Source organism: Camelus bactrianus, unplaced genomic scaffold (assembly GCF_048773025.1).
Source record: "Camelus bactrianus isolate YW-2024 breed Bactrian camel unplaced genomic scaffold, ASM4877302v1 HiC_scaffold_41, whole genome shotgun sequence".
Lineage (NCBI taxonomy): Eukaryota > Metazoa > Chordata > Mammalia > Artiodactyla > Camelidae > Camelus > Camelus bactrianus.
The window spans coordinates 39,825-155,359 of record NW_027413957.1 but is presented as its reverse complement, the minus strand read 5'-3'; the positions used below and the strand labels follow the sequence as shown (position 1 = coordinate 155,359).

The following is a 115,535-nucleotide window of genomic DNA, read 5'->3' as shown; positions in this document are numbered from 1 at the left end:
ATATGAACTAATTTTTCTGATTGCTCTAAGCTGCTTCTAATTGGCAAAGCACCTAATTCTCCAGGTGAATTCAGTACTTTCCATTGGTCATAACTTGCCAGTTTGGGCTCGCTGAATTCTATTGGTCAAATACTGATACACTTAATTGATTTCATTGTTCATCAGTTTCAGCCGGGAGGAGAGGGAGTGTCACTCTGTTCCTCAGCCCACCCTCAACTCTTTTCTCATCAGCAACTCAGGCCTCCTGAAAATAAAACAAAGAATTTGTTTCCCTTCTACGCTTTCCACAAACCCAACAGGAAACATCAGCCTGGAGAAAGAATTCAACAAAAATGTTCAAACAAAAATCTATAAAACCTGAAGCAACTCCATCTCCGAATCATGATACACAATGACATGAATGTAAGTGTGTCAAGCATAAAACATGGGTGAGCCTGACCACCTGATTTCTATTCTTCAAAGGAAGGAAGGTTTTCATATTTTTTATTATCACTCTTTCTCATTGCTTCTGATTAAGCCAAAAATTAGTTTATGAAATAATTAAGCACTGCAATAACAGATTTTTGTTGTATCAATTATAGAAGGCATTCAGAGGGGATAGGAAAACCCACCTTTGTAAAAAATGTAAAATTTCTTCCCCTGTTAAGAACACGTATACAAAATGCAACAGAGAATTCAAATTCTTGCGGAGAGAAGCAAAAGCCACAGAATCAAAGCAAAGTCATTACTATGAGTCAATTCAAAATTCACTAGACAAGCATGCTCAAAGCATTCAAAGAATTTTAAAGGCACACTGCAAACCATTCACTTTATTATCTGCAGGCTAGAGGAAGAATTTCCCTCTTTAACAGACAACAGAAATCAAAAGGGTGCCCCTCCAAACAAAGACGAAAGATCAATCAGGTTTTTAACAGTTCTGATAAATCAGCATGTTCTAAAGAACAAAATTCAGAAATTTTAAACATTCATTCAAACCACAATGAAACAAGCAGTTAAAAAAAAAGAAAAAAACCCCAAAGAAACTAAGCACATTGATCATGCACTTGGATCAATGAGAACGTCTTTTAACCTTCGAAGAAAGAACAGGCTATAGCCTTTTACTTGAAAATTAACACTACTTTAAAGATAACTCCTAAAACGGATTTCATCATTCATGTTACCTTGAAAACTCTGAGGCACTTGTATCTGATCAGAAAAGCAATTCTGAGTAATAGTATGTTACAATTCAGCGCCAGTTTGCTTTAGAAGAAAAAAGAAAAGCTACTGTTCCTCAAATCCTGCACAGAGTGTGAAGTGCCTCCCTGCCTCTTTCCCCTCCTGTTTTCAAACCTGATGCTCCCCAACCCTTCTGAAACAAGTGTGAGAACCTCGTATTCACACCAATATGCCAAATGACTAAAGAATATCAATTTACTTGTGTAAATATATGCCTACATCTTGAACTGGAGGAGGAAGGTATCAGAGGGCTACATGGAACTTATTTCTACCTTCCTGAAATCACACACAAACACGTTCACACAGACACAAACACATACACACTGAATTACTGAGCACTTCACAAGCTTAGGAATTCCAACTTCTAGAAGATAACTTTGCAGTTAGTTTAAAATACAAAACTGTCAAGTTTTGAAAGACTTGATCATCTGCTAAATCATCCAAATATCAACGAGACCCAATTTGCCTTCTCTGTAGAATGTAATTTCCCATGATGTCAAAGCAGACCCTAAGAAGTACTGGATCCAAGACTCGTGTTTATCACTAGCTATTATCGTTTTTAAACAAGTAAACAGATTCAGAAAGGTATGTCCCAACATTTATTCTTATTGAAATAGCATATGTATTCAATTGTCTATACAGAAAATAGGTCCCATGATGGTGTTTAAGAGTTATTTTGTGTATTGCAATATTTATTTTTAAGTTCAGACAAGGAGGGTGGGTATTACTCAGTTGTAGAGCACTTGCTTACCATGCACAATGTGCTGGCTTCAATCACCAGTAATCCCCGCCCCCCAAAAAAGTGCTTATTTAAAAATAAGAAAAAAGTTATAAAAAAATGCAGACTAAAAACCACTGCAATGTAGAAGCCAGAACTATAATAAAAAACATGTGTTTCTATCAAACACTGACTATATGTCAAACACAGGGACAACCAAAAGTCACCCCTGACAACCATCACGTGCGGTTCTCAGCAACCCTTCTAAGTAGACACAGATGAGAAGCCCAGCACTGCGGATGAGGAGACGGAGCTCGGAGGAGCCGGGGACGCTGACCGTCCTGCTCCCCATGACAGCACGTCAGCCCAGGACAAGTGCTGACAGAGCTGCAGTGAGGGGACATGCAGCTGCGTGGAAACTTCGGGAGCTGGGAGTCCCAGAAAACACGAAAAATTGTTCCGTGAAAAACCAGCTCAAATATATTACACTGTGTCACATTCTTTAAACAGGGAACATGACTGAGACCTTTTTGATGCCTCCGTGTCCTTTAGGCCATCATCAGTTATTTGCCCTCTCAGCGTGACCTGTGATGATCTGGACCCCTTATGAAGTGCACTCAGATGGCAGAGCTTTTAAAGCTGTTTTATGAAGTTTGTAAGACTCTGTCTATGCCTCACACAGGCGGTCATCCATCACTTCTCACCGGTGTGGACGTACCACCTGAAATCAGTCCTTTCTGCTTTTTAAAATCCCTTCATCTAATCCAGACTTTTCAACAGCAAAGAATCAGCTCAACCACAGACAGTGAACAGCTTTTCACCAAATGGACTCAAAAAGCCCATCGGACTACCTGGAAGCCCTTTTCTTCTATTAAACCCACTTCCGGGTACGTCATCATTTTCTGATTGGTGGACTTGGCCGCTGACTGGCCTACTCAGAGAGTTCCCAGCCTCACATCCGGGGGTGGGAGAGGGCCCTGCTTTTGGGAGAAATCAGTGAGGAAGGCGGACATCCTCCAGTCAGGACTGCACGTGTAGAAGTGCCACAACGTGCTCAGAAATTATACCGTCAGCACCCCTGGGCTCCCATGGACTGGTTTCACATTAACCAAACTCACGAGACACTGATGCAAGAAAACCAGAAACTTAACTTATTAATGTAACAGAATATGTGAAACTATGAACCAGACTGAAATATCAGAGTTCAACCATGAGTACAGTTTCTCCTCCACGGCCTAATCACGGGCAGGCAGTAACATGGCAAACATGGACAGAAGCAGAGCAGGAAGGGTTTCTAGATTAACTCAATGGACTAAATTTCTGTTATACCAACAGATCTACTGCCTGGAAAACAATTAACGCTAATCACGGTGCACACTTCGTGGACAGTGGCTGAGACACGACTGTGAGCACCTGTGTAACTCTCGTTTCCCTGTCCTTATTGGGCAAACTGATGCACAGAGGTACAGAGATCCAGGGATGCAGATACCTCTAAACACCCAAAGCCCATCTCTGGGAGCCTCAAAACCAGACAGCCAGGGTTTAAATACCAGCTCTGCCACTTACTAGCTCTGTGACCTTGGCCAACTTACCCTCTGTGTGCCTCAGTTTGCACACTGTAAAACTGGGATAAAAATCAAACCCTCCTTACTCGCTTGTTGAGAAGATTGAAGGATTCATTTCTGTAAAACTCTCAGAAAAGAATGTAGCACATTATTGGTGCTCAACAAATGTCAACTTAATATTAAAGTGATTTACGAGTCTCCTTTCTAATCATCTTCTGTGTTTCCTGGCTCGACTAAGTCCCAAAGAAAATCCTTATTTCTCCTTTTATAAACTCTTGGGGAGCACCTTTCTGTTACATACCACCACCTGTTTAAACTGAGGGAGGGGATGCCTCCTCCCCACTCTTCTTGGCCACGGAGAGTGCTTCTCCACACCACAGACCCATGGCCCACAGCTAGCCTTTATCACACTTACAGAGTGAGGTGTGAGTCCGGAGAGACAAGCAGGTTATGTGAAACTGTTCCTTTCCTTCCAGTGCTGGCCACACTTGGGAAGCACCCGGGATGCTCAGCTCCATGGCAGGACAGCCCTGTGCATGATGGGGCAGGTCCTCTAAAGGGAAGGCTCGCTGTGGCCCAGAGTTACCTGGGACAGGGTGAGTCTCTACTTCTGGGACACAGTATAATGACACGCATTTTCCAACAGCCCTGAAGTTCATGGAGAACGTGGCTTCATCAGTAAAAATGAAGACATATATCGCCTGCTTACTCTTTTCTGTCATCTCTCAGTTTGCTGCTGGAGACAACATGTGTATAAGTATTGGATCCCATTAAGCCCCAACATATTTGAAGTAAGAAAAAATTCTGTGGCTTAACGTTGGTTCAGGGCGGCTGTGTAACGGTCCTGACTTTGCTGATGCTAAATTATGGGTATAGGAACTATGGAACCTCCTCAAATATCTTTCATCATAAAACCAGCTTTCCTTATTTTCCTGTTTCTTAGTAATTGCCAAAGACTATCAAATGATGGCTTCTCACAAAACAGTAGCTAAAGTTTATGAGCCCTCTTGACATACCCACTGTGGTAAACATTTTACATAATTTCCAATTCTCACAATTCTACAAAGCAAATATGAGCATCCCCATCTCACAGACGAGGGAAATCTCAGAACCAACTGACTTAGGCTCACGTGGCTCAGTGGCAGCGCGTGCACGCAAACCCAAGTCAAAAAACTACACCCCTTCCTATATTTACCAAATCTCCTACTACTAATTAACACACAGCGGCGGGGTCAATACTCAGGGAACCCAGTACACTTTTCAGCTTTAAGGTGCTCCAGAGGCCGCTACTAGCTGTTTTATAAATTCCCGGCTCACTGGTTTCTAACACTGGAAGAAAAGTCCGATTTTGCCATTGTTTGCACAGCAAGTCTGAGATGTTCACAGCGAGATGACAGAATAAAACTAAGATATAAGCAGAATAATTTTTCAAGGTAGACAGACATAATGGAGACTGTGCTATTCTGAAGCATTAAGCAAAGAAATCAAAATAAAATAACGTTGTTTAAGCTTTCTTTAACAAATAGGAAAATTAAGAAGGTAAGAAGGTGCAACAGAGCCACCTATGGCTAAAAAGACCTTCCAGGTTGCCGGGAAAGATGCAACACAAAATTGCCTGTAGGATCAGAAACGAGAATCAGATAACTAAAAGCTTCTGTAGCACATACTGCACTTTGTTTCGGGGTAAGGGAGGGGTATTCAGTATTTAATCTGATATTGCTAATACTACTGAATATAAACAAAAGACATAGGCTTATGGAAACTCATCTTAGAGGAGGAAAGAAACCAGTCCAGCCTCTTCAGTTTACAGGAGGGGAGACTGAGACCTGGGATCTGTCCTCCTTGCAATCGGCAGCAAATCTCTCCTAGGCCTCATGTCTTGCACTGTAGCAAAAACCAACAGATCTTTACTAGGCCTATATTCATAAAAGTAACGTCTGTATTTTTCCAACAGTAGGTAATCTAAGTATCTTGCAAAATACTTCTCAAAGAGCCAGGAAATCGTAAAAGTTTGTTGAAATACAAAAACATTTATTTACATATTAAAACAGCATGAGATTTAGTCTATTAAAAAAGTTACATGTCAAGTCAATGTTTTGATATTTTAAACCTGTTAAAAGTGCAAGAAAAAAATCAAAATTTTGTTTAATCACAAAAGGGAGAAGATTATTCCCTGAAACTGATAAATGTGGATTTTTTTAAACTTAATGGATCTGGTCAGAATCCACGAATTTAAATGTCTGAGTGGATGTTACACGGCAACATGAATTCTGAGTTCTAACAATACACATTCTGTGTAAATAATCTTCAAGGTCGTCTGCTTAAGGCAATTTAACTAATCCCTGTCTCAATAGAATGATACAGATTTCATTAAAACTTCATAGTGCACTAAAAAAAAATAAATGAATCCTTGTTACTTTAAGCCATATTCATATATATCATATATATACATATTGAATATGCATCAGAAATAAGCCACCCCCTATAGTATTCAGAGTTGATCCTTCTAAAATACCTGTCAATGTGACAGCACATTTTTATTAAGCACCTCTTGGGTGCTTTGTATACAAGGCGTCTAACTCTCACAGTTAGACAAGGAAAACGATATTACTCAAATTTCACAAATGAAGAAATGTACTTAAGCCATAAAAACAACTTACCTATTCATCATCAGGAAAGAAAAGAGTAATGATTTTACTTACAATATTCACTGACAATCTTTTCTTCCATACTAAGACTACATAAAACAAATTCAGTCTTTCTAAGTATTTCTGTCAATAAGGGCCACTAAAGAAAAGCAAGAAACATCACTAGCAATGGTTGGACTTTCAAAGCCCACTTCCCTTTTGCACTATAATTATTTTTAATGTTTTGTTTTTAGTGCTCACAGAGCACTAAAATTAAAAAAAAATTAACTTTTTAAGTCATTACCTGAGAATAAAACTTTTGTAAAAATGTACAATTTTAATTTATGCCACTCTGTCTCACATTCTCACTGGAGTCTCTCCTTTGAAGTCCTCATCAAGCTGAGATCACTAAAATTGGCCATTTATGGTGTCACAGGAGTTCGGGAAACCACTCAACGGGAGGCTGATTAGAGGAGCAATTAAAAATGCATTCTGTGCAGCCAGGGTTCCAGCACTGAGCTAGCCACTGCCAGCTGTGTGTAATTTGGGACAAGCTGCTCCATCACTCAATCCCTCAGATGCAAAAAAGGAGACAATGATACCTACCCTCAAACACCTGCTATGAAGTAAAACATGAGGAAAGCATTTTAGCCTTAGGCAGGTGTCCATTCAGAGCGAGTTTGGTCATTATGATGATGAGGATGGGTGTTAATAAATTAAGCTAGAACAGAAAGTAGAAATCACCATAAAGGAGAAACATTTAAATCAATGACCATTTTCTTTTGGATGGATTGCAGAATATTCTATTGATTTTTTTAATAAACCAAGATTTGTCCATTAATAATAGATTTACAGGTTCATGGACAAGTCTCCAGAAAAAGAATTAGAGGCCTCTAACCTCTGAATACTAAGAAAGAAAAGTTTAAAAAGAATTCTGGGGGAGATTATACCTCATTTGGGAGAGTATGTGCTTAGCATGTATGCGGCCCTCAGTTCAGTCCCCAGTAACTCCACTTAAAAAAATTTTTTTTAAGAAATGGAGAATTAAAGCAAAAAGATGGAGGAATACAGAATTTTTTTAGAGACTCAACTCAGACTTCTGATGGGGAATAAAACATCCATTTCTCAGAGGAAATCTTGAAAACTATGTAAACTGGATCTGAGATGTCTAGTCTTTTAACATTATTCAAGAATTCATATTACCAAGTCTTAAAACTACCTGATAACCCACAGTGGTGATAGTGATCATAACAGCTGCCAACACGGATCGAGCTCCGGCTAGGACTGCTCTGTTCTGACATCTCTGCCCTTGAGGCCTCACCAGGCTGAGAGCACTAACTTTGGACATTCATGAGCATCTCGTGTAAGTCCTCAATTTGTGCTTCTCACTCCCCCCTCACCAGGCCCTCTGAGGGAAGCACTGTTATCATCTTCCCCACCCGGAGTTAAGGCCACTAAGGCACAGAGACTAAACCCGATCCAGGTCACACTGGCATTAAAGGACGTGTGTATTTCTGCTGTTTTACTTTTTACAAAGGAATCTGAGATATCAATTCAAGGGAGACTGTTAAATAATAAAGTCTGTCTGGTCTCCACCTCAAAGAGCAGATACTATAGATTCCTGATGTAGGATGAGGCTGCCGCCACAAACTGACTCAGCTTGAAATTAATATCCAAGATGAAGCAGCGAATACACGTAAATATTCACGATTGTCAACTCCGCTCATGGGTCTGGGCCCTGAACGGTGGTGAAATCCCCACCCCTGTCAGGGAGGGAAGCGTGGCTCTTCCAGTTCGCACCCAGGCTTCACAGGCTGTTTCCCCTCACAGACTGTCGTCAACGATTAAAAAGCTCTCAAGATTTTTACACCATGCAAAACTGAAAGACATTTCTGCAGATGGAGCACTTTCTCAGGCTTAAACCTTTTTTGCCTACACTCAGCAAGGGGGAGAAAAGAAACATGACTCTGCAAAGTCTCTGAGCCTCACCACTCACAGGAGTAGAATGGCCTCAGCACAAGATGACTCTTCATGGATGAGAACAAAATAAAGCCGCCCCCAACCACAGGCACTCCCAGAGACAGCGCTCAGCAGTCTTCTGCACACTCACGGTTGTGCAGCCCTCACCACCATCTATTTCCAGAACACTCCATCATCCCAGAAGAAACCCCCGTCACTATCAGTCATTCCCTAATCCCCCTCCACCCAGCCCCTTGCAACCATCACCTGCTCTCTGCCTCTGCATTTGCCTATTCTGCGCATTTCAGATCACTGAAGTCAACAATATGTGGCCGTTTATGTCTGGTTCCTTTCACTTAACGTGCTATTATCAAGGCTTTTCCATGTTGAAGTGGTATCAGCATCTCTCTTTTTTTTTTTTTGAAAACGTTAGTTTATTAAATGGTGGTAAGTACTATCAAAAAGAGTAGAGTGGAGCATAAGAGGTGGGGATTCAAAGGGAAAAGGGTGGGTTGAGCAGTCAGGGTGGACTTCCCAGAACAGGTGGCCTTTTTCATCTTCTCCTTTATTTTTTTTTTCTTTTTATTCACCCTTACGTATGAATAATGTTCCACTACATGGAGATACTACATTCAGTTCATCCATTCAGCAGCTATGTATGGACGACATCCAGAAGAATGAGTGTAAGAGGTGACTAGCAGGGATGGCATTTAAGCAAAGGGCAAGATGTGCTTTAAAAAAAAAGCCAACAAACAGAGGCACAAGGAAATTCAGTCCGTTTCTGAGCAAAGAGCATGCTTGCTTCGGCAGGACTACCGTGCAGGGCTGGGGAGGATATTGGCAGGAATCACGGGGAGGGAGTCACCTAAGAAGACTCCCCATGAAAATCAGCTCAGCCAATTCTCCTCCCTCATGTTTCTAGGTTTCTCTTATTTCATGTAATAGCACTTTAACTACACATCTGATCATGTGCATCAGACCACCTTACCTCGAAGCCACAGAAAATCATTCACTGACCGGAGCAGCTCCAGGACAAAACTGTGATGGACCAGGGAGTCCTGCAGCATCCCAGCCTGCAGGCACAAACCCCACATGTGCCTTGGTGATGTCCAGAAAATAAAATGCATGGAAATATCTCACTGCTGGTGCACAACATCTGCCCCCAAATTGCCCCAAAATCATGCTGGTAAAGCACTACTCAACCCTCTCACTACAAAAAAAAAAAAAAAAAAAAGCTAAGAAGGCAAATTTAGGCTCTGCCATTGAAAACCAGCAACCATCAATGCCAGTATCTGAGCTGGAATGCTCCTGACTTCAAAAACCACTGCGGACTTATTTTTCAAACGGGAAAGCATATATGTATTCCACATAGATGATATTACAGTAGGATTTTTATTTTCGAAATTTCCAGTTCAAAATTAGCACAAGAAAGATTATGTTTCAGCTTTTAAAAATCTCAATTATCTTCCACTTTCTTAATTTTGAACCTATTATTATATTATAAATGGAGCAATGCTTCATATTATAAACCAAGTGTTTGGCTTCTGCAAACAAAACATTTATGACCTCACTATTTCAGAGCAAACTTTAATGATGTTTTGAGAGGTGGGGCCTGGGGCGCTCACTAACAGCCCTTTAAATACTGACAAGGATGTGCTATTAAGTAATGCAAAAGCTCTAAGTCCACATTAACTAGGAAACCAAAGAAACTACACCAAAGCCTTACTTTAACATTTTAAATATTCCTATTTTTTGAATATTAAATTTCTTAAAAGATATGATTTTTTTGAGAAAGACAACAGCTGTATTAAGTTTCCTTTCACCAAGAAAGCAATCTTTATCAAGAGTAAAAATCCCTATGGAAATTCAAAAGACAGGACGTTTCTAGCTAAGTGAACATGCAGATCTGAACACAAACATAAATCCTATCACATCTCACTTGAACCAGCTCAACAAAGTCCTGGGCTACCCTGGAACTTAGCTCTTCTCTTCCAAATGTTGGCTGAGCTAAGATCATCACACAAGGCAGGGAAGAAGAGAAGAGGAAAGTCCACCTGGCGGCCTCCATCTGTTTTCTTCAAGCCAAAAGGCGCCGGAAGGGCGGCCCAGCTAACAAGCCCTCCCCATAAGGAAATCTGGCATTTACACTGCCCCTGCTGTCCCCAAGCAGCCCCGATGCCCCTCTCCCACTTGTGGCCTCCCAGCCTGTGAATGGTCTTCTAATGTCACTCCCCAGTTGGTGGCACCCTCCCCCTCTTCCCCGCTACACACACACACACACGCGGAGCCAAGGCAGCCTTCCCAAAGCATAAATTTGATTACATCACCCCACTTCAAACCCTTCAGAGGCTCCCTGGTAGAGTTCTAGCCCCACCCCCGACCCTGCTCGCCCATCCTCACCTCAGTACCCAGGTCCCCAGTGACCTCAGTGGCCCCCTGACCTGCTCCTACTTCCCACTTGCCTCCAGGCTCATTTTGACTGTTTCTCAAGGAAGCCTTCCCTCCCTCCAACCTCCGCAATTTGTTCCTCTGTTCCTAGAACATTCTAGGCTAAGTCAACTTCTGACACTGCTAAGCTCCCAAGGAGCATTTTGCTTACTAATGTGGGTCCAACCTCTCTCCCCTAGACACTCAGAAGTGTGTGTGTTATGAATAAATGAATGATGGGGTGGATCTCAAAGGGACAGCCAGACCTGCTCTCGCCCGTCCCGACCTTTCTTACTGTAGAATATCAGAAGCAAAACCAGAAGTACCTTTCCTGAGGGTCACTTCCTGCTGACACCCTTCACTGCCTCCTGTGTCAGTTCTAGTAAAACCCAAGCTTTTCGAAAGCCCTCCACCCCAGGCCCTCTCCAGTGTCCTCCCCAGCAGGGGCACCCACAACCCTGGACCACACATGGCACTCTCCCCGAGTCCCCACTGCACAAGCCTCCAGGCCTCTTCCCGGGCTGCTCTTCCACATGAGCCACAGTCTTCATGCTTTCTACTGGCTGACCCTTACTCCGTCTTCACAACTGAATGTAGAGCCCATTTCTTCCAGGAAGTCCTCTCTGATAATATCCTTTAGGTCTTGGCAGGTCTCCCTCTGTAGCAACACTGCATGGTGACCAACTGGGTGTTTGCTTGCTCCTTTGGGACCACGACCTATTGGGGCCACGTGGGAAGGAATGAGAGATTACAAGAGGGGTGGGAGAAGCAAAAAGCAAAAATCACAGCTGAAGTCCCAAATTCATGGATTCTTTCTCAGAAAAAGAATAAAATATTTCACACGAGTGCAATTTGGCTACTATTTTTGTGGCTTGCGGAAAGCAAGGGCTTGGTGTTCTAGTCCAAAACCCGGGTTACATGCAAAGAAATGTATATATTCATATCCAAAGGAAACCAGAGCTGCTCAACAACAGTTTGCAGTCAGAATTGAAAGGAATTTTGATAAAGGCAATGTCTCTCTCTCTCTCTTCTTTCTTTTCTGGCATCATATAATTTTAGAAGTATTTGCGTGACTAAGAGATGGCTACAGCCCGTGATTCTGCACTGGAGAGTTTGGGCTGAGGAAGCCCAGATTACATTCACTGTGTAAATGCAATCACACCAACAAACTGACAAGTTCCCTTGTGGAGGAGCTGATGTTCCAAAGCAGGCAAACTTATGCAGTAAGAAAACTCTAAATAAAAAGTAAGAAATTCAATGTTCTGTACTCAATTTCATCAGCTATATGGGCCATTACCTGATAGTATATCTTGTCTAATGAAACCCAAAAATAAATTGTGAACGTTGATTTTCTTCATCTGACTGTTTTATGCTAAATTTGGATATCAAACCCACAATCCATACTAACAGCACAGGCCTATGCTGCAGCACAGCTACATCCCGTAGAAGAAAGCCGATCAAGGGAGAACTGGAGAGTTTCCCTTCAGAAGCTGCTAAGTCTGGTTTTGCACCTGTACATCATTTGCAACCACGTCATCGTCAAAGGAGTAAGACCTTACCTCTGTGGGGCGAAAATCACTGCGGTGCTTCAGAACAATCAAAGAACACTGAGCTTTGTGAATCAGTCCTGAGTCACTTAAATCGTACTTTTTCTGAAAGGCCCCAAAACTGACCCACTTCACCATTTCACGTACAACAGGGAGGTACCGGAATTAGTAGAGAAAACACGCCCTTGAGGTCTGACAAGACCCTGCTTGAATCCTGTTACAGAATTTACTACCCTCTAAACGGACCAATAACTTAACCCCTCTGAGAAGGCTTGCCAATCCACAAAAGGGGGCTGCCACCGCCCACCTGGGAGGCATGGATGTGAATGCAACACGCAAGTAGGGCGGCCGACTGGTACCTGACATGAGGCCTGGCTAGTTTCCCTCCGCTGCCCTTGTCCCCCTTTAAACTTGTGCTGTTTCCCCGGTACCAAACGCCCTGAATAGACTGCCCGAATATTCTGTGTAACCCTGGATACATGCCTTACCCTTAGGAGGCCAGAAAAACAACTGCCTTCTCCCCAGTCACTATCAATATTCTTAAGAGTCTGGATTTTTTTAACCTCTATTTTGCAGGGAGATTATTCCAGAATTTTTCAAGCACCATTCTCCAGGTTGGCTCCCCTCCCAGCGCCCATCCCTTCTCACCTCAGATCCTCTGTCTGCCTTCTGTTCATTGGAAAGTGAGTCAGGAAGAGCTGGGACTCCCTAGGCCTCCTTCCCTCCCTGATATGTTAGTGTGACTACCTTCAACCCACGCCCCACTCCATCTCCAGCTTCTGAGGAGTCTACCCTCCTGGACCCTGCAGACTCTGCAACTTCCCAAGACACACATGTGGCCACGACCCTCCCTTCAGATTTCTTCCTGGCTGGCCCTGCCCACCCCCCGGCCCCTTAAGGATAAATGACATTGCCCTGAAAATCCTAAACGCCGCTGACTGACACACCAAAGCTGCATGGTCTGGGCTTTCCTCCAACCCAGGCACAGACCTGCCCCCCATCTGCCTCAGTCTGCAGCTCTCAAGATGATCTAATTCACATGCACGGCTGTGAACACCAGCTAAGAATGACGACTCCCAACGTGTATCTCTAGTCCGGCTCCTTCAACTCAGCCCCAGGCTCATAGACCCGAGTGCCTCTATGAAGTCCTAACTTGGATGAAAAATGGCATCTTAAAAATGCCTCATGTCCACCATTTACTCTGGAATTCAATTTCTGGCAGGTACCTCCCATGCTCCCCAATTTAGTAACAGACCCAGCACTCACCTATGTATTTGAGGTCACATTCAATTTCCCCTGTTCCCTCCATCCAGCCCTGGCCTGGAATATTAGTCCTGTCATTTCCGTCGCTAAGCCCATCTCAAGTCTGGTTCTGCAGGGACCACGGCCGGATCCCCACAAGCTCACAGCAAGGTGCACTGAGTCACAGTCCTCCGAAGGGTGCTCCCTGGAAGGGGAGGCATCACTTGCCGCCGGTCACCACAGAAGGCACTGGATTCTCACAAAGGAGGCTCTGGAGAAGGGACTCAAGGTTCTCCCGTGATCTGAGCTTTGAAGGTCCCGAGGTCTGGCGGAGCTCCTATTAGCAGACACACTTGCCACTGAGCAGATGAGGATGGAGGATCCCAAGCAAGGCTGTCCTCACTCTGACCCTGGGCCCTTGGGAGCCACGGGAAAGGCCTGTGTCCAGGGCACAGCCCAACAATCCCAGATCCCAGCCTGCATTTGCCAACCCGGACAGCCTAGACTCCTTCTACTTGCGAGACTTACTTCTGTTCTGTTCCCCCCTGAGAATGTGATGGACTCTTTCAGAATGTCTGGCCTGTCTCAAGCGAGACCAAGTTAGTGAAGGATGAAGTGTTCACATTTGGACTAGAGCATGAAAGGAGAAACAAGACCTCATGATCACCATGATGGTGGTGGCCAAACTCTTCCCCTGGGTGAGATGAACATGGGTGGGGGTGAGTATCCAAGGTCTTAGATTGGCCAAAGCATCTTCCTTCATGGCTGACTGGGGGTTGGAGACTCACTACCGCAAACTAACGACACGGCTGTCAGTGGGGGACATCAGCTGCAACAAACACGGAGTCAGCTCTTTAATGCCAACATGGGTTAAAAGTAAAGGCCGGTGCAGGGAGGCCGGCACGGCTGCTGAGGCAAACCACAGACCCGGCTCTGAATGCCCACTGGCTGGAGCAGAGAGGAAGCTACGGTCCCTTTAACAGTCCCTGTGTCCACCAGATCCATGTAAGCCAGCTACTTAGGAGAAGTACATGTTGTCCTGATACTCAGAAAAACCAGCCTCGTAAAGGGAACAAAAGAATGGCATGGATTTTAGACCCACTTCTGCCCCTTTTTGAAGGCAAAATAAAGTAAATGGCACGGGGAAGTTGAATGCAAAAAAAAAAAATTAAATAACCAAACGATGACTGTTTCCTCCAACAGTGTCCCCTGCAGCTGCTCACCCCCAAGCCTGCCACTTCCTCACCAGTGACCGCCGGTCAGGAAGCGCCGTCACGCATGTCACACAGAGACAGCCAGGAACCGTGTGCTGAGCACGTTTGTGTAAAAGCAGGAATCGAGCAAGGTGCTGCAGACTTTGACTTGACAAGTTTAAATACTCCATGAAAAGAATCCCTCAACAGCCGCCTAAATCAATTCGCATCTCACTTCTTCAAAAGAATTAAACTAATTGAATAAGGGTGCATTTGTCACCAAATATAAGGAGGACCAAACAGGTTCCTCAAAGCAAAGATTTTAACAGATATCAAACACCAGTGGGTGATGTGCTAATAAAGCAAATATTCCAAAAAATTAGAAAATAACAAGATGACTAGGATAATGCATGGATCAAGGCACCTGAAAAGTTTCTGCTTTTTAAAGCGATGGAGACAGCACGGAGGGCGATCTAGCTATTTCCAATGCAGGATATGCACAGCCACCTTTTCAGACGCAACTGCGCGGTACAAGAGAAAAAGGAATAAATAAAAAGGAAAAGAGGAACAAGCGAAAATTAGAAACACACAAGAACAAAAATGACTTTGACAGCATGTACAAGAATTTACGTGAGTGTGTGAGGCCAGGGACGTGGGGACGGTGAGACCCACCCTCACCTCCTGCTCCAGGGAAGGCAGGGGCCTGAGGGGAGCGACGCTGCTTGGGGACCCCAACGTGGTCAGCGCCCCTAACCAAAACTCCACATACATGCGTCTAGGCAGCTTTTAAGCCACAAAATGTGGTCGCATTACAGGCTGGACAGTTTTACTCACTCCCAATGAGAGTAGCAGGAGAGAATTAGTCTCTGCTCCTGCACCAAAGCATTGTTTTAAAAATTAATGACAGTGGAATAGTAAAAGCAACAATGGAGTAAAAGTGACTGGAGGAGAACGTGCTTGACCCGAGCTCACTGGCCGCGTTAGCTCACTGACGTTCAGATGCTGGCTGAGCCCTTATGGTACCAAAACAGACAGATCCACCAGGAGGGAGTTTAATGCGCTGCTGTATTTTGATGCCGGGAGCCATGCCTGGTACACGAGGTTCTGGGTAAACAATGGTAACAGTGTCAACACTATAGGCTAAGCACACATCCAGCTACTCCGCCAAATCCCAAGGGCAGACTTCAAAAGGCAAATACAAGCTGGAATTCTCTGGTGGGTCTGCAGACTCAGAACCAAGCAGTTGCTGAGCAAAAATGTCACCAGTGCCTCCTATGACAAAAGAGGAGGCACTGGCCATGGGGCTGGGGCAGGGCTCCAGGCTTCCACTGCTCACCCACCAGTCTGTCCAGGGGGAGAACATGGTCCCTGCTTACGTTGCACTGATGCACTTACCTTGACTAATGCCTGGGGGCTCAGCAGGAGGTGACATGTGAGGTGAACGGAGCCAGCCTCGGTGTAGCCCGGTGCTGGCAGCTGTGCCCACAGCAGTGCCCAAGCACCAAAACCTGCCACCTCATCCCCAAGGAGCAGAAGGGGGTGCGGACTTGTAGATCACAGGGCCCTGCGAGGACAAATACAGATCATGGCCACTACATGTCTCACCCCTTACTAAAGTCATAGAGGTATGTCCGGGAGGAACAGAAAACTCATCCAGAGCCCGCCAGGCACCACACGCAGGTGGGACTCGGGCCCCCTGTGCCTCTCACTCACAGGGCTGGTCTGGACTTTCTTTTTATCAATTCTCTGGCATCTTCTCCTCCAACTTACCAACAACCAGAAAGTAGGATTTGATCTTAGGTAAGTTCAAGAATCGCAGAGCACTGCCTCCACAGCGGGCCCGTGCCAGGTCCTCCGACAGTCACCTGTGGTACCGCCATGAGCGCCCTCCAGACTCAAGGCCTGAGGCCGTAGGCCGTGGGGGCACAGCTTCCTTCAATCTCCCCAGCAAAGGGGGACCACCTCTGGGCAAAGGCATCTCACCTCTACTGCCCGAGGGAAGGCATGATAGATACACGGGGAAACAGAGCAGAAGGTGGGGGGGTAGTAAGACCAGGAGAGCTCGTCTGCACTTCCAAGGCAAAAGTGGGGCCGTTGACTTAATCACAGGGACAAAGTGAGGATGAATCTTTCCCTGCTTTGTCTCATACTCCGTGATACGCCTTTCCCTGCATAAGGAGTTCATCCGGAATTCCCTGGATGTGTTTCTGATGTCCTAACTTGGCATGCTGGCTGTCGGGGAGGAAGAGAGGGCCTGAACCCAGCAGGTGCTGGGCCTGGGAGGCAGGAGACACCGGCTCCAGACCCAGCTCAACCAGCGTCTCGTTCTGCCTCTCGGGATTCAGCATCTCATTTATAAGCAAAGGGATGAGACTGTCCCAGGACAGGCTGCCTAACAAAATTGAAATGAGAGCCATGTAAAGAAAGCTTCCCAGTTGCCACATTTAAAACGGTAAACAAAGAAACAATCAAACAAACAAAAAAACAGATACTAGAAACTAATTTTAAGAACAGATCTTACTTAATCTGCTGTATGTAAAATACTATCATTTTGACATTTAATCAATATATGAAAGTAACAAGATAGTTTACATACTTTTTACTAGACAAGTCTCAGTGTCTGATGTGCATTTGACCTACAGCACATCTCAGCTCAGACCAGCCTCTTCCCCAGCGCTCATAGCATCAGTGGCTGTGGCTACTCTATTGGACAGCAACTCCAGTGGTCCCACCAGGGGTCCTGGCTGAAAAGCGGGAGGAAGTCTCTACACTCACCCTAAAAGGATCTCTCTGAAACAAAGGTAGATTCACTTTTAAATGTCTGTAAACCGTCGGGCTGCACCTCCCTCCGCCCTTGGCTACAAGACAGCCCTCTTCCTTGCTGATCCCTTCCTGGATGTAGGGAAGGAACCCGGCACACAGCCAGGGTGGCCGGGCCTCCAGGTAGACTTACCTGCTGTCTGTGTCCAGTCCCATGAAGTCCTCCTTCTCAAACAAGGTGCAGAGGAGGGGGATCCTTTCCCCAGACTTGTCAGGGTCCCATCCAGCCACTTGGACTTGAGGAAGATTAAGAGTGACTCAGTGAAGTCCTCGATCCTCTTCTCCACCACCCTGAAGTCCTCGTAGTTTGAAGGTGCACGGCTGCTCTGCTACCTCCCCATGCAGCACAAAGACAAAGAGCTGAGAGTCATTAAGCATGGTGCCATACAGCTCCTCTGTACATGGAGCTTCTCGAAGACCTTGGCCGAGAGGCAGTCGGTAATGGTGACAAGGCCCACGACCGTGCGGTGGGTCTGGAAGTCACTCCACGCATTCTCGAACACATAGTGGTGCCTGTATTGGATACAGAGTGCCCACTGGGAGCCGCACCGGCTGATCTGGCTCACCAAGGAGATTCGTTTATAGATGCAAAAGAAATTGTCCTCTGAAATGATCCCCATGGGTTGGATGACCATGGGGAGAGTCTCGTATTCCTCAGCACACTGCAAGTAGTCAGGGATGCTCATGTTGCAGGCCCTGCCGAGAGGGGAGAGGAGATTGAGGTAAATATTGTGTCGTGGGCTGCGGGCGCCTCTGGGTTGCGGTGACCTGGTGTGAACCAGCCAGAAGGCAAGGGAAGCACAAGCAAAGCCGGGGGTACAGTTTGTCCTCAGAGTCTGTACATGGCTACCGTAGCTCGGATCACATTACCCAGCTTTTGGTCTAGGCTTCCTGCCCCTGCATAGAAGGGTCATTTCTTGTTTTCTGTTTCCAATCACCTAGCAAGACCCTGATGCAAAGTCAGTGCTCAACACTGCGGAATAAAGAAATGAACAAAGGAACTGCTTTCCCCACCCCCCTTCAGCAGATTATAAAGAAAAGAACCGCAGTAGGATCAAAAGATCGGGATTTCAACACCAATTTATTTGAACTGCTAAACTGCAGAATAATGGATAAGAAAACTTGCCTTGGGGAAGAGGGTACAGCTCAGTGGTAGAGCACATACATAGCATGTACGAGGTCCTGGGTTCAATCCCCAGTACCTCATTTTAAAAAATGAAACAAATGAATAAACCTAATTACCCTTCTCAAAAAATATTTTTTAATTCAAAATTCAAAAAACACCTTGCAATTGACACAACATTGTAAACTTGACTATACTTCAATTAAAAAAACAAATCATTGCCTTACAAGAATATATCTGGATTATGGAAGTTTGCAAATGTAAAATGCCTAGGGTACCACCTGCATAAAGAGGGGGGACTGTACAAATTTACTATCCCTCCTTTATGAGCTATATTTCCTTTGGGGGGGTGTTATAAACTCTCAGAGCTAATTTTCTCAGATTAAAAAAAACAAAACAATACTTGATTCTCAGTACTGCTGAAGAATCAGATAAGCCTGTGAAATCATCTGACCCACAGAGGTTACTCAATAAATGTTTGTTGAATGAATGAATAAACAAGCAAAATGAATGCTGCTCACTGCCACAGACCATCATAACGGTACTTCCTGGAAATCCCAAGCCCACGTTACACCCGACTACACACTAAACATGTGGGTGACCTGGGCAGGCCTGTGTGCTTCTCTAAGCCCCAGTTTAATCATAGATAGAAATGAGGGCAATAACAGAAACCTCAAAGGGTTAGTGAGTCAGTAATGAATTGTACCCCAACTATGCAAGATGGAACCATTAAGGAAAATTGGGCAAAGGGTCCATAGGGCCTCTGCATATTATCTCCTACAAGTACAGGGGAACCTACATTACATCTCAAAATAAAAACTCCAATATTTTAAAGAGGCTATTGAGGTTAAATGAGCTCATTGTCTCAAATAAGGAGCACACAGTACAAGTACCACAATGCCTAGCCCATGAGATATACTCAGTTAAATTTTCCACTGAACCCACTAATCCCTCCAACTTCAGAGCATGAGGATGGGTCCTCGTGGCCAAAGGCCACTGCACCTGAAGCTAACAAAGCTAATGGTCCCCACTTCCAAGAGTCCCTGTCAACACCCTTGTTCTAATTTTCTATTTGTAATATTTTTTTTATTTAATAGAAACCCCCAATTGCATAGCCTTCATGTCACCAAAACCTGACCACAGAGATCATGATGGCAGCCCTCCTTGGTGAAACAATAAAATGAAAAGCCATTTCCACAAGACCTCTGTGTAAATCTACTAGGGAACTTTATTTTGGACTGAGGAAGAGGACTGGGGAGGAGGGGGCAATCTGGGGGCACAGAGAACTATGGGCCACCTGTCCCACGATGGACTTTAGACACAACCCTCGCCCTCCAGGTAATTCTAAATACACACAGACAGAGTGCTATGGACAAGATTTTTTTTAAAGAAATCCCGGACCCCCTAGCAGGTCTTGTTTCTACCAAGACACAGATGGCTTATGTGTATAATGTTTCACAAAAGCCTTAAAATATTATCACCCCAACTTGACACATTAAGAAACTGAGGTAGAGAAGTTTATCATATTGTACAAGATTAGAGAGAGGCCACGTCAGACACCGTATTTAAACCCAAGCCCCTGTTCCAGGGCTCACACTAGAAATTGTGACATGCTGCCCCTTTCCTGCCCTCTCCCTGCAATAAATTTCTGAAGAGTCTTTTCTGTGCCACCTGGAATCACAATCACATCAATTTTCCACAAAGAGCTATGTCACTCCCTGGAGGACATATCAAAATCTAAAGGGTTGGGATGGGAGGAGAGATTTGCATTTTCTGTTTCTCAAAGGAAACATGGCTTTAAAAGAAACTGAAAAGCACTTATCTAGTCTAAGCCCTCATTGTGCAGAGAAACAAACGGAAGTTCAGAAGAGATGAGGAAAGGGCCTTATTAACAAATATTGCTTCAGCGCAGCATCAAGCCAGCCCTGGGCACTGCTGGGGGAGGATCTGGGAGACCCAGGAGAATGAGTGTTAGAAAAAGGAAAGAGAAGAAGCATACAAGGCCCCATCTCTACACCACCATACCATGAAATTCCACCAAATTACCCAGTATGGGTGCAGCCAATATTAAGGTGGGCTAAACAGGTTATAGAAAACTGGAAGTCTCAACCATAGTGCAAATTCCAACATTTACTCTGCTTTTTTCCCCAGTTCAAGCATCAACTCAGTGGGCACTCTGTTCCAGGGAGTACACGAGGCCTGGAGTTCTCCCAAGTACAAATCTCTACTATCACATGTGCAAACCATATAAAGGCCCAACAGAAGAAAAGTGCCCACAGATAAGATGGAATTACTGAAGCTGAAAGCAGTCAACCAGCGTATGTTACTAGGAAAAATGATGCTGCTAGAAATGGACTCATGGACATAGAAAGCAAACTGTGGTTAGCAGGCAGGAAAGGGGGGATAAACAGATACACATTAATAAATATAAAATAAATGACAAGGACCTACTATATAGCACAGGGAACTATATTCAATTTCTTGTAATGAGTTGTGCTAAAAACAATCTAAAACATATGTATATACATATGCATATGTTTATAACTGAATCTCTGCTGTACACCTGAAACTAACATTGTAAATTGACTACACTTCATTAAAAATAATTTTAAAAAATAAGTATAAATAAAATCAACGCCATTAAGATAAAATAAAGAACACTCTTATCCCCTTAGCTGTAGGTGGTGGAGAATTCTGGTTACAAGCACCAAGTCCACTGGATCACTCCAGCACTGACTGTCACTATTTCTGACCATCAGACAGTCACTTGGCTTCACTTAGGTTACTTTTCTCTTCTGTGAAAGGCTACAGTGGCAACTAATGATGTATAGAATCTCATCATTCACAAGCCCAACAATTAGTGAGGACTTCCCATGGGCCAGGCTCTGGAGAGATGAAAATATAGGGTCCCAGATATATTCATGGGTAGAAGAAGTTTATGCCATAAAGACATTTATTCTTCCTGTTTTGATAGACAGATTCAATGCAATTCTGATTAGAATTCCTACCAGACTTTTCATGGAATGTATCAAGTTAATTTATGGTCAGGAACAGCCAAGAAACTTCTTTAGAACCACCACTGGGGAGGGGTGGATAGGTCATTCATTTCCACTGTTCTTTCTGAAGTGATGAAAACGTTCTGGAATAATAATGGTTGCACCACTGTGAATATGCTAAAAGCTGCTGAATTGTACCATTTAAATGGGTGGACTTCATGGTGTGTGAACAATATCACAATAAAGCTGTTATATGAAAAAATATTTCTTGACAATTATTTTTCCCTCTATACAACTAGTCTACCCCACAATTTAAGAAAAACAAAAAACCAAAACAAACTAAACTGTGCCAGGAGCTTTTTAGGACTGCAATGTCCCTGAGTCTCCAACGCCTCTGGTGGTGCTGTTCCTGTTAACACACACTAGCTGGGCTGGGCTAGTTAGGGACTGTAACTATCTTTTTAAAATCGACGGTCACACGTTTCACCCTGGGAGAGGGAAGGAAGGAGCATGTCACAGCCTCATGCCTTAAGCTCATTTTTAACTGAACCAAGCCCTGCTTTCAACACTGTAATCCCTGGCACTATAAAAACACGTGACATCAACAAGCACCGCCATCATAACACCTGAAATTGTTAAAGGTAATTACCTGGGGCAGAAACACTGAGGGGGGAGACGGAAACTCCCTCAGCACTGGCACTCACTTTTCCAGACTCCAACAGGAGAAACTGGGCTTTACAGCCTGAGGCTCTAAGCCCTGGAAGCAGCGCGCATGCCGCTGAGCTGGTCCTCAGGGAGCTGGAAAGGGAGAGGAGGGCAGCCCCGGGGTCGCAGGGCAGGGAAAGTGGGGGTGGGGACGCGGGCTGCAGCCCCGCTCTGAGGCCAGCCCCAGCCCCAGGCGCCTGCCCCCGATCCCGTCCGCAGAACCCGCCCACCCGGGACACAGCCATCCCAGGGGCAGGGACGAGCCGGCGGCCAAGGAGAGGAAGCCTGGGAGGAGAGGACTCGCGGGCGGGAGAGGGGAAGGGGACACCAGCCGCGGACTGAGGGGAGCCCGGCTGGGGCGAGAGGCAGCAGGTGCACACATGGCCCTGGACAGCTGTGGCCAGGGCGCCGGGGTAGGTGGCAAGGGCAGAGGGGTCTGGCCCTAGAAATTCAGCTGAACACTGGCTGACTCGCGCCCGCGCGGGCTTTGAAGCGTGGACCGCCCTCCCGCAGCCGCTTGACCCCATTCCCGGGAGCCCCCCACCTTGCATTTCCACAGCCAGAGTCCCCGGCCCCGGGCAGGAGCTAAAGGCCTACCGGTCAACAGAGCTGAGAAGACTTTGGGGCCGATTCCCAGCTCGGAGCTGGAGCTTCCAACCCGCGGTCCAGCTGGCACCGACTGCGCATGCGCAGGAGGGCCAGAGATCCTCTCTTGGTTCTGTGATAGAGGCTGGGGCATCGAGGGAGGGAGAAGATGGGGGGAGGAGGAGAGGAGGGGAAAAGTAGAGGGAGACAGATGGACAGGAGGAGCAGAGAGTAGGTAGGGATCTGGAGAGGGGAGGGGAGTAGTGGAGATGTAGAGAAAAAGCTTTACTTCTGGGGCACCCCGAAGGAGGCGGCAGACCTGCCTCTGTACCATTCTGTAACACTTCAAGGCCTGCAGCTCAAGTTTTACCTCCCTGGTCCAGCCCTCCAGGCGATGCCTCTGCAGAACCCCTACGGGGATCACACCCGTTGTCCCCACGTGTAGCTGGGTTTCCTGTTGCTCTGGGAACCAAGCACCCGCAGGTGTTGTCTCTCAGAACTACCTTGGGAAGTTTACATATTCCCCTTTTACAGGCTGGGAAACAGGCAGGCACGATCTCTGCCTTAGCTCCACTGTCCCAGGTGTTGGCCTTGCTGGGAGCGGGAGGTACAAGATCAGAGCCCCAGAAAGAGCAGACTGCCTGAGTGTTGGTGCATAGTCCCATCCCTCCTGGGTAAAACACACCTAACCCAAGTGGAACCATCAAGGGCTCACAGTAGGTTCCTGGGTGTGGGAGAGCTGTCCGCAGTTCCAGTGCCCAGCTTGCTAGGTAGATAGGAGTGTTACCGAGTCCAAATTCATTCTCCTCAGTGAAGGACAGGCCAATAAGTTGGGAGACCCGCTGCTGGGGCATGGAAAAGCAAATTTCTGTAGAGCTAGATGGCAAACTAATGTCCTGGAAAACCATCTCCCCAAGTCAGAATTCAGGCTCGTTTCCTATGTCCTTGGTTGTTGCAAACTTCTTGGTGTAGGAATTCCTTGTTTTTAGAATCCTTTGTTCTTGCAGCTATCTGCCTGGGTCAAATCTCTGTAAACCTCCAACAAAACAAAAGTTATTTTCTATTCTGTAACTTGTTATCATTTTATGAATGGAAAAGTGTTAAATATCCTTAAAGGTCAGAGCCTTCAGAACAGGTTCTTCTGTATATTTCAGGCTCTAGGCAACATTGTTTTACAAGCAAGATGAAGCCTAGGAGACAGAGCAAAGGGTTAAAGTCAAAGGAACAGAACTAATATGGAGTCAGGTTTGTTTTTTTCTATAACCGAGGCAGAAGCCACTTGAGGATTTAAAACCCTTTAAGTTAAAAACAACTAAAACTTTAAAGGAATTTACATACATAGGTGGGAATGTGCATAGCATATCTGGAAAAGCACACAAAGGATAGTAAACAGTGGCATCTCCAGGGAGGGCTGGAAGAACAGGGGATGAGGGAAAACTTCTTTCACTTGTGTATTTTTGTGCTGTTTGAATTGTTTTTAACCATATGCATGCATTTCTTTTTCAGTTTAAAAAAAGTGTAATGGAGCAAAGGAGTAGCAAGCTCAGCAAATACAGCAGCCATGGAATCACTGAGCCATCAATTTTGATTTCAGCCAGGAAGCATTTATTGTCTCTCTCCTATGTGCCCAGTGCTGTTTTAAAACTTCTTTTATTATTATTAATTTTATTATTATTAATAATATTATTATTGATTTTATAAATATTATTATTGATGATGATGATGATGATGATGATGATGATGATTATTTTATAAAATAGTAACATGCTATCCCTCACCCCTGCCCATGGCTGGTGGAAAACCAACTGAGTTTTTATTGAGTTGTTTTCCAAGGAGTAGAGATGAGTTATAAACTGAACACATCTTCAGGGCAAAACAGGCGGAGTGGTTTTACAGCACGCCAGACAGCTATGAAGGGTTTTCAATAGAGGCACCCAGACGCTGAGAGAGAAATCCTCCAGGACCCTACAAAAAGCTGCCCAAACTTCCTTTTCCATGGCAATACTGATATAGGAAAGAACAAATCTGACTCCATATTAGATCTGTTCCTTTGACTTTAAGAAAGCCAAGTTAATACACTCCGGTCTTTTCATGGGTTATGATGTCACAGAGGAGATGGACAGGTTAATAAGGGACGACTCTGCAGTGATCACGGAGCCGGGGAGCGGGATGGGCGGCAAGATGTTTGACGCAGCCGCAGCTGTGACCGCTCTTCTAGGCAGGAACCCAAAGTCACCTCGACAAGGTGTCAAACACGTGTGTCCACGTCCTCATCACCTGACATGTATTAACGAGAAATGGAAACCCATAAAATGTCAATAACCTTGGTGGATACACCGTCCAAATTGCAAAGCCACAGTTTGACAACTGGCCATCTCGGTTCCCTGGGATTCATTCTTGGAGAACCTTAAAAACCACTCCTCTCTCCTCAAGAAGTGCTTTCTACTTGTCCGATCTTTGGCTCAGGGATACAGCACGTTCAAGTGAACTTCAATGTCTGCACAGATTTGACTGTCTTTCTCCAGGTTCACTTGTCCATTCTAAAGAGGCCTGAGCTAAGTCCATCCTCCGTAAGATCTATTCCCTCCAGTGACTACTCATTGAGCCTGCAATTAAAAGTCAACTGAACAAGGCTGTCTGTCCTCAGCTAAAAAGTTCACCCACCCTTCACTGCTTTCTTAATCTCCTCTCCTGGCTAATTGCAACAGACTAACACCTCCCTCTACCAAGCTCCCCGACTATGTCAGTTTGTCTCCCCAAAGAGAAAGTAAGGTCCATAAAATAGGAGACAACTCCATAGTTGTTGCCAACGAAATGAATCACAGAGCTGCTGTGGTGCAAAATGTCTCCCGAGATTAGGGTTCCTTTATTTTTTATACCATCTACACAAAGGAGTAACTCTTGCCAAGCACAGAGAGTAAACATTTTTTAGGTTGACGCATGTGCACTACATCTAAGACTTCCTTATCTTAATTACACTCAGACTCTCCTGTTCCCAGGCCTGTTCCTTTTGAGGAACTAATAAACATTCTTGTCTGCAAGCAATGTTTCCCCTGGGAACGGGCAGAGTACCTTGGCAGGAATTTCTGTTTGCAGACAAGTCCGGCCACTTCTGTGAAATGTCCCGCGTGCAGGCACATCCACAGCTTCTATGCTAAGTTTCCTTCACATAGTTACCTCTGAATTCCTAGCATATAGTAATGTCAATAAATAGAAATATGATTGTGGCTTCTTTCCTTTAAAACATTTCTGGTTATTTAAATGATCCTTGGAAGAGAGGTGTTTGCGGTCCAGTATCTTGATCCACAATACTCTGGAGGCCTTTTTCGGAATGGCTCTTCACTGATCCATTCAAAACACAACTTCTCATTCCAGGAATAGCTGTGCTTTTCTGCCAGGAGTTTGTGGTCACTCTCATACCAGAACAGCTTTAAACTATATCAATACTTTGGATTTGTTATTTTTCCCCTCTTCCAAAAATATTGACATTCCTTATTTTCTTGCCTTGAGGATTTTTTTCCTAGTTCAACCTTTAGTAAACCAGGCTTCTCGGGATGGGCTTGGCCTTACATATGATCAGCCATCCAACTCCCAGTGTGAGAGGAATCGGGCTCACCTCCTGCCCTCCTGTCAGGGCAACTAAAACTCAGTTCAGGAGCCAACAGGCACCCCAGGGATTCTAAGGCTCGCTTATCTCCCAAAATCCCTGCTTTCTGGTTTTTCTTGGCTTCTGAAGATTTCCCCTCACTTTCTTGACAATTAGCTGCGTAGTTTGAAAGATGAGGAAGGAAGGTTTTATTTCTTAATCAGCATTTCAAGGAACTTGTGTAATGAAGGTTTTCACGAGATTCTAGAACACTCCATTGCCGAGACAGAAAACACACTAGATACTTTCTAAATTTAGATATCATGTGCATTTTTCTTTGTTTTTGTTTTCTTAACTGCTAACAGACATTTTTTAATTAAAAAAAATAACGCCCCAAATAGGATAGAAAATTGAAGGGACATACAAAATTAAAGGACAAAGACAGAAAAATGATAAATACTGTACAAAATTAATATAATACATACACTATGGATCAGATCAGCAATTCTCAGTAACAGCTAATTGAAACATGATCATGAGGTAAAACGTCTCTCCTGTCAGGAGATGGCCAACAGAAAATAGAATTAATACAACAAGCTAAAATTCTAAGTCTGGCGAGGTACAGAAGGCTACCAGCTAAATGTGTCTTCTTCTGGAAAAGAGGGAGGTTCACCAGCTCTTTACTGTGGAGCCTGAACCCAAGTGAGGGCGGTAAAGTGAGCTCTGTAAGTACCCAATTAACAAAGTGAGTGATGAATAAAGAGACGTGAGCTTTGATGACAGAGATGATACTACTATTCACTTGTCCTGTAAAATATGTCTTCACGTTCAGTGATCAAACCTCAGCATCCTCAGGGATTGAGATTATAGGAAAATGCACAGCCCGGTCCCAGACTTCCACTTTGAGCTCGTGACATTGCACTTAGATGTCTTAAGGGCACCTCAAACTCCACCTGCAAAGAGCTGACTTCATGGTTCTCCTCCAATAGCAGTCCTGCCCAGGGCCCCTGGTCGGGGGACAAGGTCTCCCTCCCTATCCCAGCTCAGGCCCATCACTCACAGATGTGACTGGACCCCACGTTCAGGGCCCAGACTTCCTCAGTCATGGAGTCCCACCAACCACACCTGTCCTACCAGGTACTCAATGGCACTCACTCAGCACTGACTCTGTGCTGGGGACCACGCTGCACACTGTGCACACGTAATCTCACTGGATCTCCACAGCAGTCTTGGGAAGTCGGTACATCATTGCTTTAATTGATTAGATAAGTTGTTTCACATCCTTGAGTGCGTCATCCAAAGTGACACGGCTACTGAGCCACAAACCTGGGACTGAAAACCACTTGAAAACTGAACACTGCTACACCTCGAAGCCACCCTACTCTGACTCATCACATCACCTCCTGCCGAGACTTCTAAATGTTTCTAAGCATTCTACAAGACAAAAGTGATCTACGAGAGCACCCCACTCCCCTACTTAAAATCTGTCAATGACGGTCCACTGCCCTTAGGAGAAAGCCCCACCGGCCTGAGCACAGCCCAACGCCCCGGCATCCGCGTTCCCTGCGCGGCCTCGCTGCCTCACCCACCACGCAGCCCTACACGTGCCGTGTCCAGGACAGGGATGCTGACTCCGTACAACCCGGGGCTCATCTCAATCGAACAATGATCACCCTCTTCAGTGGTCACCCTCTTCATTGCTGACTCTCAGAAAAATATTTTCTCAGGATGAATCAACATCTTTTTCCTTACAACTTCCCGTCATTGATAATGAGCTCCCCCCAAAAGAGAGAAGACATAATTCTCAGTCTCCTTATCTGTAAAGTGTGAATAACAAGGAAATATGTGAGGTTTTAAGAGAAATAATATTCATGTGAGGCTGAGGGACAATTCCCAACATACAGTAAGCACTCAATATGTGCTTACTTAATATTAATAAGAATATATTGCATTCCAGCAACCTTAAATCAATGATTTATGGCTTTCTCCAACAGACTGACAAACTGTTGGACGAACCCCTTTGAGCAGATCAGCACAAGTGTACTGGGAGAGGTAAGTGCTGACTCCACTTACAGCTGCAGCCAACCAGCAGTACGGGGCGGGGGCAGTTTGCTCAAACTCTTACATGTTGCTTGAGCATTTAGTTGTCGTTATTGAATAAAGACAGGTGTTCTTTAGTCAAAGCTCCTGAAACATAAATCTTCAAAGACTGATGCAAATTAGGTTTAAAGAACAACACTCTCACTCGAAATTATTTGAAAATTATAGTCTTAGCTCCTCTGCACATCAAAAGGCCATGTTCTTAATGTATCTGACTAAATACACCAAAAGGGTTGTTTAAAAGAAATTAAGATGAAGCCATCCTGAATAAGCTCTCAGTATCAACTGCACAAAGCCTCAACCAAGGGTCTCATTTCTCACTTCCAGATAGGTGTTCAGGTAGCTTTAAGTGAGTCTTGGTTTCTTATAACATGGGGGTCAGAAGAGTTGTGGATAGATATATGTAGCAAATATAAACCTAGATTATTTGCTGTGTGGGAATCCTAGAAATAAACAAATTGATATATAGTCGCACCCTTAAGAAGCTCAGCCTTTCCATTTACAACAGCATTAAAAATTAAATGAGATATACATTTAACAAAAATTTACAAGATTTGTACATTGAACATTTTCAAGTATCACCGAAATAAAATTTACAAGATCTACATATATGGAAGACATCTCATGTTCATGGAATGGTAGACAATATTGTTAAAAATGTTAAGACTCCCCAAAGTGATCTACAAATTCTGTGGAATCCCTATCAAAATTCCAGCTGACTTCTTTGCAAAAATTGAAAAACTGATCTCAAAATTCATATGGAAGTGCAAGGGGCCCAGGACAGCCAAAACAATCTTGAAAAAGTAGAACAAAGATGGAGGACTCACTTTAAAGGGTACTAAAAAGCTATAGTACTCAAGTCAGTATGGTACTGGCATAAGTTTGGATTAATAAATCTATGAGACACTATAAAAACCCAGGGGGAAAAAACTTACATTTACATTCAGTTTTCCACAAGGGTGCCAACAACACTTCATTGAAAGTATAGTCTATTCAACAAATGGTGCAGTGACACCTGGGTATCTGCAGGGAAAAGAAGGTATCTGCAGGGAAAATAATGAATCTGGAATCTGGACCCCCATATTTTATATAACAAATAAATTTAATTCAAAATGGATCACAGACAGAAACGTAAAAACTAAATGTATAAACTTTTTAAAAGAAGACACAGTATAAATCTTTGTGGTCCTAGGATAGGCTTTGGTTTCCTAGATACAATACCAAGAGCACAAGAGATAGAAGATAAAAGCAGATAAACTGGACTTCATCTAAATTAAACCTTTTTCTTAAAAAGGACATCATCAAGAAAGTGAAATGACAGTGGTAGGGGGTATCTCAAGTGATAAGAGTGCGTGCTTAGCAAAAAAAATAAAATAAATCAATACATCTAATTACCTACCCTATAAAGAATTTTTTTTTAATGTTTAAAAATCTAAAGTGAAAGGACAATCTGCAGAATAGGAGAAAAATTTTGCAAAGCATGTATCTAATAAGAGAGTTGTATCCATGATATAAAACAAATGCTTACAACTGAACAATACAAGAAAATAGACCCAATTTTTAAATTTGCGAAGGATTTAAATAGATATACAAATGGCCAATAAGCATATGAAAAGATGCTCATCATCACTAGCCAAATCAAAATGAAAATGAGATCGCTTTTTACACCCACTAGGATGGTTATAATCAAAACATGGACAATAATAAGTGTCGTTCAGGAGGCAGAGAAACCTCATATGCAGCCAGTGGAAAGGGACAATGGTGTAGCTTCTTTGGAGAATTATGGTGTTTCCTCAAAAGGTTAGCTTTATATGGTTCAGCAATTCCACTCCTACATATAGATTTATCCCTCAGTATCCTCGGGGGGTTGGTTCAGGAACACCCCACCCTGGATAACATAATCCAAGGATGTTCGAGTCCCTTTACAGCCATCTGGATCCATGAAGTGGAAACTACAGATATGGCGGGCCAACTGTACAGCCAACAGAATGAAAACATATTCTCACAAAATCTTGCACATCAATATTCATAGCAGTATCATTCAGAGTAGCCAAAGTTACAAACAATATCCATCCATCAATGAACGGATAAACAAAATTACCAAGAATAGGCCCACAAACTTCTGGTCATTGAATCTTTGACAGAGGATGTGAGAACATACAATGGAGTAAAGACAGCCTCTTCAGAAAATGGTGCAGGGAAAACTGGACAGCTGCATGTAAATCAATGAAGTTAGACTACTCCCTCACTGCATACACAAAAATAAATTCAAAATGGCTTAAAGACTTAAACATGTCGACAAGATAGTATAAAACCCTTAGAAGAAAACATAGGCAAAATATCTGACATACATCTCAGCAATGTTCTCCTAGAGCAGTCTACTCAAGCAATAGAAATACAAGCAAAAATATACAAGTGGGAAATAATTAAACTTACAAGCTTTTTCACAGCAAAGGAAACAGTAAGCAAAACAAAAAGAAAACGTATGGAATGGGAGAATATATTTGCAATAAATGAGACTGACAAGGGCTTATTTCGCAGAATATGTAAACAGATTTACACGTAATAAGAAAGAAAAACAAACAATTCAATCCAAAAATGGGCAGAAGACCTAAAGGAACATTTCTCCAATGAAGACATACAATTGGCCAATAGGCACATGAAAAAGTGCTCAATATCATTATCAGAGAAATGCAAATCAAAACTGCAATCAAGTATCACCTCTCACCAGTCAGAATAGCCACCATTCAGAAGTTCACAAACAATAAATGCTGGAGAGTCTGTGGAGAATAGGGAACCCTCCTACACTGTGGTGGGAATGCAGTTTGGTGGAGCCATTGTGGAAAACAGTATAGAGGTTCCTCAAAAGACAAAATATTGACCTCCCATATGACCCAGCAATCCCACTCCTAGGCACATATCCAGAAGGAACCCTAATTCAAAAAGACACCTACACCCCAATGTTCACAGCAGCACTATTTACAATAGCAAGACATGGAAATAACCTAAATGTCCACTGACAGATGAATGGATAAAGAGGTTTTAGTATAATTGTAAAATAGACTACTATTCAGCCATAAAAATATAATAAAATAATGCCATTTGCAGCAACATGAATGGACTTGGAGAATGTCATTCTAAGTGAAGTAAGCCAGAAAGAGAAAGAAAAATATCATATGAGATCGCTCACATGTGGAATCTAAAAAAAACCAAAAACCAAAAACAAAAAAGAAAGAAACAAAAAGATAAAGTTATATACAGAACGGAAACAGACACAGAGACATAGAAACCAAACTATGGTTACCAGAGGGGAGAGAGTGTGGGAAGGAATAATTTGGGATTTCAAGATTTGCAGATACTGACTATGTATAGAATAAACAGCAAGTTTATACTGTATAGCACAGGAAAATATATTTAATATCTTATAGTAACTTATGTTTAAAAAGAATATGAAAATGAATACAGGTATGTTCCTATATAACTGAATTGTTGTGCTGTACCCAAGAAACTGACTAGACTTCAATGAAAATATTTTTAAATAGACCAATAAGGAAAAATAAGAAAAAGGATATTAACAAACCAAAAGAATAAAGTACTGATTCAGGCTACAATATGGATGAACCTTGAAACTTTATGCTAAAATAAGCCAGACACAAAAGGACAAATAGTGCCCTTTTAGATGAACTGTATCTAAGCGTTTACTGTACTACTCCTATAAATTTTCCGGAGGTTTGAAGTCTATCAATATCAAAATAAAATGTATTATTCATTAAAAACATAAAAGGATTCTTTAAAGGAGGGCTTTAATTATTAAATGCAGAAGTGCAAGTAAAGCTCCTGGAACAACACTTTGCACGTCCACAGACAGTCACTGCTTTCACTGCCACTCAGAGGGTGGTGCCAGTGCTGATGAAGGCTGCCTCCACTCGCTCCCCTGCAGAGAGGTGTGAGAGCCTGGGCTCTGACAGGCAGGGTGACAGTGACCCTGGTTCAGACACAGCCATGCCCCAGACTCTGCGATAACAAACTTTGTTATACAAACTGCTCCATGTAACATAAACATGCTACAGGGATGTAACTTACAACACAGGGAATATAGCCAATGTTTTACAATAACTATAAATGAAGCATAACATTAAAAATTGTGCATCTATTGTACACCAGAAACTTATTTCATATTGTAAATCAGCTATACCTTTATAAAAAAATTAAAAAATAATTTTAAAATGTTATCTCTTTAGTAGGCAATTTGGTTTTTAAGTAAATACTAAACAGCTTAGAATGTATAAAAGCATTAAAGTGTGATGTTTGTTTACATATTTATTTACTTTCAGCCTCCTGCTAAAAGAGAAATTAAACAATTTTTTTAAACACAGCTTAAAAACCATAACAACAAATAGACAAAGTGAGAGTGAAGAGAAAATGGAGATTCAATAATTAAATGAAACCAGGGGGAGGTAAAGTCATAAAAATGGATGCCATTAAGCCAGGGTAAGTGTTAAAGGCCTACTATAAATTCAGCTGTAAGATTCTTGGCAGCTGATGTGAAGGAAAAGCTCAGCTGGGCTAACGAGCTAAGTCATAAATCTAAGTGTGGTAAGTGTCGCTTTAGTGATCTAAGTTCTGCTGGGCTAACTCGTAAATCTGAAGTTTAGTGTTAGTTTACTGGGCTAACAAGCTAACTCGTAAATCCAATCTCAACAAGTGTCAGTAACGTGATCTGTTCCAAATTGATAAGCTCCAGTGTACTGATTCCTTGCTTTTTGTTGTTTGAGCCTTATTAGCTAATAGCCCCATACTTGTAATTAAACCTATAAAACCTCATGTGCACATCTTGGAGGTGCTCAGAGCTTCGGAGCAGAAGCCCCTCTGAGCCCGCCGGCATAATAAATCTGAGTACTCCAACCCTCCGAGTGGTGCTTGTTTCTTGGCTGGCCTGTGGTTTCTGTAACATTAAAGCAAAAAGAAAAAGATGATGGGGCAGGCGGGAGAGCTCAGTGGTAGAGCGTGTTCTTAGCGTGCACGGGGTCCCGGGTTCAAGCCCCAGGGCATCCACTAACAGATAAATATACCTAATTACCTACCCCCCCAAAAGAGACCCAAAGAAAAGAAAAAGAGAAATTTCTTTCCTAAAAAAACCTGACATTAAATTTAGATTAAATATTTTAAGAAAAATAGAAAAAGATGAGTGACACAAGCGATACTGCCCGAGAGATAAATCCGCGGTGGCTGCTGGAAGGTCCCCATATCCCACGTGCAAAAATCGGAAACAACCTTCTCACCACTCAGAGTCATCCTCAGCCCACCCCACCCCTCCCCCTGTTAAAAGCAGGAGCACAAGCAGGGCCTGGCCTTTGCTCTCTCTGTGTCATCACAGTGAGACAGGATGGAAGGGGGCAGAGCACAGCCATTCAAGGAAGGCCACAGCAATTAACATCAAAATGGTGAAGGATTCAAACTCCAATAGGCCTTGAGGCCCAGGATGAAGAGATTTAACTTCTAGCAGAGCTTGAGCTTCATTATACACCCATTGTAATAGTAACATGGTGAATAACACGCCCCCAGGCACCATGGCAGTCCCAAGGCTAGCCACAAAAGGTCAAAGGGTGGGAAATGGCCAGCTCCCCGGGAATCCCAGCCCCTTGCCCTTAGGCTGGTCCTTCTACTTATTAGTATATGAAACCACCAAGCCCAAGAAAACAAGCAACACAGCGCCGCCTCGCGGTCAACCCTCTCTCTCCCTCTTCGGAGAAAGCCCACACTCTGTGGAGTGTGTACCTACTTTTAATCTGAGCACCCAACCCCCACACCTCGTGGCGATTCTCTTGCCTTTCAATGTATCTCTCTGAGTAAATCTACCTTTACTCAACAGTTGTTTGCTCTTGAATCATTTCCTACACGAAGCCAAAGACCAACATCTGGAGGGACAAATCCCAGGGGCTCAACTAATGCGTGGGACACAGCCCTTCTCATGCCCCACATCTGTTTTCTTGTATCAACAGGACTGGGTTGTGAAGGGAGTTCTTAGGCCCCAGCTAAGGGACAGAAGCAGCCCTGGCGTCGGCCCGGTTCTCTGTGGTTCTCTGTTGTGCTGACTCCCCAGCCACAGAGCGTTCTCCCTAGGCCTGTCCCCACAAAACCCTTCTCTCCAAAATACAAGAACATCATGTCACAGTCCTCTTGTTCAACCAGGAAATTTTCAGCCCACTTTTTCCTTCCCCAGTAAAAACCTAACTATTCTCCCTCCCATCCCACCTCTTCTTTCTTTGTGAGAACCCTGCTCTCCACACAGACCATCCTGAACGCAGGTGCCTTGCTGGCTGGGACCGAGATATTTCAGTCTCACAGCCTGCGTCCTTTCACTTTACCCTTTCTACCTTAAGCCTTTCCTGAGTCTCCCACCCCTCTGATTCTGAACTTCACAAAGTGCTGAGGTTACAGTCACTATGTTCATACCTCCCAGGTTTTAGCTAGTTTTCCTTCGCAATATCTTCACTAAGGAGCTGCATCAAGAACTTTAAAGAGGCTATTCTTACATTTGAACTGAGGAGCCTGCATAAAATTTAAATGGCTTTGAAGAGAGAGTTAAACAGGGAGAGAGTTGTCGCAGGTCCTAGTCAACAGTGTCATGAGGCAAAATGTTCTTCAAAGGCTCAGAGTGGCTTCTGAACACGGAGTCGGCAGGGAGGAGATGCCAGGCAGTGAGTGGAGTGAGTGACACTGGGTACACTTCCCCAGCTGGGGAAGAATTGGATTTTGTTCTAGTTTTCCAAACAATTTCTTGCTACCATTTTCTTTTATTGTCACATACCATTTCCTACGAATTAAGAAAATCAATGTCAGTCATTTGGGTCACTTGGGAGAAGCTACGCGATGCCATTCACAGGGCTGGGACATGACAGCCACACCAGTCTAGGTTAAAAGACCAGTGGGGGTAATTTCCGAGGTATACAAGGGCATGCAGCAAACTCCGCAGCTTCAATGACCTCATCTCATAGGTGGGGCCAATACAACTACCAAGCAATGCGAGTGATGATTATGGCCAACATCTGTCTACAAGGTAAGTGCCCGTGACAGCTGCCGCTTAATGGTGAATGAGTACGATCAGCTAGGCTCAGTCTACCTGGCCACACGCGCCCTGCCTTCCTGCCTTGGTGCAGCAGCAGAGCTTGTTTAGCTGAGATGAACGCCCCCAGAGCAGCCCCGATGGGAAAGCTCCCATCTCTGCACAGCGAGGTGTGTTCCTTTCCTTCTCAAAGCTGATCACAGTTTGCTGTCGTCTGTTTTTATGCTTATCCCTTTAGTACCTGCCTCCCCTCCTGGGTTTTGCTCTAAAAGCACAGGGCCAGGTATGTCTTGTTGCCTGCTGGATATTCTGGGCTGGGAGACAGGCGAGCCCACACCTGCTGAACGGAGAGGCCAGAAGGCCCAGGGGCCCATGCTGAACCGAGGACCCTGCACCCAAAATTATGGTCTGAGTTTGGGCAAATTACACAGTCTTCTTTACCCTGAGATTCCTCATCTGTCCAAGAAAATAACTGCCCATGGCACATACAGTTACAAGGATTAAAGGAAATCACCAAATTCACAACATATTCAAGGGGCCACCAGTGCGTCCTCAACAGACACATGCTGCCTTTACGGCTCTGACACACGCTAAGTGGGGCGGACGGACGTAGTGAACACTGCTAAGTGCCAGTGTGTTAAGTGCTTCATGTGTGTTATAATATTGTTTACAACTTGCAACAAACTCAGGAAGAAATGAATATTATCATGCCCATTTCACAGATTCACCAACAGGTTAAGGGAAGCTACACTCTAGTCCAAGGCCCTTTGGTGAGGAAATGGCTATTTAAGCCTGAATCTGAGCCCAGGCCTAGGCTACGTCTCTCTCCAATCCACCTGACCACTTGCCTATGAAAGCCACCTGTCCAAAACACAAGTTTGCACAGGCCAGCTCTTAAATGCAATGTGTGCCACTGTTTGTCAATGTTGGTTAATTACCATAAACTGCTCTCCGAAACCGCTACAGAAAAGACAGGTAGACCCACATCCCTGCCCACAAAGAAGAGGAGTTCTGTCTTGCCTTCTCCTGTAGTGTGCAGAACACCTTCCCTACACCACCAAATCTTTTTTATATGCTTCATCCATGTTTATGTTTGCACACGGCATATTAAACTAGAAGGTAACTGCAGTAATTCCATCTCGGTTGCTTTCCAAGGTTGCAGATTATCCATAATCAGTCCGTGAACGAAAATACTACAATGTGAATAAAAATACTGCAACCATGTCAGTAAACAAAGAATGCTGAAACCAAGTCAACAGCGGCTGCCACCACCCCCCAGCAAGGACAGGCCTGCAGACCAGCCTCTGCAGCCACTCACAATGGTGCCCTCTGAGGGGACTCAGAATAAGAAAGGACAGGATACTGGCCCTAGATGGTGCTTGTCAAATGAATGAATTCAGTGAGCCCAAATGTTTGCTTCCTCCCATAAATATAAAAGCACTAAATTCTTTAACTTGAGATATCTGGTTTTCTTTAGATAACAAGCAATCTTTTATTGTTCCGACTACCTGGTCTTTGTTGTAAAGCTCCTATATATCTTAGCTCCTCCCCTACGTCTTTGGAACAGTCCCTCAGAGCAATCTGAGAGGCTGTCATCCCCGCTGGAGTCCTCTCACCGAATAAAACTTAACTCTTAACTTTTATGCTGAACATTTATTTCAGTCGACACAACTTACAACAAACCCAGGAAGAAGTGAATTTTATCATGCCCATTTTAATGATTCACCAACAGACTAAGTGAGGTTACATTCTATTCCAAATTCCTATGGTGTGGAAATGCCGATTTAAACCTGAAGCTGGGGTGCCCATGCCTGTGCTCCTTCTCTCTCCCATCTACCTCATCACTTCTCTGTGAAATCCACCTGTCCAATACACAAGTTTGCAGCCGGCCAGCTCTTAAATGCAATGTGTGCCACCATTTGTCAATGCTGGCTAATTACCATAAACTGCTCTCAGAAGCCGTTACAGAAAAAACAGGTGGACCCAATTCCCTGCCCACAAAGAAGAGGAATTCTGCCTTGCCTTCACCTGTAATGTGCAGAAACCCTTCCCTATACCACTAAATTCAAATGTATGCTTCATCCGTGTTTATGTTTGCACAGGACTCATTAAAGAACAAGGTGTCTGCAATTATTCCATCTCGGTTCCTTTCCAAATATACAGATTAGCCCAAATCAGATCCAGAACAGACACAACTCATCAAATCCGCAATGAAACACACTGGATTAAGAACAAAATGCTTGTCCTAGTCCAGAAAACTACGGGTAACTCTTTCTTCCTGTCATTATACAATCCCACCAGAACTCAATAATTTGCTGTCTACTCATCTGGCAACCAAACTCAGAGGAGAGTCAACTCAGCAGAGCGCCCTACTGGGGAGAACACCCCGCAGGAGCACTGCGAGCTTCTTTCCCTCCCGCATGCTCTGCTGACCCTTAGTGTCCTCCGTGACCAGGCCAAAAGAGCTGTTCCCAACAGCTGAAAAGTCCCACACATTAAATAAAACATTTTATTTTAGACGATATGTTACATATATACCCATCTCTGAAAGCAGCTTTTCCAGAAGCTCAAATCTTCAACATTAATCTGCAAAGGCAATCCGGGTCCCCAAGGGAAAGCAAGTCTTAAGACGATGCTAAGGCCTCCAAAGTCCTCTCCAGAACCATCAATCAAACTGCCTGCAGGTCTGCAGCTGCAGGCGGCTACATGTCTGTTTTTAAAGCACCCCCTCCTGCCTTAATGTGCTACAATGTCCCTCTACGCCCTCCCATCTCAGGGTAAGAGCAGCCGCTGCAGAACCTTGCAGGGCAGCACTGACAGTACTGGACACAGAGGATCAGAGCTAAACTAAGCCTTCTGATGACACGAGCTTGTCACTCTGTCACTTTACAGATGAAGATATATATAGAGAGGTGGGGTGATCTTGCTCAAAGTCACACAGCTAATAAGTGGTAAAGTCTGTAACTCTGCTCCTCCCTTCACCGTGACGCCCCATCTGGGATGCTCACAGGGTTCTCTCGTGCCTGCCTGACCAGTCCTTTCCGGTTACTGATAACCCACCACAGGTTCTGTCCGCAGGCTGCCTTTTCAACATCTTTTCCCTCCAGTTTCTTAGGAAAAAGGCTGCTCCAGCCACTGTATGACTTCCGGCTCACTGAACCCTCCGTGCTCAGGCCAGTCATGCCTGTGTATCCGGCACCCTGCTCAGAGGCTCTTCCGTCCCTGCAGGTGGATTTTTCCACTCTCTGCAGGACACCCCCTCAAGGGAGCCTTCCTCTCGCCCTCATCATGGCAGGTGTCCCAGGCTACATCCCGAGCTGCCCCATTAAGAATGCTTGTTCCCAGTTCTGCTAGTCAGACCAGCAGCTTCAGAGCCCAGGTTTATGCCCAGGTCACCAGGCAGAACTACTGCCCATCTCCCAGCCCCTACCCAGCAGGTCACCAGGAAGTCACAGTAGGTGCCCCACCCAATCCAGAAGGCTGTTCACTTGCCAGCACTGATGATGACTGGTTTCCAACCTTTCGTCAGTTTCACACAAAATAGCAGCTTTCACTTTGAAGCGGGGGGTTTTCCCTTCTGCTGTCCATCCTTACCGGAAACATCAAGGGAAACCAAATCACCTTTTCTCAAATCTATTCTGATGACACATTTCCACCCACAATACTCACATACTCAAGAAGTTTGGGTCCAAGTGGTTTTGTTTCCCTTATGCTAAGTGGCTCAAAAGACTTTGGGATTCTTTCTCTTTGGAGGGTATTTGTTTGTACTCAGTTTATCGGCTTTAATCTGTTTTTGTCTCTCTCCTCAGGGTCCATGGCAGTTGCCACTTCTCTCTCCCTACAGCAGCCTCCCTCCCAACTTCTAATCTAGGAAATCAGCTGTGATGAGGGGCCCGGGGGAAGTCACAGAAGATGGATCTAAGGCACATAGAGGCGACATAATTTGCCCGAGAAGATCAGCTTCAACCCCCAACAGTGTGTCACGTCCCTCTGTTTAACTCTTATGCTAAACTACTTAACTTTTAATAGATTATGGTTATAAACAGATGAGGTATCAAAATACATACAAGGACACACGTCAACTCTAAGATTTTCATTAACTCCACTATTTTGCTTCTATTTATTTTATTTGTATTAAAAGAATTAAGAACCTCTGCAGTCAATATAGCAAAATGTTAATGGGTTTTAAATCCAGAATATAGAGGCATAAGTGTATTACTCACACTTTTTTGTATATTCACAAGATAAAATGATTTGAAGTTCTCTCTCCCATGCCCCCTACCCACTACTGGCTCTCACCTGAACTCCCAGACCACACATCTAACAGCCTTTCATTTTACCCACAGCTGAACTCATCAGTTTTCCCGCAGAACTCCCTCTGCAGCTTCCCCTCCTCAGAGCACAGCAGGACCATCATTTACCGTATTAATCCACCCAAAAACCCTGGCCTTACTCCATCCTACCCACACAGACATCATTCATCCTTTCATTTTACCATCTAACATGACTTCAATCTGTTCGCTTTTTCCGACTGACAGTCCCACTTCTCAGGTGGAAGCCACAAATACTTCCCACATGGAATCATGAGTCTCCCAGTGGCCCCCCAGCCACTTTTCCCTACTTGACACAAATGGGATTCTGTCACTCCCATGCTTTTAAGACTCTTTTCAAACCCACTGTTCTTAGAAGAAACTCCAAGTTCTTCACTTGGTGAAGGTCTTTGCCATGAAACTATCAGCTCAGGGAGCGGAGGACCCGCCCTCTCCCCTCAGCCCCACCCTCTGGCAGAGCATCACCTCTGGAGGACCTGCTGAGCTACACAAGCCTGTATTCTAACCCTGGTCTTGAGTTCTTAGCACACTGCTTCACTTATCCATACAAATCCAAGGTAGATTAGAAAGATGTTAGATATTTAACTAGACTTTTGATTTGGGGATTTTGCACTAGCAACCTGCAAGTACATGTTCTAATACTCCTGTCTTCTTAAAACCACACCCAGATTTCAGTGGTATCTGTGGAATGCTTTCAGAATAAAAGGAACTGTACTTTCACAGACTTTATGTTTTATAATATGAACAACCTGGACAGGGTCACGAATAGAACCGCCTAAAAAGTGACAGAAGACGGGTTAGAGGCATAAAGCAACAGGTCACAAGGACAGTAAGAGCAAAGTTGTTTCTCCAAATCCACCCTAAAAAGTGAAAGAACAGAAAATTCTGAATTTTGAAAGTAAAAGACTATCATATAAAAAATAAAATAATCCTCTTCATCAGGGTTTCAAGATCTGACTGCAGAATTTTTAGCAGGCCATACTGAATCCTAGCACAGAAAAATCAGATGGACTAGTGGTGAGTAAGTTCCAGGAAAACGGCAGTAAAACCTCCACTTGTAAGAGGACACACAACCACTTGTCGAAGGTGATTGTAAACCACAACCTGGAGAAATTCAGAAGATTCAGGTTCCGCTTCCAGATGGTGATGACAAGGAAGAGCCGCTTGGATGCACGCTTCTAACTGAGTCACCGGCATTCTAACACTGCAGGGGGAAAAGGAGGCCCTCAGTCAAGAGCAGAGGTGTTCCTGTCGTGTTTCGCAGGCCGCGCCTCGGGGACTCAGTGCCCTGTAGCAGTCCGGCCCCAGGTGAGGAACCACAGCGTGGCCCCCCAAAGCAGGAGGGGCACTGTGCTTGAGAAAACCCACCCCTGATGGGGACAAGAGGGGCTGGTGGGGTTGAGTGAACCTATAAATGCCCACAGAAACACACCTGCATTCATTCAAGTGATACAACCAAAAGTAGCAGGCTATTTTGCAAAATTTCAATTGTCAGTGGAAATTTTACCATTCCTTTCTTCTTGTCCCCTGCACTCTGAGACAGGCTTAGGCTCTCTCACACCTGCAGGTCCGATGCAATAGTTGTGAAGTCATTTTACTTTGCTGCGATAGTCCTCGCTTCCCGTGTCACTCTGTCTGTCCTCTCTTAACACAGTCGGATGTCTCTCCATGAGTTCCTTGCTCCTGCTCCTCAGATCCTGAGATAAAGGGCAAGTGAAGACACATGACCAGAAAAGGCACTGTGGACTTGAACAAAGTCCTCAGTGACCCCCTAGGTGAGTGCTGCCTACCTGTCAACTTCAGTTCTCAAGGTTCTGCCCAAGGTGACATCCAGCCAGGAGAGTGGCCCAGGCCAATTAAAAGCTGTGTGGCTTGGGTGCGGGGACAGGTGCAGGAGCTGTTTCTGGAGCCGGGCCCCTCCACACCTCTGCTCCCCTCTCTCCCTAGGCCCAGCTGCCAATCCCCCAGCCTCCCTGATCTTCTGCATTTCTCTTCTACTCTACTGCAAACAATTTTCCTCTTCCTTTTTTCCCAAATTATCCCCAGCTGGAGTGATTTTTCAATCACAGTATCTGAAAAAATTTCCTGCAGCTGAAAAAGAGGTCTCCAGCGGTCAATGCCCATATGCTGTTTCCTGAATAGAGCCCCAGGCTGGGGGGACCCTCACCAACACTCCTGGGGGCATTAGACATGTTGCAGGGTCAACCACCCTCAACAAGAGTTTGCTGAGACCCCAAGGCCCGCACAGCATCCCTGCTCACAAAAATGTAGTCAGCCCACTTATCAGTTATTAAGAAGCAAAAATACAAAATTGCTTATGTTTCTTACTAAAATTATTTATGAGATGGAAAAAGAAATTGTAATAGGAAAGAAGAAATCTGACTCCGTGTTGGATCTGTTCCTTTGGCTTTAATCCTTTGCCCTGTTTTCTAGGCTCAGACTAGTTAGCTCTACACCTTTTCTGAAAGAAAGTTGACTTTAGCCTGAAATATACAGGAGAGCCTATTCTCTGGGCTCTGATCTTTAAGGATGTTAGCTCTTCTGCACTTATGTAGAGAGTTTCAAGTTGCAAAATAAAGAATAACCTTATTTTTGTTGAAGGTTTTACAGGTGCACCATGATTTGACCCACATGGACAGCTGCAAGGACAAAGGACACCAAGGACAAACAATTCGTACAGCAAGAAGTTTGCAACAACCAACCACACCCCCTCCCCTTTGCAGTATAAAAGGAGCCTGAATTCTGACTTGGGGAAGAGGGTTCTCCAGGAAATCAGTCTGACATCTTCTGGGTCTGCCAGCTTTTCAGATAAAGCCACTATTCCTTGCCCCAACACCTCATCTCCCAGTTTATTGGCCTGTCATGCAGCAAGTAGAATGAGTTTGGACTCGGTAACAAAATACATTGGAGTTAGTATGTCTCCACTTCTTCCTCATTTCCAATATGTAGCATGCACATCATTTATGATTTAGTTAAAATAATTCATCAAAGACAACAATAACAAGAAACTCACCTAGCTATCAACACTGAAGTCACAACCTATTAATTTTACATGCCATTTAACAACAAAACCAAAAAACTTAATATAAAGGCTTGATTCCATTGAAATAAAATTATTTCTAGTCCTACAAAACTTTTTCTTTTCTATTTTCTTTTGTTTTCATTATTGAAAGGAAAATAAAAATCAAATCATTTTATTTCACGTATTTTTGTTATAGCTACATATTTTAAATACTACAAAGAGATTTAAATTGCAACAAAAAAGTTCATATATTAGTATAAATATATATATACAATCAATGGGGATTAGGAAAAGAATAGACATTTACTAAAAACCCACTGCACATCCAGTCTTTTACAAGCATATCCTGGAATATAAGCTCTATGATCCAGGGGTCCCCCACCCCCATTCTCATTGCCAACTCCCTTAGTAATCAACTACCAAGGCACCAGCATAGAACCACGCAATCAGTATTTTAGGTATAAGTGAGGCAATTAGCTCATTCAATTCTAAAACAAAAACCCTAAAATAAATACTGAACTTATTTACAGATAAAGAAAATTGGACACAAGAAAGTAAACTTTCTTCCTCAACGTCACGAAGCTATTAACTGGTAAAGGCAAGATTTGAACTCGTCTGCCTGATTCTAAAAACTAAGGTGGAAATCCCATTCCACTTGTGATGGTCCAGCAGCACAAACTATCACCCTATCTTTGTTCAGATCAAGCCTTAGACAGCCTGAGACAGCACCCCTTTCCTATGGAATTCGAGGGCAAATGATAAAAATAAGGGTTTTATATCCAGCAGTTTTCTTAGGTCTCATTTACATAAAGTGTCAGCAGGTCAGCAGAAAAACTCTGGGCAATGTGAGTGGGTCCAGAGTTTTTTGCTGATAAGAAACTCAATCTATCAGGATAGAGTGACATTCCCATGAGAGGCCACATGGACATAAACTAAAGGCAGCTGAACAATGAAAACTAGCAAGACCCTGGAAATCAAGCAAGAAGGATACCTGCCATCCCACACCCATTTGTCTCTTCATCCATGTGGACACAATGTCAGGAGACCCAGGTTCTTGTCCAAGTTACACCATCATGGATTCTCACCCATAAAAAGTTACGACTCTATGCTGTCTTAAGTCCTTTCCAACTCAAATATGATGACATCAATATCTAAACAGAATCTCTATGTCTCCACTTCCTCTCTTCTAGTAGGAGAATAATTCTATGGCCACAGAGAAATCCAATAAAAAACCATGCATGAAGCCAGGAGAAAGTCTGCTTAAGAGACTTTGCTCTCACGCTCAGTGAATGAAAACTCAGAAAAAGTGGCCCTTCTCCCTCAGGAATTGAGAGGTAGCCAGATGTGTGTGTGTGTGTGTGTGTGAGTAAATCAAATACAGTCAAGTCTGGGATGTGAACAGATTTTTTTATGTCACTGTCATTTCTAGGGAATGAGCCAACTTTTAAAGTAATTTGAATCTAGTGTTCTGAGAGAGTCTCAGGATCTTTTGGTGGAGGAAGGGAAAGGAAAGGAGGAGAGGTAAATGAAGCAAAGGAGTAAGTATACTGCTAGGGAAAGGCAAAACATTAATTTTGTTCCTACTGGCATAACATACAAATTAGGAACTGTCTTTCTCCCGATGTCTTGTCGAGCACTGAGTTGCAGAAGAAGCGACAGCCTATTTCTCACTGAGCTTGTGACTATACGTGACATCTTGTAGACACAGACAATTTACCCTGAACAAATGCTAGCAGCAGGTTGTAATTCTCCTGTTTTGAGAGACAAGAAAACAGGAGTTCAAAGAGGGTAGATAACTTGACAAAAGTCAGAGGACCAGTAAACAAGAGAGGATGAATTCAAACTCAGATCTGAATGCACAATTTCATCTTCCCACACCCAGGACTGGAAAATCCTTAACACACAGGCTCCCCAGCTCCCCTGCATTGTTCCTGGCACCAAGCATTTCCCATGGCAGAGGTCTCCAGTTCTCATAGACACAGCGCTCTGTGCAGCCAATGACCTTCATCGGATCTTGATCACCTACCTGCCACGCCCACCAGGCTTCACCATACAGGCAGGAAAGCTGGCTTTCAAGTGCATACGAAGCCACCCCCTGTCTAACCTGGGTTCTTCTGGGGCTTCTCCAGCCTAAAGGCAGCCATGATACTGCTCACAGTTTGTACATGAGCCACACTACCTCTCTCCATCTGTCTCCCCACCTATACTACTTAGCTATGACCATTTTGAGAATCTTGGAAACAAATTTTTAAAAACACAAAAGAAAGGATTCTGTAACAAGTACTTAATACTTACAATTTTAAATGACAAGTTACAAAGTGAGTATTTACAAACCGAATCTGCCTTCCTAGGTGTCAGTTTGAACAGTTAAAATATATAATAGCAAAAAATTTTCACTTACAAAATTAACAAAAACATCAACAGTAATCTGGAATAAACTCTAAAACAATGCCCATGTTGTACATGGAGAAAGTACAGGACTGTACTGAGTGGTAAAGTAAGAGGTGTGAATGTAGACATCAACATATTGTATGGAGGAAAGTAGTTTTGTACAGATGTACGTTCTCCTAAATATAATTCAAAACTTACTAAAAAATCCCATGACAACTCTTATCTGTTTTTTTTTTAACTTGTAAAAAGTATTTTAGAATTGTTCAGGAATAATAAAGTCATAATACTAGCCAAAATACTAGCCATAATACTAGGATGGAAAAAAGAATAAAAAAAATCGCATTGTCAGATATTAAATAAATTTTTACAATATGTTAGATATAGCACTGGAATAAGAAAGTAAGATTGACAGAAATAAACCATGACCTCAAAAAGGGACTCTAGTATACATAAGTATTTTTTACAGGTGGGATTTCAAATCAAAGAGCCAAGTATGAATTCAATAATTGTCTTGGGACAATCAGAGAATCACCTGGAAAAAACAAATTCTATTCCAGTCATAATGACCAGAAGAAAAATTACAGATATTGATGTAAATATTAGAAAGTACTAATAACAGCAAATACAACTCTTTGCTCATATTAATTCAACTTCTCCTCTCTATAACAAGTACTATTATCATCTCCATCTTAGAGATTAAAAAAACCTACAGAAGAGATATATACCATTATAAGAAAGTATTTCTAAGAATGAAATCAAGGATAAAACCCAAAGAGAAGACATTTACTATCTTAAGATTATTTTGGGCCACAACAAAAATAAACCTACTGAACAAAATGAAAGGCAAGATATGACAAGTAAAAGCTCTGTGATACATGTTGATGAAGACAAGGGGTTAATGTTCATAACATACAAAGAGCTGTCACAAAGCAACAAGAAACTCCCTCACTTAAATGTGTGCAAAGGACAAAAGGGATCATTCACTTTTTAAAAGTCAGATGGCTAATGAGTGAAAAATGCTCAATACCTCTCTGGTCATAAAGTGCAAACTAAAACAAAGAAAAGGCACTTTTGCTCATCATATTGGCAAATGTTTTTAAAAGATATTCTAGCTAGTGTCCATCTTTGAGAGAACAAACTGTTAGCGATCTTTTTGGAGGACGACATGTCAATGGATATGTAAACTCTGAAAAACGTGTGTACACACACACTGAACTCCACTTTTAGGAATCGTTTCACTTAGAAAAAAAAATCAGTTCAAAAAGATGTACTCATCAGAGCATTTACACAGCACTTTTTACAATGGTGGGAAGAAAAGCTGAAGTGAAATCATATCCAGCAATAGACAATTGGTTACATAAGTTATTCTACATCTTTTCATTCCCCACAGGAGAAGGAATTTCTAGAGTCACTTGAAAGGAGCCTGTGATGTATGTAATTGTCACATCCAGGGACTGAATTTCCAGAAACCTTAACTAAAGGAATACTCATTCAAGGTCACAGGAATATTTGTACAAGAAGGATGTCAGTCAAACACCATTTCTGACAGTGGAAAATGGAGAAAACTTAAGTATCCACCATCAAAAGAATGATGCCGTAAATCAAGGCGAGCTGTAGGCACTAAGGGGCCAGCGTTTCAGCGTGGTCCAAGGCCTTGTCCACAGTACTCTCCCACCGAAGGTGTCCTTGCACAAGAGACCAAACCTACATATCAGGAGACCCCTCTACTCTATCTGAAAGGACCGGGTGAGTCTGGAGTGGGAGGAAGTCTATGATATACCCCTGAGTGAATAAACCGAGCTGCAGAAAACATATAGTATGGCCTTATTTTTCAATAAAGCATATATACACACACATATAGATAGATTTCTGATATACGTGTATGTATGAATGTGTATATATATATGACATAGGCATAAAGGTCATGACATATATACAACACATTTTCAGCAGTTTTTACTCTCAGGAAAAAAGGGGAAGGGATGTAGGGGCTTTTTGGTACCACCACAGTTCTCTTTTCAGTACTTCAGTTAAGGATACTTGGAATTTCAAGTTTATTTAAGTCCGAACTAAAATGGAAGATGCCTCCACAAGACAGAATGCTATACTGGTCATTAAAAATCATGCTAGGGGGGATAGAATATTGTAGAAAAACGTGTAATAAGCAGAATGGAAAATGGAGGTCTCCACACAGTAAAAAGTCACAGAGTGCTCGCTGGTTTTTATGACAGAGTAGATACACAATGATGAAAAGAACAGAAAATAGATGTTAAAGTGTTAATTATTATCTCTGATTAGTGGGATCAGGATAGACCCTTTTGCCCCTTTTTTCAGACTTTTATATTAAATACACATTATTTTTCATCTAAAAAAAGCATTTTTAGATGTCTAGTACCACACATTGAAAAAAATACACGAGTACTTACAGAAACAATAACTAGGAGACACGGCAGCAGGGCCACACAATGTAGAACTGGCGATCCTGATTAACACCACGCAGTTACATAAGGACCCACAAAGTGAGAGCACCTGCTGTAACAGGGAGTGGCCCCCTACTATTTGTCAGTTGTGTCTTCAGGGCTAAGGCAGTTCTGAGCACGGCCAGTGTCAGTGCTGGTGTCTGGATGGATGCCACTGGAGGTGAGGGCACCTGCAAGCCGAGAGGAAGAACAGAAATCATCCTCTGCTTTTTCTGTCTTGTTTCTTTTTTACTTTTAAAGAGAGGCATAAATAAGATAAACTAAATCTTCCCTACTGAAATTTCAGTAATGAAACAGTTTTCAAAGTGTTCACAACTTATATTCTGCCTATAACTGTCTTTTCAACAAAGCATCATATTTATTAAATGTTAATTAACACAGTTAATTAACTGCCTGTTAAAACCTATTAAAGAACATGAAATGCACTACGTGAAAGCACCACGCCTGCAGTAACTACCTTAGCTGTCTTCAGGGCAGTGCAGTCAGCCCCCACCATCCCGTAGCCCTGAGCTCCTGATGCTGGTAAGAGAGCACGCTGCCACCTCAGATGGAGAGAAACGGTGAAAGTGTTTTCTGAAATCTACAGCACTGACAAAACTTAACTGACAAATAACAGGCTCCTTTGAGGCTGTCATTTTATGTTTCTGACCAACACCCGTCAATGAGCAGAACCACCCCATTTCCGAGCCATGGGACTCACGTGGGAAGCAGTTTTGGAGAAATTTCCAGGTATAGAATGTAACCAACTACACATAGAAATCTGAAAAAATAAAAGATTCAATACCCTGATTTTGGAAGACACTCAAAATATTCTCCTAAGCCTTAGTAGCTGCAAAGGCTGGGCTTCTCCTAAGCCATTTATTTAGTTCACAGCCAGTGAGCATTTCCCACAAACCCTGTTTCCCTGTGTCTGCTGGGAGCATCAGGTACATTCTTGCTGTCGATCTTATAAGTCACAGGGCAGACGCGTGTGCCTCACGCCTGCAACCCTAACACAGGCCCACCTCCTAGCCTCAGAGTTTGAACTTGGCCCCATTTTCTAACCTGTTTATTTGGTATCTGTTCTTCTGTAAGCTGCCTGAAATGCTTTTTGGAACAAGTCAGAAAAATGAGTGGGTAGATAAATGGACAGTAGGACAGGTGAGAGGTGGGCAGACAGACAGAGAGACTCCAAGGAAAGGGGAACAAAGAAAATTCCCTATGCAGAACCCTCTTCTAGTCAGGGAAGAAAACCGCCACGGAGACGTGTGAAGAGGCAGGTGGCTTAGGGCTGTTTCCTGGATTCCATGAAAAGTCACACCAAGAGATGAGAGGGTAGAACTATAAATAATAAAAGAAAAAAGCATGCATGCTTGAAAAATATATCTACAATATGTACTTTCTAAAGAATAGATTCAAATCAGCAGGGCCCAATAGCACAATCCTTGGGTATTTACAGAAGTGAGAATCCCATCTCCAAACGACAAGGCATCCCTTAGGAGCACTGAGAGTCTTCACGGGGCCGTCATAAAGCCGTCACCGCAAAAGCTATGCTCTCCTGCACTTACGAGGAACGAGCAGCTGTGCTAGGGCTGCCCACGTGCGTCACTTACACCCCCAGCACCTCTATGGGGGGGACGCCTAGCAAGCCCCGTCTCTGCAGGACAGAAAACTAGTCTGAGAGACGCTAAGCTGGCCTACCAGTTCTCCATCTCACAGGACTGGTCATTCCAGAGTAGGACTTGAACTCGGACCCACGTTTGTAATCACAGTTCTACCGTGCTTTGTGCGCTTATTTTGTGTATAATACATTTGTTTCTGGCATGAAAGGACATTTAATAAATGATCGGTTGTCTTGTCTATCTCATTAGCTCACAATCTTTATATTTTTGAATTGTACTCTTTTCCCCTGGAGAAAGGAACGGAAAGAGCAGTGGTCAGAATGAGCTGGGGCTCCATTCTTTATCTGTTACCTCATCTCATCCAAGTCCCCTACCAGGGAGAAGGATCAAATGTCCTCTTCATCTTTTAAAGAGCGGTCTCCAGTGATGGTGACTTACTCAACTCCAAAACCAAGTCTGGGGGAAGGGGACATGCAGCAACCAGAGCAGTATCATGTATACGAAGGTGAAAAGAGCTCAGGGGGTCAGCCTGATTTAATTTCAATTGATAAAAGAATACCACACACTAAAAATACTAGCATGCAATGGATTGGCTCTTTCTTGAAATCTAGCAAGTTTCCACAGCCCACATGAAACATTATCGTGAACTAGTGAAAGGAAGAGTCCACAGATAGGGAAAATCAATGCCACAGGCAGGCTGAAACCCAGGCTGGAGGAAAGGAAGAGAAAGGGCATAGTTAAGAAAAGGGGAAAGTCTGCGAAAAAGATATCATCACAAGGAATCTCAAGCATCATTCAGCAATCATAAAATCATTCATTCAAGAAAGAGTTACTTAAGTCCTATTTTGTGCAAGATTTTACAGAGGGCAAAGAAAGACCGCAGCGACCATGGTAGCAGCAAGTGGTGGGGCTATAATACAGTTCTGATTCCGGTACCTTGCACACTTTTACTCAGTATAAAGGGAAAAAATAAAGTAAAATAATACTATGTAAACTCTACACATTGTTGAAAAAAAATTAAAGAAGACCTAAATACCTGGAGAGACACACCACGCACATTCCTGGATCAGATGACAGCGCTCTTGGAATGTCAGTGCTCCACAGAGCGATCCATATATTCAACGTGGTCTCGATCACAATCCCAGTGGGCTCCTCTGCAGTAACTGACTACCTGCTGCTACAATTCACATGGGAATTCGAGGGTCTCAGTAACCAAAACGTACTTGAAAAAGAAGAACAACGTGAGAGGACTTGTAATTCTCAATTTCAAACCTTTCAACTGTATCTCCAGGTGAGATTAGAGGCCACTTTAAGTTATTACTGTGTTTATCCTTATTTTCTAAATTCTCTACAACGAATATACCTGTTAGAATAAGAAAAATAAAAAGTAAGGTATCTTTTAAAACATGCACAATGATTCATTCATTGGGAAAAAAATTATTTTAACTATAAAGAGATAAACAAATATCTAGTGAAAAAGGACTACTTAAAAACAAGTGTGCATTTACATTTTTCATAAATTGAAAACTGAAAAGCACAAACACATCAAGTTTCTAGGGAGACCTGTGAAACATATTAGTAGTTATTTACAAAAATTCTAATTGAACAATGAAAACTCAAGAAAGGGAAAATCGCGATTGACAGCCAACTGCAAACACATGGAGAGCAAACGCCTAGAAATCCAAGTTCCTTTAAATCTGCTACTAACTCAATAGGAGAGGAAATTCCTCCCTGTGGGGACAGTGGAATCCCATGCATAAGACAGGATACACAGTACAAACTGCACTAGAATCTGGGGTGATTTTCTTAGAAGAATTCTAAAGTTACAACATTGCTGAAAAACTATAAAAACACTGACAGACAGATTAAAACACACAGTCATATATATTATATAGAAACATATGAAGTCTGCTCCCATGTTACATGGAAATACAAACATATTTGTGCATTTATAGGCACTGATTACTTTATCTCAGATAGAATATTTCAACTAAAACAAAAAATCAATAATACACAACTCTTGTCAAATCTACTTGATAAGTTACTCTGCTATGTAACCATAATGTGTCTAAGATAGATCTAAAATTAGTGAAAAAGATCTTTGTATGGTTTCTTGAATTCTTCTCAAAATTCCAAGCTTAATTTTAAAATAGATCTGAGCAGAATTTCTATATTATCTTTTCCCTTGTGAAATGAACAACATAGTCTGTTGTCAAAATTCTGTCCTTACAATGATTCACGAGCACTGTATCCTCACAAAACTCCTGGACAGCAAGGCGCTATCCAGACACTGTGACCAAACAAATGAAACACAAGGAAGACAGTGACCCTATTCTGGAGGGCATATAATCTGTGTCAACACCGGGTTTTTACTTCATTGTTTTGATTGGGTAGCAAGATGAAATCAATCAAGTACTTTCTTCTTTGAGCATTCTGTAAGACATGACTCTTTTCAGTGTCACGAGCAGGAAAGAGTTAAGCATGACTTGATTAGGTCAAATAGCAACAATCATCACCGGAGAGTGAGTAATAAAGAAGTTAACTGATAGCAATACTTCTGCCTACATGAGACCTAAAATAAATCTACACTGATATCCAAAAGGAAAATGAGGAGATGAGGTCCCCAATGAGAAAACAAACAAGAAATCAATAAAGGGAATACGTTTTCATTAACGATTCCATTCAGTAGTGGATCATGGTGGTGAAGAGCACAGATGCTTGGGACAAACATGAGGGTCTGAACTCCCACAGCACTTGGTAGCTGTGACACTGATATGTCAATGAAATTTTCTGCATCTCAGTCTCCTATCCATAGACTGGGGACAACAACCGCACCCATCTCCTAGAACGGTCCTACGAATTAAGTTATTTTATATATAAAATTTTAAATAAAACACCTCAGATTTTAAATAATACCCCAAAAGCACAAGGAACAAAGAAAACAGAGATAAATTGGAGTTCATCAAAATTTAAAACTTTGCTTCAAAGGGCACCATCCAGAAAGTGAAAAACCAATACACAGGAGAAAAATTTTTCAAATCATTTATCTGATTAGGAATTTGTATCTCCAAATGAAAAAAAAAAAAACCCTACAACTCAACAATAAAAAGACAACTCAATTAAAAGGTGAATAAAGGATCTGAAAAGGTATTTTTCAAGGAAAATATACAAATGGCCAATAAGCACAATGAAACGATGTTCAATATCATTAGCTCTAAGGGAAATCAAGTCAAAACCACAAGAAGAAACCGCTTCACACCCACAACAATAGGTTATAATAAAAAAAAAAAAACAAGCACTAATGAGGACACAGAGGAAGCGGAGCTAAAGCAGTTGCTGGTGAGGACGTAACACAGCGTGGCCACTTTGGTAAACAGCCTGGCAGGTCCTCAGGGAGTTGAACATTTGGTTTCTGAATGACCCAGCAATTCTGCTGTCTGGGCACACACGTAAGAGAACTGAAAACAAATGTCCACATAAAAACTCCTAAAGGAATGTTCGTGGCGACACCACTCATCACAGCCAAAAAGCAGAAACAACCCAAATGCCTATCACCTGATGAATGGGTAAACAGTGGGGCCCAGCCATACAGTGGAATATTATTCAGCAATAGCAAAGCATAGAGTACTGACCCAGGCCACAACGTGGACAAACATTGAAAACGTTACTCAGTGTGAAAGAAGTCAGTCACAATAGAAGGTTCCACTTACATGAAGTGACTCGATTTAAATGAAATGTCCAGTACAGGCAAATCCACAGAGAGAGAAGAGTGGCTCCTTGGGGCTGGGGTAGGATGGGGAAGATGGGAATATCTGCTTATGCATACGGGGCTTCCTGTTGGGGGGAAGAAAATGTTCTAAGATTGAATGGGATGCACAATTCTGGGCATAGATTAAAAACCACTGTACATTTTAATGGGTGAATTGTATTAAAACTGTTAAGAAAAAAAGCACCTCGGGCCAGTACCTTCCCATAGTAAACGCAAATTGCTAAATTTTATTATAGGAAGAAGAATCTGCCCTCAGCATGAAAGCAGGAGATCAGCAAATGTGAGTTAACCGAAATTGGACAAGAGCATTTCACTTGAAACAGTTGCTGAGTGTACACGAAATATTCAGAAATAGGGAAGTTAGTTTCACATCACGAAGAAGCATTCTGCTTCAAATGCAGATCAAGGATTCGGCAAGCCCAGCTGCTAGAAATGACCAGAGAAGAAACCTGGTCTGTAAAACAAGCACCAGAGCCAGCAAGGAAGTGGTGATGAGAAAAGCAGGCTGCCGAATATCTGGAAAAGTTTGCTACAAATAATTTCTCCACTGAAAATTCAAAAATAAAATGAATGTGATGTAATGCTCTGTTGACCTCACGTGAATGGGCTTCCTTCGGTTCTCGACTGTTCTGTAACCCCGATTGAGAGACTCAGGAGAATCAGCATGGCTCCTGGGAGTCCCCAAATGACTGCCCACCAGCACGCTGACCACCATCACATCTGCCAGGGTTGAATTGCAGAGAAGAGACCAAATTCTGAAAGGAAATGTTGACAAGGGAAGAAAAGGCTGCAATCAGTCCTGGGACAGAGGCCCTCTGAGCAGAGGCCAGAAGGCTTCAGGTGAACTGCAGTGGCCCTGGGGCAGGAAGGGACCACGGGGGAGCATATCTCAATTCTCTCCTCTCTCTCCCTCGGGTAGGAGAGATAAAGCCTGCATACTTCTCACCTGGAACTGTGGCATCTGGCTGGCAGAAGTCTTACCAGCACGGAATGATTATTCAAGACTCTGTGTAAAAAGTCAAGAAATCGAGAGGGAGTAGGGAGCCAACTCCACGAACCTCTCAAATGCTCCCATATTTATTGTGCATAATCAAAGGAAAAATTCATCAACAGTTGTGAGATAGTAAGGAGGAACTTCGGGAAAGACGGGATGAGGCAGAGATTGTAAAATCCACAATGAGTACAAAGGATTAGTGTATCTTTAGGGAAGTCTTGGGGTGAGGGGAACAAGATACATTTTTAGATATGTGAATTACAAAGCAGACCACCAGAGCAGCCTGGTCCTTGTTTTGGGGATAAAAGACTACCTAACAGCACACAAGCCCAGCGTTTATAGCTGAGGGCCACGGTCCTTGCTTTGCAACCAGCAGAGTGCTATCTAAAACATCAACTATGCAAGCAAAGCATTGTCTCTGCTTTTTAAGGCAAGGAGACTGGTGTGAGGATGCACAGGCACTTGCTTGCAAAGCAGTTTCTAAGCATATTTTTTTCTTAACAAAGTTCACAGGCGGCTGGGGTGTGTTACAGTTTGTTAAACCAATCATGGGCTTTCACATGGAACCATTATGGAGGACACCCTAGGATGACAAATCCTGCCTCTGGGTCTTTTCCTGCCATCTTCAGCCACTCTAGCAGGGTCTAGGCACATCCGTGAATAACGATCCTACAGAACCACCCAGACACTTAACTCCTGGCGCTTGAAACTTAATTTTAGCTCTACACAACTTACCGTAGAAAAGTTTCAGAAATAAAAGATATGATATCCCTTTTATATCTCATCATATTACTGATTTTTCTGATTGCTCTAAGCTGCTTCTACTTGGTAAAGCACATAATTCTACAGGTGAACTCAGTAATTTCCATTGGGCATATCTATCCATTTTGGGCTCGCTAACTTCTATTGGTCAAATATCGATACACTTAATTGATTTATTTGTTTATCAATTTCAGCCGGGAGGAGAGGGAGTGTCACTCTGTTCCTCAGCCCACCCTCAACTCTTTTCTCATCAACTCAGGACTCCTGAAAACAAAACAAAGTATTTGTTTCCCTTCTACTCTTTCCACAAACACAACAGGATACATCAGCCTGGAGAAAGAATTCAACACAAATGTTAAAACAAAAATCTACAAACCTGAAGCAACTCCATCTCCGAATCATGATACACAATGAAATGAGAGTAAGTGTGTCAGGCACAAAGCATGCGTGAGCCTGACCACCTCATTTCTATTCTTCAAAGGAAGGAAGGTTTTTGTATTTTTTTATCATTCTTTGTCATTGATTCTGATTATGCCAAAAAATAGTTTATGAAATAATTATGCACCGCAATAACAGATTTTTATTGTATCAATTATAGATGGCATTCAGAGGGGATAGGAAAACCCACCTATGTAAAAAATGCAAAATTTCTTCCCCTGTTAAGAACACGTATACAAAATGCAACAGAGAATTCAAATTCTTGTGGAGAGGAGCAAAAGCCACAGAACAAAAGCAAAGTCATTACAATGAGTCAATTCAAAATTCACTGGACAAACATGCTCAATGCATTCAAAGAATTTTAAAGGCACACTGCAAACCATTCACTTAATGATCTGCAGGCTAGAGGAAGCATTTCCCTCTTTAACAGACAACAGAAATCAATAGGGTGCCCCAACAAACAAGGACCAAAGAACAATCAGGTTTTTAACGGTTCTCATAAATCAGCATGTTCTAAACATCAAAATCCAGAAATTTTAAACATTCATTCAAACCACAATGAAACAAGCATTTCAAAAAAAAAAAAAAAAAAAAAAACCAAAGAAACTAAGCACACAGATCATGTACATAGATTAATGAGCATGTCTTGTACCGCTGGAAGAAAGAACAGGCTATAGCCTTTTACTTGAAAAATAAAACTACTTTTAAAGATAACTGCTAAAACACATTTCACCATTCATGTTGCCTTCAAAAATCTGAGGCACTTGTGTCTGATCAGAAAAGCAATTCTGAGTAATAGTATGTTACAATTCAGCACCAGTTTGCTTTAGAAGAAAAAAGAAAAGCTACTGTTCCTCAAATCCTGCACAGAATGTGAAGTGCCTCCCGGCCTCTTTCTCCTCTCGTTTTCTAAGCTCATGCTCCCCAACCCTTCTGAAACAAGTATGACAGCCTCTTATTCCCAATATGCCAAATGACAAAAGAATATCAATTTATTTGTGTGAATATATGTCTACACCTTGAACTGGAGGAGAATGGTATCAGAAGGCTATATGGAACATATTTCTACCTTCCTGAAATCACACACACAAACGTTCACACAGACACAGACACAGACACATACCCCCTGGATTACTGGACACTTCACAAGCTTAGGAATTCCAACTTCTAGAAGATAACTTTGTAGTTAGTTTAAAATACAATTCTGTCAGCTTTTGAAAGCTTTGATCATCTGCTAAACCATCCAAATATCAAAGAGACCCAATTAGCCTTCTCTGTAGAATGTAATTTCCATTGATGGCAAAACAGACCCTAAGAAGTACTGGATCAAAGACTCGTGTTTATCACTACCTATGATCGTTTTTAAGCACATTAACAGATTCAGAAATGTATGTCTCAACAACATTTATTCTTATTGAAATAGCATACGTGTTCAATTGTCTATACAGAGACTAGGTCCCATGATGGTGTTTAAGATCTATTTTGTGTATTGCAATATTTATTTTCAAGTGCAGACAAGGAGGGTGTGTATTACTCAGTTGTAGAGCACCTACTTAGCATGCACAATGTCCTGGCTTCAATCCCCAGTACCTCCAAAAAAATAAATAAAAATAAGTGCATATTTAAAAATAAGAATAAAGTTATAAAAAATACAGACTAAAAACCACTGCAATCTAGCTGCTACAATTATACTAAAAAAACAAGGGTTTCTATCAAACACTGACTATATGCCAATCACAGAGACAATCACAAATCACACCTGACAACCATCACGTGTGATTCTCAGCAAACCTACTAAGTAGACACGGATGAGCAACCCGGCACTGCGGATGAGGAGACGGATCTCGGAGGAGCCGTGGACGCTGACCGTCCTGCTCCCCGCGACACCACGTCAGCCCAGGGCAAGCGCTGACAGAGCTGCTCTGAGGGGACACCCAGCTGCATGGAGCCTTGGGGCACTGGGGAGTCCCAGAAAACACTAAAAATTGTTCAGTGAAAAACCAGCTCAAATATACTACATTGTGCCACATCCTTTAAACATGGAACATGACTGAGACTTTTTGATGCCTCCGTGTCCTTTCCGCCATCATCAATTATTTGCCCTCTCAGCGCGACCAGTGATGAACTGGACCCCTTGTGAAGTGCACTCAGATGGCAGAGCTTTTAAAGCTGTTTTATGAAGTTTGTAAGACTCTGTCTATGCCTCACACAGGCGGTCATCCATCACTTCTCACCGGTGTGGACGTACCACCTGAAATCACTCCTTTCTCCTTTTTAAAATCCCTTCATCTAATCCAGACTTTTCAACAGCAAAGCAGCAGCTCAACCACAGACAGTGGACAGCTTCTCACCAAATGGACTTGAACAGCCCATCGGACTACCTGGAAGCCCTTTTCTTCTATTAAACCCACTTCCGGGTACTTCATCATTTTCTGATTGGTGGACTTGGACACCGACTGGCCAACTCATAGAGCTCCCAGCCTCATATCCGGGGGTGGGAGAGGACCCTGCTGTTTGGAGAAATCAGTGAGGAAGGCGGACATCCTCCAGCCAGGTCTGTGTGGGTAGAAGTGTGACAGTGTGCTCAGAAATTATACCGTTAGCATCCCTGGGCTCCCATGGACTGGTTTCACATTAACCAAACTCATGACACACTGATGCAAGAAAACCAGAAACTTATTAATGTAACAGAAGAAGTGAAACTATAAACCAGACTGTAATATCAGAGTTCAACCATGAGTACATTTCCTCCTCCACAGCCCAATCACGGGCAGGCAGTCACATGGCAACCATGGACAGAAGCAGAGCAGGAAGGGTTTCTAGATTAACTCAATGGACTAAATTTCTGTTATACGAACAGATCTACTGCCTAGAAAATAATTAACGCTAATCACAGTGCACACTTCGTGGACAGTGGCCGAGACATGACAGTGAGCACCTGTGTAACTCTCCTTTCCCTGTCCTTTCTGGGCTAACTGATGCAAAGTGGTACAAAGATTCAGGGATGCAGATACCTCTAAACACCCAAAGCCCATCTCTGGGAGCCTCAAAACCAGACAGCCAGGGTTTAAATACCAGCTCTGCCACTTACTAGCTCTGTGACCTTGGCCAACTTACTTACCCTCTCCGTGCCAAAATTTCCACACTGTAAAACTGGGATAACAATCAAACCCTCCTTACTCGCTTGTTGAGAAGATTGAAGGATTCATTTCTGTAAAACTCTCAGAAAAGAATGTAGCACATTTTTGGTGTTCAACAAATGTCAACTTAATATAAAAGTGATTTACAAGTCTTCCTTCTAATAATATTATGTGTTTCCTGGCTAGTATAAGTCCCAAGGAAAATCCTTATTTCTCCTTTTATAAACTCTTGGGGAGCACCCTCCCATTCCATCCCACCACCTGTTTAAACTAGGGAGGGGATGCCTCCTCCCCACTCCTCTGGGCCATGGACAGTGCTTCTCCCTTCATACCCCTGGCCGCTGGATCACAGCTAGCCCTCATCACACTAACAGGGTGAGGTGTGAGTCCGGGGAGACAAGCAGGGAATGTGAAACCCTACCTTTCCCTCCAGTGTTGGTCACCATTGGGAAGCACCTGGGATGCTCAGCTCCATGTCAGGACAGCCCTGTGCATGAAGGGGCAGGTCCTCTCAAGGGAAGGCTTGCTGTGGCCCAGAGCTACCTGGGACAGGGTGAGTCTCTAATTCTGGGACACAGTATCATGACACACATTTTCCCACAGCCCTGAAGTTCATGGAGAACGTGGCTTCATCAGTAACAAAGAAGACATTTATCGCCTGCCTACTCTTTTGTGTCATCTCTCAGTTGGCTGCTGGAGACAACATGCATATAAGTATTGGATCCCCTTAGGCCCCAACATATATGAAGTAACAAAAAATTCTGTGGCTTAACGTTGGTTCAGGGTGACTGTGTAACAGTTCTGACTCTGCTGATGCTTAATTATGGGTATAGGAACTATGGAACCTCCTCAAATATCTTTCATCATAAAACCAGCTTTTCTTGTTTTCCTGTTTCTTAGTAATTGCCAAAGACTATAAAATGATGGCTTCACACCAAACAGCAGCTAAAGATTATGAGCCCTCTTGACATACCCACTGTGGTAAACACTTTACATAATTTCTTATTCTCACAATACTACAAAGCAGATACCAACGTCCCAATCTCACGGATGAGGGAAAAACTCAGAACGAATTGACTCAGGCTCACATGGCTCAGTGGCAGCGCGTGCACGCAAACCCAAGTCAAAAAACTACACCCCTTCCTATATGTACCAAATCTCCTACCACCAATTAACACACAGTAGCGGGGTCAATACTCAGGGAACTCAGTACACTTTTCAGCTTTCAGGTGCTCCAGAGGCCGCTACTAGCTGTTTTATAAATTCCCGGCTCACTGGTTTCTAACACTGGAAGAAAAGTCCGATTTTGCCATTGTTTACACAGCAAGTCTGAGATGTTCACAGCGAGATGACAGAATAAAACTAAAATATAAGCAGAACAATTTTTCCAGGTAGACAGACATAATGGACATTGTGCTATTCTGAAGCATCAAGCAAAGAAATCAAAACAAAATAACGTTGTTTAAGCCTTCTTTAACAAACAGGAAAATTAAGAGGTAAGAAGGTGCAACAAGCGCCACCTATGGCTAAAAAGACCTTCCAGGTTTCCAGGAAGCATGCAACACAAAAATTGCCTGTAGGATCAGAAACGAGAATCAGATAACTAAAAGCTTCTGTAGCACATACTGCACTTTGCTTCGGGGGAAGCGAGGGTAACTCAGTATTTAATCTGATATTGCTAATACTCCTGAATATAAACAAAAGACACAGGCTCATGGAAACTCATCTTAGAAGAGGAAAGAATCCAGTCCAGCCACTTCATTTTACAGGAGGGGAGACTGAGACATGGGATCTGTCCTCCTTGCAATCGGCAGCAAATCTCTCCTAGGCCTCATGTCTTGCACTGTAGCAAAAACGAACAGATCTGTACTAGGCCTATATTCATAAAAGTCGCGTCTGTGTTTTTCCGAAAGTAGGTTATCTAAGTATCTTGCAACATACTTCTCAAAATCCAGGAAATCATACGTTTGTTGAAATACAAAAACATTTATTTACATAATAAAACAGCATGAGCTTTATTCTCTCTATTAAAAAAGTTACATGTCAAATCAATGTTTTGATATTTTAAACCTGTTAAGAGTGCAGGAAAAAAGATCAAAATTTTCTTTAATCACAAAAGAGAGAAGCTTATTCCCTGAAAATGATCAATGTGGATTTTTCTAAACTTAATGAATCTGGTCAGAATCCAACGAATTTAAATGTCTGAGTGGATGTTTACACGGCAACATGACATCTGAGTTCTAACAATACACATTCTGTGTAAATAATCTTCAAGGTCGTCTGCTTAAGGCAATTTAACTAGTCCCTGTCTCACTAGAATGATACAGATTTCATTAAAACTTCATAGTGCACTAAAAAATAAATGAATCCTTGTTACTTTAAGCCATATTCATATATATCATATATATACATATTAAGTATGCATCAGTAATAAGCCACCCTCTTTAGTATTCAGAGTTGATCCTTCTAAAATATCTGTCATTGTGACAGCACATTTTTACTAAGCACCTCTTGGGTTCTTTGCATACAAGGCTACTAACTCTCACAGTCAGACAAGTTAAACGATATTACTCAAATTTCACAAACGAGGAAATGTACTTAAGCCATGAAAACAACTTATATATACATCATTCAGGAAAGAAAAGAATAAAGATTTTCTTAAAATATTCACTGACAATCTTTTCTTCCATATTAAGACTACATGAAACCAATTCAGTCTTTGTATTTCTGTCAATAAGGGCCACTAGGGAAAAACAAGTAACATCATCAGCAGTGGTTGGACTTTCAAAGCCCCCTTCTCATTTGCACTATAATTATTTTTAATGTTTTGTTTTTAGTGCTTACAGAACACTAAAATACATAAAAATTAACTTTTTATGCCACTACCTGAGAATTAAACATCTGTGAAAATGTACAATTTTAATTTATGCCACTCTGTCTCATATTCTCACTGATGTCTCCCCTTTGAAGGCCTCATCAGGCTGAGATCACTAAAATCAGCCATTTATGGAGTCACAGGAGTTCGGGTAACCACTCAACGGGAGGCTGATTAGAGGAGCAATTAAGAACGCATCCTGTGCAGCCTGGGTTCCAGCACCGAGCTAGCCACCGCCAGCTGCGTGTGATTTGGGACAAGCTGCTCCATCTCTCAATCCCTCAGCTGCAAAAAAGGAGACACTGATACCTACCGTCAAACACCTGCTATGAAGTAAAACATGAGGAAAGTATTTTAGCCTTAAGTAGGTGTCCACTCAGAGCGAGTTTGGTCATTATGATGATGAGGATGTCTGTTAATAAATTGAGCTAGACCAAAAAGGAGAAATCACCTTAAAGGAGAAACATTTTAAGCCAATGAACATTTCCTTTTGGATGGATTGCAGAATATTCTATTCATTTTTTTAATAAACCAAGTTTTGCCAATTAATAATAGATTTACAGGTTCATGGACAAGTCTCCAGAAAAAGAATTAGAGGCCTCTAACCTCTGAATACTAAGAAAGTAAATTTTAAAAAAAATCAGGGGGGAGATTATACCTCATTTGGGAGAGTATGTGCTTAGCATGCATGAGGCCCTCAGTTCAGTCCCCACTAACTCAATTTAAAAACTTTTTTTTTAAGAAATGGAGAATTAAAGCAAAAAGATGGAGGAATACAGAAATTTTTTAGAGACTCATCTCAGATTTAAGATGGGGACAAAACCATCCATTTCTCAGAGGAAATCTTGAGAACTATGTAAACTGAATCTGAGATGTCTAGTCTTCTAACATTATTCATGAATTCATATTACCAAGTCTTAAAACTACCTGATAACCCACAGTGGTGATACTGATCATAACAGCTGCCAACACGGATCTAGCTCTGGCTAGGAATGCTCTGTTCTGACATCTCTGCCCCTGAGGCCTCACCAGGCTGAGAGCACTAAACTTTGTCATTCATGAGCATCTCGTGTAAGTCCTCCCTTTGTGCTCCTCACTCTCCCCTCACCAGCCCTTCTGAGGGAAACACTGTTATCATCATCCCCACCCGCAGATAAGGCCACTGAGGCACAGAGACTAAACCCTTTCCAGGTCATATTGGCATTAAAGGACGTCTGTGTTTCTGCTGTTTTGCTTTTGACAAAGGAATCTGAGATATCAATTCAAGGGAGACTGTTAAATAATAAACTCTGTCAGGTCTTCACCTCAAAGAGCAGATACTATAAATTCCTGATGTAGGATGAGGCTGCCGCCACAAACTGACTCAGCTTGAAATTAATATCCAAGATGAAGCAGCGGATACACGTAAATATTCACGATTGTCAACTCCGCTCACGGGTCTGGGCCCTTCACTGCCTGAACTGGGGTGAATACTCCACCCGTGTCAGGGAGGGAAGCGCGGCTTTTCCAGGTCTCCCCAAGGCTTCACGGGCTATTTCCCCCCACAGACTGTCCTCAACAATTAAAAAGCTCTCAAGATTTTTACACCATGCAAAATTGAAATACATTTCTGCAGATGGAGCACTTTCTCAGGCTTAAACTTATTTTGCCTACACTCAGCAGGGGGGGAAAAAGAAACAAGACTCTGCAAAGTCTCTGATTCTCACCACTCACACTAGTAGAAAGGCCACTGCACAAGATGTCTCTTCAGAGTGCAGGGTGAGAAGAAAATAAAGCCGCCCCCAACCACAGGCACTCCCAGAGACAGAGCTCAGCAGTCTTCTGCACACTCACGGTTGTGCAGCCCTCATCACCATCTATTTCCAGAACACTTCATCACCCCAGAAGAACACCCCTGTCACTAGCAGTCACTCCCTAACCCCCCTCCACCTAGCCCTTTGCAACCATCACCTGCTCTCCGCCTCTGCATGTGCCTATTCTGGGCATTTCAGATCACTGAAGTCAACAATATGTGGCCGTGTGTGTCTGCTTCCTTTTACTTAACATGCTGTTGTCAAGGCTCGTCCATGTTGAAGTGGTATCAGCATCTCTTTTTTTTTTTTGAAAACGTTAAAGTTTATTAGAGGGTTGTAAGTAATATCAAAAAGAGTAGAGTGGAGCATAAGTGATTGTGTTTCAAAGGGAAAAGGGCGGGTTGAGCAGTCAGAGTGGACTTCCCAGAAGAGGTGGCCTTTTTCATTTTCCTCTTTTTCTTTTTTATTCACTCTTACGTCTGAATAATGTTTCACTAAGTGGAGATTGTACATTCTGTTCATCCATTCAGCAGCTATGTATGGACGAGGTCCAGAAGGATGAGTGTAAGAGGCGACTTGCAGGGATGGCATTTAAGCAAAGGGCAAGATGTGCTTTCAAAAAAAAAAGCCAACAAACAGAGGCGCAAGGAAATTCAGTGCGTTTCTGAGCAAAGTGCATGCTTGCTTCGGCAGGACAACCGTGCAGGGCTGGGGCGGATATTGGCAGGAATCACGGCGTGGGAGTCACCTGAGAAGACTCCCCACTGCACGCAGCTCAGCCAATTCTCCTCCCTCATCCTGTATGGTTAGAGCCATGTTTCTAGGTTTCTCTTATTTCAAGTAATAGCACTTTAACTATATATCTGATAATCTGCATCAGACCACTTTACCTCCAATGCACAGAAAATTATTCACTAACCGGAGCAGCTCCAGGACAGAATGGTGATGGATTAGGGAGTCCTGCAGCATCCCAGCCTGCATGCAGAAACCCCACATGTGCCCTGGTGATGTCCAGAAAATTAAACGCATGGAAATATCTCACTGCTGGTACACGACATCTGCCCTCAAATTGCCCCAAACTCATGCTGGCAAAGCACTACTCAGCCCTCTCACTACAAAAGAAAAAAAAAATGCTAAGAAGGTAAATTTAGGCTCTTCCATTGAAAACCAGCAACCATCAATGCCAGTATCTGAGCTGGAATGCTCCTGACTTCTAAAACCACTGCGCCGTCACTTTTCAAATGTGGAAGTCATATATGTATTCCACGTAGATGATATTACAGTAGGATTTTTCTTTTCAAAATTTCCAGTTGCAACATTAGCACAAGAAAGTTTATGTTTCAGCTTTAAAAAAATCAATTATCTTCCAATTTCTTAATTTTGAACCTAATATTATTTTATAAATGGAGCTATGCTGCATAATATAAACAAACTGTTTGAATTCTGCAAACAAGACCATTATGACCTCACTATTTCAGAGCAAACTTTAATGATGTTTTGAGAGGTGGGGCCTGGGGTGCTCACTAACAGCTCTTTAAATACTGACAAGGATGTGCTATTAAGTAATGCAAAGGCTCTAACTCCACATTAGCTCAGAAACCAAGGAAACTACACCAAAGCCTTACTTTATCATTTTTAAATTTTGCTATTCTTTTGAATATTAAATTTCTTTAAAGATATGATTTTTTTTTTGAGAAAGACCACAGCTGTATTAAATTTCCTCTCACCAAGAAAGCAATCTTTATCAAGAATAAATACCCCATGGAAATCGAAATGACGGGAGGTTTCTAGCTAAGTGAACATGCAGATCTGAACAGAAATCTAAATCCTATCAGATCTCACTCGAACGAGCTCAACAAAGTCCTGGGCTACCCTGGAACTTAGCTCTTCTGTTCCAAAAGTTGGCTGAGATAAGATCATCACACAAGGAGATGAAGGAGAGAAGAGGAAAGTCCACCTGGCAGCCTCCATCTCTTTTCTTACAGCGAAAAGTCGCCTCTCGGGCGACCCCGATAACAAGCCCTCCCCATAAGGAAATCCGGCATCCACACTGCCCCTGCCATCCCCAAGCAGCCCTGACGCCCCTCTCCCAGCCTGTGAATGGCCTTCTAGTGGCCCCCCAGTTGGTGGCACCCTCCCCCTCTTCCCCGCTACACACACACACACACACACACACACACACAGAGCAACGGCAGCCTTCCCAAATCACAAAGTTGATTACATCACCCCACTTCAAACCCTTCAGAGGCTCCCTGGTGGAATTCTAGCCCCGCCCCCGACACTGCTCACCCAGCCTCACCCCAGTTCCCAGGTCCCCAGTGACCTCAGGGACCCCCTGTCCTGCTCCTACTTCCCACTTGCCTCCAGGCTCATTTTGATTGTTTCCCAAGGAAGACTTCCCTCCCTCCAACCTCCGCAACTTGTTCCTCTATTCCTAGAACATTCTAGGCTAAGTCAACTTTTGACACTGCTAAGCTCACAAGAAGCAAATACATTTTGCTTACTAATGTGGGTCCACCCACTCTCCCCTAGACACACAGAAGTGCGCGTGTTATGAATAAATGAATGACGGGGTGGGTCTCAAAGGGACAGACAGACCTGCTCTCGCCCGTCCCGACCCTTCTGTCTGTAGAATATCAGAAACAAAACCAGAAGTACCTTTCCTGAGGGTCACTTCCTGCTGACACCCTTCACTGCCTCCAGTGTCTGTTCAAATAAAACCCAACGTCTTCCAAAGCCCTTCACCCCAGGCTCTCTCCAGGGTCCTCCCAAGCAGGGGAACACTCCACCCTGGACCACACAGGGCACTCTCCCCAGGTCCCCACCCCACAAGCCTCCAGGCCTCTGCCCGGGCCGCACCTGCCACCTGAGCCACACTCTTCACTCCTTCTCCTGGCTGACACTTACTCTGTCCTCACGATTGAATGTAGAGCCCATTTCTTCCAGGAAGTCCTCTCTGATAATGTCCTTTAGGTCTTGGCAGGGCTCCATCTATAGCAACAGTACATGGTGACCAACTGGGTGTTTGCCCACTCCTTTGAAACCACAAACTCTTGGGGGCCACGTGGGAAGGAGTGAGAGATTACAAGAGGGGTGGGGGAAGCAAAAAGCAAAAATCACAGCCCAAGTCCCAAATTCAAGGATTCTTTCTCAGAAAAAAGTATAAACTATTTCACACGTGTGCAATTTGGCTACTATTTTTGTGGCTTGTGGACAGCAAGAGCTTGGTGTTCTAGTCCAAAACCCAGATTACATGCAAAGAAATGTATATATTCATATCCAAAGGAAACCAGAGCTGCTCAACAACAGTTTGCAGTTAGAATAGAAAGGAACTTTGATAAAGGCAATCTCACTCTCCCTCTTCTTTCTTTTCTGGCATCATATAATTTTAGAAGTATTTGCGTGACTAAGAGATGGCTACAGCCCGTGATTCTGCACTGGAGTGTTTGGGGCTGAGGAAGACCAGATTACATTCACTGCGTAAATGCAATCACACCAACACACTGATAGGTGCCGTGGTGGTGGAGCTGATGTTCCAAAGCAGGCAACATTACTCTGTAAGAGAACTCTAAATAGAAAGTAAGAATTGCAATGTTCTGTACTCAATTTCATTCGATATATGGGTCATTAACTGATAGAATATCTTCACTAATGTAACCCAAAAATAAATTGTCAACGTTGATTTTCTTCATCTGACCGTTTTATGCTAACTTTGGATATCAAACCCTCACTCCATATGGAAAGCTCAGGCCTACGCTGCAGTAGTTACATCCCGTGGAATAAAGCCTATCAAGGGAGAACTGGAGAGTTTCCCTTCAGAAGCTGCTAAGTCTGGTTTTGCACCTGTACGTCATTTGCAACCACGTCATCGTCAAGGAGTAAGACCTTACCTCTGTGGGGCGAAAAGCACTGCGGTGCTTCTGAATCATCAAAGAACACTGAGCTTTGTGAATCTGTCCTGAGGCACTTAAATCGTACTTTTTGTGAAAGGCTCCAAAACTGACCCAATTCACCAATCCAGGTACAACAGGGAGGTACCGGAATTAGTAGAGAGAACATGCCCTTGAAGTCTGAAAAGGCCCTGCTTGAATCCTGCTACAGCATTGACTAGCCGCTAAATGGACCAATTCCTTAACCCATCTGAGAAGGCTTCCCAATCCGCAAAAGGGGGCTGCCACCGCCCACCTGGGAGGCATGGATGAGAATGCAACACGCAAGTAGGGCTGCCGACTGGTACCTGACACGGGGCCTGACTAGCTTCCCTCTGCTGCCCTCCTCCCCCTTTAAACTTGCACTGTTCCCCCTGGTAAGGGTTAAACCCCTGGAAAAGACTGCCCGAATCTTCTGTGTATCCCTGGATACATGCATTACCCTTAGGAGGCCAGAAAAACAACTGCCTCCTCCCCAGTCACTATCAATGTTCTTAAGAGTCTGGGTATTTTTAACTCAATTTTTCAGGGAGACTATTCCAGAACTTTGCAAGCACCATTCTCCAGGTTGGCTCCCCTCCCAGTGCCCATCTCTTCTCACCTCAGATCCTCTGTCTGATTGCCTTCTGTTCATTGGAAAGCGAGTCCAGTAGGGTGGCGACTCCCAAGGACGCCATCCCTCCCTCACAGGTGAGTGTGACTACTTTCTCCCAACTCCAACTCCAGCTTCTTAGAAGTCTACCCTCCCGGACACTGCAGACTCTGCATCTTCCCAAGACAAACACGTGGCCACGACCTTCCTTTCAGATTTCTTCCAGGCTGGCCCTGCCCAACCCCCGGCCCCTTAAGGATAAATGGCATCAGTCTGAAAATCGCAAACGCCGCAGACTGACACACCAAAGCTGCATGGTCTGGGCTTTCCTCCAACCCAGGCACAGCCCTGCCCCGCCTCAGCCTCAGTCTGCAGCTCTCAAGATGATCTAATTCATATGCACGGCTGCGAACACCAGCTAAGAATGACGACTCCCAACGTGTATCTCTAGTCCGGCTCCTTCACCTGAGCCCCAGGACCATAGACCCGAGTGCCTCTTTGAAGTCCTAACTTGGATGACAAATGGCATCTTAAAAATGTCTCATGTCCGCCATTTACTCTGGAATTCGATTCCTGGCAGGTACCTCCCAGACACCCCATTTTAGTAACAGCCCCAGCTGTTTGTGTTTGAGGTCACATTCAATTTCCACTGTTCCCTCCCCCAAGCCCTGCCCTGGAATCAGTCCTGTTATATCCGTCGATAAGCCCATCTCAAGTCTGGTTCTGTAGGGACCACGGCCGGAACCCCACAAGCTCACAGCATGGTGCACTGAGTCACAGTCCTCCAAAGGGTGCTCCCTGGAGGGGGAGGCATCTCCTGCCACTGGTCACCTCAGAAGGCACTGTATTCTCACAAAGGAGGCCCAGGAGAAGGGACTCAAGGTTCTCCCCTGGTCTGAGTTTTGAAGGGCCCGAGGTGTGGGGGAGCTCCTAATTAGCAGACACACTTGCCAGTAAGCAGACGAGGATGGAGGAACCCAGGCAAGGCTGTTCTCACTCCGAACCCTGGGCTCTCGTGAGCCACGGGAAAGGCCTGTGTCCAGGGCATAGCCCGGCCATCACAGATCCCAGCCTGCATTTGCCAACCCGGACAGACTAGACTCGTTCTACTTGCGACATTTACTTCTGATCTGTTCCCCACCCACAATGTGATGGACTCATTCAGATATTCTCTCCTGTCTGAAGCGAGACAAATTCAGTGAAAAATGAAGTGTCCACATTTGGACCAGAGCATGAAAGGAGAAACAAGGCCTCATGGTCAGCATGATGGTGGTGGCCAAACACTTTCACCGGGTGAGATGAACCATGGTGGGGGTGAGAATCCAAGGTCCTAGGTCAGCCAAAGCATCTTCCTTCACAGTTGACTGGGGTGTTGGAGACTCACTACCGCAAACTAACGACGAGGCCGACAGTGGTGGACGTCAGCTGCAACAGACACGGAGTCAGCTATTTACTGCCAACATGGGTTAAAAGTAAAGGCCGGTGCAGGGAGGCCTGCACGGCTGCTGAGGCAAACCACAGACCCGGCTCTGAATGCCCACTGGCTGGAGCAGGGTGGAAGCTACGGTCCCCTTTTGCAGTCCCTATGTCCACCAGATCCAGGTGAGCCAGCTACTTAGGAGAAGGATATGTTGTCCTGATACTCAGAAAAACCAGCCTCGTAAAGGGAACAAAAGAGGGGCATGGAATTTAGACCCAATTCTGCCCCTTTATGAAGGAAAAGTAAAGTAAATGGCACGGGAAATAAAATGCAAAAAAAAAAATTAAATAACAAAACGGTGACTGCTTCCTCCAACAGCTGCTCACCCCCGAGCCTGCCACTTCCTCACCAGTGACCGCCGGCCAGGCAGCGCCGTCACGCACGTCACACAGCGACAGCCAGGAACCGAGTGCCAAGCACGTTTGTGTAAAAGAAGGAATGGAGCAAGATGCTGCAGAATTTGACTTTACAAGTTTAAATACTCCATGAAAAACATCCCTCAGCAGCCGCCTAAATGAATTCGCATCTCACTTCTTCAAAACAATCAAACAAATTTAATAAGGTTGCATTTGTCACCAAATATAAGGAGGACCAAACTGGTTCCTTAAAGCAAGGATTTTAAGAGGTATCAAACACCAGTGGGTGATGTGCTAAAAAAAATTAGAAAATAAAAAGATGACAAGCATAGTAGATGGATCAAGGAAGCTGTTAAGTTTTTGCTTTTTAAAGTGATGGAGACAGCATGGAGGGCGATCTAGCTATTTCCAATGCAGGGTGTGCACAGCCCACATTTTCAGACGCAACAACATGCTCACAGGGCAGTACAAGAGAAAAAGGAATAAAGAAAAAGGAAAAGAGGAACAAGAGAAAATTAGAAACACACAAGAAAAAAATGACTTTGACAGCACGTAAAGAATTTACGTGCGTGTGTGAGGCCAGGGACGCGGGGATGGTGAGACCCACCCTCACCTCCTGCTCCAGGGAGAGCAGGGGCCTGAGGGGAGCGGCGCTGCCAGGGGACCCCAACGTGGTCAGCGCCCCTAACCAAAACTCCACATACATGGGTCTAGGCAGGTCTTAAGCTACAAATTGTGGTCACATTTCTGGCTGGACAGTTTTACGCACTTCCACCAAGAGTAGCAGGAGAGAATTAGGCTCTGTTCCTGCACCAAAGCATTGTTAAAAATTAATGTCTGTAGAATAGTAAAAGCAACAATGGATTAAAAGTGACTGGAGGAGAACGTGCTTGACCCGAGCTCACTGGCCGCGTTATCTCACTGACGTTAAGATGCTGGCTGAGACCTTACGGTACCAAAACAGACAGACGCACCAGGAGGGAGGTTTAATGCGCTGCTATATTTTGATGCCGGGAGCCATGCCTGGTACACGAGGTTCTGGGTAAACAATGGTGACAGTGTCAACCACTATGGGCTAAGCACATATCCAGCTACTCCTCCAAATCCCAAGGGCAGACTTCAAAAGGCAAAAACAAGCAGGAATTCTCTGGTGGGTCCGCAGACTCAGAGCCAAGCAGTTGCTGAGCAAAAATGTCACCAGTGCCTCCTGTGACAAAAGAGGAGGCACTGGCCTGGGGGCTGGGGCTGGGCTCCAGGCTTCCACTGCTCACCCACCAGTCTGTCCAGGGGGAGAAGGTGGTCCCTGCTTACGTTGCACTGATGCACCTACCTTGACTGATGTCTGGGGGCTCAGCAGGAGGTGACATGTGAGGTGAACGGAGCCAGCCTCGGTGTAGCACGGTGCTGGCAGCTGTGCCCTCAGCAGTGCCCAGGCTCCTAAACCTGACACCTCATCTCCAAGGAGCAGATGGGGAGCACGGGCATGTAGATCACAGGGCCCTGTGAGGACAAGAACAGATCATGGCCACGACATGCCCTGCCCCTTCCTTAAGCACGTCCGGGAGGAACAGAAAATTCATCCAGAGCCCGCTAGGCACCTCACGCAGGTGGGACTCGGGTCCTCTTGCCTATCACTCACAGGGCTGTTCTGGATATTCTTTTTATCAATTCTCTGGCATCTTCTCCTCCAACTTACCAACAACTAGAAAGTAGAATCTGATCTTAGTTAAGTTCAAGAATCACAGAGCACCGCCTCCACAGCGGGCCCAGCAGCACGTGCCAGGTCATCCAACCATAACCTGTGGGACCGCCATGAGCCCTCTCCAGACTCAAGGACTGAGGCCTTAGGCCGGGGGTACACAGATTCCCTCACTCTCCCCAGCAAAGGGGGACCACCTCTCGGCAAAGGCATCTCACCCTCTTCTGCCCGAGGGACAGCACAATAGATACACGGGGAAACAGAGCAGAAGTTGGGGGGCTAGGCAGCCCAGAAGAGCTCGTCTGTAATTCCGAGGCAAAGTGGGGCCGTTGACTTAATCACAGGGACAAAGTGAGGATGAACATTTCTCTGCTCTTTCCCATACTCCGTGATACGCTTTTCCCTGCATAAGGAGTTCATTCGGAGGTCCCTGGCGGTGTTTCTGATGTCCTAACATGGCATGCTGCCTGTCGGGCAGGAAGAGAGTTTCTGAGCCAAACAGGTGCTGAGCCTGGGAGGCAGGAGACACTGGCTCGAAGCCAGCTCAACCAGCGCCTCATTCTGCCTCTCGGGATTCAGCATCTCATCTATAAGCAAAGGGATGAGACTGTCCCAGGAAACGCTGCCCAACAGAAATGTAATGAGAGCCATGTAAAGAAAGTTTCCCAGTTGCCACATTTAAAACGGTAAACAAAGAAACAAACCAACAAACAAAAAACAAGTAGTAGAAACTGATTTTAAGAACATATCTTACATAAACTACTGTATGTATAATACTATCATTTCGACATGTAATCAATAGAGGAAGTAACAAGATAGTTTATATGCTTTTAGTAGACAAGCCTCAGCGTCTCATGTGCATTTGAACTACAGCACATCTCAGCTCAGACCAGCCTCCTCCCCAGTGCTCCTAGCATCAGTGGCTGTGGCTACTCTATTGAACAGCAACTCCAGGGGTCCCACCAGGGTCCTGGCTGAAAAGCAGGAGTAAGTGCTCTAACACTATCACTAAAAGGATCTCTCTGAAACAAAGGCGGATTCACTTTTAAATGTCTGTAAACCGGCGGGCTGCACCTCCCTCCCCCCTTGGATACAAGACAGTCCTATTCCGTGCTGATCCCTTTCTGGATGGAGAGAAGAAACCCGGCACACAGCCAGGGTGGACTGGCCTCCAGGTAAACTTACCTGCTGTCTGTGTCCAGTCCCATGAAGTCCTCCTTCTCAAACGGCATGCAGATGAGTGGGGTCTTGTCCCCAGAATTGTCAGGGGCCCCATCCAGCCACTTGGACATGAGCAAGATGAAGAGTGACTCAGTGAAGTCCTCGATCCTCTTCTCCACCACCCTGCAGTCCTCGTAGATTGAAGGCCACGTCGGTGCGCGGCTGCTTGGCTACCTCCCCATGCAGCACAAAGACAAAGAGCTGAGAGTCATTAAGCGTGGTGCCATACAGCTCCTCTGCACGTGGAGCTTCTCGAAGGCCTTGGCCGAGAGGCAGTCGGTAATGGTGACAAGGCCCACAACCATGCGGTGGGTCTGGAAGACGCTCCATCCATTCTTGGGCGCATAGTGGTGCCTATAGTGCATACAGAGTGCGCCCTGGGAGCTGCACGGGCTGATCTGGCTCACCAAGGAGATTCGCTTATAGATGCAAAAGAAATTCTCCTCTGAGATGATCCCCACTGGTTTGACCACCACGGGAAGAGTCTCATAGTCCTCAGCACACTGCACGTAGTCAGGGATGCTCATGTTGCAGGCCCTGCCGAGAGGGGAGAGGAGATCGAGGTAAATATTTTGCTGTGGGCTGCGGGCGCCTCTGGGTTGCGGTGACCTGGTGTGTACCAGCCAGAAGGCAGGGGAAGCCCAAGCAAATCCAGGGGTACAGTTTGTCCTTCAGAGCCTGCACATGGCTACCGTAGCTCGGATCACTTTACCCAGCTTTTGGTCTAGGCTTCCTGCCCCTGCAGAGAAGGGTCATTTCTTGTTTTCTGTTCAAAGCACCTAGCAAGGCCCTGATGCAAAGTCACTGCTCAAAAATGCGGAATAAAGAAATGAAAAAAGGAACTGCTTTCCGCAACCCCCTTCAACAGAATATAAAGAAAAGGACAACAGTAGGAGCAAAAGATCTGGATTTCAATTCCAATTTATTTGAACCCCTAAGCTGCAGAATAATGGATAAGAAAACTTGCCTTGGGGAGGAGGGTACAGTTCAGTGGTAGAGCACATGCTTATCATGTACAAGGTCCCAGTACCTCATTTTAATTAATGAAACAAATAAATAAACCTAATTACCCTCCTCAAAAAATACTTTTTAATTCAAAATTCAAAAAACACCTTGCAATTGACACAACATTGTAAACTTGACTATAATTCAATTAAAAAAAAAAATCCTTGCCTTACAAGAATATATCTGGATTACGGAAGTTTGCAAATGTAAAATGCCTAGGGTACCACCTGCATAAAGAGGGGGGACTACAAATTTACTATCCCTCCTTTATGAGCTATATTTCCTTCGGGGGTGTTATAACCTCTCAGAGATAATTTTCTCAGATTTAAAAAAAAGTAAATATTACCTGATTCTCAGTACTGCTGAAGAATCAGATAACCCTATGAAAGCATCTGACCCACAGAGGTTACTCAATAAATGTTTGTTGAATGAATGAATAAAAAAGCAAAATGAATGCTGCTCCCTGCCACAGACCATCATAATGGTACTGCTTGGGAATCCCAAGCCCATGTTCCACCCGTCTGTACACTAACCATGTGGGTGACCTGGGCAGGCGTGTGTGCTTCTGTAAGCCCCTGTTTAATCGTGAATAGAAATGATGGCAATAACACAAACCTCAAATTGTTAGTGAGTCACTAATGAATTGTACCCCAACTTTGCAAGATGGAACCATTAAGGAAAACTGGGAAAAGGGTCCATAGGCCCTCTCCATATTATCTCTTACAACTACATGGGAATCTACATTATATCTCAAAATAAAATTTCTACTTTTTTAAAGAAGCTATTGAGGTTAAATGTGCTCACTGTCTCAAAAAAGGAACACACAGAAAAAATAGGGCAATGCCCAGCACATGAGATACACTCAGTTAACATTCCCACTGAACCCACTGGTCCCTCCAACTTCAGAGCAAGACGATGGGTCCTAGTGGCAAGAGGCCACTGCACCTGAAGCTAACAAAGCTAATGGTGCTCACTTCCAAGAGCCCCTGTCACCACCCTTGTTCTAATTTTCTATTTGTAATTTTTTTCCTTTTTATTAAATAGAAACTCCCAATGGCATAGCCTTCACCTGACTAGACATCAAGATGGCAGCCCTTCAAAACCTTACCACAGAGATCATGATGGCAGCCCTTCTTGGTGAAACAATAAAATGAAAAGCCATTTCCACAAGACCTCTGTGTAAATCTACTAGGGAACTTCATCGTGGACTGAGGAAGAGGACTGGGGAGGAGGGGGCAATCTGGGGCATAGAGAACTATGGGCCACCTGTCCCATGGTGGACTTTAGACTCAACCATCACCCTCCAGGAAATTTAAAATACACAGCGACATAGTGCTATGGGCAAGATTTTTTTTTTTTTTTAATCCCTGAATCCCTTGCAGGTCTTGTTTCTACTGAGACACAAATAGATTATGTGTATAATGTTTCACAAAAGCCTTAAAATATTATCACCCCAACTTGACACATCAAGAAACTGAGGTAGAAAAGTTTGTCACATTGTGCAAGATTAAAGAGAGGCCACGACAGACACCATATTTAAATCCAAGCCCCTGCTCCAGTGCTCACACTAGAAAGTGTGACATACTGCACATTTTCTGCCCTCTCCCTGCAATAAATGTCTGAAGAGTATTTTCTGTGCCACCTGGAATCACAATCACATCAATTTTCCACAAAGAGCTATGTCACTCCTTGCAGGAAGTAACAAAATCTAAAGTGTTGGGATGGGAGGAGAGATTTGCATTTTCTGTTTCTCAAAGGAAACATGGCTTTAAAAGAAACTGAAAAGCACTTATCTAGTCTAAGCCCTCATTGTGCAGAGAAAGAAACGGAGGGTCAGAAGAGATGAGGAAAGTGGCTTATTAACAAATATTGCCTCAGCACAGCACCAAGCCAGCCATGGGCACTACTGGGGGAGGATCTGGGAGGCCCAGGAGAATGAGTGTTAGAAAACGGAAAGAGAAGAAGCTTACAAGGCCCTGTCTCTACACCACCATACCATGAAATTCCACCAAATTACCCAGTATGGGGGCAGCCAATAATAAGGTGGGGTAAACAGGTTACAGAAACCTGGAAGTCTCAACCATAGTGGAAATTCCAACATTTACTATGTTTTTTTTCCCAGTTCAAGCATCAAGTCAGTGGGCACTCTGTACCAGAGACTACACTAGGCCTGGAGTTCTCCCAAATACAGATCTCTATTACCACGTGTGCAAACCACATAAAGGCCACCAGAAGAAAAGTGCTCACAGATAACATGGAATTACTGAAACTGAAAGCAGCCAAAGAGCATATATTACTAGGAAAAACGGTGCTGCTAGAAATGGACTCATGGACATAGAAAGCAAACTGTGCTTAGCAGGCAGGAAAGGGGAGATTAACAGATACACATTAATAAATATAAAATAAATGACAAGGACCTACTATATAGCACAGGGAACTATATTCAATTTCTTGTAATGAGTTGTACTAAAAACAATCTAAAACATATGTATAAACATATGCATATGTTTATAACTGGATCTCTGCTCTACACCTGAAACTATCATTGTAAATTGACTACACTTCAATAAAAAATAAATTAAAAAAATAAGTAAAAATAAAAGCAACGCCATTAAGAAAAAAAAAAAAGAATACTGTAATCCTCTTAACTGTATGTGCTGGAGAATCCTGGTTGCAAGCACCAAGTCCACTGGATCACTCCAGCACTGGCTGTCATTCTTTCTGACCATCAGAGAGTCACTTGGCTTCACTGAGGTTACTTTTCTCTTCTGTGAAAGGCTACAGTAGCAACTAACGATGTATAGAATCTCATCATTCACAAGCCCAACAATTAGTGAGGACTTCCCATGGGCCAGGCTCTGGAGAGATGAAAAGATAAAGTCCCAGATATATTCATGGGTAGAAGAAATTTATGCCATATAGACATTAATTCTTCCTGTTTTGATACACAGATTCATTGCAATTCTGATTAGAATTCCTACCAGACTTTTCATGGAATGTAACAAGTTAATTTATGGTCAGGAATAGGCATGAAACTTCTTTAGAAACACCACTCAGGAGGGGTGGGTATGTCACTCATTTCCACTGGTCTTTCTGATGTAATGAAAACGTTCTGGAATAATAATTGTTGCACAACTGTGAATATGCTAAAAGTTGCTGAATTGTACCATTTAAATGGATGGACTTCATGGTGTGTGAAAAATATCACAATAAATCTGTTATATGAAAAAATATTTCTTGACAATTATTTTTCCCTCTATACTACTAGTCTGCCCCACGATTTAAGAAAAACAAAAAACCAAAACAAACCAAACTGTGCCAGGAGCTCTTTAGGACTGCAATGTCCCTGGGTCTCCAACGCCTCTGGTGGTGCTGTTCCTGTTAACGCACCCTAGCTGGGCTGGGCTAGTTAGGGACTGTAACTATCTTTTTAAAATCGACGGTTACACATTTCACACTGGGAGTGGGAGGGAAGGAAGGAGCTTGTCACAGCCTCATGCCTTCAGCTCATTTTTAACTGAACCAAGCCCTGCTTTCAACACTGTAATCCCTGGCACTATAAAAACACATGACATCAACAAGCACCGCCATCATAACACCTGAAAGTGCTCAAGGTACTTACCTGGGGCAGAAACACTGAGGGAGGAGACAGAAGCTCGCTCAGCACTGAGGATCCACCTTCCCGACTCCACCGGAAGCTGGGCTTTACAGCCGGAGGCTCTCAGCCCAGGGAGCAGCGCCCACGCCGCTGAGCTTGTCCTCAGGGAGCAGGAAAGGAAGAGCAGGGCAGCCCCGGGGTCACGGTGCAGGGAAAGCGGGGGGGGGGATGTTGGTGGAAACGCGGGCTGCAGTTCCGCTTGGAGGCCAGCCCCAGCCCCAGCCGCCTGCCCCCGTTCGAGTCCGCAGACCCCGCCCGCCCGGGACACAGCCCGCCCAGGGGCGGGGACGGGCCGGCGGCCGAGGAGAGCCACCCGGGAGGAGAGGACTCGCGGGCGGGAGAGGGGAAGGGGACGCCAGCCACGGACTGAGGGGAGCCAGGCTGGGTGAGAGGCTGCAGGTGCACACCTGGCCATGGACAGGTGTGGCCGGGGCGCCGGGGTAGGTGGCGCGGGCAGAGGGGTCTGGCCAGAGCAATTCAGCTGAACACAGGCTGACTGGCACCCTGGGGGGCTGTGACATGCCGACCGCCCTCCCGAAGCCGCCTGACCCCTTTCCCGGGAGCCCCCCACCTTGCACTTCCACAGCCAGAGGCCCCGGCCCCGGGCAGGAGCTAAAGGCCTACCGGTCGACAGAGCTGAGAAGCCTTTGGGGCCGATCCCCGGCTCGGAGCTGGAGCTTCCAACCCGCGGTCCAGCTGGCACCGACTGCCCATGCGCAGGAGGGCCAGCGATCCACTCTGGGTTCTGCGAGAGAAGGTGGGGCAGCGAGGGAGGGAGAAGATGGGAGGGGGAGGAGAGGAGGGGAAAAGTGGAGGGAGACAGATGGACAGGAAGAGCAGAGAAAAGGGATGGATCTGGAGAGGGGAGGGTCGTAGCGGAGATGGAGAGAAAAAGCTTTACCTCTGGGGGCACCCCGAAGGAGGCGGCAGTCCTGCCTCTGTACCATTCTGTTACCCTTCAAGGCCCGCAGCTCATGTTTTACTTCTCTGATCCAGCCCTCCTTCCGATGCTTCTGCAGAACCCCTATGGGTATCACACCCGTTGCCCCCACGCAGAGCTGGGTTTTCTGTTGCTCTGGGAACCAAGCACCCGCAGGTGTTGTCGCTCAGAACTACCTTGGGAAGAGTACCTATTCCCCTTTTACACGCTGGGAAACAGGCAGGCATGGTCTCTGCCTTAGTCCCACTCTCCCAGGTGTTGGGCTGGCGGGGAGCGGGGTGGTACAAGATCAGAGCCCCAGACAGAGCAGAATGCCTGAGTTTTGGTGCACAGTCCCCATCCCTCCTGGGTAAACCACACCCCACCCTAGTGGAACCATCAAGGGCTCACAGTAGTTCCCTGGGTGTGGGAGAGCTATCCTCATGTAAAGGAAAAGCCCAGCTGGGCTAACAAGCTAAGTCACAAATCTAAGTGTGATAAGTGTCGGTTTACTGATCTAAATTCTGATGGGCTAACTCGTAAATCTGAAGTTTAGTGTCAGTTTACTGGGCTAACAAGCTAACTCGTAAATCCAACCTCAACAGGTGTCAGTAACGTGATCTATTACAAGTTGATAAGCTCCAGTGTACTGATTCCTTGCTTTTTGTTGTTTGAGCCTTATTGGCTAATACCCCTTACTTGCAATTAACCCTTTAAAACCTCATGTGCATGTCTTGGAGGTGCTCAGAACTTCGGAGCAGAAGCCCCTCTGAGTCCGCAGGCATAATAAATCTGAGTACTCCAACCCTCCCAGTGGTGCTTGTTTCTTGGCTGGCCTGTTGTTTCCATAACACTCAGTTCCAGTGCCCAGCTTGCTAGGTAGATAGGAGTGTTACCGAGTCCAAATTCATTCTCCTCAGTGCAGGACAGGCCAATAAGTTGGGAGACCAGGTGTTGGGGCAAGGAATAGCAAGTCTCTGTAGACCTAGGTGGCAAACTAATGTCCTGGAAAACCATCTCCCCAAGTCAGAATTCAGGCTCCTTTCCTACGTGCTTGGTTGTTGCAATCTTCCTGGTGTAGGAATTCCTTGTTGTTAGAATCCTTCGTTCTTGCAGCTATCTGCCTGGGTCAAATCTCTGTAAACCTCCAACAAAACAAACGTTATTTTCTATTCTGTAATTTGTTATCTTTTTATGAATGAAAAAGTGTTAAATATCATTAAAGGTCAGAGCCTTCAGAATAGGCTCTCCTGTATATTTCAGGCTCTAAGCAACATTGTTTTACAAGCAAGATGAAGCCTAGGAGACAGAGCATAGGGTTAAAGTCAAATGAAAAGATCTAATATGCAGTCAGATTTGTTCTGTTCTATTACCCGGGCAGAAGCCACTTGAGGATTTAAATCCCTTTAAGTTAAAAATAACTAAAACTTTAAAGGAATTTACATACATAGTTGGGAATGTGCATACCATATCTGGAAAAGCATCCAAAGGATAGTAAACAGTGGCATCTCCAGGGAGGGCTGGAAGAACAGAGGATGAGGGTAAACTTCTTTCACTTGTGTAGTTTTGTGCTCTGTTTGAATCTTTTTTAACCATTTGCATGTATTTCTTTTTCAGTTAAAAAAAAGTGTAATGGAGCAAAGGAGTAATTAGCTCAGCAAATACAGCAGCCATGGAATCACTGAGTCATCACTTTTGACTTAAGCCAGGAAGCATTTATTGACTCTCTCCAATGTGCCCAGTGCTGTTTTAAGACTTCTTTTATTATTATTATTTATTATTATTATTACTATTATTATTTTTTTTATTTTTATTTTATGAAATAATAACAAGATATCCCCCACACCTGCCCATGGCTGGTGGAAAACCAACTGAGTTTTTATTGAATTGTTTTCCAAGGAGTAGAGATGAGTTATAAACTGAACACATATTCAGGGCAAAACAGGCGGAGTGGTTTTACAGCACGCCAGACAGCTATGAAGGGTTTTCAATAAAGGTGCCCAGAGGCTGAGAGAGAAAGCCTCCAGGGTCCTACAAAAAGCTGCCCAAACTGCCTTCTCCATGGCACTACTGAAGTAGGAAAGAACAAATCTGACTCTATATTTGATCTGTTCCTTTGATTTTAAGAAAACCACGTTAATACGCTCCGGTCTTTTCATGGGTTATGATGTCACAGAGGAGACGGACAGGTCAACAGGGGACCACTCTGCCGTGATCACTGAGCCGGGGAACGGGATGGGCGGCAAGATGTATGACGCAGCCATAGCTGTGCCCGTGCTTCTAGGCAGGTAACCAAAGTCGCCTCGACAAGGTGTCAAATACTTGTGCCCACATCCTCATCACCTGACATGTATTAAAGAGAAATGGAAACCTATAAAAGTCCAATACCCTTGGTGGGTACACCGTCCAAAGAGCAAAGTCACAGTTTGACAACTGGCCATCCCGGTTCCCTGGGATTCATTCTTGGAGAACCTTAGAAACCACTCCTCTGTCCTTAAGAAGTGCTGCATATTTGTCCTATCTTTGGCTCAGGGATGGAGCATGTTCAAGTGAACTTTAATGTCTGCACAGATTTGACTGTCTTTCTCCAGTTTCACTTGTCCATTCTAAAGAGGCCTGAGCTAAGTCCATCCTCCGTAAGATCTATTCCCCCCAGTGACAGCTCATTGAGCCTGCAATTAAAAGCCAACTGAACTAGACTGTCTGTCCTCAGCTAAAAAGTTCACCCACCCTTCACTGCTTTCTTAATCTCCTCTCCTGGCTAATTGCAACAGACTAACACCTCCCTCTACCAAGCTCCCCAACTATGTCAGTTTTTCTCCCCAAAGAGAAAGTAAGGTCCATAAATGAGGAGTCAACTCCATAGTCACCTCTGAATTCCTAGCATATAGTAATGTTAATAAATAGAACTATGATTATGGCTTCTTTCCTTTAAAACATTTCCGGTTATTTGAATGAGACCTTGGAAGAGAGGTGTTTGCCGTCCAGTATCTTGATCCACAAGACTCTGGGGGCCTTTTTCGGAATGGCTGCTCACTGATTCATTCAAAATACACCTTCTCATTCCAGGAGTAGCTGTGCTTCTCTGAGAGGAGTTTGTGGTCACTCTCATGCCAGAAGAGGTTTAAACTATATCCTTACTTTGGATTTGTTATTTTTCCCCTCTTCCAACAAAATTGACTTTCCTTACTGTCTTGCCTTGAAGAATTTTTTTTTCCTAGTTCACCCTTTAGTAAACCATGCTTCTCGGAATGGGCTTGGCCTTACATATGATCAGTCATCCAACTCCCAGTGTGAGAGGCTTCGGGCTCACCTCCTGCCCTACTGTCAAGGCAACTGAAACTCAGTACAGGAGCCAACAGGCACCCCAGGGCTTCTAAGGCTCATGTATCACCCAGAATCCCTGCTTTCTGGTTTGTCTTGGCTTCTGAGGATTTCCCCTCACTTTCTTGACAATTAGCTGTGCAGCTTGAAAGATGAGGAAGGAAGGTTTTATTTCTTAATCCGCATTTTAAGAAACTTGTGTAATGAAGGTTTTCACAAGTTTCTACAACCCTCCATTGCCGAGACAGAAAACACACTAGATATTTTCTAAGTTTAGCTATCATGTGTATTTTTTCTTTTGTTTTCTTAACTGCAAACAGACATCTTTTAATTAAAATAAATTAAGGCCCCAAATAGGATAAAGAAAGGGCATACAAAATTAAAGGGCAAAGACAGAAAAATGATAAATACTCTACAAGGTTAATATAATACTTACTCTATGGATCAGATCAGCAATTCTCAGTAACAGCTAATTGAAATATGACCATGAGGTAAAACGTCTCTCTTGTCAGGAGATGGCTAATAGAAAATAGAATTAAATCAACAAACTAAAATTCTAAGTCTGGCGAGGTACAGAAGGCTACCAGCAAAATGTGTCATCTTCTGGAAAGGAGGGAGGCTCACCAGCTCTTTACTGTGGAGCCTGAGCCCAGGGGAGTTCGGTGAAGTGAGCTCTGTAAGTACCCAATTAGCAAAGTGGGTGAAGAATAAAGAGACGTGAGTTTTGATGACAGAGATGATACTACTATTCACTTGTCCTGTAAAGTATGTCTTCACGTTCAGTGATCAATACCTCAGCGTCCTCAGGGATTAAGATTATAGGAAAATTCACAGCCTGGGCCCAGACCTCCTCTTTGAGCTCATGACACTGCACTTAGATGTCTCAAGGGCAACTCCAACTCCACCTGCAAAGAGCTGACTTCACGGTGCTCCTCCCAAAGCCGTCCTGCCCAGGGCCCCTGGTCGGGGGGGAAGGTCTCTCTGCCTCTCCAAGCTCAGGCCCATCACTCACAGATGTGACTGGACCCCTCCTTCAGGGCCCAGATTTCCTCAGTCACTGAGTCCCACCACCCACACCTGTCCTACCAGATACTCAGTGGCACTCACTCAGCACTGACTCTGTGCTGGGTACCTTGCTGCACACTGTGCACACGTTATCTCACTGGATCTCCACAGCAGTCCTGGGAGGTCGGTACATCACTGCTTTTATTGATTAGATAAATTGTTTCTCTTCCTTGAGTGCATCATCCAAAGTGACACGGATACTGAGCCACAAAACTGGGACTGAAAACCACTTGAAAATTCTACACTCCTACACCTGGCAGCCACCCTAATCTGACTCATCACATCACCTCCTGCTGAGCCTTCTAAATGTTTCTAAGCATTCTACAAGACAAAAGTGATCTACGAGAGCACCCCACTCCCCTACTTAAAATCTGTCAATGACTGTCCACTGCCCTTAGGAGAAAGCCCCACCGGGACTGAGCACAGCCCAACGGCCCGGCATCTGCGTTCCCTGCGCGGCCTCGCCGCCTCACCCACCACGCAGCTCTACACTGGCTGTGTCCAGGACAGGGATGCTGACTCCGTACAACCCGGGGCTCGTCTCAATCGAACAATGATCACCTTCTTCAGTGTCCACCTTCTTCACTGCTGACTCTCAGGAAAATGTTTTCTCAGGATGAATCAATATCTTTTTCCTTACAACTTCCCGTCATTGATAATGAGCTCCCCCCAAAAGAGAGAAGACTTAATTCTCAGTCTCCTTATCTGTAAAGTGAGAATAACAAGGAAATATGTGAGGTTTTAGGAGAAATAATATTCATGTGAGGCTGAGGGACAATTCCCAACATACAGTAAGCACTCTATATGTGCTTGATTACTATTAATAAGAATATAATGCATTCCAGCAACCTTAACTCAATGTTTTATGGCTATGTCCAACAGACTACAGACACACTTTTGGACGAACCGCTTTGAGCACATCAGCACAACATACTGGAAAATGTAAGCGCTGACTCCGTTTACAGCTGCAGCCACCCAGCACTACAGGGCGGGGGCAGTTTCTCAGACTATTACATGTTGCTTGAGCATTTAATTGTCACTAATGAATAAAGACAGGTGTTCTTTAGTCAAAGCTCCTGAAACCTAAATCTTCAAAGATTGATGCAAATTAGATTTCAAGTACAACACTCTCTCTAGAAATTATTTGATAATAGTCTTAGCTCCTCTGCAAATCAAAAGGGCATGTTCTTAATGTATCTGACTACACCGAAAGTGTTGTTTAAAAGAAATTAAGATGAAGCCATCCTAAATAAGCTCTCAGTATCATCTTCACAAAGCCCCACCCAAGGGTCTCATTTCTCACTTCCACATAGGTGTTCAGGTAGCTTAACCTGGGTCTTGGTTTCTTATAACATGGGGGTGGGAAGAGTTGTGGATAGATTTATGTAGCAAATATAAACCTAGGGTAGTTGCTGCGTAGAAATCCTAGAAATAAACAAATTGATATATAGTCCTACCCTCAAGAAGCTCAGACTTTCCACTTACAACAGCATTAAAAATCAAATGAGAGATACATATAACAAAAATTTACAAGATTTGTACATTGAATAATTTGAAGTATCACCAAAAAAATTTTAAAAGATCTACATATATGGAAGATATCCCATGTTGATGGAATGGTAGACAATATTGTTAAAAATGTTAAGACTCCCCAAAGTGATTTACAAATTCAGTGGAATCCCTATCAAAATTCCAGCTGACTTCTTTGCACAAATTGAAAAACTGATCCCAAAATTCATATGGAAGTGCAAGGGGCCCAGGACAGCCAAAGCAATCTTGAAGAAGCAGAGCAAAGTGGGAGGACTCACTTTAAAGGGTACTAAAAAGCTAAAGTACTAAGTCAGTATGGTACTGGCATAAGTTTGGAAAAATAAATCTATGAGACACAATAAAATCCCAGGGGGAAAAAACTTACATTTACAGTCAGTTTTCCACAAGGGTGCCAACAACACTCCATGGAAAGAATAGTCTATTCAACAAATGGTGCAGGGAAAGCTGGGTATCTGCAGGCAAAAGAATGAATCTGGAATCTTGACCCCCATATTTTATATAACAAATAAAATTTAATTCAAAATGGATCAGAGACAGAAACGAAAAAACTAAACCTATAAACTTTCTAAAAGAAGACACAGTATAAATGTTTGTGTTCCTAGGATAGGCTTTGGTTTCCTAGATACAATACGAAGAGCACAAGTGATAGAAGAAAAAAGCAGATAAACTGGACTTCATCAAAATTAAAACCTTTTTTTTTACAGAGGACATCATCAAGAAAGTGAAATGACAGGGGAAGGGGGTATCTCAACTGATGGAGTGCATGCTTAGCAAGAAAAATAAAATAAATCAATACATCTAATTACCTCACCTGTAAAGAAATTGTTTTAATGTTTAAAAAAACTAAAGTGAAAGCACAATCTGCACAATAGGAGAAAAATTTTACAAAGCATGTATCTAATAAGAGACTAGTATTCAGGATATATAACAAATGCTTACACCTGAACAATACAAAGAAAATCGACCCAATTTTTAAATTTTCCAAGGATTTAAAAAAATACACAAATGGCCAATAAGCATATGAAAAGAAGCTCAGCATCAGTAGCCAGATCAAAATGAAAATGAGATCTTATTTTACAATCACCAGGATGGTTATAATCAAAACATGCACAATAACAAGTGTTGTTCAGGAGGCAGAGATACCTCATATGCGGCCAGTGGAAAGGGACAATGGTGCAACTTCTTTGGAGAAGTCTGTTGTTTCCTCAAAAGGTTAGAGTTATATGGCTCAGCAATTTCACTCCTACATGTAGAGTCATCCCTTAGTATCCTCGGGGGGTTGGTTTCAGGAACACCCCATCCTGGATTCCATAATCCAAGGATGTTCGAGTCCCTTTACAATCAGCCATCTGGATCCATGAAGTGGAAACTACAGATATGGCGGGCCAACTGTACAGCCAACAGAATGAAAACATATTCTCACAAAAACTTGCACATCAATATTCATGGCAGTATCATTCAGAGTAGCCAAAGGTTACAAACAATATCCATCCATCAATGAACGGATAAACAAAATTACCAAGAATAGTCCCACAAACTTTTGGTCATTAAATCTTTGAGAAAGGAGGTGAGAACATACAATGGAGTAAAGACTGCCTCTTCAGAAAATGGTGTAGGGAAAACTGGACAGCTGCATGTAAATCAATGAAGTTAGACTACTCCCTCACAGCATACACAAAAATAAATTCAAAATGGCTTAAAGACTTAAACATGTAGACAAGACACTATAAACCTCTTAGAAGAGAACATAAGGAAAACATCTGGCATACATCTCAGCAATGTTCTCCTAGAGCAGTCTACTCAAGCAATAGAAATACAAGCAAAAATATACAAGTGGGATGTAATTAAACTTACAAGGTTTTTCACAGCAAAGGAAACAGTAAGCAAAACAAAAAGACAAACTATGGAATGGGAGAAAATATTTACAATATATGAGACTGTCAAGGGGTTAATTCCCAGAATATATAAACAGCTTTTACACTTCATAAGAAAGAAAAATAAACAATTCAATCCAAAAATGGGCAGAAGTGCTAAAGAAACTTTTCTCCAATGAAATCATACAAATGGCCAATAGGCACATGAAAAAATGCTCAATATATTTATCAGAGAAATGCAAATCAAAACTGCAATCAAATATCACATCTCGCCATTCCGAATAGCCATCATTCAGAAGTTCACAAACAATAAATGCTGGAGAGGCTGTGGAGAAAATGGAACCCTCCTACACTGTGGTGGGAATGCAGTTTGGTGGAGCCATTGCGGAAAACAGTATAGAGGTTCCTCAAAAGACAAAAAATTGACCTCCCATATGACCCAGCAATCCCACTCCTAGGCACATATCCAGAAGGAACCCTAATTCAAAAAGACACCTACACCCCAATGTTCACAGCAGCACTATTTACAATAGCAAGATATGGAAACAACCTAAATGTCCACTGACAGATGATTGGATAAAGAGGTTGTAGTATATTTGTACAATAGACTACTATTCACCCATTAAAAAATAATAAAATAATGCCATTTGTAGCAACATGAATGGACCTGGAGAATGTCATTCTAAGTGAAGTAACCCAGGATGAGAGAGAAAAATACCATATGATATCGCTCACATGTGGAATCTAAAAAAAAAAAAAAAAAACAAACAAAAAAAGAAAAAACAAACAAACAAAAAGATAAACTTATCTTCAGAACAGAAACAGACACAGAGACATAGAAACCAAACTATGGTTACCAGAGGGGAGAGGGTGTGGGAAGGAATAAATTGGGAGTTCAAGATTTGCAGATAGTATGTATAGAGTAAACAGCAAGTTTATACTGTATAGCACAGGAGAATATATTTAGTATCTTATTGTAACTTATGTTGAAAAAGAATATGAAAATGAATACAGGTATGTTCCTATATAAATGAAGTGTTGTGCTGTACACAAGAAAGTGATGCAACATTATAAACTGACTAGAATTCAATGAAAATATTTTTAAATAGACAAAAAACGAAAAAAAGAAAAAAGATATTATCAAATCCAAAGAATAATTTACTGATTGAGGCTACAACATGGATGGACCTTGAAAGTTTATACTAAAATAAGCCAGACACAAAAGGGCAAATAGTGCCCTTTTAGGTGAACTGTCTCTAAGCGTTTGTTGTACTATTCCAGTACATTTTCTGGAGGTTTGAAGTCTATCAAAATCAAAATAAAATGTATTATTCATTAAAAACATAAAATGATTCCTCACAGGATGGCTTTAATTATTAAATGCAGAAATGCATGTAAAGCTCCTGGAACAACAATTTGCATGTCCACAGACAGTCACTGTTGTCACTGCCACTCAGAGGGTGGTGCCAGCGCTGATGAGGGCTGCCTCCACTCGCTCCCCTGCAGAGAGGAGTGTGGGCCTGGGCTCTGACAGGAAGGGTGACCATGAACATGGGTTAGACAGAGCCACTCCCCAGACTCTGCGTTACCCAGCTTTCTTATACAAACTGCTCCATCTAACATAAACACGCTACAGGGATGTATCTTACAACACAGGGAATATAGCCAATGTTTTACAATAACTATAAATGGAACATAAAAATAAAAATTGTGCAACTATTGTACACCTGAAACTTGTATCATACTGTAAATCAGCTATACCTTTATAAAAAATTAAAAAATAATTTAAAAATTTTATCACTTTAGTATTCAATTCGGTTTTTAAGTAACTACTAAACAGCTTAGAAAGTATAAAATATTTAAGTGTGATAAGTTTGTTTACATATTTATTTACTTTCAGCCTCCTGCTAAAAGAGAAATTAAACAATTTTTTTAAACACAGCTTAACAACCATAACAACAAAAAGACAAAAGTGAGAGTGAAGACAAAATGGAGATTGAATACTTAAATGAAACCAGGGGAAGGTAAAGTCATAAAAATGAATGCCATGAAGTTAGGGTAAGTGTTAAAGGCCGACTAGAAATTCAGCTGTAAGATTCTTGGCAGCTAAAGCAGAAAGTAAAAGATGATGGGACGGGTGGTAGAGCTCAGTGGTAGAGCGTGTTCTTAGCGTGCACGGGGTCCTGGGTTCAAGTGCCAGGGCCTCCACGAACAGATAAATACACCTAATTACCTACCTCCTAAAGAGCCCCAAAGAAAAGAAAAAGATAAATTTGTTTCCTAAAAAAACCTGATATTAAATTTAGATTAAATACTTAAAAAAAAAAGAAAAATAGAAACAAATGAGTGACACAAGCGATAATGCCCGTGAGATAAATCTGCAGTGGCTGCTGGCAGGTCCCCATGTCCCACGTGGGAAAATCTGAAACACCCTTCTCACCACTCAGAGTCATCCTCAGCCCACATCACCCCTCCCCCTGTTAAATGCAGGAGCACGGGTAGGGCCCGGCCTTTGCTCTCTCTGTGTCATCACAGTGAGACAGGATGGAAGGGGGCAGAGCACAGCCATTCAAGGAAGGCCACAACAATTAACATCAAAATGGTGAAGGATTCAATCCCCAATAGGCCTTGAGGCTCAAGATGAAGAGATATAACTTCTAGCAGAGCTTGAGCTTCATTATACACCCATTGTAATAGTAACATGGTGAATAACATGCCCCAAGGCACCATGGCCATCCCAAGGCTAGCCACAAAAGGTCACAGGGTGGGAAATGGCCAACTCCCTGGGAATCCCAGCCCCTTGCCCTTAGGCTGCTCAGTCTACTTATTAGCATATGAAACAACCAAGCCGAAGAAAACGAGCAACACAGAGCCACCTCGCGGTCACCACTCTCTCTCCCTCTTCCGAGAAGGCCCACACTCTGTCTGTGGAGTGTGTACCTACTTTTAATCTGAGCACCCGAACCCCACAACTCGTGGCCTTTCTCTTGCCTTTCAATGTGTCTCCGTGAATAAATCTACCATTACTCAACAGTGGCTTGCTCTTGAAATCTTTCCTGCATGAAGCCAAGGACCCACGTCTGGTGGGGCACATTCCAGGGGCTCAACCAAAGTCTGGGACACAGCCCTTCTCATGCCCCACATCTGTTTTCTTGTATCAACAGGACTGGGATATGAAGGGAGTTCTGAGGCCCCAGCTAAGGGACAGAAGCAGCCCCCAGAGCTCAAAATGGTGGGCAGCCCCTCCCCCAGCAGGGGCCCTGAGGTCGGCCCTGTTCTCTGTGGTTCCCTGTTGTGCTGACCCCCTACCAGACAGCGTTCTCCTAGGCCTGTCCCCACAAAACCCTTCTCTCCAAAATTCAAGCACATCATGTCACAGTCCTCTTATTCAACCAGGAAGTTTTCAGCGCACTTTTTCCTTCCCTAGTAAAGAATCTATCTGTCCTCCCTCACATCCCACCACTTCTTTCTTTGTGAGAACTCTGTACTCCTCACATACCATCCTGAACGCAGCTGCCTTGCTAGCTGGGACCGAGATGCTTCAGTCTCACACAGCCTGCGTCCTTTCACTTTCCCCTTTCTACCTTAAAAAGCCTTTCCTGAGTCTCCCACCCCTCTGATTCTGAACTTCACAAAGTGCTGAGGTTGCAGTCACTGTGTGCATACCTCCCAGGTTTTGGCTAGTTTTCCTTCGAAAGATCTTCACTAAGGAGCTGCATCAAGAAGTTTAAAGAGGCTATTCTTACATCTGAGCTGAGGAGCCTGCATAAAATTTAAATGGCTTTGAAGAGAGAGTTAACCAGGGACAGAGAGGCCGCAGGTCCTAGTCAACAGTGTCATGAGGCAAAATGTTCTTCAAAGGCTCAGAGTGGCTTCGGAACACGGAGTCGGCAGGGAGGAGATGCCAGGCAGTGAGTGGGGTGAGTGACACTGGGTACGCTTCCCCAGCTGGGGAAGAATTGGATTTTGTTCTAGTTTTCCAAACAATTTCTGACTACCTTTTTCTCTTATTGTCACATACCATTTCCTATGAATTAAGAAAAATCAATGTCAGTCATTTGCGCCACTTGGTAGAAGCTACACGATGCCATTCACAGGGCTGGGATATAACAGCCACACCAGTCTAGGTTGAAAGACCAGTGGGGGTATTTCCAAGGTAATCACGGGCATGCAACAAACTCCCCAGTTTCAATTACCTCATCTCAAATGTGAGGCCAATAAAACTACTAAGCAAGGTGCGTGATGATTATGGCCGACATCTGTTTACTAGGTAAGTGCCCATGACAGCTGCCGCTGAATGGGGAATGAGTATGATCAACGAGGCCAAGTCAACCTGGTCACACGTGCCCTGCCTTCCTGCGTTGGTGCAGGACCGGAGTTTGTTTAGCTGAGATGAACGCCCCCAGAGCAGCCCCGAAGGGAAAGCTCCCACCTCTGCGTGGTGAGGCGTGTTCCTTTCCTTCTCAGAGCTGATCACACTTTGCAGTCGTCTGTTTTTACATTTATCCCCTTAGTACCTGCCTCCCCTCCGGAGTTTTGCTTAAGCAGCACAGGTCCAGGTTTGTGTTGCTGCCTACTGGATATTCTGGGCTGGGAGACAGGCGACCCCACGTCTGGCTCTGGGGCTGAACGGAGAGGGCAGAAGGCCCAGGGGCCCATGCTGAACCGAGGCCCCAGCACCCAAAATTATGGTCTGACTTTGGGCAAATTACACAGTCTTCTTTACCCTGAGATTCCTCATCTGTCCATGAAAATAACTGCCCATGGCATATAGAGTTTCAAGGATTAAAGGAAATCACCAAATTCACAACCTATTCACGGGGCTACCAGTGCATCCTCAACAGGCACATGCTACCTTTACGGCTGTGACACACGCTAAGCGGGGCGGACAGACACAGTGAACACTGCTAAGTGCCTGTTTGTTAAGTGTTTCATGAGTGTTATAATACTGTTTACAACTTACAACAAACCCAGGAAGAAACGAATATTATAATGCACATTTCACAGATTCACCAACAGATTAAGGGAGGTTACGCTCTAGTCCAAGGCCCTTTGGTGAGGAAATGGCGATTTAAACCTGTATCTGAGCCCAGGCCTGGGCTACATCTCTCTCCAATCCACCTGTCCAATACACAAGTTTGCACAGGCCAGCTCTTAAATGCAATGTGTGCCACCGTTTGTCAATGTTTGTTAATTACCATAAGCTGCTCTCAGAAACTGCTACAGAAAAGACAGGTGGACCCATATCCCTGCCAACAAAGTAGAGGAATTCTGCCTTGCCTTCTCCTGTAATGTGCAGAAACCCTTCCCTACACCACCAAATTCAAATGTATGCTTCATCCGTGTTTATGTTTGCACACGGAATATTAAAGTAGAAGGTACCTGCAGTAATTCTATCTCGGTTCCTTTCCAAGTTTCCAGATTATCCACAGTCAGTCTGTGAATGAAAATACTACAATGTGAATGAAAATACTGCAACCATGTCAGTAAACAAATAATGCTGAAACCAAGTCATCAGCGGCTGCCGCCATCCCCCAGCGAGGACAGGCCTGAAGACCAGCCTCTACAGCCACTCACAACAGTGCCCTCTGAACAGAATGAGAATAAGAAAAGACAGGATACTTGCCCTAGATAGCTAGGTGCTTGTCTAAAGAATGAATCCAGTGAGCCCAAATGATACATAGAAAATCACTAAACTCTTTAACTTGACATACCTGGCTTTCTTTAGATAACAATGTTTTATTGTTCCAACTACCTGGTCTTTGTTGTAAAGCTCCTATATATCCTAGCTCCTCCCCAACCTCTTCGGAGCAGTCCCTCCGAGCGATCTGAGAGGCTGTCATCCCGGCTCGAGTCCTCCCGCCAAATAAACATAACTCTTAACTTTTAGGCTGCGCATGTATTTCAGTCAACAGTTTTGGACACCACGAAGGGACCCAGAGCAGACTTTCTCCACCTGAACTCTCCGAGTATCCGGAGCCTTGGTACCAGCAGTGGCCCTTTGCGCCCATCCACCTCCTCGGGGAGCCCAGATGAATTTGGGTGAGTCTATCTTGGTTCTCGGATCTCCCATATTGGGTGATAATCCTGAGTTTTATTTGGCGGTGTATCCAGGTACCTGGCCCTCCAGTTGAAAGATACTGGGGGGGAATAGCCCACCCAGTGGAGACATACGGGGTGGGGCCTGGTTGAAATATAACGGGAAACACCCATCTTCAGGAGACGTCCAAGGTGGGGCTGGTTGAAAGATACCAGGAAAATACCCAGTGGAGACATCCAGACTGGGTCCATGTTGAAAGACACTGGGGTCAGGACTGAGTGGTTAGGTAAGAGGCTGGTCTAATGTTTTCCTCAATTTGGTTACCTCCATTGAATTTTTCAGAATAAAAGTAAAACTCTTATGAGGAACCTTTCAACTCCAAAAATGGGACCCCCTTCCTGGCTGGTAACAGTTTTCTCGGATGACTGAGAAACTTGCAGGAGTGGTATAGGCAAAGACTTCATGCCATAGAGTTGTCCCTGCGGGAAAACCTACTAGCAATTTTATTCTGACAACCCTACCTTAGAATGGGGAAAAGGACTTTCAAAAAAGAAAAGAAAGAAAAGAAAGAAAAGAAAGAAAAGAAAGAAAAGAAAGAAAAGAAAGAAAAGAAAGAAAAGAAAGAAAAGAAAGAAAAGAAAGAAAGAAAGAAAGAAAGAAAGAAAGAAAGAAAGAAAGAAAGAAAGAAAAGAAAGAAAGAAAGGAAGAAAGAAAGAAAGAAAGAAAGAAAGAAAGAAAGAAAGAAAGAAAGAAAGAAAGAAAGAAAGAAAGAAAGAAAAGGAAAAAAAGATAAAGAAATGACAGATTGCCAGCCTCCAACTAATACCCCAGCCAGGTTTATATACATACAAAACTTACAAATTTAATTGGGAATTAAAAAAAAACCTCCCTCTTAAAGTAACTAACCAGGCCAGATAAAAACATTTTTTGGAATTCTGGACTTATAAAAACCAAAACCCTTTTAGGGGGAACTTGGATTTCTCCTCCTGTGTCCTTGAAATATAAACGTTTTATCTTTCGCTGGGTGTTTTATGTGTGTGTATGTATGTATATATGTGTTTCCTTTTTGTTTTTAATGGAAAATTTGGACTCTGCCATGCAAAAGGTACAAGTATTGTGTACATATGGTGGCCACACAAATAAATTGGGATTCTCAACAATCCTTTGTACCAATTTTCAGGCATTTTGCCATCTTAACCTTTGTTGCATCAGTCTGGACCATGAACTGCTTTACCTTTTGGAGAGTAAACTTTTGAGTTATTTTAGGCAGCACCCCTACTCTCATTTGGAAAACCCTCTTCATCTTATTCGTTTAAAATCACTATATATATATAAATTGATGGCCATATGATGGATCCCTTAATTTGGAAAACTTTTAAGTTGGTGAAAGTTGAAAGAGCTCTCATTATAAACAGCCGTTTTATTGGTACCTATTAAAATCAAGTTTAAAGGTAGAAAATATATCTAATGGTTAATCTAAGAACTTATTTTAAAAAAACTGGTTTAAAAAGCTACATTTATGTTTTTCCTTTCCCATTAATGGTTTTAGAGATGTTAATAAAATCTTAGAATAATTAATGTCAATTAGGTTGAGTAACTGGAAAAAAGAATGTAAAAATGTCGAAAGATTTTTTTCTTAACAGAAAAAAAAAAAAAAGATAAGGGGATTATCCAAAATGGGTAAATTTTTTTGATGGTTATTTTGAATGAGATAAATAAAATGGACATTTTTGGATTTAGAGACAAGGTTTTGATACTACACTACATAAAGTTAAAAAAAAAAATGGCCAAAGTGATCACCTACTGCCCCCCAAAATTAAAGTTCAAAGAAGTCCGTTTTATTTGCCCCAGTTTAAAATGTATGTATTTATAGGGATAGATACATATAATATATGTAGACTGTGATATTTGATCAATGACTGGGGCAACGGACCAATTAATCAAATTAAAAGTTGAGAAGGGCCTAAGTTCTTTGGCTCAAACTTGGGGATCCCAGAGACTTTTCTATAAAATTAGATACAGTGAAAAAAAAAAAAAAAAAGAAAGAAAGAAAAGAAAAGAAGAAAAAGGCTTCTGGCATTCCTTCTAGAAATAAAAATTATTGATTAAACCTAATAAATATTAAAATTAAAGGTATAAGAGTTAATAAAATTGAGATAAAAGTTTGTAAAATTGGTATGTTTAAATGGGCTTTATATAAACTTTTTGATTAATTATGTTGTGGGATAGATGTGTTTCAATGGAAAAACGCTTCCCCTTCTTGGTATTACAAGGCTGGGCACATTTCTGTCCCTCAGAAAATATTAATTGAACAAAATAAAGGGAACCAATAGAGTTACATGAGCCGTCCAATATAATGTAAAACTAAAAACTAATATTCAGTGGCTAATAGAAAAATATAATAAGAGGTTTACCCTGGGTTTAACTTATAACTCAAGGAAAAGAGACCTTACTAAATGCCTTATGCAAGCTTTGGAAGACAAGATAAATTGAACCTTAAAGTTTTAAAACATGGAATTCTTTGTTTACAGCTCTTCTCACTGATACAAAAAAGCCAAATAAGGAGATACAATTGGGCCTGCGTGACAGAGCAGTTCTCTGGGGAACTGGAAGTGTCTGTCATTGTCTTGCAGATCAGAAATGTATATACAGCAAACAGTGACCTAGGACTGAGCCTAATTAGCTCAATGAGATAAAACTTAAGGCCAAAGAAATTTTTGGCATTTTAGAACTCAGAACTCTGATGGGTCCGTCAGACTTTGTCAAGAAATCTTAAATGTCTTTTCCATAAATAGTAAGCCTTAGTGATTTGAGCAAGCAAATTAAGCTTACTCCAACTATTATTATACCTATCTTATAAGTAAGTTTTAAAGTGAAGCTATGAGATCTCTAGCTTTGGTCTGTTTATAAGCCTGAGTACACATTATAGATGTGAGATATTTCTACAGCTAAAAAAAAAAAAAAAAACAAAGTCAAAGAGCTCTGCTTAATTGAAGTAAAAAATAATAGCTTACAAATTAAGTATTTTTAAAATAAAAACTGACTAAGTTGACCTCCAGGTTCACGTGAACTGGAAAATATTCAATATTAAGATAACACGGTATTGTTTAGTTTAAGTATGTTCTAATTAATATAGACATCTTTAAAGTCATCAATATTAAGTATAATACCTTTACTGTACCTAGGTTTAATGAAAGTCAAATAAGATCCTGTTATATCTGTTACAGATTTGTCAAAAAAAAATAATAGTAATGTGGTGTGATAAAATTTGAAGTAAATTAAATGCAAATGAGATGAGAGTTTTGGGTAAATTTTTTATAATATATATTTAAAATGTATGCTTAAGATAATCTCTAAATGTTTGGTATCTAAATTCTAGAGTTGTGCTAAATTAAGTTAAATGATAGGATTTTATTTAATAGCTATACCATTTTCAGATAAAATAAGATTGAAATATGAATTACTTAACATATGACTTCCTCTTACAGAGAAACTAAAGGTGTTTAGAAATATTAATAAATGCTTGGTGCCACTCTGAAATAGTCTCTATTATTAAGGGAAAGATCTCAGTATCCTAGGAAGGTAAGATAAATTTGTAAAGGAAGATATAAGGAATGGAATTATATTTTGTTAATGAAAAATAGTGACTTTGTCCTGAATCTGGTTACTTCTGAATGGAAGAGAAAATAAGGGACACACTAATACGAGTATAGAAAGCTGGGGAAGGCTTGTGGAAGAGGAACCCTGAGGAAAGAGTTTTGTACATGGTCAGAATTGGCTAAGTTTAGAATCAATTTGGGCAAAGTAAATGAATCTTAGAAGTAAGCTGGTACAAGACTAGATTTGTTTTTCTCTCTGTTAAGGGGACAAAATTTTCTTAAAATATTAATCCACCTTCAGTAACAAATTGTAAAGCTTCTTATACGACTTAAGTGATCTGTTGTGCCTTTACCTTTGAAATATTTTATTGTTAATGAGTAAGTACTACTTTACAGTGATCTATACGTTTATCTGACCAAGTGTTTTGAAAACTTTTAACAAGCTCCCCAAATATCAATTTCTCTTTAAAATTCTTTTAGTCTCCAGTTAACTATGGGATGCTACAAAGGGTCCCTGAAACATCTCAAAGAGAGATTTTAAAGTAGTAAGTTTCATTTGGCATGTTAACTTACATGGGAAGTATTGTCAAATGAATAATAAATCTTCCTAGGTTATATTGTATGAGAAAATATTATTAATATAGATATTCTAGAAATTATATGGACTCCCTAACATTCTGGTATATCTGAAATGTTACCAGTCATAATTCTGGTTATTGTGACCAGGTTTCTTTATAGATTACAGTGTAATGTTGTTTAACCTTGCTGTTAATTCTGTTGTCATTTATAGGCAGGTAATTGTTTTCTTCTCATGATTTTGCAAAATACTCTCTCTTCAAGGAGATTTACTGATTTCTAATAAATTTCAAACTATAGCACTGAAATAAACTGGGTAAGAAATTTTAAAGGTCTAATGAAAACTCTGATTAAAAGAATTAGTTACGTGGGACTGAGTAAACTGATGAATATGGTTACAATATTTGATTTTGTCTGAAATACTACTGGCTTTTAACCTGTTTATCAGACATAAAGAAACTCTTCTCCTTAAACTAGTTATGATTCACGTCAATTTGATAAATTATACCTATGTAAGCAGACTTAGAACAGTTATCTTTTCTCTCTATCTGATCCCTCAAGAGACTAAAATCTTTAAGGTCCCCAGTAGCTCTATGAGATAAATTAGGAAGATCGTCTCCTAACAGGTATAGGAACCTCAAGGTATTTTAAGGACTTCAAAAAGAAAAGAATTTACCTAAATCTGTTAGGCAGAAATCTATGACAAGCCCTTGACGGGGCTTTCCCGGCCTTAGCAAACCTTATTAACATTCTAGCTTAAAAGTCCTTATTAAAAGTTCCAACACAGCCAATTTAAAAGAGCCTATATGATCAAATAATCAGACTTAACTTGTAAACAAATTCACCTTGATTTGACTATATTTGATAAAAATGAGGGAACGTAAGAGAGAAAAAGATTATATTTTAGTGGATATTAAATTCTCGTTTTGTTAATTGAGGTCTATATTTAGTAAGACACTTCCCAGATCATTCCTTGCTGTCATGTTACATTGCTGCAAAGTTTAATTGAATTATTAAAAGGACACTGTATGTTTCTTTCTGAAGCTTAGTAATATATCCTTGGGTAAAGATCCAATGCCCCATGACATGCGGCCAGGGTATTATACATACTGGAACAGGCATGACTTAAAAAACTGTCTCCAACGTGAATGGAAGGACTGTATCAGGTACTCTTAACTAGACCATACACAGCAAAGCTGAAGGAAACTGACTTTCAGATTCATTTCCAATCAGAAAGAGCCCCTGCAGTGCACTGGCCTATAGAGCACTGCTCACCTTAAAACAATGCCCAAATGGAGAAAAAGCTACCAGGCCAGGATGAGAAGACGACGACATATGAGGTAGACAGCTGACCCAAGACACCAGACCAGGCCTGTATACCAATTACTTTGATAATTTCTCCTACCTTTGATTATGAACTACTCCAATTGTTAAGTTTATGGTAAATTACCTATGTCTAGTACTTCTGTGTTACCTTGGTGGGTTTCCCTACTCCAAGGCTCTAACTAGATAGCCCTCAGAAACGTTATTCTAAAAAGGAAATTATAGTTCTGTTTAGGCCACTGTTGATCTTACAAGGTGGGAGACCTCACCTGGCCAATTAATACCTGCTCGAAGCCTGACCATAAATACGAACTTTCTCGTAAGATCACTCAAACTCAGTCAGAAACACAAGAAAAATTTGAACCCAAAAATATAACTTCTTGACTATTAAATTCTTAATCGTGACTTTATTAACGTTACTAGCTGTATTACTTATATCCTGTCTATTTTATAAGATTGTTTTCTCTTACATTTCCCAAAGTGTAGCTAGGCCTACAACAAGATTGATGATGTCAAATCATATTGAAGAAATGCATAAAATTTATAACCCTCCATAAAATAATTATAACAGTGTGATTCTAGGTATGGGAATGAGCAACGAAGGGTAAACATTCCCTGGATCATAACAGACTAGTAAGACAGGCCATCCAGAGAACTTTTAGTATCAACAGGGCCTGATAAAAACACCTAACACCTTGAATGGCAGGTCAGAAGTTTCTTCAACCTGAACTAGGAATGAGCCTTCATAGCACCTTGGGACAAAATTGGTCATGAAATGTCTCTCAAAATATTGGTTGAATTTAGGACCAAGGGGGAGCACTGTGAATGAAAATACTACAATGTGAATGAAAAAAAGGCAACCATGTCAGTAAACAAAGAATGCTGAAACCAAGTCATCAGCAGCTGCCACCATCTCCCAGGGAGGACAGGCCTATAGCTCAGCCTAGGCAGCCACTCAGAATGGTGCCCTCTGAGGGGACTCAGAATAAGAAAGGACAGAATACTGGCCCTAGATAACTAGGTGCTTGTAAAAGGAATGAATTCAATGAGCCAAAATGTTTACTTCCTCCCATACAAAGAAAATCACTAAATTCTTGAACTTGAGATGCCTGGATTTCTTTAGATAACAAGCAATCTTTTATTCTTCCAACTCCCTGGTCTTTGTTGTAAAGTTCCTATATAATCCTAGCTCCTCCCCTACTTCTTGGGAGCAGTCCCTCAGACAGATTTGAAGGCTGTCATCCCGCCTCGAGTCCTCCCGCCAAATAAAGCATAACTCTAAACTTTCAGGCTACACATTTTTTCAGTCGACAAGTCCCAGAATAGACACAACTCATCAATTCTGTAATGGAACACACTGGATCAGGAACCAAAAGCATGTTCTAGTCCAGAAAAACTACGGGACCCTCTTTCTTCCTGTCATTATACAGTCCCACCAGAACTCATTAATTTACTGTCCGCTCATCTGGCAACCAAACTCAGAGAAGAGTCAACTCAGCAGAGTGCTGTGCTGGGGAGAACACCCCGCAGCAGCATGGCGGGCTGCCTGACCTCCCGCTCGATCTGCTGACCCCTAGTGTCCTCCGTGGAGACCAGGCCAACAAGCTGTTCCCAACAGCTGCAAAGTCCCACACATTAAATAAAAGCATTTTATTTTATACGATATGTTACGTATATAACCATCTCTGAAGACAGCTTTGCAAGAAGCCCAAATCTTCAACATTAATCTGCAAAGGCAAATGCTGCCCCCAAGGGAAAACAAGTCTTAAAACGATGCTAAGGCCTCCAAAGTCCTCTCCAGGACCATCAATCAAACTGCCTGCAGGCCTGCAGCTGCAGGCGGCAACATGTCTGTTGTCAAAGCAACCCCTTCCTGCCGTCAGGTGCTATAATGACCCTCTACGCCCTCCCATCTGAGGGTAAGAGCAGCCAATGCAGAACCTTGCAGGGAAGCACTGACAAGACTGGACACAGAGGATCAGAGCTAAACTAAGCCTTTTGATGACACGAGCTTTTCACTGTGTCATTTTACAGATGAAGATATATAGAGAGAGGTGGGGTGATCTTGCTCAAAGTCACACAGCTAATAAGTGGCAAAGTCTGTAACCCAGCTACACCCTCCGGTGTGACGCCCCTGCTGGGACACTCACAGGGTTCTCTCGTGCCTGACAGACCAGTCCTTTACTCTCACTCATAACCCACCACAGGGTCTGACACTAGCCTGCCTTTTCAGCCTCTTCTCCCTCTAGTTTCTCAGGAACAAGGCTGCTCGGGACACTGTGTGACTTCCGGCTCCCCAAACCCTCCGGGCTCAGGGTGGTCTTGCCTGTGCACCCAGCACCCTGCTCAGAGGCTCTTCCTCCCCTGCAGGAGGACGTTTCCACTCTCCGCAGGGACACCCCCTCAGGGAAGCCCTCTTTTCGCCCTCAGCATGGCAGGTGTCCCAGGCCACATCCCGAGCTGCCCATTAGGACTGCGGGTGCCCAGGTTTGCTAGTCAGACCAGCAGCCTCAGAGCCAGTGTTTGTGCCATGGTCACCCTGCAAACCTACTGCCCGCCACACAGCCCCCAGCCAGCAGGTCACCTGGAAGTCGCAGCAAGTGCCCCACCCAATCCCGAAGTCTCTTCATTTGCCAGCACCAATGATGAATGATCTCCAACCTTTGGTCAGTTTTGCACAAAAAGGCACATTCCACTGTGAAGCAGGGGGTTTTCTCTTCTGCTCCCCATCCTTACTGGAAACGTCAAGGGAAGCCAAAAGGCCTTTTCTCAACCCTTTTCTGATGACAACCTCCCACCCACAATATTCACATGCTCAAGAGCTTTGGGTCCACGTGGTTTTGTTTCCCATACACTAAGTGGATCAAAACACTGCGGGATTCTTTCTCTTTTGAGAGTATTTTTTTGTACTGAGTTTATCGGCTTTAATCACCTTTTGTGTGTCTCTTCAGTGTCCCTAGCAGTTGCCACTTCTTACTCCCTTCAGCAGCCTCCCTCCCAACTTCTAGTCTAGGAAATCAGCTCTGATGAGGGGCCAGGGGGCAGTCACAGAAGATGGAACTAAGGCACAGAGAGGCGACATAATTTGCCTGAGAAGATCAGCTTCAAGCCCCAACACTGTGTGTCACGTCCCTCTGCTTAATTCTTATGCTAAACTAGTTAACTTTTTATAGATTATGGTTATAAACAGATGAGGTATCAAAATACATACAAGGACACACATCAACTCTATGATGTTCATTAACTCCACTATTTTGTTTCTATTTATTTTATTTCTGCTAAAAAAAATTAGGAACCTCTGCAGTCAATATAGCAAAATGTTAATGGGTTTTAAATCCAGAATGTAGAGGCGTAAGTGTATCATTAATCATAATTATTTGTATGCTCACAAAATGATTTGACAGTCTCTCTCCCCTCCCGCTACATGCTACTGGCTCTCACCTGTGCTCCCAGACCACACATCAAACAGCCTTTCACTTTACGCACAGCTGAACTCATCAGTTTTCCCCCAGAGCTCCCTCTGCAGCTTTCCCTCCACAGAGCACAGCAGGACCATCACTTACCTCATTAATCCATCCAGAAACCTGGGCCTAACTCCATCCTACCTTCACAGACATCATTCATCCTTTCCTTTTTACCATCTAAACATGCCTAAAGTCTGTTCGTTTTTTCCCAGTGACTGTCCCACTGACTGTCCCACCGCTCAGGTGGAAGCCACCGACACTGCACACCTGGACTCACGAGTCTCCCAAGTGACCCCACAGCCGCTCTCCCATACTAGACACAAATGGGATATTGTCACTCCCGTGCTTTTATGACTCTTTTCAAACCTACTGTTCTTAGAAGAAACTCCAAGATTTTCACCTGGTGAAGGTGTTTGCCATGAAACTTTGAGCTCAGGAACGGCAGGACCCCCCTCCTTCTTGGCCCTCCCCTTTCCCCAAGGCCCAGCCCTCTCCCACTCAGCCCCACCCTCTGGCACAGCGCTGGCTCAGGAGGACCTGCTGAGCTACACCAGCCTGTATTCTAACCCTGGTCTTGAGTTCTTAGCAAACTGCTTCACTTATCCATACAAATCCAAGGTAGATTAGAAAGATTTTAGATGTTGAGCTAGACTATTGATTTGGGGATTTTGCACTAGCAACCTGTAAGTACATGTTCTAATGATTCTGTCTTCTTAAAACCACACCCAGGTTTTAGTAGTATTTGTGGAATGTCTTCGGAGTAAAAGGGACTGTACTTTAACGGACTATATGTTTTATAACATGAACAACCCGGACAGGGTCACAAATGGAATCGTCTCACAAGTGACAGAAGATAGGTGAGAGGCACAAAGCAACAGGTCTCAAAGATGGTAAGAGCAAAGTTGTTTCGCCAACCCCCCAAAAATTCCTGAAAGAACCAAAAATTCTGAATTTTGAAAGTAAAAGGCTATCATATATAGAAATAAAATAAATGATCCTCTTCATCAGTGTTTCAAGATCTGACTCCAGATATTTTAGCAGGCCATACTGAATCCTAGCACAGAAAAATCAGATGGACTAGTGATGAGTAAGTTCCAGGAAAACGGCAGTAATTCCTCCACTTGTGTAAAGACATACACTCACCTGCCGAAGGTGCGTGTAGAACGCATTCTGGAGAAATTCGGAAGCTTCCAGGGTCCGCTTCTGAATGGCAAGGACACGGACAGCTTGGGAGCATGCTTCTAACTCAGTCACCGGCATTCTTACACTGCAGGGGGAAAAGGAGGTCCTCAGTAGAGAGCAGAGATATTCCTGTCGTGTCTCCCAGGCTGCGCCTCGGGGACTCAGTGCCCTGCAGCAGCCCGGCCCCAGGCGAGGACACGCAGCATGGCCCACCCAAGCAGGAGGGGCACTGTGCTTGAGAAATCCCATCCCCGATGGGGGCAAGAGGGGCTGGTGGGGTTGAGTGAACCTATAAATGCCCACAGAAATATGCCTGCATTCATTCAAGTGATACAAGCAAGAGTAGCAGGCTATTTAACAAAACTTCAATTTTCAGTGGAAATTTTGCCATTCCTTTCCACTTGTCCCCTGCACTCTGAGACAGGCTTAGGCTCTCTCACACCTGCAACTCTGAAGCAATAGTTGTGAAGTAATTTTACTTTGCTGCAAGTGTCCTCGCTCCCCGTGTCACTGTGTCTGTCCTCTCTTAACACAGTTGGATATCTTCCTGGATCTCTACCTGAGTTCCTTTCTCCTCCTCCTCAGATCCTGAGATAAAGGACAAGTGAAGACACATGACCAGAAAAGGCACTGTGGACTTGACCGAAATCCACAGTGACCCTCTAAGTGAGTGCTGCCCACCCCTTACCTTCGATTCTCAAGGTTCTGCCCAGGGTGACATCCAGCCCAGAGAGGTGGCCCAATTAAAAGCTATGTGGCTTGGGCACGGGGACAGGTACAGGAGCTGGTTCCGGGGCCAGGCCCCTCCCCACGTCTGCTCCCCTCTCCCCCGAAGCCCCGCTGCCAAGCACTCAGGCTCCGTGATCTGATGTCCTTCTCTTCTACTCTATTCCAAACCCTTTTCCTTTTCCTTTTTTCCCTAATTATCCCCAGCTGGAGTGATTTTTCAATCGCAGTATCTAAAAAATTTCCTGCAGACGAAAATGAGCTCTCCAGATATCAATGCCCATATGCTGGCTCCTGAAGAGAGCCGCTGGCTAGGGGGACCCTCACCAACACTCACGGGGCATCAGACATGTTCCAGGGTCGGCCACCCCCAACAAGAGTTTGCTGTGACCCCTATGCCCGCACAGCATCCCTGCTCACAAAAATATAGTTGGCCCGCTTATCGGTTATTAAGAAGCAAAAATACAAAATTGCTCATGTTTCTTACTAAAATTATCTATGAAGCGGAAAAGGGAATTGTAATAGAAAAGTACAATTTTGACCCCATGTTAGGTCTGTTCCTTTGGCTTTAACCCTGTGCCCTGTTTTCTAGGCTCAGACTTGCTATCTCTGCACCATTTGTAAAAGAAAGTTGATTTTAGACTGAAATATCCAGGACAGCCTCTTCTCCTGGCCGTGATCTTGAAGGATGCTAACTAATCTGCACTTATGTAGAGATGGCAAGTTGCAAAATAGAGAATAACTTTGTTTTATTTTTGGAGGTTTTACAGGGGCAACATGATTTGATCCACATGGACAGCTGCAAGAACAGCGGATTCAAAGGACAAGCAATTCATACAACAAGAAGTTTCCAACAACCAACTGCAGCCCCGCCCCTTTTTAGTATAAAAGGAGACTCAATTCTGACTTGGGGAAGATGGTTCTCCAGGACATCAGTCTGCCATCTTCTGGGTCTGCCAGCTTTGCAAATAAAGTCACTATTCCTTGCTCCAACGCCTCATCTCCCAGTTTATTGGCCTGTCATTCGGTGAACAGAATGAGTTTGGACTCGGTAACAAAATGACTGCATTGGAGGTAGTATGTCTCCACTGTCTCTTCGTTTCCAATATGTAACATGCACATTATTTATGATCTGGTGCAAATAATTCATCAAAGACAACCACAAAAAGAAACTATACTCACCCAGCTATCAACACTGAAGTCAAAACCTGTCAATTTTATATGCTGTTTAAGAACACAACCGAAAAACCTAACATGGGGAGTCGATTCCACGGAAATAAAATTATTTCTACTCCTTCAAAACTTTTTCTTTTCTTTTCTATTTTATTTTGTTTTGCTTATTGAAAAGAAAATAAAAGTCAAATAATTTTATTTCACGTATTTTTGTTATAGCTACATAATTTAAATACTACAAAAAGACTTAAATTGCAATAAAAAATTGTTCATATATTAGTATAAAGATATATACACAATCAATGGGGATTAGGAAAGGAATGGACATTTACTAAAAATCCACTGCAATCCAGTCTTTTACAAGCATATCATGGAATATAAGCTCTATTATCCAGGGAGCCTCACCCACATTCTCACTACTGAGTCCCTTAGTAATCAACCACTAAGTCACCAGCATAGAACCATGTGATCAGTATTTTAGGAATAAATGAGGGAATTAGCTCATTCAATTCTAAAACAAAAACCCTAAAATAAATACTGAACTTATTTACAGATAAAGAAAATTTGTCCCCAAAAAAGTAAAGTTTCTTCCTCAAGGTCACAAAGCTATTAACTGGTAAAGGTAAGATTTGAACTAATCTGCCTGATTCTAAAAACTAAGGTGGAAATCCCATTCGACTGGGGAGTGTCCAGCTGCACAGCCTATCACCCTATCTTTGTTCAGAGCTGGCCTTAGACAGCCTGAGACAGCACCCCATTCCTGTGGAACTCGAGGGCAAATGATAACAATAAGGATTTTATATCCAGCAGTTTCTTAGGTTTCATGTATATAAAGTGTCAGTAGGTCAGCAGAAAATCTCTGGGAACCATGAGTGGGTCCAGACCTTTTTGCTGATTAGAAACTCAATCTATCAGGATAGAGTGACCTTCCCATGAGAGGCCACATGGACATAAACTAAAGGCAGCTGAACAATGGAAACTAGCAAGACCCCGGAACTCAAGCAAGGATCCCTGCCATCCCCCACCCAGTTGCCTCTTCATCTGCGTGGACATGAAGACAGAAGACCCGGGTTCTTGTCCAAGTTACACTATCATGGATTCTCACCCATAAAAAGTTACGACTCTATGCTGTCGTAAGACCTTTCCAACTCAAATACGATGACACCAATATCTCAGCAGAATATCTATGTCTCCACTTCCCCTCTTCTAATAGGAGACTATTTCTGTGGACACAATGCAGAAATCCAATTTAAAAAACCATGCAAGAAGCCAGGCGAATTTCTGCTTAAGAGACTTTGCTCTCACGCTCAGTGAATGAAAACTCAGAAAAAGTGGTCCTTCTCCCTCAGCATGTGGGAGGTAGCCTGATTGTGTGTGTGTGTGTGTGTGTGTGTGTGTGTGTAAATCAAATATAATCATGTCTGGGACGTGTACAGATTATTTTTAATTTCACTGTAATTTCATGGGGATGAGCCAACATTTAAAGTAATTTGAATGTAGTGTTCTGAGACAGACTCAGTCTCTTTTGGTGGAGGAGGTGAAAGGGGAGAGTAAAGGAGGAAAGAGGTAAATGAAGCAAAGAAGTAAGAATACTGCTAGGGAAAGGCAAGATGTTAATTTTGTTCCTCATTGCATCACATACAAATTAGGGACTGGGTTTCCCCCAATGTCTTATCGAGCACTGAGTTGCAGAAGAAGAGGCGACAGCCCATTTCTCACTGAGATTGTGACTGTACGTGGCATCTTATAGACACAAATCATTTACCCTGATCAAACACTCTAGCAGCAGGCTGTAATTCTCCTGTTTTTAGAGACAAGAAAACAGGAGTTCAAAGCAGGTAGATAACTTGACAAAAGTCAGAGGACCAGTAAACAAGAGAGGATGAATTCAAACTCAGATCTGAATGCAGAGTCTCATCTTCCCACTCCCAGGGCTGGAAAATCCTTAACACACAGGCTCCCCAGCTCCCCTGCAGTGTTCCTGGCGCCAAGCATTTCCCATGGTAATGGTCTCCAGTTCTCACAGACACAGCGCTCTGTGCAGCCAATGACCTTGATCAGACCTTGATCATCTACCTGCCACGCCCACCAGGCTTCACCATACAGGCAGGAAAGCTGGCTTTCAAGTGCATACAAAGCCACCCTTGGTCTAACCTGGGCTCTTCTGCAGCTTCTCCAGCCTAAAGGCAGCCATGAAAGTGCTCACAGTTTGTACGTGAGCCACACTACCTCTCTCCATCTGTGTCCCCACCTATACTACTTAGCTATGAACATTTTGAGAATCTTGGAAACAAATTTTTAAAAACAGAAAAGAAAGGATTCTGGAACAAGTACTTAATACTTACAATTTTAAATGACAAGTTACAAAGTGAGTATTGACAAACCGAATCTTCCTTTCTAAATGTCAGTTTTAAGCATTTAAAAATATAATAGCAAAAAATTCTCACTTACAAAATTAACAAAAACATAAACAATAATCTGGAATAAATTCAAAAATAATGCCCATATTCTAAATGAACAAACTTCAGGACTGTACTGAGGGTTAAAGAGGTATGAATGTAGAGACATAAACATATTGCATGGAGAAAAGCAGTTTTGTAAAGATGTATGTTCTCCTAAGAATAATTCAAAACTTACTAAAAAATCCCATGAAAATTCCAATCTGATTTTTTTTTAACTTGAACAAAATATTTTGGAATTCTTCAGGAATAATAAAGTCATAATACTTGACAATAAAATTTGGGATGGAAGAAAAGAATAAAAAAAATCAGACTGCAAGTTATTAAATAAATTTTTACAATATGTAAGATACGGTGATGGAGTAAGGAAAGGAGATTGACAGAAGGGAACCATGAGCTCAAAAAGAGACTCTAGTGTATGTAAGTATTTTGTGCGGGTGGGATTTCAAATCAAAGAGAAAATTATGAATTCGATAATTGTCCTGGGACAGAGAATCACCTGGAAAGAATAAATTCCATTCCTGTCATAATGACCACAAGATAAATTGCAGAGAGTGATGTAAATATTAAAAAGTACTAGTAACAGCAAATACAACTCTTTGCTCTTATTAACTCAACTTCTCCTCACTATAACATGTACTATTATAATCTCCATCTTAGAGATTAAAAAAACCTACAGAAGAGATTTATTCCATTATAAGAGAGTATTTCTAAGAATAATGTCAAAGATAAAACCCATAAGGAAGACATTTACTATCCTAAGAATAGTTTGAGCCACAACAAAAATCAAAAAACTTCCTGAACAAAATGAAAGGAAAGAAATGACAAGAATAAGCTCTGTGATAAATGTTGATGAATTCACGAAGTTAATTTTCATAACATACAAAAAGCTGTCACAAAGCAACAAGAAGCTCCCTCACTTAAATGTGGGCAAAGGACAAAAGGAATCATTCATTTTAAAAAAGTCAAATGGATAATGACTGAAAAATGCTCAAAACTTCACTGGTCATCAAATGCAAACAAAAACAATGAAAAAGCACTTTTGCTTATCATATTGGCAAATATTTTTAAGATATTCTAGCTAGTGTCCATCTGTGGGAGAACAAATCATGAGCGACTTTTTCAGAGGATGACATATCAATGGATTTGTAAGCTCTGAAAAACGTACATACACACTGACTCAACTCCACTTCTAGGAATCGTTTCCTTTAGGAAAAAAAATCAGTCCAAAAAGATGTACCCATCAGGGCATTTACACAGCACTGTTTACAAAGGTGGGAAGAAAAACTGAAGTGAAATCATATCCAGCGATAGAGAATTGGTTACATAAGTAATTGTGCATTTTTTCATTCCCCAATGGAGAAGGAATTTCTAGTCACTTGAAAGGAGTCTGTGATGAATGTAAATGTCACATCCAGGGACTAAATTTCCAGAAGCCTTAACTAAAGGAATACACATACAAGATCACAGGAATGTCTGAACAAGAAGGATGCAACTCAAACATTCTTTCTGACAGTGGAAAATGGAGAAAACTTAACTGTCCACCATCAAGACAATGATGCGGTAAATCAAGGCGAGCTGCGGGCACTGAGGGAGCCGGCGTTTCGCCGTGGTCCAGGGCCTTGTCCACAGCACTCTCCAACCAAATGTGTCCGTGGACAAGAGACGACACCCGCACATCAGGAGACCCCTCCAATCTATCTGAAAGGACCGGGTGAGTCTGGAGTGGGAGGACGTCCATGATATACCCCTGAGTGAATAAAGCGAGCTGCAGAAAAACATATAGTATGGTCTCATTTTTAAATAAAGCATATATACACACACCTATATATTGATTTCTCATATGTGTATATATATGTATCTCATAGGCATAAAGGTCATGAAATATATATACGAAATTTTCAACAGCTTTTACTCTCAGGAAATAATGGGAAGGGAGTTAGGGGCCTTCCTGTACCACCACAGTTCTCTTTTCAGTATTTCAGTTAAGTATACTTGGAATTTAAAAGTTTATTTAAGTCCGAAGTAAAATGGACGATGCCTCCATAAGACAGAATGCTACACTGGTCTTTAAAAATCATGCCAGGGTAGATAGAATATTGTAGAAAAACATGTAATAAGCCGAATGGAAAATGGAGGTCTACGAACAGTAAACAGGGACAGAGTGCTCACTGGTTTTTATGACAGAGATGATACACACTGACGAAAAGAACAGAAAATAAATGTTAAATTGTTAATTATTATCTCTGAGTAGCGGGACCAGGATAGACTCTTTTGCCCCTTTTTTCAGACATATTATATTAAATGCACATTATTTTTTATCTGAAAAAAGCATTTTTAGACGTGTAGTACCACGCAGTGGGGAATAATACATGAATACTTACAGAAACAAGTAACTAGGAGACACCGCAGCAGCGCCACACAATGTAGAACGGGCAATCCTGATTAACACCGGTCAGTTACATAAGGATCCACAAAGTGAGAGCACCTGCTGTAATAGGGCGTGGCCCCCTTCTATTTGTCAGTTGTGTCTTCAGGGCTGAGGCAGTTCTGAGCACAGCCAGTGTCAGTTCCGGTGTCTGGATGGATGCTACTGGAGGTGAGGGCGCCTGCAAGCAGTAAGGAAGAACAGAAACCATCCTCTGCCTTTTCTGTCTTGTTTCTTTGTTACTTTAAAAGAGAGGCATAAATAAGATAAACTGTGTATCTCCCCTACTGAAATTTCAGTAATGAAACCGTTTTTAAAGGCTTCAGAGCTTATATTCTGTCTATAACTGTCTTTTCAACAAAGCATCATATTTATTAAATGTTAATTGACTCAGTTAATTAACTCCCTGTTGAAACATTCAAGTAAAGAACATGAAAGGCCTTACGTAAAAGAACCACACCTGCAGTGACTAGCTCAGCTGTCTTGACGGTAATGCAGTCAGCCCCCACCATCCTGTGGCCCTGAGCTCCTGATGCTGGTAAGAGAGCACGCTGCCGCCTCAGATGGAGAGATACTGTAAAAGCATTTTTTGAACTCTACAGTACTGACAAAACATAACTGACAAATCCCAGGCTCCTTTGAAGCTGTCATTTTCGGTTTCTGGCCAACCCCAGTCAATGAGCAGAACCACCCCATTCCCGAGTCATGGGACTCACGTGGGAAGAAATTTTGTAGAAATTTCCAGGTACAGAATGTAATCAACTATATGTAGAACTCTGACAAAAGAAAAGATGAAATACTCTGATGTTGAAGACACTCAAAATATTCTCCTAAGCCTTAGTAGCTGGAAAGGCTGGGCTTCTCCTCAGCCATTATTTATTTCACAGCCAGTGAGCATCTCCCACAAACCCTGTTTCCCTGTGTCTGCTGGGAGCCTCAGGCACACTCTTGCTGTCGATCTTATAAGTCACAGGGCAGACGCGTGTCTCTCATGCCTGCCACCCTCACACAGGCTCGCCTCCTAGCCTCACTGTCTGAAGTTGGCCCCATTTTCTCACCTGTTTATTTGGTATCTGTTCTTCTGTAAGCTGCCTGAAATGCTTTTTGGAGCAAGTCAGAAGAATGAGTGGGTAGAGAAATGGACAGTTGGACAGGTGAGAGGTGGGCAGACAGACAGAGAGACTCCAAGGAAAGGGGAACAAAGAAAATTCCATATGCAGAACACTCTTCTAGTCAGGGAAGAAAACCGCCACGGAGACGTGTGAAGAGGCAGGTGGCTTAGGGCTGTTTCCTGGATTCCATGAAAAGTCCCACCAAGAGAGAGGGTAGAACTATAAATAATAAAAGAAAAAAGCATGCATGCTTGAAAAATATATCTACAATATGTACTTTGTAAAGAATAGATTCAAATCAGCAGGGCCCAATTACACAATCCTTGGGTATTTACAGAAATGAGAATCCCATCTCCAAACCAAAAGGCATCCCTTCAGAGCACTGAGAGTCTACACGGTGCTGTTATAAAGCCTTCACCACAAAAGCTATGCTCTCCTGCACTTACGAGGAACGAGCAGCTGTGCTCGGGCTGCCCACGCGCATCATTTGCACCCTACAGCACCTCTACGGGGAAGGGACGCCTAGCGAGCCCCATCTCTGCAGGACAGAAAACAAGCCCGGGAGAGGCTAAGCCGACCTACCAGTTCTCCATCTCACAGGACTGGTCACTCCAGAGCAGGACTCGAACTCGGACCCACGTTTGTAATCACGGTACTACCGTGCTTTGCATGCTTTTTGTGTGTATAATACATTTGTTTCTGGCATGAAAGTATATTTAATAAATGATCGGTTGTCCTGTCTATCACATTTGCTCACAATCAATCTTTATAATGTTGAATTGTACTCTTTTTCCGTGGAGAAAGGAACGGAACGAGCGGGTGTTAGAATGAGGTGGGGCTCAATTCTTTATCTGTTACCTCATCTCATCCAAGTCCCCAACCAGGGAGAAGGAGCAAATGTTTTCTTCATCTTTTAAAGAGAGGGCTCCACTGATGGTGACTTAACTCCAAAACCAAGTCTGGGGAAAGGGCACATTCAGCAACCAGAGCATTATCACCTGTAGGAAGGCAAAAACAGCTCACGGGAGGGCTCATGGGGTCACCCTGATTTAATTTCAATCGATAAAACAATAATGCACTCTAAAAATACTAGCATGCAATGGATTGGCTCTTTCTTGACATCTAGCAAGTTTCCACAGCCCACATGTAAAATTATCGTGAACCAGTGAAAGGAAGTGTCTACAGACAAGAAAAATCAATGCCACAGGTAAACTGAATCCCAGGCTGGAGGAAAGGAAGAGAAAGGGCATAGTAAAGAAGTGGGGAAAGGCTGGGGAAAAAAAATCATCACACGGACTCTCAAGCATCATCCAACAAGCATATAATCATTCGAGAGAGAGAGTTACTGAGGTCCTATTCTGTGCAAGATTGTAGAGCGGGTGAAGCAAGAGCGCAGCGACCATGGTGGCAGCAAGTGGCGGGGCTCAAATACACTTCTGATCCCGGTACCTGGCACACTTGTCCTCAGTATAAAGGCAAAAAAAAAAAAAAAAAGTAAAATAACTCTGAAAACTCAAAGCACTGTAAAAAAAAAAAAATTAAACAAAACCTAAATACCTGGAGAGACAAACCACGCACATTGCTGGATCAGAAGACAGCGCTCTTGGAATGGCAGTGCTTCCCAGAGCGATCCGTATATTCAACGTGGTCTCGATCACAATCCCTGCGGGCTCCTCTGCAGAAACTGACTAGCTGCTGCTACAATTCATATGGGAATTCGAGGGTCTCAGTAACCAAAACGTACTTGAAAAAGAAGAACAACGTGAGAGGACTTGTAATTCTCAATTTCAAACCTTACAACTCTATGTCTAGGTGAGATTAGAGGCCATTGTGAAGTTGTTACTGTGTTTATCCGTATTTTCTAAATTCTCTACAATGAATATAACTGTTACAATAAGAAAAATAAAAAGTAAGGTATCTTTTAAAACATGCACACCGATTCATTCATTGGGAAAAAAATATTTTAACTATAAAGAGGTAACCAAATATCTAGTGAAAAAGGACTACTTAAAAACAAGTGTGTATTTACATTTTTCATAAATTGAAAACTGAAAAGCACAAACACATCAAGTTTCTAGGGAGACCGATGCAACATATTAATAGTTATTTTCAAAAATTCTAATTGAACAATGAAAACTCAAGAAAGGGAAAATCGCGATTGACAGCCAACTGCAAACACATGGAGAGCAAAGACCTAGAAATCACAGTTCCTTTAACTCTGATACTAACTCAATAGAAGAGGAAATTCCTCCCTGTGGGGACAGTGGAATCCCATGCATAAGACAGGATACACAGTACAAACTGCACTAGAATCTGGGGTGATTTTCTTAGAAGAATTCTAAAGTGACAACATTGCTGAAAAACTATAAAAACACTGACAGACAGATTAAAACACACAGTCATATATATTATATAGAAACATATGAAGTCTGCTCCCATGTTGCATAGAAATACAAACATATTTGTTCATTTATGGGCACTGAATATTTTATCCCAGGTAGAATATTTCAACTAAAACAAATAATCAATAATACACACCTCTTGTCAAATCTACTTGATAAGGTACTCTGCTATGTAACCATAATGTGTCTAAGATAGATCTAAAATTAGTGAAAAAGATCTTTGTATGGTTTCTTGAACTCTTCTCAAAATTCCAAGCTTAATTTTAAAATAGATCTGAGCAGTATTTCTATATTAACTTTTCCCTCGTGAAATGAACAGCACAGTCTTTTGTCAAAATTCTGTCCTTACAATGATTCACGAGCACTGTATCCTAACAAAACTGCTGGACAGCAAGGCACTATCCAGACACTGTGACCAAACAAATGAAACACAAGGAAGACAGTGACCCTATTCTGGAGGGCTTACCGTCTGTGTCAACTCTGGGGTTTTTATTTGATTGGTTTGATTGGGTAGCAAAATAAAATCAATCAAGTACTTTCTTCTTTAAGCATTCTGTAAGTCATGACTCTGTTGTTAGTGTCATGAGAAGGAAAGACTAAAGCAAGACTTCATTAGGTCAATTAGCAACAGCCATCACTGGGGAGTGAGTAATAAAGAAGTTAACTGATAGCAATGCTTCTGCCTACATGAGACCTAAAATAAACCTTACACTGATCTCTTTAAGGAAAATGAGGAGATGAGGCCCCAATGAGAAAAACAAAAACTACCAAGAAATCAAAAAGGTAAAGACTTTTTCATTAACGATTCCAGGAAGGAGTGGAGCATGGTGGTGAAGAGCACAGATGCTGGGGACAAACATGAGGGTCTGAACTCCCACAGCACTGGGTAGCTTTGACACTGATAAGTCAGTGAAATTTTCTGCATCCCAGTCTCCTATCCATAGACTGGGGACAACAACAGCACCCGTCTCCTAGAACGGTCCTAATAATTAAGTTATTTTATATATAAAAGTTTAAATAAAATACCTCAGATATTAAATATTACCCCAAAAGCACAAGGAAAAAGAAAACAGAGATAAATTGGAGTTCATCAAATTTTAAAACTTTGCTTCAAAGGACACCATCTAGAAAGTGAAAAAACAACGCGCAGCAGAAAATTTTTTCAAATCATTTATCTGATAAGGAATTTGTATCTACCAAAAAAACAAAAACAAAAACAAAAAGAACCTCCTACAACTCAACAATAGAAAGGCAACTTAATTAAAAAATGAATAGAGGATCTGAAAAACATTTTTCAAGGAAAATATACAAATGACCAATAAGCACAACGAAACGATGTTCAATATCATTAGCTGTAAGGGAAATCAAGTCAAAACCACTAGGAGAAACCGCTTCACACTCACTACAATAGGTTATAATCAAAAAAAGAGTAACAAGCACTAATGAGGACACAGAAGATGCAGAGGTCGCAGGCGTTGCTGGTGAGGATGTAACACAGCCTGGCCACTTTGGAAAAACGCCTGGCAGGTCCTTAGAGAGTTGAACATTTGGTTTCTGAATAACCAGGCAATTTTGCTTCTTGGGCACACACGTAAGAGAACTGAAAACAAATGTTCACATAAAAACTGCTACAGGAATATTCACGGTGCCATTACTCATCACAGCCAAAAAGCAGAAACAACACAAATGTCTATCACGTGATGAATGGGTAAACAGAGGGGCCCAGCCATACAGAGGAATATTATTCAGCAATAGCAAAGCATAGAGTACTGACCCAGGCCACAAAGTGGACAAATATTGAAAACGTTACTCAGTGTGAAAGAAGTCAGTCACAATAGATGCTTCCACTTACATGAAGTAACTCGATTTACATGAAATTTCCAGCAGAGGCAAACCCACAGAGAGAGAAAAGTGGCTCCCTGGGGCTGTGGGAGGATGGGGAAGATGGGGATGTCTGCTTATGCGTAAGGAGCTTCCTGTTGGGGGGATGAAAATGTTCTAAGATTGAATGGGATGCACAATTCTGGGCATAGAGTAAAAACCACTGTACATTTTAATGGGTGAATTGTTATTAAAACTGTTAAGAACAAAAGCACCTCGGGCCAGTACCTTCCCATAGTAAATGCAAATTGCTAAATTTTATTACAGGAAGAAGAAACTGCCCTCAGCATGAAAGCAGGAGTTCAGCAAATGTGAGTTAACCGAAATTGGACAAGAGCATTTCACTTGAAACAGTTGCTGAGTGTACACAAAATATTAAGACATGACAAGGAAAATCAGTTTGACATCACGAAGAAGCATTCTGCTTCAAATGCAGATCAAGGATTCGGCAAGCCCAGCTGCTAGAAATGACCAGAGAAGAAACCTGGTTCTTTAAACAAGCACCAGAGCCAACAAGGAAATAGTGGTGAGGAAAGCAGGCGGCCGAAAATCTGGAACAGTTTGTTACAAATAATTTCTCCACTGAAAATTCAAAAATAAAATGAAAGTGATGTAATACTGTGTTGACCTCACGTGAATGGGCTTCCTCCGGTTCTCGACAGTTTTGTAACCCCGAATGAGAGACTCAGGAGAATCAGAATGGCTCCTGGGAGTCCCCAAATGACTGCCCACCAGCACGCTGACCACCATCACATCTGCCAGGGTGGAATTGCAGAGAAGAGACCAACTTCTGAAAGGCACAGGAAATATTGACAAGGGAAAAAAAGGCTGATGTCAGTCTTGGGACAGAGGCCCTGAGAGCAGAGGCCAGAAGGCTGCAGGTGAACTGGAGTGGCCCTGGGGCAGGAAGGGACCACGGGGGAGCAGATCTCAATTCTCTTCTCTCTCTCCCTCGGGTAGGAGAGATAAAGTCTCCATCCTTCTCACCTGGAACTGTGGGTTCTGGCTGGCAGAAGTCTTACCGACATGGAATGAATGACTCAAGACTGTGGAAAAAGGAAAGAAAGCGAGAGGGAGTAGGGAGCCAACTCCAAGAGCCTCTCAAATGCTCCCATATTTATTGTGTATAATCAAAGAAAATAGTCTTTAACAGTTGTGTGATAGTAAACAGGAACTTGGGGAAACACAGGATGAGACAGAGATTGTAGAATCCACAATGAGTAAAAAGGCTTAGTTTACCTTTAGGGGAGTCATGGGGAGAGGGGAACAAGATACATTTTTAGGTATGTGAATTACAAAGCAGACCACCAGACCAGCCAGGTCCTTGTTTTGGGGATAATAGACTATCTAACAGCACGCACGCCCAGCATTTATAGCTGAGGGCCTGGGTCATTGCTGTGCAATGAACAGAGTGCTATCTAAAACCT

The 115,535-nt window shown here is 42.9% G+C and overlaps 1 pseudogene; it reads right to left on the bottom strand.

Annotated features, from left to right (window-relative positions):
* Window positions 1-17,442: 17,442 nt before the first annotated feature.
* LOC141576844 (trafficking protein particle complex subunit 9 pseudogene) lies at window positions 17,443-108,878 on the bottom strand (annotated as a pseudogene).
* Window positions 108,879-115,535: the final 6,657 nt, after the last annotated feature.